General features: G+C 46.5%; 5 protein-coding genes and 1 long non-coding RNA gene across 16 annotated transcripts; 1 reads left to right on the top strand and 5 right to left on the bottom strand.

The window, feature by feature from the left end:
• Window positions 1-3,828: 3,828 nt before the first annotated feature.
• ccdc102a (coiled-coil domain containing 102A) lies at window positions 3,829-59,415 on the bottom strand. 3 transcript variants are annotated; one of them, XM_085160589.1, is made up of 10 exons: window positions 58,583-59,415; window positions 30,117-30,536; window positions 29,078-29,470; window positions 22,469-22,692; window positions 21,969-22,077; window positions 20,376-20,492; window positions 19,977-20,186; window positions 13,331-13,501; window positions 11,553-11,656; window positions 3,829-9,927 (listed from the first exon to the last, which is right to left on the bottom strand). In XM_085160589.1, exons 1-10 carry the CDS (start codon window positions 58,766-58,768, stop codon window positions 9,795-9,797), a joined length of 2,067 nt encoding a protein of 688 aa, XP_085016715.1. In that variant the 5' UTR covers window positions 58,769-59,415; the 3' UTR covers window positions 3,829-9,794. The 3 variants fall into 3 exon arrangements, with proteins under 3 accessions (XP_085016715.1, XP_085016725.1, XP_085016735.1); XM_085160599.1 differs by lacking the exon at window positions 58,583-59,415 and adding an exon at window positions 30,799-36,122; XM_085160609.1 differs by lacking the exon at window positions 58,583-59,415 and adding an exon at window positions 30,891-36,122.
• A 1,864-nt stretch (window positions 59,416-61,279) lies between these two features.
• Window positions 61,280-80,078, top strand: txlng (taxilin gamma). 8 transcript variants are annotated; one of them, XM_085160665.1, is made up of 12 exons: window positions 61,325-61,432; window positions 61,945-62,046; window positions 63,360-63,474; window positions 63,662-63,803; window positions 64,118-64,209; window positions 64,858-65,028; window positions 65,107-65,301; window positions 65,730-65,849; window positions 65,933-66,007; window positions 66,083-66,175; window positions 66,250-66,345; window positions 67,315-80,078. In XM_085160665.1, exons 3-12 carry the CDS (start codon window positions 63,376-63,378, stop codon window positions 67,642-67,644), a joined length of 1,413 nt encoding a protein of 470 aa, XP_085016791.1. In that variant the 5' UTR covers window positions 61,325-61,432; window positions 61,945-62,046; window positions 63,360-63,375; the 3' UTR covers window positions 67,645-80,078. The 8 variants fall into 8 exon arrangements, with proteins under 8 accessions (XP_085016781.1, XP_085016777.1, XP_085016824.1 ...); XM_085160674.1 differs by having other exon boundaries at window positions 61,336-61,362; XM_085160655.1 differs by lacking the exon at window positions 61,945-62,046 and having other exon boundaries at window positions 61,280-61,362; window positions 63,360-63,469; window positions 63,657-63,803.
• Window positions 64,117-78,216, bottom strand: LOC146526296 (histone-binding protein RBBP7). 2 transcript variants are annotated; one of them, XM_085160720.1, is made up of 13 exons: window positions 78,075-78,216; window positions 75,760-75,904; window positions 75,530-75,675; window positions 75,081-75,254; window positions 74,880-74,995; window positions 74,137-74,297; window positions 73,928-74,054; window positions 73,755-73,832; window positions 73,591-73,667; window positions 73,410-73,467; window positions 73,072-73,182; window positions 66,601-70,686; window positions 64,117-66,365 (listed from the first exon to the last, which is right to left on the bottom strand). In XM_085160720.1, exons 1-12 carry the CDS (start codon window positions 78,088-78,090, stop codon window positions 70,615-70,617), a joined length of 1,281 nt encoding a protein of 426 aa, XP_085016846.1. In that variant the 5' UTR covers window positions 78,091-78,216; the 3' UTR covers window positions 64,117-66,365; window positions 66,601-70,614. The 2 variants fall into 2 exon arrangements, with proteins under 2 accessions (XP_085016846.1, XP_085016836.1); XM_085160710.1 differs by having other exon boundaries at window positions 75,760-76,003; window positions 78,075-78,213.
• A 3,547-nt stretch (window positions 80,079-83,625) lies between the features above and the next one.
• hdgfl3 (HDGF like 3) lies at window positions 83,626-93,977 on the bottom strand. The gene is made up of 6 exons (XM_085160860.1): window positions 93,703-93,977; window positions 90,879-90,955; window positions 89,498-89,636; window positions 89,224-89,385; window positions 87,259-87,393; window positions 83,626-84,982 (listed from the first exon to the last, which is right to left on the bottom strand). Exons 1-6 carry the CDS (start codon window positions 93,784-93,786, stop codon window positions 84,956-84,958), a joined length of 624 nt encoding a protein of 207 aa, XP_085016986.1. The 5' UTR covers window positions 93,787-93,977; the 3' UTR covers window positions 83,626-84,955.
• Window positions 93,978-95,431: 1,454 nt separating this feature from the next.
• On the bottom strand, window positions 95,432-98,725 carry tssk6 (testis-specific serine kinase 6). The gene is made up of 2 exons (XM_085160813.1): window positions 98,426-98,725; window positions 95,432-96,164 (listed from the first exon to the last, which is right to left on the bottom strand). The coding sequence occupies exons 1-2, from the start codon at window positions 98,675-98,677 to the stop codon at window positions 95,490-95,492; spliced, it is 927 nt and encodes a 308-aa protein (XP_085016939.1). The 5' UTR covers window positions 98,678-98,725; the 3' UTR covers window positions 95,432-95,489.
• A 9,745-nt stretch (window positions 98,726-108,470) lies between these two features.
• LOC146526292 (uncharacterized) lies at window positions 108,471-110,271 on the bottom strand. Its single transcript, XR_014876150.1, has 2 exons — window positions 109,765-110,271; window positions 108,471-109,689 (listed from the first exon to the last, which is right to left on the bottom strand). It is a non-coding gene; the product is annotated as an uncharacterized LOC146526292 (long non-coding RNA).
• Window positions 110,272-124,325: the final 14,054 nt, after the last annotated feature.

The raw sequence follows: 124,325 nt of genomic DNA, 5'->3' as shown, positions 1-124,325 counted from the left end.
TATTTTCTGTCGGTGCTGCAGTGTGTGTGTGTGGCTCCATGCACGCCGCTGTGTACAAATCTTTAGTTTCTAAAACGCTCTCAAGTGACGGCCTCTGGCAGCCATATTGAAGGCACTCAGCCTCTGGCGATGGCCGTTAGCAACAGCAGATCAAGCCTGTGCATATTAAACCCGACAGCTCTGCACAGTTTGGGTTTAAGTGACTTCTGTCAGTGCCAATGTCATTTGCACCTGTGTCAGGACATTCTTACCTTTTTGTTTAATGTGGCTGCAGTTTCGATTTTATGCATGACGTTCCATAAAATTCCTAAACAGTTACATCATCGTGGGTGGAACACCTGGCCAGAAGAGGTGCAGAGATGTCCAACCTGGGCAGCACCTCGACCGCTCTCCCCTCCTCTCAGTGAGACTACGAGCTCCCTCTGCCGTCTCAGGACAGGATCTGCACATGTCGATGGTGCACGCCGTGCAGGGGCCAGTCCTTCCATGATTGGCGGTCCTCTTGCTCTTCTTCTTTCTCGGGTTTCTCCTGCCTGACGTATTCACTAAGCATGTGATCATGTCAACATGTGTGCTTGTTGTCTCATCCTGGATCATGGTTTTGACACTCACCAGTCCTCGGCCAGCTTTCTTTTGCTTACCGTACAGTCTCGGGGTGCTGGACTTGGGCGAAACCTTCCTCACATGGTAAGGACGTTTCTTGCCTTGATGTCACCGGCTTCTATCTCCTCCTTTGGCCAGCTGATTATCCCAGCAGAGTACCTGATTATCAGCAGGGCATAGGTCTTGATAGCCCAGATCTTGTTCTTCCCATTCAACCGATGGTGGTTGCATTTTTCCTAGCAGCCTCTTCGTGGTCCCCACTTGCCTGAAGGTTTCCCAGGTACTTGTAGCTGCCCTCATTGTCTGCAGTGTTGCCTTCTGCTAATTTCTGACTACCTTCCCTCGCTTTGTTACCATCGGACTACACGTCTCCAGACCAAATGACTGTTGTTGCTGTAGATCTTCAAGTCTCGTGGAGAAGGTGGCTGCTTTGCTCCGTTCTGTAGTCGGTATCCGTAGCCAGTCTCGTCAGTGATCTCAGTCGGGGGGGTTTAGGCCTGTGCAGAACATCAGTGGGGACAGAACGTCTCCTGCACTTGATGGTGACGGCGCTATTGACATAAAGTTGGCCTGTAGTGTCGTTCGCCACATCCCCATCAAATTCCTTTCAGTTCCCTGCTCATGTATTGAGCCATGTGCCTGTTATTCATAGCTTCTGTGATGCCTGACAGGAGCGTGCATGTGGTGCTGAGGCAGGTTATTGGACGGTATTTGGATGATGTAAGGAAGCTCTGTGACTCTCCCTTGCAGATGCCTTCGTGCAACCCACCTCCTCCCCATCACCGCCTCTCTTTTGTCACTCAGGCTGCATTCAAGCCTCCATCTTTATCTCCACCATATTTGTTCTCATGCCACTGAGAGTACACCTTGGATGGTTCAGTGGAGAACAGCTGGTTTATTCTCTTGCCTTCTGTCTCTTAGGTATACCTCTTCAAGCAGCTGGCCAGGGCTGAGAGTCTTTGGCAGTTTGTAAGGCCTCAGGTGTGGGCTTCTCAGGTATCCCTTTCTTCATCACACCTTTCTGCAGCTCCAACAGTTGGTTGAATTCCTTCCTCCTGCCTTCCTCCTGGCCTCTAGTCTCCATCTCCATGGAGGATACTGGTCCTGGTGGCTGTTCATCTTGTAGCCGAGCATCTCAATAACCACTGCTGCCACGGTGCAGATCGGCTGGCTGGTTTTGGTGATGGTCACAGTTGGGATTGTCTGTAATGCTGCGTTCACATTTTCTAGTAGACCATCAGAGGGTTCACACGTTGGTGTCTGCTTCACGCTGAAGCGCTGGGCGAGCTGCTTCCACAGACTGACTGAACCGGGTCAGGAAAACCTCTAATCTTCATTTTATTTTTTGGACCCACAGAGTGTGGAACAGTTGTTATGTGGCAGTAAGTGTCACTTTCACACATGCAAAAAAACAGAAACAAAACAAAAAAGTCTTTTTAAGTACTTTTTGTAATCAAACTGTAGACGTTTTCAATTTCACCACCAGGAGGCGCTGTTCTAGATACTGCTGTGTTTAGATGTTTGCTTGTTTGTTTTTAGCTTTTTTCTTTTTAGCTCCATTACGAGGTTTCGGATTTTTCCAGCCAGACTTTATGAAGACGAACGACTGCCCTGGCTAACTCACTGCACCACCATGTGGTACAAACTGGTATTACAGCCCAGCACAAGCTCAGCATTTCCTCAGTGTGTTAATGCTTCGTTCCATTCTGGAAGGTTTTAAACAGCTTTTCAACCAAATAAGCACATTTTAATATCTGTGAGCATGCAAACAGAAGGCCTGCACTGATTAAAGACCAGCCAGCCTTGTTCACGTGCAGTCACACTTAAATAGGTTCATTACAGAGACGACAGCAGTCTAGAACCAGAGTGATGAGAAAACAGCCAACGACATCAGACGGGCTCCATACAGTTATTCCTCACAACACAAAGAATAACCTGCACACACACACACACGCACACACACACACCGATTACTGCATGCAAACATGGAGATCCTGCAAGCTGTAGAATAATAAGAGACCTCAGTGTAATGTTGTGCCATCCTGCTGTCAGCCATTACTGCCCTAATGAGAAAGACAGGGAGAGAATTAACATAATGAACCACACACACACACACACACACACACACACACACACACACAGAGTGCATTACAGTGTGTGTTATGCTTAGCTGACAGTTTTCAGCATTATCGCCTCTCTACTGTACTTATGGGATCAGGCTAAACACACACGCACAGACTCACACACACGTTGCTTGATTGTGTGGGCGCTCTGTGAGTTTGGTATCATCCTGGGGCTCCACAGTGAAGATGTGAACAAGTTTATATGTCTATAATGTTCATATACAGCTGTGTGTTTTATGCACAGTAAGTGAGCACACACACACACACACACACACACACACACACGCACGCACACACACACACAGTGTGCAGTGAGATTTGCATGTTTTCCTGCAGGACGGTAAAACACTCATTATCTGTCTCCGCTGTGAGACGCAAACGCTCAGTAATGGATGTGATGTCAGAGGAGCGGCGGCGGCGTGCTGTGTGGGGATGAGCTTCAGTCTCATTACTGCGCAGCACCGAGATGCTCCCTCTGCGTCTCCACCGCAGAAGCTTTCTGCTGGTGTTCAGAAAGTTCTAACGACCCGCTCACCTGTCTGCAGTGCTTTTCCTTTTTACTTACTTCCTGTTTGCTTCTTACTCTGCACTCACTGAGCACATCACACCGCCTGGCCTGAACCCGCAGATTAGGTCCGCGATTCCTCACCTGTGACCGTCAACTGTGGGTAGAGAGCCGAAGGCCGTGTCCCAATTCAGGGTCTGCAGTCTCAACGATCCACAAGGGCCGCGTACTCAAAGACCGCTAAGGCCGGAAGTGCGAGGCTTCTGAAATGGGACGGTCTAGCCTCCGTCGCACTGCTCAGGTTGCCTAGCAACCATGATACTAACAGCTGGAAACGTTTCATACAGCTTTGTTTGACAGAAATGAAGGAGAAAATCTTTTGTTCATTTGTTTGTTTCTACATGAGCTTTGATCATTCTCTGATTAAGCTCAGCTATTGAACGGTGTATATTTTAAAGTAAAGGCTTTAAAACCAAGTTAGTACAAACGTCACTAATGTCACATAACTTTGCCGACATGTGGCCAACAGGAATGTTTTAATGTTCTTCGTTATTAAACATTTGCACATAAATAAGTGACATAATATTCAGTACTTACTTAAAGTTTACTCTTCGGCGCCCCTCATCCGCCGTTTTTTTTTCAGCAAAATTATCCACACCCACCGCCGCGCTGTGCATTCTGGGATATGTTGGGCCACGAAGTCTACACCGCCACGTCCTTAAAATTCAGGGAAATGAAGGACGCGTTTGAGGGCCGCATTTCGAGCAGCCTTCGAATTGGGACAGCCTTCGTCGCATCGCTGTGACGTAATCGGCCTTAAAATGCGGCCTTTAAGGCTGCAGACCCTGAATTGGGATACAGCCCGAGGCGTTCCCAAACCAGCAGAGATCCCTCGAGAGCGTCCTGGAGTCTCCCAGTGAAGCACCAACCTGAAGACAGTCTAGGCCAGGGGTCTGCAACCTTTAGGACCCAAAGAGCCGTTTGGAGCCGGTTCCCACGCAAAAGAAAACACTGGGAGCCGCAAATACTTTCTGACATCTAAAATGAAGATAACACTGCATATATTGTTTTTTACCTTTATGCTTTGTGTGAACGACTAAGGTGTGTTGCTTATGAAATCCATGAAGTGCTACAGAGAAAATTACATTTTATTTATGTAATTAACACATTTTGAACTCTTAAAGAAATATAAGTAAAGGAAAGCTGAACTAAAATGATCCAGCAAACAAAAACTGTTGTGAGCCGCCAGTCTTATGTCGCCTTTGGGCTTTTGGAGCCTTGACCTGACTTTTAAAAAAATAATTGGAAAAAAGCTCTATGCTGCAGAAAAAACAAAAATAGATATTTGCAAAATTCTGCCTAAATATATCTTACCTGGTTAATGTGTGTGGCGGGGCGTGGTCTGTAGCGCCGCTGCAGGGGAGGCGGCCGCACCTGAGCGGCACCCGCAATCACGCCTCGCCGCCTTAAAGTCTGCGCTCTCTCTGCTGTTGTGTTGGTGTGTGTCGGGCTGTGAGCTGCAAAGCTACAGCCGGTGTTCTGACAAACCATCCTACTTTGGCAAAACGTCCTACCACGTTTAAGTTTATGCACATTTCTGCTGTCACGGAGTAATTCCAGCACCAATTTAAGTAGGTATGACGGTTTGCCACTGAACTTTGCCCATCAGAGTATGTGTGTAGCTCGTATGCATACAGCCAGTGTTGGGGAGTAACGGAATACATGTACCGCCGTTACGTATTTAAAATACAAAATATGAGTAACTGTGTTCCGTTACAGTTACCGTTTAAAAAGGTGGTATTTAGAATACAGTTACTTTGTTGAAATAAATGGATTACACGGCGGTACTTCCCTGTTTCATATTGTGGCGGGTCAGGACTGTTTGGGTTTTGTTTGACAGCTATGTTCTGTTATGTTGCCATGGTGACGCTCTCTCTCTGGGTGTTTCCTGGGTGAGAGAGGCCTTTTTGTTGTTGTTGTGCTAAGCTAACAGGCAGAATGCTACAGGTATAGCTCTAAAGAATGTAGCATCATGGGCAGTGTAGTCCGTGCTGCAGGGAGAATGGACTGCCATACACGTTATGTGTCTGTGAGCGAGGGAGGGAGAAAAAGGAAAAGTACGAGCTGTCATCGAGCAGAAACGGGAGCTGGAAGCATGTAAATATAATAATAACCACTGCAGCCAAGAAGAGAGCCTGACGAGCCCAGTTGTAAGTAAGCTATTAAGACTCGACTGTACACCGTGTTCGTGTTTTCCTCTGAAACAATAAGTTCTGTTGGAGCAGCCTTTCAACGCCTCTCTCTGTCTCTGCTAGCAAAGTTGACCCAGACAACAAAGTAAAGCTAGTTTTCAGCTACGAGCCGACACAGAACCCACCGTATTAGCCAGAGGTCCCTTTACTACGGTTCGGAGCTGCGGACCTTCAGTAACAGTAATAAATCACAGCAATAGTACATTCATGTAGTTGTAAACAGCATGATAATATATTAAGTAATCCAAAGTATTCAGAATACGTTACAGAATACATTTTGGGGCATGTAATCTGTAATCTGTAATGGAATACATTTTAAAAGTAACCTTCCCAACACTGCATACAGCCAGGATGGTTTGCCACTTCATTTTACCCGTCAGAGTATTTTTCTAGCTAATAAAGGTAGGACAATTTGCCACTGAATTTCGTGTTGTGCGCATGCGCAGAAACAACGGGTAGGATGGATTCCCAGAACACCGGCTGTATGCGTCAGCAACCGTGTTTTAAAAGTGGTCAATAAAGAGATGCTGAAAAGCGTGTTCATGCAAGCATCGTCGGGTCTGCCGTGATATGTTTAAAATGGGACTTCTGCTCCTGAACCTCTGAACAGCAGGACTGGAAGCTGTCGTCTGTGAGGCGTGAGCGTGTTTGTTTATAGTTCACGGTGGAGCTGCTGACATAATGAGGATCTGAAGATCCATAACTGGCCTACCTGGGGTTGAAAGTCTCGGTAAATGCACGGCGTTTCTGCAGGTACACCGGCTTCCGCGAGTGTGACGCTTATTTTGAGCGATGAAAAAATAATAGAATATAATTTTATTTTTATATTTCAATATCACAATAATCTTCCATTTTAGAACTACAAGTTAGAAAAAGAACTAATATAAATAAAATACACTTCAGCTAAATACTTGTTTATTACTAATTTATTTTCCCAAACCACGCGGAGCCGCAGGTTATCATCCCTGGTCTAGCCGAACACCCTCAGCGGGCTCCTGATGCAGAAACGCTCACCGTGTATCAAACATGGATGCAGACATCATGATGTCACAGGCCTCATGACAGCATTTAAGCTGCCGCCATGTTGGATTTCTGGAGTGAGACGTGGTCAAAATCACTTCATGAAGATGTTATGATGATATTCATAGAAACTGCAAAAAGTTTATTATGGAAAAAAATGGAGGCGGTAACTAAACTGTACAAAAGGAACAATCGTTTGCAACGTTGTTAGCAATGGTTGCAGTCAACACATGGTTACCATGACAACTTTAACACAGACGACTTGTTTGGTATGAGGCCACGGATGTGGAGACGAGCTGAGGTGTGTGACCCCGACCTTCAGGTCACGGAGGAACCAGGAGGACGAGGACAGGAAGTCGGACACAGGAACGGAGCAGAAATGTGGGCTCTTTTCAAAATAAAATACCCCCAATCACGCCTAAATGCTGCTGCTGAAAGCTCCGTCACAGACGGGTGTGCTGCTGACGAGGCTGCTTTACGGAGTCCTGCAATAAAGGCGGTGATTACTGTGACCCACTCATGAATAAATCACAGCGCACACAGAGGAAAAACACACAGGGACTCGTGTTCGTATGTACAGCTGACATTTATAGAGCTAATAGAAAACACGTGGTACAGATCATTTATAAAAACTAAACCAGAACAACATAAATAGCAGGAATACAGAATCCTGGTCAGTACAAATGTCTTGGTCCCCTTCCAGCATCAGAGTTGAGTGAAGGCGAGGCTGGTGGAAGATGAACGAATGAATGGATGAATGCTTTATTGCTGTCACAGCGTGTGACTGTTTCATGAGTGGATCTTTCTGAAGTGTTTGGTTCTCAGAGCTTCCCATCCTCCCTCACAACATCTGGACAATCGACATGAAAATTAAATACTGAGTCATTACAGGAAGCTTCAGCTCCCAGACTGTGACGATCATTTGGGTCTAAATCGTCTTTGTCTCAGGGACGTTTCACCTCAAAATCCAGAGCACCCCTTCCTGTTGTTAGTGCAGTGTCAGAAACACTTTTTTGCAGCTACCTACGGTGGCCCTGAAAGGCCAAACGGACTGCAACTTAAGAAAACACCAGCAAGAAGAATAACGCTGCAAAAGCACACAAAACGCAGCAGAAATAGGAAAAAAACAGGGGAAGTGTTTCTGGGGAGACAATAACCTGATGGACCAGTTGCAGGAACCAAAACATGCTCGGTGTGTTTTAATCTCATGACTCATACGCACGGTGGTTAGCACTGTTGCCTGAGTTCAATTCCACCATCAGGTCGGGGTCTTCCTGTGTTTGCATGTTCTCCCCGTGTTTGCGTGGGTTCCCTCTGGTTCTCCGGCTTCCTCCCACCGTCCAAAGACATGCAGCTTGTGAGGATAGGTGTGAATGCAGGAGTGAATGTGAGTGCGAATGGTTGTCTGTCCCTGTGTGTTGGCCCTGCGACAGACTGGTGACCTGTCCAGGGTGTACCCCGCCTCTCACCCTATGACAGCTGGGATAAGCTCCAGCACCCCCGCCACCCTGAAAAGGAGAAGTGGATGGATTCATATAATACTGATGACAGATTCTTAGGCTAACAGTTAGGCTAACACACTTAGCTCTCATCTTTTCTTTCCTCACAAAACCGATAGATCTTTGAAGTGTCTCCCAGCGCGATTCTTAGCATATTTTGGTTCCTGCAACTGGTCCGTCAGGTTATTGTCTCCCCAGAAACACTTCCCTTGTGCTTTTGAAAACGTGTTTTTTTCCTATTTCTGTTGTGTTTTGTGTGCTTTTGCAGCGTCTCTCAGGGCCACTGTAGGTATCTCACCCACTTACTTAAAAACAAAGAAAAACACACCCTGCAGTTTCATTTAGGGACTACTTTCTTCCCACTGTCTACATCCGCTAAAGCAAAGAAGCGCGCAGCGAGCTGACGTCACACTGTTCGCACTCCAGGGCGTCAAATTGTGCCGTCAGCGATGCAGCTGCAGCAGGATGTGACGCTCTGAGGTAAGAAGGCTCAGGTGGATGCACACTGACATGGTTGGTGGAGGCAGTTTGGTGGTTAGGATGGAGGCTCCTCCACGAAACCGCTCAGAGGATTTGGTTTGTGGATGTTTTCTAGCATGAGAACTCACAGGAAGCCTACACAGGTGGATCAACAGGAGACACGTGTGCATGTGATTTGGGGAACACCTGAAGTCCAGGTGAGAGGCTGATCCCAGGTGTACCCTGGGCTAATGCTAGCGTTAGTGATTATCTCCCTGGAAGCGAGCAGAAAGCAGCTCAGGTTAAATAAAAGCAGACACACAGCCGGAGCGACAGGTGCTCCTGCTCCGAACACTCTGACTCCGCCCTGCCACGCCTCTCTCGCTGACTCCTCCCTCATAGATGTGAAGCTTTCTTTTCCTCACACACTTTAAGCTCCACTCAGCTTCAGTCCTGCTGAGAACACATTATAGTAAACATCACACAGCTCAGCAGGTGTTCTGAATATCTGCTGTTGGCGGGACTTCCTGCAGCCTGGCCCCGCCCACTCACTTACAGAGACTTAAATTGCTCCGAGTGGCCTCAGAAGGGGAGCAGAGGAAAGCGGACGTCTTAGCCTGTGATTCCTGCAGGTGCACAGCGTCATGTCGTGACATCGTCGCGTGGAGCAGCATCACACTCCTCAGCCGCCTGTTTCCTGCGTGTGAATGCTGCGTTCGAGTGATCTCAGCGAGGCCCGTGAACTTTAAACACTTTGGTATTTGGCAGAAAAACTCAAATTCAGAAACACTGCATAAAATAATTTTTTTGAACTCTTCGAACCTCAGACGGCGTGAAAGGCTTTCCTCCCTCTGGGTGGCGTTCTAATACTGCAGATGTGAAAACAGCAGCACATCTGGAGCAGCTGTGATGCTCGTGACGATGGTGTGAGGTAAGAATGAGCGAGTACGTGGAACGGATAAAAACATGTCGGCTTGTCCTGCAGCTCAGTCGGAGTTTTCTTTTAATGAGGATCCAGACTTCCTGTTCACGCCTGTCACACTCCGGCTGGGCTTCATCCTGCTGCGTGTGTGTGTTTGTGTGTTTGCAAGGATAACGTCTGTTGTTGAAACGTCTTTGTTCTGCTAAATGATGATTGGTCGAAGACACCGTCACCTGTCGCTGCAGGCGCATGCACAGGTGCGCTGAAATGTAGCTCACTGGTTGGGACTGATTTGCTTTGTGTTGCCAAACATCAGCTTTCAGCCGAGAGCGACAATCTTCACCATCATCACGCGACTGCTGATGTTGGTGTGTGTGTGTGTGTGTGTGCGTGCAGGTGTGTGTGTGTGTGTCATGGGATCTGGAGCTGCAGTTCCTCGTCCTCCTCGTCCACATCGCTGCTGGGACCGTCGGGGTTCTCAGGACCAAAGCGAGCCGATCGCATCTTCCCGAAGAGACCGGGACTCTGCTGCTGCCGCCGCAGTCTGACAGGAAGACAGAGAGAGGGTTAAAATAACGTCACGTCAGTCACATGGGCTCAGCGACTTCGGGAAAAGTGTGTTTCCAGACACTGCCTGAAATCAGTCGGCGGGCGATTCACCAAAAAAACAGACTTAACATGCTAAAGTGCTAAAAACCTGCAGTTCCACTGCAGCCCAGCAGGGGCAGCAGCGAGTCAGTCCCCATAGACTCCCATGTTAAAGCTTTCCAGCAGAAATAACCATGTTTACAGCCTGATACACAAACTGATTGGCCTCTACAGATAACATCTTCCTTCGTAACACCTGCAGAGACAAGGTTTGAGCTGCATTAAGTCGACACAGTTCCTGAGCTCACAGACTTCTATCCAATCAGACTTCAGAGGCACCGCCCCCTGCTGGACGGCAGACAGGCCGCAGGCTTCAGCTGCTTTGCAGACCCGATGTACGACGACACGGCACGCCGTGAGCAGCACAGACAGTCGAGCAGCCGCCGACAAACTGAATGAAAGCACGAAGAGAAGCGGCGCCCTCGACAAAACCCCAAAACACAAAGATTGTGTCAGTCTCCTCAAGCTGTTGCCATGCCGACATGCCTGTCATTCCGCGACATCAGCAGAGGCATGAGAGAGAGCGAGCTCCCTGTTACTACGGCAACCTGTGACCGGTAGCTCAGCGATTGGCTGCTGGGTGCTGGAGCAACAGCGTGGAGAAAATGGGAGAGAGAGCATAGAGGCGAGGAAGAGAGGAGCGGAGGACTGTGCAAAGCTGATAGAGCTGAGTGACAGACACACACACACACACACAGACACACACACACACACATACACAGACACACACACACAGACACACACAGCAAAGCTAATCTCTGAACAATAAATGAAGGCAGTGCCAAGACTCACATTGAGCCTGGCAGCTACAAGTAGGCTGTCAGCTTAACACACACACACACACACACACACACACACACACACACACACACACACACACACTCCTGAAGGTGTGTTTTGAGTAAGAGCCTGTAGAGCTTTTCAGGAGTGTGAGAAGTGTTACTAAACATGCCGACACTCTAGCTGAGTGTAAGTGTTTGTATCAGAAACGGGACAGACTGAGCTGCACGTGGAGCTGTGGGAGCTGTGGGAGCTGTGGGAGCTGTGGGCGAGCAGGGAAGGAACAGAAGAAGTACAAAATCAACAGACTGTATCTCAAAGATGGATGTTGTCCATGGAGATGCTTCCTGCTGATTTCTCCATCCCGGCATTCCAACATTAGCAGCTTTCAGCGCTGGCTTAATTTTTCAGGCCCAGATGTTGTTGCTTGGATAAAACTACAAGTCCTAAAAACTACAACTCCCCTGCTGCCACAGGGCAATGTTAACAAGCTGTTTACAAGCCCAGCATCACGTTTACAAGAACCAAATTTGCTACAATGTTTTTCATCAAAACTTGTAAATCAAATGTTTTAAGAAATGTTTCTAACATTTCAGCGATATGAGTCATAAATGTCGCGCCGCCGTCGGCCATCACGTTTGTCAAGTCTGCTTCAGCAAATAGTGACTGAGTTCGTATCACAACAGGAAATGACACAAAGGTGTAGGACACCGGGTGCAAAGAGATTTACGCGTATCTTACCTCGACTGTAAGTGTTCCAGCTGCACCTGCAGGTTCTCCGTCTGCTCCACCTGCTCATCCAGAGACCTCTGCAGCTTCCGGGTCTGATTTTGAGACTCATCCAGCTGGAAACGCAAAAAATGCAGACGCATAAATCCCATAAATCAGCCAGACGGCACAACTCAAACACGAGACACTGCTGCGGCGCCGAAACACAGCGGTCGATGTGCAAAACATGTCATAAGGCACAAAACCCGACGCTGTGGCAGCTAGCATGCTAGCATCCAGAGCCAAGAAATATTCTCCACACAGACAGCTTCAAATGAATATTTAACACTTTAAATACACCTTTAGACCTTTTTATCACCTCAAACTGTCCTGAAAATATTAAGAGAAAAAAACCCCCACCTAGTCCCAGAAGTATTTATCGGTCAGCTGTTCGATTGATTCAGTCGGTCAGAATCGAGGTTCATAACATTTTGAACTGGCTGCTGGTTGGTTTGTCTGACGCTGGAATAACTAAGAAAATCTGTTTGTAGGTGTCAGATCTGATGGTAGCTGATTGGTTTGGCCAGTTGTCTGGTTGTTTGTATTGTTAGTCTGCTGCTTGTTTGTCATTGGCTGGCGGGTCGGTTGGTTTGGTGGAAGGAGGGGCAGTTTTTAACCCTTTAAGACCTACCTTAGAACCAAGTCCACCAGAGCTTATATTATATTTTTACATGCTGTGGAGCCATTTTTGGGAGCATTTCAAGTTGCTATACATCAATACAACCATTACAGCCCAGATTTTAATAATATGTCTGCATTAAGTGCATAGTAATTACATGAATTGCAAAAAAGTGCAATAAACTACAAAAAAATTGAAAATCGTTTTTGTTTTTTAACATATATTTCTAGTTAGAGAAATTTAAGAGGCTTATCCCTCAAAACTGTAAATACAAAAAAGTTGCACAAAATAGTTTCCCACCACAGGAAATTTATTTTAAGTGTCTTCATAGTTTTATTTTTGAAATACACCAATTTTTATACACTGCAGGAAAAACAAAAATAAATATTATAATGCAGATTTCCAAAAAAGCAGCATATGCATCAAAATAAACTATTTCCAGCAGTGCAATATGAGTCCTAAGCATCCCAGAAACCACACAGAAAGTCAGAAAGTCAAACATAACTTTTAAAAACACCAGTATAGGCTCATGAGGCCCTGATGGTAAAAACTACATTTCCGCAAAATGACGTCACTTCCGGTTTCGGGCAGGTCATGGCGGACATGCGATAGTTCGCGCTGACGTCTATTCCAACATAGGAAGTGTTACAAACAGCTGATCGGATCGGCAAAGCGTGTTTCTGGAATATTATGTTTTTGTTGCTGCAAGTGCTTTTTATGCAGTTTTTGCAAAGTTATATGTGGAAGGAAACTGTGACCGAGGACAAGCTGATGGCATAAGATGTAAGTACAACTCCTCCGGTTTCATATGCAAAAAAAATTATTGCGCTAGCTCACGTGGTTGCAGAGCTACCGGGATTTAAGAATAGTTACGCAAAACAGAGCGTGCTGCTCTGACCGGCTTTAAAGGGTTAAATGACTGCATGATTTTGGTTAGTTGGTCACATGACTGGCTGGTTTGTTTGTGTGTTGGTTGTTTTTTCAGGAATGACTGGTTCAGATCTGATCTGGTCAGTCGGTTGGTTGTTTGGAATGAGTCATGGAGATGTGGGCGGGGTCAGAAGCTGGATAAGCAGATGAGATCAACCATAATCTGGGACCCAGCCGTATGCCTGCATAGCCGTGTTCCTACCTCATCCTCAGCCTGTCCCAGTTCTTTCTTAAGCTCCTCGACCCTCAGTCGTAACTTTTTAACTTCGGCCTCGTGGCTCTCGACCCTCCGGTTGGCGTGGGCGAGCTCTGCCGTCTTCTCCTGGAACTGCTTCTTTAGCTTAGCGTGAATGTGGCGAAGGTCGGCCAGCTCCTGAGGACAGAGAAAGAGTTCAGACGCTGGCGTTTCCACCTCAGATTCTCACAGCTGATTAACCACGATCAGGAACGACTTTGCTCATTTATCACCCAGGAAATGGCTGACATGCGTTTTTGTTCATGGAAAAACGAAATTAGATTGATTTTTTTTTCTTGTTTTGTGGTTGTTGGCATATTTCATGACGGTCAGATGATCTCTGGCTAAATGCTAACGTTAAAAAATAATCTGAGTTCTGAGTGTTTGAATAACAGACGCACCTTTACATGAACACGTCAGGAGCCTTGTGCTCTTGCAGGAGGATTATATGAAACTGACAGATGCAGGACTATAAAGCGCGCACTTCCTTATCGTGTGCTGCACGCCGCAGAGCAGCTGCAGGCAGAAGCGACCGCAGCCTCTCTGAGGAGCATCGGGACGTGAAATCGTGTCTTTATGAGGGTGTAATTACAGGTAGTTGTGGTCACAGTCGGGTTTAGCACAACAAAAGCTCCATTTGACTGGTTCGCACTTGGAGCTAATGGCAGGATTAATAATGCACCACTGTGTGCCCCCCCCCCGCAGCCTAATGGCTCCCCAGACAGCAGGAAGCTTTCCTGAACTTACGATGGACAGAAATGAGACGCATACAGTGATAATAAAAGCAGGGGAGTGGGAACATCCTTATTTATCTACATCTGTCCTTCTGATCCATCTCTCAGCGTTATTAGGTATTAAATTTTTATCTTATTACTAACTTCGATCTCCTCTGTGTCCTCAGTGAGACGCACGGACAGCAGTTTGACTGGAGGAGGAATTCAGGTCCAATCTGTTGTTCAAATAACTCTGCACACACCTCCTCCCCTCCCCCTGCAGTCAGTATTTAAATGATGAATGGTGCACAAATACAAGTGCGAGCTCAGAGCCAGATCAAACAAAGAGAACGGATGATTAAAAGAGGGGGCGGGGTCTGGAGATGAGGGAATGAGGAAGATGAAGAGTGGTGGGTGGAGAGGTGGTGTTTCACAGGTGAAGCATTAGAACAAAGACAAGTGCAGCCTGTCAGCGAGACAGTGGGACGAGGCAGAAGTCCAGGAGGTCAGAAACATGTCTGACTGCTCTGCTTTGGCGAGCTCCTCACTGCTAACGTCTTTAAAAAGGGGGCAACACAGGACTTGCTTAGATGACACGCTGCATATTTTCTTGGATTATTTGTGTTTAAACCCAGAAATGATCTTTTCCATCCTCTCAAAGTCAGAAGGTTGGACGTCTGCAGTAAAGAGACGCTTCACATCTGCTTGTTTGGTCCTCCAACATAAAATACGTCAGATCTGTGAACACGTCCCAGTCAGGGACAGTCATCAACACAGGAGCTCAGCCACGCTCGAGTCGTGACGATGCTTCATCTATTAGCCTAAAAAACAGTAGCGCTGTTTATGGATTATCATAAACTTTTACCTCTAACAGAGATTATGTTCTGTGACAAACACCTGTGGGATAATCCTGTATCACAGGAACCACGGCAATGCCAACTGACCCTCCCAGAGCAGCTTTGCATGATTCACAGTCCAAAATAATCCTTCTGTACCTGATCCTCTGTGCAGCCCCTCAGTTCATCCTCCATCTGAAACCAGCTGTTTTAGCTCCTCCCCTTTTAAGACAACTTTCTTTTGATTGGTTGCCCCTCATAAACATGTTTGAGCAGTTGGTGGGTGGGGCTTCTACCCCCTCTCGGCGCCATCATCTGGATCCAAGGGTAGAAAAAACTGTGATAAACTGCGTATTTAGATTAATCTGAGTTTTTGGCTTGCAGAGATTACTGCACGTACAGCGATTATTAGAAAGGTTGGACACGTTATCATCCAACACTGTAACACTTAATGTCATGTAACCCCAGCTGTGCAGTTTCATCCGTTATCTGTGGCGTATCCTTATCAGGGTCACGCGGGCCTAAAACCAGCTACCACCAGACATGAGGGGTGTGGCAGGGGTGTGGTCTCTGGCTCTGCTGCAATGGAGGAGTGGTACGATAAGCACATGGGGCGGTGCCGCGAGGTCAGAGGGGACAGGTGAGAGGGACTGCCACTAATGAACTCTGCCCCTTTTCAGTGTCTGGGGTGGGGGAGGAGTGGTTTGTGTGGGAAGCTGCTGGACAGCTGGCATCCTGCATGAATACAAAGTGCTGAAACAGTGGAAAACTGTGGGTCAAAATAAAAGTGCTGTAACCAACAGTCGCACGCTGTGTGGGTCCTGATCATCTCACAACAGGCTACAGCCTGGACAGTCTGTCCACTAACTGCATGTCTTTGGACTGTGGGAGCCGGAGTACCCGAGAGAACCCACGCACACTCCACAGAGTCGACCCAGGACAATCGAGGCCGACCCGGGTTCTTGCTCACAGACGACCGTCTGATTGTTGGTTTGTGCTAATTTGCTGCTAAATAAATAAACCTGAACTGTTTTCTCAATGATGACTTTCTGACACTGCAGAACAAACAAGCTTTCACACACGGCGAGCCGTCCCTCGCCGCCTCCATCTTTCCTCATAAACACTGCTGTGTTATTACTAAAGAACCAGACCTGCGAACAGACTCTAGAACGACGCATCTCTAAAATCTTTCCCGTCCTTATTTCAGTGTGAACTCCGTTAATTTACTGCAGGTGATTTAATTTTAATATCTGCGGCCAGAGAAGTTTGAGGACTTCCTGCTTTTATCTTTAGCAGGTCAGAGACCTCAATATCCCCCCAGTCTTATCGTTTCCAGACGATGGCTGTCTGAGAGGGTGGAAGAGGAGGAGAGGACGGGGGAGGCAAGGGGGGAGGGGCGGGAAGTCCCTGACTCCATTAAACATGGATTACAGGACGGCGTATGAGCAGGAATGCTTGCCTTCCTACAAATGTGTGTGTGCGTGTGTGTTCGTGCATGTGCATGCGTGTGTGCGTGTGTGTGTGCGTGCATGTGTGAGTGTGTGTGCGTGTGTGTGTGTTTGTGCGTGCATGTGTGAGTGTGTGTGCGTGTGTGTGTTACGCTGCGCTGCCTGTTAAATGTTTCTCCTTGACTGCAAAGACCCTGAAGTCTGCTGCTACATCTGCTCACAGAAAACAAAGACACACACACACACACACACACACACACACACACACGCACACTCCCTTCCCCCTCTGTCATGCAGAATTTAGCATTAATTTAGACAGCAGTCCCACAGACGATGAAGAGGAGAATTGGTTTTCTAACGAGGGCTGCCCGGGAGTCGTACAGTGGGGGAGGGGCTTGTGCGCACTTCTCGGAGCGGTTTGGCGATATCGGCTCAATGAAACACAAAGAGGAAGAAAATGTAAAGACACACAAAGAAAAGATGGAGCAGAAGTAAAATGAAAGGTTGGGAACAAAAATAGAGCAGCTCACCAATCAGATGCCTCGCTCTTATTTTGAAGGTCTAATCACAATTAACCAGCAAACTCTGCCGTTTCCTGTCCCACGTTTTTTTATTAAATAGCTCGTTGAACAGGTCCTCGACAAAAGTCCACCAGGACAAACTTCTTTATCCTTCGGCCATCTTTTCCTCCTCTTCATCAGAGTCTTCCTCACAGACTACGAGTCAGCTTCAGCTCAAACAGTCTAATTATTATTCTCTGTCCTTCCTTTGATTCATTACGCTGAATCTTTACTCTGTGTGTGTTTGTGCGTGTGTGTGTGTGTTTTAAATGCAGCATTAAATCAGCCTGACATCTTCATAAATAACCCTGTGGGATGGGCAGTAATGGAGGCCACTTACACTGACAAACACACACACTTCTGCCACCCACCCTGCTGCTTAATGAGGCCATTTAAAAGGACCAGAGATCATCACACACACACACACACACACACACACACACACACCCTGGACCTTGGACCACTGCGGCAGCTCTGTTGTTTGCTGCTGTGCTGGGATCGTCGTCCTGTTTGGTGCGAGCTGTGGGGCAGACGGCCTCACACTGAGCTCTTTGGTTTTTGACCTGTATGTGAAGCATGAAGCCGTCTCTCTGTTTGCCTTGGAATCATTTATTCCTGATGTTTCACTGACTGGTTCCCCTCCTTGCAGACATTTTGAGAAAAACCTAAATAACCTCCTCACGTGGAGACTGTTGATCCACTCACTGATCTTCTTCCAGATGTTTCTTTGATGCAGCCCCGCTGAACTCTGGGATGCACACCGTACGGCCTGACCTGACCTCAAACGACTCGACCGATCGAACCGCCGACAGCACGGGAGGCTCGCCGTGTGACGCCGTGCTTGTCGGCAGTAATGAAAGAGAAAATGCAAGGCTGCATCATCCTGATGTAAAGCTCTGCTCTCTGTGTGGTTACTCTGACGTGTTTGCTGCCGGTTCATTTTGTGTTTGTCGTTCTTTGATACTCAGAGTTTTGTATTCTTTGTCTTTTTATCCTGGATCTTTACCTGTGATGGATGGTTTAGACTTATGTGTGATTCCTGGTTATTCAGTTCATTCCCAGAATCCGCTCGTGTCTCGTTGATGTTACTTCCTGTTTTATTTTGATAGTCTCTTACTCTGTGTGTCTGCAGCCCGTCTAGGAGCCTGTTCGTGTTTGTCTGCCGTCTTCATTCTTGGAGCTCTGAAGCTGTTGAACTCTGACCTCTGTGTTTGGATGTTCACGGCCTTTTTCCTCGAGAGTCCTGCGTTTGTACAGACCTCAGCACGTCTCAGGTGAGCTATGAACCCACCTGAGCCCTCGGGTCACCTGGGTCAGGCTTTCACTTCTTAATGCTGCGACCTGCTGGGTCACAACTGCAGCTGTGCTCTGTTCCTCTTCAGGAAGTCTCACCTAAATTATTATTTTATTTCATTTCTTCTGCTGATTTCTGTTTGGGCGTTTAATAATTAGCTTTTTATTATCAGTTAATTGTATTTATCCTTGTGTTGGTTTTTCAAACACCTGTGATTAGTTTTTGCTGGATTTCTTCTTTCAGGAATTTAAATGATGAGTTTTTATTATCTTTGGTGTTTTCTGCTTGTTTTTATCTGCAGTTGCTGTTCTTAAGTATTTTATAAATTCATTTGGTTACTACTGTCAGCTGATTGGACGGTGGGGATGTCCACACAGGAAGTGATTCAGTCTGGTGAATCACTCGTCCCGCTGGAGGTCGCTTCAATAACTCGCTTCGAATATTTGGGAACAGTTCAAAAGTTTAACCCCGCCCACTTTGGTTAACCGGCATCAAAGTCGTTACTTAAACCTCGTGACCACGGCACTTCCTTTAAACTAGGGGTGGGGGAAAAATGGATACTGTGTAGCATGGTGATATTTTGTTTGTAATAATGTATGGATACAGGGACAGCAGAAATCGATATTTTGTTACAAAAAGGTTTTTGTGCTCTGACTTCAGAGCATGTTGATCCTTTTTCTGAGCAAGAATCCTGACATTCCTTCACTGTCCAAATGTGTTTAATAAACATGACAGTTTACTTATTTTAATTTAAGACATGTTTTATTTTAATTAAGTTTAAAACTTTTTTATTTAATGTAAAATTCTATTTTGTTTTAATTTACTTTCAAATTCTTCAGTTGCTGAAGGGGCTGCATAGTTTTCATAAACTGCATAGTTCAGAATAGCTATAATTGTACCAGATGGTTGATTCAGTTAAGTTGGACTAGACTGTAATACAAACCGTTCAGTTTGTCAACAATCAAACTGAAATGAGAGAAAGACTGAGTGTGAGACTTTGATATTAGAGAAAATGAATGTTGATAAAGTTTACCTTTATGTACAGAATCTGAATATCGCAAAAGATTTGGGATGTATGGTGATTCCCACCTCTACTTTAAACGCCGTTTCTTACCTCGCCTCCTCATCACGCCTCACTGTGATCAGGTGACTTATCTGTCACACACACACACACACACTGTCCATGTGTGTGAGGAGGTTAACTCCTCGCTGCCACAGAAATTCTCTTTTGAACTCCTCGCTTTATTTAACGAGCTGTGGGAGAAGCAGGATGAGCGCCGGGCGCTCGGAGGGCGTCTGACCTTCACGACCCCTGACCTAAGGTTACAGGTGCTGTTTCACCTGAAACTTTCTCATCTTCCACTTAAATAAAAGCTGAAGTTTGTTAATCTTCTAGTTTTTATCTGCAACCCTTTGAAACGTTAAAGCTGATGAAGCTGCTCGTCTCAGCTCGAGACACCTCCCCTTTCACCGTCTCTGCCCATGTACGAGTTTCTCCATCTGTATTATTGGATGTCAGTTAACCTGCATGTAACCATGACGACATGGACGCCCCGTGACCCGGCGTTGTCTCCCCCTTCAGCAGGAGCTCAGACTGTCATGAGGTTTTGATTAGACGCCTCGGACCAAGCGCCGCCCGTCTCTACATCTGTGGAGGGATTTCCACCTGACAGCTGTGCAGCGTGAGGGATGAGACCGTGGAGGAACACGCGAGGAAAAGGAAAGAAGAGAGGGAAGGAAGCACGCAGAAAGCCCCGCCCACCTTGTTCCTCTCGAACAGCTCGGTCTGGATGGCCTTCAGGTCGCTGTCGAGCGCGGAGGCGGCCTGCCGGCGCTGCTTGGCCAATTGCTCCTCCAGGTCTTCAACCTGAGCTCGCAGTTTCTTGTTGTCCCTCTCCAGGCCCAGCTTCTCGGTCTCCAGGCGCTCTCGACGCCCCCACTCTGCGGCGTTCTCCACCTGCAGCCGCTCCATCTGTAGGAAACACACGACACGCCTCAGATTTCAGTTTTGAGTGCTTCTGCACCTACAAACTCAGACTGTTTGTAGCAGTCTGACATTTTTAATCTGATTCTGTATGAAATTGTTTATAAATGTTAGAGACGTCCGTTCACGGCTTTTCTCGGGGTCGTGATTCTCGCGCTGCTGTCAGGTTTCCCTCACCTCAGCTCGTAGTTCGGCCAGCTTCTTGTCCATGCTGGTTCGAGCTCCCAGCTCGTCCTCCAAGTCCTCAGAGATGCGTCCCAGCTCGTCCTGGTGCATCTCCTTCAGCAGGTTCAGCTGCAGGATGAAGACATTTATCTTTCAGTGACTCTCAGGTTTTCCCGGCATCGTTCAGGCTGATGTTAGAAATAAATCCACGTTTAAGCCGCCTGACATTTAATCTTATCTGGACATTTTTCGGGGGAGGCGGCTGTTTCTTTAACGCAGACACTGTGAGACGCCTCCTGTGATGTTGGAGGATCTGAAACAACACGCGTGGAGATAAGCGTGACCCCCCCTCACATCTCCTTATCTCTGCCTCTGTCTCATCTGCCTCCTCCAACCTGCAGCGCGATCCCGCTTTCATCTGCATCTTCTAACACGCTTATCTACAAACTCCGTCACCTTCATCATCATCTACACATCTCTCACATCTTCTGCCCCCCCACCCCCACTTTGCTGCTTTTATCTAACTCATGTTCATCAGACCTGCCGTCTGCGGAGCGGTGCTGCCCCCTAGTGGTTTGACAAAGACAGATCGTCACACTCGGCTTTATGATTTGGACGCTGCTGAGCACAGCAGGCCTCCTGCAGCTGGAGACCTGCCGGGACATCTGAAGCGATCAGACTTCTTAGTAAAGTCATTTTAAGAGTGTTTTGGAAAGTTTATGACTCGTGATGACCGACGATCACTGCAGCACAGAGGCCACAGGTTTGAACACCAGAAATAAAAACATTCAAAGACCCGAAAATGTTGACACGAAAGCAAAACTGTGATCAGTGAAATGTTTAAGAACTCCTGCTCTTCTTACATGTTTCTATTTATTTGTAACAGCTGTTGTTGTTGTTGTTATTATTGTTGTTGTTGTTATTGTTGCTGAATTGAAGGTCAGCTGTGCACATTAGCTGCGCCTGTTGCTGTTTGACAGTAACTGCTGTATAAAGAAGTAAAAACAGAAAACTGAACACGTCGCAGACACACGATGCTGTGCAGCTGCTGCACACCGAGTTTAATGAGCTGAAACAATCACGACCTGTGTTTATCGTCCTTTTGTCGTTTCGTGATCGCTGCAGTTAGAAATTAAACGCCGTCAGCAGCTCTCACATTCAGCTCGTTAACTAAATGTTATGAACGCTAATTATTTGTGGACCGTCTGCGAGCGTCATGTGGACCAAACTGTGTGTGAAAATCTGAAGTGTGAATTCATTTTCTATGAAATAATTCAAGCTGTAAGTCGAGCGCGTGTCTAACAGGAAGTCCCTGAGAATCACACACTCCAGCTTCCTTTGTTGCACTTTTGATGTATTTGTCACGTTTGCTCCTTCTGGTTTCTTTTGGTTCGGCTGCTCTGTCTTTGTCTTCTTGTTGCGCGACAGCAGGTCAGTGATCGATGAACCACGGAGCTCAGAGACACGAGCGCTCGTCTGTTAGCAGAGAAACAGTCAGAGCGCGTTTAAAGAAGACGGACCGTCCCGCGAAGCAGCGCCCGCTGTGCTCAGGTGACCCTGTGCTCAGGTGACCCTGTGCTCAGGTGACCCTGTGCTGCGCCTCACCTGTTTGAGAGCCTCCTGCTTGCTCTTGCTCAGCTCCTCGTACTTCAGTTTCCACTGACTGAGCTCCGCCTCGAGTCTCTCGATGCTCTTACTCAGAGCCAGCTTGTCTCTGCAGGGAAACACAGACAGCACGAATGAGTCACGCCACACTCGCCGCCACACTCCCATTCGTGCTAGAACAGAGTAATAAAATAACTTCCTGTTTCTGTAAGATCAGTCGTGTGTTTGTTTGCTTTCTTGTTTACAGCGGATCCAAAAAAAGACGTTTCCTGTTTTTAACGACAGGACAACGACGCATTTCTCTGTGATCTTCACGTTCTTACAGTTTCAGAGTCGAGCCGACAGGTTTCTGTCTTTGCAGATTTCTGATGGTGTGGAAACGATAATATAGACAAGAAGGATTTCTGTGGTGCTGATTTATGACTAGATTATGTTCCTCTGATGGTTCGACCTCGGGCCGTCCCTGCTGACAGAAGTCGTGTTTTTCACGCGTCTCTTACTCTCTCTCCTTCAGCAGGACTTTCTGGGACTCGTCCAGGCGAAGCTGCAGAGCGTTCAGTTTGCTCAAGTCCTCCTCCGCCGTCCCCGCGTCCTCCCACAGCTGTCGGCTGCGCTCCTGCCGGCGCGAGCCGGCCGGGTTGATGCCGCCGCGGCCATCCCAGGCCTCCTGAGCGTCGGCGCCCGGAGCTCGGGAGCGCAGCACGGAATCGAGCAGCTCCAGGTCCTGATGGAGAAGTAGACAAAGAGACCAGGAGGTCAGACGGTGACATGAAGGCTAAACCGCACACAGGTGGGAGAGACGGACGCACGCTGGCAGGTAAAGACAGAGGGACGATGTGACAGACATGCTGTGTTTCACTCAGAGAACAGATCAAAGTTTCTGCAACCTGCTGTAAACTTTGACTTTTAGCTCAAATGAGTTTTTCAGCCCTGAACATGTGGATGTTTCCTCATGAAGCTATGATGGAAAATAACATGAAAAAAGCACCAAACTGGAATTTCTGAGGTTGCTGCCAGCGAACTCTCACATCATTTTCACGTTGCGTGTTTTTAATGACCTTAACAGAAATAAAGCTAAGCGTAGCGCTCGTCCTGCTGCATGCAGTAAATCTGTCACCTCTGGCAGGCGGACAGCAAAGACCTCGTCCTTATTTCCTCCACAGAACAATCACTCGCCTCCCGCACGATCCAGAGCTGCTCGCTTCTAAGACATCCAGCACGCTGCCTTCAAGTGCTCCCTCAAAAGTAAGGACATCCTGGCATCAAAGCTGAGACCATCGCAGGTGTTCGGAGATCAACGAAAGCAGCTGAGATTTACTGAAGTAAATTAAATGTGGACAAAACGGACTCTAAATCAGCTGGAACGCCAACACATTTCCTTCCCCCTGTAAGCTGACTTACACCCCCGAGTGTTTCCACAGCATGTCTTTATCCTGTCTTCCTGCTCTCACCCCAACCAATCACAGCAGATGGCCCCGCCCCTCCCTGAGCCTGGTTCTGCTGGAGGTTTCTTCCTGTTCAAAGGGAGTTTTTCCTTCCCACTGTCGCCAAAGTGCTGCTCATAGGGGGTCATATGATACTTGGGGGTTTCTCTGTATTATTGTAGGGTCTCTGAGGTGCTGCTGTCATAATAAAGTTTGCAGAACCTTTAAAAATACCAAACTGTTTATTTTATCTCATCAAGTATCAATGATTTAAACTTTCTGTGCAGGAATGTAGCACGAGCACAAAGACAGCAGTGACCAACCTCACTGCAAGTTTCAGTCTGTGGAGACCCATCACAGGGTTCAATGAGACCCTGTTTAGAACCAGGACCACACATTTGACACCACTGCTTAGGACTGGGCGATATATCGAGTTTTTAAATATATCAATATATTTTTATACAAGATATGAGATGTGACAATATCGTTTATATCGATATAGTCTATGTTACATTATAATTATACTTGTGGAGCCGCACGTTTGCCTCTCTTTCGTCCACTTTTGTCTCTACGCTGCATTACTCTGCCTCCCCCATCGCTTCACCTGCAGGCAACAAGATGGACTCGGCAGCTATCAAAGAGGAGCTGCTCGGTTAAAAGAAAACATTTGGAGATTACTGTTTTAGTGCTGGTAGCGGTAATCTCGTTAAAATCACGTTAACGCCATAACTGCATTAACGGGGCAAATCTCCGTTAATGAGTTACCGCGGATCGCCCCGTGCGTGAGGCTGGACAGCATTAACACGTTAACGAGCTAACCGGGCTAACAAGCTAACCGGGCTAACGAGCTAACCGGGCTAACGAGCTAACCAGGCTAACGAGCTAACCAGGCTAACGAGCTAACCAGGCTAACGAGCTAACCAGGCTAACGCGTTGACGCCTAAAATCCTTTGATTTTCTGAAAATCGACAGTGTGCTGTATGTATGAATTCTGGTTGTGTTTACTGACCTTGAACCGCTTTTTTGTGCTGCTCAGCAATCTGTCAACAAATGTTTTAGTTCGACTTTGCTAAGCTAAGAAGCTGCACCGCTTGATGGATTGTTGGAGCATTACAGCTACTGAGGAGCCTCGCGGAGTGATACGTACTGTGCTTCAACATAATATTACTGTACTGCAGACCTTCCCAAAGTATGCCCCCCCCCTAGAGGGGGCGCAGAGCCACTGCAGGGGGGGCACGGCATGAAAAGGGAAAAAAACAAAACATGGAGGGACAGTAGCTGCGTGTTTATGTTTAAGCATGTAAAACCTGAAGATAGTCAGATTAACAGTATTTTATCTCTATCTGCTATTCTGCAATTCCTCTCATGTAAACAATAACGTGCACACAGCGTGACGTGGAAAAAGGCACACACCTTTGACGTTGAGTGACGAACTCTGTATTCCTCGTCCACACATAAACGCAAAAAATGAGTTTTAAAAAAATCTCAGTTTTCCGTGATTCGAAACGCTGTTTACGTGGACGAAACAGCTGCGTGTTCAAAAATACCCGTGTAGGTGCGGACGCAGCGTAAAAGACTTAGCAGTTTATTTTATTACTACCTGCAGATTACTTGTATTTGCTTAATTGTTTACTAATTGTTTGAGGTGTGAAATAAACCGCAATTTAGCAAAATATGGGTGTGTGTGGTTGGAGGATGTGTTAGTGCGTGCATGTACGCGCAAGGGGGGGGGCGCGAACATTTTTCTGTAAAACAAAGGGGGGCCCAGCGAAAAACGTTTGGGAACCACTGCCATACTGTGTGTATAAGGGCCAAAGATGCTTGTTTATGCTCAGCGTCTGTTAGTTTACATTTTGACTTCACAACTATGAGCTTTTCATTATGCACAAAAACAACATTGTTTTATTTTATTTATGGAGCATTATTATTTAATAAATGCTGATCATTTATTTCTGAGTACATCTGCGCTGTATGTTAATAAAAGTGCCCGTGTGAGATCTGGGACAGTGTGACTAAGAACTCTCTTTTTGTTCTTACTTTATGGCTTTAAAAAAATATTGAGATCTATATCGTATATGTATGTCACTGTTTCCACTGCTCCAGTTTGGATCATTGTACGATGACAGCAAACCCTCCAGTGTGGACGACGCAGTAACACCAACAGGACTGCGTCGTCCAGACTCACGCCTGAGGAAAAGTGACACAAGGTCACGGAGCACGCTCTGTCCCAACACGTGGAAAACAGAGCTGTCACGCTGCCATTACAGGCGACGGCCAACAGAGGGCCCCGCTGCGCCGCTGTGGGTGAGACAAAGCCTGACATGTGGAAGCACTCAAAGAGGAGAACAATGGAAGGAGACAGGAAACGAGGCTGAGCTGTGTGAGAGCAACAGCGAGCCACCGTTCCAAGACCACCTCTGCTGCCTGCTGACAGACACATAATCCCGTTTACATGCAGCACAAACATGTGTGCGGAGAAACAGGGACCCACCGCCGCTGCAAACAGCAGACAAACCGCAGAAATCCTGCGTTTGATTGCAGCCTTCGTTTTTTTCACCTCAGCTCAGATTCAAGTTTAATGAACTCAAACCTGCACGGATGGATGCAACAACGCTCGGGAAGGCTGCGGCGCTTTAACGACGCTCTGATGATCGCTCGGAGGCCAAAGCGGCCAGAAACATCCCGACGTGTTTCACGCTGCAGGCCAAATCTGTCCCGCTCATCGTTTCGGGTTCTGTAACGCCGCAGTTTGTTCAGGTCTGCCGCTTTCCGCGCAGCGCCAGATTTCACAGTAGAAAGCTGGACGGCACGGTGCAGGTGAAGCGCCGCGTCGACCTCCGCCTGCGCTGAAGCTCATGAGTAAAATTCACTTCCTGTCCCTGGGTTTGATGACTCTCACACATAAAAACTAAAGACCCGACACCAGAACTTTCTACTGAAGCAACCAATCAGATGTTGGCGCAGACTGAAGGTGAAGGTCGCCGCTGTCTCCAGTGGAAGTGGGCCCTTGCCCACGGCAGAGAGTTGCTGTCAAGAATAAAACGAGAAGCAGAATGATTTAAACGTGACCGCAGGGGAACGTCCCCCAGCTGCTGAGAGGATGTGTCGGGCCTATTTTAGTCACATGATTCATCACCTCTGACACCACAGGTGCAGTCACGGAGAAAACCGAGCAGCACTTTCAGAACTCAACCGAAAGCCAACGAGACTCGTGGCACTGGACGAAGCCGTCTCTAAATCATACAGTGTGACGGCGCTCTCTCTCAATCATAACGGACATCCGCCCATTTTTGACCCGAGAGAGGCTCCACACATCCAGCCTGTCAGGAGGAGGAGGAGACGTACACCCAGGAGTCTCTGACTGATCCCGGTCTACCCTGCAGCCTCTGCCCAGCAGGAAGTGTCCACACCAGCCTCCAAAGAACGATGAGACTGGTTCACGTCAGCATGAAGCAGCACTTCCAGGTACCATCTTTAAAGCCCGTGTTGCACTTTCAGCATCCCCGAGGACCCGAGGGTCCGCTGAGGTCAGAGTGATGGAGACTTAGCCGATCCCTCTGGTTTGGTGCCTGATGTGACGAGCTCAGAGTAAAGTGCCAAAAGGAGCCAGGTGAGGTTGTTCTGGCATCTGATCAGGATTTCTGGAGGTTGTGCAGGTATTCCCAGCTGAGAGGAGTCCTCAGGGGGAACTCACTGATGATATGTTTACTCTAACCTTCCCTGGAAGCAGCTCGGGATCCCCCGGGACAGACGGACGGTGTGTCGAGGCGTCACCCTCCAGTCTGTATTCCACGTAAACAGCTTCTGTTTCCTCTGCTCCTGGATTTCAGTGTAAGAACTCACAGCCGATGGATACAAAACTCCTGCGAGAGCGCTCCAGTCGATTCCAGGCCGAGGAATCAACTGAAACAGGAAACCATGCTGAGAAATTCCCAAAGGGAATGCTTTGGGAAAGACGGGAATACACCCTGACCATGGAACGATCCCCGGGAGCCTGGAGAGAGCGCTTTCAATGCCACAGAAGTAATTGTACAAAAACGTGAACTACAGAACAGTCGTGGTGTTTTCATGGTGCAATAAACAGCGTTCGCTGCAGCGCAGCAGCTGCTGATGCTGTTACACGTGTGGCCGACTCGCTTTTAGCCCGTTACAGTTTCTGTTGCGGTCGCGTTTTCATTCTTCTGTTTTTATTGGGCAGAATAAAGCCCGAGCGTCATGTCGGCCTCCAAAAACAAAGCAGCTCCACAGAGTCAACGAAAGGCTGAATCATGTTTGTCCTCATGGGAGCAACGGCAGAGACGGCGGACAGCGTCCTCTGGAGACACGGCGTGATTAGTGTTCACGTGCACAGGCAGAGGGTAGCTGTACCTCCTAAATAGGACATCCACACACACACACACACACACACACACACACACACACCTCTGGTGCTATAACAGGGCTGTATTTTATCATAGTGCAGACAGCAGCCCGAGTGGCCTACATTCACGGATCACGTGCAGCAGCCGAGGATGCGAGCGATGTGAAGGAGGCGGGCGTTAAACCACCTTCACTCATTCATCTCTCCAACAGCTGAACGTTGGTCTCAGGTTTAACTTTCCGTCACATTTTACTAAATCCAGCTGAATCCTGTTCAGACGCACTCAGCACTTCATTTCTTTTGTACTTTTATTTGTTTACTTATTGTTTACGTTGCTACCTGCTGGGTCCATGGATGAACCGTCATCAGATCCTTCATGTGCACCAAGCACCAACCTTAAAATGCTCTTCCCCCCCCAAATTTTAACAATATGTCTGCATTAAGTGCATAGTAATTACATAAATTGCAAAAAAGTGCAATAAACTACAAAAAAATTGAAAATCGTTTTTGTTTTTTTAACATATATTTCTAGTTAGAGAAATTTAAGAGGCTTATCCCTCAAAACTGTAAATACAAAAAAGTTGCACAAAATAGTTTCCCACCACAGGAAATTTATTTTGAGTGTCTTCATAGTTTTATTTTTGAAATACACCAATTTTTATACACTGCAGGAAAAACGAAAATAAATATTATAATGCAAATTTGCATAAAAGCAGCATATGCATCAAAATAAACTATTTCCAGCAGTGCAATATGAGTCCTAAGCATCCCAGAAACCACACAGAAAGTCATAAAGTCAAAGATAACTTTTAAAAACACCAGTATAGGCTCATGAGGCCCTGATGGTAAAAAACTACATTTCCACGAAAATGACATCACTTCCAGTTTCGGGCAGGTCATGGTGGACATGCGATAGTTCACGCTGATGGACGTAGGAAGTGTTACAAACAGCTGATCAGATCGGCAAAGCGTGTTTCTGGAATATTATGTTTTTGTTGCTGCAAGTGCTTTTTATGCAGTTTTTGCAAAACTATATGTGGAAGGAAACTGTGACCGAGGACAAGCTGATGGCATAAGATGTAAGTACAACTCCTCCGGTTTCATATGCAAAAAAAATTATTGTGCTAGCTCACGTGGTTGCAGAGCTACAGGGATTTAAAAATAGTTACACAAAACAGAGCGTGCTGCTCTGACCGGCTTTAAAGGGTTAAATGCACAAAGGCAAAACTAAAGTTTGCAGAGGTCAAAGGTCAGGACCTCGTGTGGAAGAAATTCAATCTGAAACCAAAACCAGGAAGAAGAACGCCAGCTGAGAGCACGCTCACCTTCTGACCCGCCTTCTGCCTGTCCAAGTCCACGTCCCTCACCGGTTCTGGTTCTGGAGACCCCGGCGGTCCCTCTGCCGCCCTGTCCAGCTTCACGTCGCCGTGGACCTGAGAGGAAGAGGAGGATGACACCGGGGAGGAAGGGGGGATGGACGGCGAGGATGACGAGGAAGCGCCGCGGGGGTGCGCGGGTGAGGAGGAGGGGGACGTGGCGGACGGAGGCGGGGCCGCGTGGTCGCCGCGGAGGCGCAGCGTCTCCTGCCGTAGCGTCTCGTTCTCCGAGGCGAGCTCCTGCCGCTCGCGCCGGATGCCGGTCAGCTCCTTGGTGAGGGTGTCCAGCCGCTGCCTGAGCTGACGGACCTCGTCGCGCGCTCGGTTACGCTCCGCACGAACCTGGAAACAAAGACGACGACTGAGCAGGCGGGTTGTCAAAGCTCTTTATAGGAAATCATCTAAAACACCTCAGCGTCTGTATTATTATTATTATTAATATTAATAATAATAATAATAATAATAATAATAATATTATAATAATAATATTATAATAATAATATTATTATAATATTATTATTATAATAATATTATTATTATAATATTATTATAATAATAATAATAATATTAATAATAATAATAATAATATTAATAATAATAATAATAATAATAATAATAATAATAATATTATAATAATATTATTATTATTATTATTATTATTATTATTATTATTATTATTATTATTATAATATTATTATTATAATAATAATATTATAATAATAATAATATTATTATTATAATAATAATAATAATATTATAATAATATTATTATTATAATAATAATATTATTATAATATTATTATTATTATTAATAATATTTCTCCGTACAGGCTCACAGTGGATCGATATCATAGAAATATCATTTCTGCTCACAAACAGCTGCTCGTCTGCAGCTCCATAACTGAGCCTTTCTTTCAGATACTGAAGCACAGCCCCACCCAGCCCGGCCTCCACCCTGCTCCGTGCCACTCAGCTACATTTCCCCCACCTTGCTCCACTTCTCCCTCCAGTTGGCGGTGCAGTCCGACCACCACCTCATGGTCTTCTCCATCTGGGCGGCCCTGGCCCGAGCCTCCTCCAGCTCCCTGAGCCTCAGCTCCTCCCTGCTCTCCCAGTCGGCTCCGGCTGCCTCGCCCATGGCCCCGAGGGAGCCGAACCCGAGGCCCCCCAGGCCGGGCGACAGCAGCAGCGGGGGGCTGGAGCTGGGCGTTCCTCCCGTGGGGCTGGGGGTGTGGGTGAGGCTGTCGGGGGAGCGGACGCCCCGGTCGGATCCCAGACCCAAGCTGCACAGCAGGCCGCCGCCGGCCTGCTTGCCGCCGTCGGACAGGTGGGGGCTGGGAGTGTGGTTCATGGTGGAGGCGACGGGGTGGACGAGGATGGCGAGAATCAGGAGAGCATCGTCCTCACCCTGGAGACAGAAACACAGAAAGAGAGCGCTATAACAAAAACATAATATAAACCTAAAAATACAAATTTAATAACATAAAAAGTATTAAAAACCATAAAAATCGTTTGTTTTGTTTTTGTTTTATGTCCCCCCCCCCCCACTGTGATGAACTTGTATTGTTGTACATGTTGTATAAATAAGAAAACCAATAAAACATAAATGAAACAAACACAAACAGGGACGACGGCGGCCCGGACCACCGCCGTGATGCTCGTCCACTCACAGCCTTTCAAAGTCTCTGCTGCTCTAGTTTTCCTGTGATCCCGGCGCAGTAAAGGTGGAGCGAGGTGTTACTTGGATACCTGGTGGACTCACATCGTTTCCTGCTGGCGTTCCAATAATCGCTCGTATTCGATGTCTGTCAGTATTTGTCTTGAAGGGTCGACATGAAACATTTGTGCTGTGACGGCTGAGCGTTATCTCGGCTGTCAGTGCCAGCTCGGGTTATGAAATCCTGGGAAAAAACACTGTGAAGCTGGTCTCAGACGCCGGGCCAAGAAAAGCTCCGGTCCTTCCTGCCTCCTCGCTCAGTCCCCGCCGCCGCCGCCCTCCCCGCTCCAGAGGAAGTTCCTGAGGAGCTGTGGGACTGTGGGAACAAGTCTCAGCGAGGCAGCAGAGCAGGAGAGGAAATGAAGCAGGTTTAGCTTCAGCAGCTGGGGGCTCAGCGGAGGGTAAAACCACCAACACACCCTCTGCTTTGCCTCTGTTGCCCCGTTTGCACAGGTGACATGTTGGACCTCCAAAGGTAAACTGACGGCTTTCAGGCCGTGCACGCCATCAGCCCAGGCAAGTTAATCACGTGCACTGAGTGTGGTTAGTGTAAAAATAACCAGCTGGGCTGGAAACCTCATCGTGTCTGAACAGACGGCAGCTGGCTCCGGCAGATTCAACACGTCCATGATATCCTTCCCTTATTTGGCTCCACCCACTCTGACATCATGACTCAGGCTACAGGGTCACATGGTCACCGGTTTGATTAGCGGCCCAGGACGCTGGCAGCCGGAGCTTTGTGGACGATCACAGCGTGTTGTAGCTCTGCGCTGTCAGCAGGGGGCAGCGTCACAAACATGTGTTTGTTGTTGTGCTTTGGTTGAACTCCTGAGAGGACAGGACGCTGGAAACTGCCGTCCCCTCCTCCTGCAGGTTAATGACGCCGCTCGTGCTCCTCTTCCTGTCTAAGTCAGCTTTTAAACCAATCAGCGTTCTACATGCACGTGGTGACATCACTGTCGACCTGCACGCATTTGTTGCTTTCCCGACACCGTGCACGAACTCCAGATGTCCCAGTGAGACCATGAGGGTGTTCACACGCAAGAGGCGGAGTTTGCAGCATCTGACCAATCAGAAACACGGACGGGCTGCAGGTAGCACAGCATAGATCACGCGTTCACGCGATGTTCAGAAAACTTGACCTCTGACCTCGTCCTTCAGTAACAGACAAAGAAAAAGGACGAACAGTTAAAGTGAGGAGAAAAAAGCAGAAGCAACTGAGGCCGAGGTCACTGAGAACATTTCAGGAGATGACCTCTGTCACCTCGTTCACGCCGGCAGCCTTTTCCAGCCGAGCGCTAAAAAAACAACGTTTTATGAAAAGTACACGGCTGTTTGTCACAATAACGCAAAAATAAAACGTCTGAGATGATGTTGTGAGTCACAAATCAGAACTAAGACTTGAAGAGTTCTTCATCGCCCTTCAGCCTGAGGCTGTGCAATTAATCACATGTCAACTGGGATTCTGCTTCGGCTGATTATTGGAACAAGATCAGTGAGGTATGAGATTATTTGGCTTCTCTTTCCTTTCATCTATAAAACTCTGAGTTCAGCTCACACTGTGTTTGTTATTCTTCAATTACCACTTAATTAAAACATGACGTTCAACTTCTCTCCAAATATAAATGAATCCTCTTCCATCCTGAGTGTTTGAAGGCTTCAGTGAAACCATGTCAGTCCTGACAGCAGACCTCGAACCCGAGTCTGACACGGTTTAACCCGGAGGACACGTCGAGGCGGAGCTCTGCTGCGACCTGACGTCTCCTCGTCCTCCCTCAGCGCCGAGTGTCTGTCATGTCACAGACGACCACAGCAGGCTGGCCTCAAACACGAAGCGCTGTCCTCAAACGCGACATCAGCTACACAACAAGCAAGAACACGACTCCCTCAGGTACACCGACAACAGCAGAAACACCGACTTGATCCGGTTCAGCAGACGCCTCATAGTGGACTACAGGTGTGCGCGGTTAATGACTGTGACTGACGGTGCAGTCTGATTGGAGCAGGGACTGAGGGACCAGCCCAATCAGCCACGGCGGGAGTCAGAGGGCGGGACAGGGGAAGTGGAGCCCGCGGTCTTGGACTCAAACGCAGCAACGTGAACATGAAGTTTGCACCGAGCGGACGAACACGACTGACTACGAACACAAACATGATCTCAGGACTGTGACATGTTTGCAGTAACCTCCACCTCCCAGCGTCGTGGACTGCAAACACGCGTGACTTTAGTTTGGATTCTGTGGAAGAAGAAAAAGGAGCTCATTGATCCATCGTCCACAGCAGCAGTGAAACAAGACTGAAAACTGAGCACATTTGACTCTTTCACTAACAATCCTCCAAAAATGAGCCATGAACGAGATGAGCAGCCGGCAAACACGAGTCCAACATCCACACTGCAAAATAAACAACGAGCAGGAAAGCTGCAGTTTCCCGTCTCTGCCCCGATAAGCTGCATCGCTGACACTCATCCAGCGCCTCCAGTCCCAAATCTCATCCCCCAGTTCACCTCCCAGTCAAACAGCAAACCTAGTGCACTCAGGAAAAACCAGAATCTGGGTCAAAGTGTGGGAGAGGAAGACTAACGAGAGGAGGAAGAGGAGGGTCGGGAAACAAACGGCAGAAAGAGAAGCAGACGAGAGCGAGGCCGCCGAGCATGGGCTGAACGCGAGACGTGAACGAGAGGAAAACCTCCTGCACACACACACACGCGCGCACACACACACACACACACACACACACACACACACACACACACAGTTTGGTATCCACAGTCTGTGCAGGAGCATCATACAGACTCAGTAACATCCAATTAAAGTCACAGAGTTTCACTAAAACTGGAGCTCCGCCTCCTCGGACGGTGTGTTAGAACAGTGACCTCACAGCAGCCATATTATTGGTCACATGACGTCATTAAAACGCTCCAACAGCACAAACACGCTGCAGAGGTCCAGCTCAGGTGAAGCTTTATTAAGTTGTCATAATGTTTCAGTGTCACTGAATGTTCATGCATTCATGCCAAAGATGATGTTCTACTGGTTCATCCAATCACATTCGTTCACTCCGGGTGTCGTCATCGGGCTGTGGGAAGCGTTAATGTTTCCATGGCTGCAGGTTAAAGTTGCAGAGCTCTGATGTGGAGAAACAAACAGCAGCGCTGACAGAAATGATTTAAACTCTTCATCCTCTCTGTGCCGTCAGTCTGTCAGAAACTCGTTAATCAGCAGACTCGTGAGTTCAGCTCGTTTCCTTTTTACTCTCATATTTTTACTTTGGATTTTTATCATCATCACCTGATAACAGGAACCATTTTTGATGTGACACTCAGGACCTGATGCACAAAGCCTGGCTTAACATCATAACCACCATCATGATATCTCTGCCTGGGGTTTCTGGTTTTGTTGAGTTAAACTCCGACTGAGACGTGTAAACGCTGCAGTCTGCTGCGCTGCCAGGAACAAACGGTGGCATTTTTGATTCATCACATTATCTGAAGTGAGAAATTCAGCAGCAGCAGAGGTCGTCAGTGCAAACGTCACGCTACGGTGCAGTCCTGCACGCTGCTTTAAAGGTCAGGAGGTCACGGGCTTGGTGTGAACTGAACAGAAACGATAATGAGGGAAAATTGTTGTGATTTTATTCCAGAGGAAAGAGAAATGTTACCTGGAATTTGGTCCACATACAAGGTGAAACACAGACCATGTGGGAGAAACTCTGTAACAGCAAACGAGCTGAACAAACCAACGACCGAATCACGTCCTCGGTGTGTCCTCACCGCAGGAAACAGGCCCCCCACTCCAGGAAATGGTTTTATTTAAAAGTGAGGAAGCTACCTGGATAGAGCGACAGCAGAACCAGAACATCAGAGGCGCTGTTCCTGGGCCCTGAATTCATTCCAGGATGTCACCGGCTCCAAACCACCAAAATAAAAGACCCTAAACAATAATCAGAGTAAAAATGCACAAATGTAGAAAGACAAAGCTGATGATCTCCTCGGGCACATTTAAAACAGCTCATCCCCCCAAACGAACGAGCACAAATCTCACACACGAGTCAGTCTCCTTATCACATACCACCATAAATCATCTCTGGCAGCAGTTTGCAAGGTTAAAGTTCAGCTGTCGGTCAGTAATCCCTGAAGGGTCCCTGAAAGGTTCAGGGCCGAGTGTGAGTGTGAGACAGCAGCTTGTGAAAGCATGGAGACAGCTGACGGACCAGCACTGTGCAAAGCTTAGGACAGCAGAGGTGACTGAGTGTGTTTGTGCTGCTGAACGGAGAATCGACGCATCCCGACGGTTAAACTGGCTCCAACCAAATTCCGCGTCAGTCATCAGCAATGAGACACCGCCGGGAGGAAGCAGCTGCAGGACAGCGAGGACAGAGACGGTGAGGAGGACTCGTGAATTTTTAAAGAAGACCCGACCGGAGCAGCAGCCGGGATCAGCACCTCACACTGCTCAGTCACTGGGGTCACCACACATTTTCAAGCGCCGTGTACAAAAAAATCGTTTCGAGGTCAGTAAACACAACCAGAGTTCATACATAAGGCACACGGGATTATAAGGGGCTCGATGTTTTTGGTAAATATCACCTGGGACTATTTGGTGCTGGAAACTTTTCCTTTGGACTTGGAGCTGGTTAAAACCTCTTTGGGTGGGGGTGCAAACATTCCTCCATGCAGGAAAAGCCCTGTGCGCACACACACACACACACACACACACACCTGATTTATACTCTGCTCCTGGATGAGGAAGGAGGAGGAGGAGGAGGAGTGCACCTTTGTGTGTACAGCTGACAGGAACGAGCACATCGATCTGTTTCCATCCACGCAGGAACGTGTCAGTGCTGCTCACCGGCAGCCTGCACGGACTTGCAGTTGCATCCTTTCACCAGCCTGCTACAGCTTCTCTCCACCCCTGTGTGCTGTCAAGTTGTTTATCTGCTCAACCAACACCAAGGCTGCGTTCACACTGCAGGCGAAAACGCATCAAATCCGACTTTTTTGACCCTCTGCGACTCATATCTGATCATGGTCTGACAGTGTGAACGGCACAAATCAGATATTTTCAAATCCGATCTGGGTCACTTTCATATGTGGTGCTGAATCCGATACACGTCGCATTAAATCCGTCTTTTACGTCACCGACACAAGACAGACGCCAATTATCAGCGCCGGAGAAGACATCGCGAACGCTTCCTGTCCATCCGGTGAGACTGTTGGGAAGACAACGTTGGAGAAACGTGAACATTTTCTTTGTACTGTATAATCTGCAGATTCTGACAGAAATCTGCAAATGTAAATAACAAAATAACAAAATAACTTGAAGCAAACATTGGGAAACATGAAGTCCGAAGTCTTTATATTAAGACCATCAGTCAAACATACTGTTGGTCTGGGTCTAAACAGAGCGCGTTGTGTGTGACGTCTTCTTTTGTGCATGCGGCTGCTTTGAGCGTTCACACTAGAGCGCGTTTGCTGTCACATTTTATTTGTCGTGTGAACGAGCAGACAAAAAAATCGGATTTGAGCATCAAGACCTGCAGAGTGAACGTAGTCCTTCTGTCCGCCATATTTCAGCCCCAGTGTTGAAAACATGATTTCAGCCCTCCGGGTTCAGAGCTCCTCATTAAATATTAAAACGTGAATAAAGACTGAATAATAACTCACCACAGTGACATCACAGAAGATGTCATCTCTGTTTTAGAAGCAGAGAAAAGCAGCTCAGAAACATGAAGCTCTAAAAGCTGCAGTTCCTCCAACGTCCAGCAGAGGCAGCAGTGAGTCAGTCCCCGTCCCCATGTCCAAACTTTACAGCGGAAATTGGTCTCTGTGGATCCCTCCTTCATAATAACATGCATTAGGGGCGTGGCCTCTCTGACTGACAGGTGGATGGTGACACAGGCGGCTGTAGCTGCTAGCTGTCTGCTAGCTTCACCTGAACTGGACCTCTGAGCTGTGTTTGTGCTGTTGGAGCCTTTTAATGACATCATGTGACCAATAACATGGCTGCTGTGAGGTCACTGTACGAACAGACCGACCACGAAGCCTGAGATCTAATTGAGTTTGTGAAATTTCAGGATTTAATTGGATACTGCCATATTGTCTGTGGATGGAAAATAAAAAACAGCCGAGGGTCAAAGAGTGAGTTTGTCTATTCATCCATCAATTCTCTCGTGTTTTTTAATAAACCTGTTTAATATGTTTACTCCACAAATACAGCAAACAGTAAACCCTCCTTGTTTAGGGTTAGAAAAACAAACTCTTATTTCTGTTGTCAATAGAGACACAATGAAGGGCGATACAGAGAGTAAACTGTGGACAGTCAGGCTGTAGAGCAGTAATTATTACTTACGTAACTGCAAACAGCTGACATGCTTATTAGCGCACATGCATTCCCATCTAACTTGTTGGCGGGCTCAAGTGTTGTGGCTCCTGAGCTGCAAATCCACGCTAACCTATCAGATTAAACCACGTTCAGTGAGGAAAGACGTCTTTCAGTGTCAGTGCTGTTCAGCAGCATCAACGCTGTAAATAAAGCGCTTCCTGTTCCTGTCACCGTCAGCTTCTCCAGCCGGCACGGTGACGGATGTCTCTGAGCGAGTAATCAAGCCTTCATTTATTTTGGATCAGCTGATCGTTAAACTGATGGATGAGGCCGCGGTGCACGACGCTCAGCGACGATGCTGCACGAGTACAGCCAGAGCCGGAGAGCTTTCACTGAAATGTACTGACGACTTCAAATGAACAGAAACTTTACTGATACTTTGTTGTATCGAGGGAAAACCGATGACGGACTATTTGATTATTAACGCGTCTCTCACGAGTCCCCAAAGATTACAGCGGTAAATGAGACCACACGTTCCCACGCCTGTTTAACACCGGAGTCGGTGTGTGAGGAGTTCCTGAGCTCTGCTGAGATCATTCCTAAAGCCAGGCGAGATCCCAAAATCCATCCCAACCTCCAGGAGCTTGTAGAAGCACGTCTGGATCCCAAACTCTGAAGATGAGGCCTCAACATGCCCAACAAACCCTCGTGTGTTGCAGCCTGACGTTAATCTCTAAACTGAAGACGCTGAAGCTCCACCAACACTTCGGACAACACCAGCAGATGAACCAGTTTCTCCACCTGCTGCAGCTCTGTGGGATCCTCTCTGAGGGTGGAGTTAATTAATCAGTGTGAATCCTGGGAAAGTGTAGAAGTGCAAACTGGGCGGGTTAAACTTCTCAGTTTACCAAATGACGGCAACTCGGTCAGGAAAGAGTGGCGGCAAATGAACTTTCAAAATAAGACTAAGATGGGATCCGTTCTCCTGGATGGATAAGAATCAAACCTGTTAAGCCGACACGCCGTCTGTTAGTACATATCTAACTGATCCACATCAACAGGAAGCAGAGGAAGTGGTCCAGTGTCACCCAGCATGCCTCCTGGATGGCGTGTTTTGGGTACGCTCTACTGGGAGGAGAGATTACGTCTCTCGAGCGGTTTGGGAACGCCACAGCGTGTTTGTTTTTAGAGTTATTCGATTTTAGGCCACACCTGTACCTGAGCAAGCGTGACTGCTGAAAAAACGATGAGCTTCAGCTGGTCTCAGCCAACACAGGTGAGCTGCAGGCTGCAGGTGAGAAGGTGCAGTCAGAGGATCAGAAAAGCGTCACTTGTGCACTTTAAATGACTCAAAACTGAACAGGACCAAACCTCCATGCCTCGTCATCTGGAAGCCAGTTCCACAAACCTCATTTAGCTCCAGTTTACCCGCAAGTGTGGAGGCTACAGTTTGCACATGAGAACCATCTGAGGCTTCGACAGCTGCAGGCGACTCTGCAAACACACTCACTGCCAGCACTCCAAACCATCCTCGCTTTACTTCCTGTCTTCCTCCACCGTCCTGACCGTCGGCTCCTTTCTTTGCCCAACCTCCACGTGAACCTCGCCCTCTGTCATCACAGGGCCCATAAAACACGCAGCCGGCCAGAGGGCGAGACCGCGGGGTAATAAAGCCTTTGACAGAGCATCTGTCCTCGCTGGCTGCACAGCTCCAGCGGCACTGACGTCTGCTCATCTCCGTGAACCGAGCTGAGGAGCTCGAACGAGCCCGAGACAACAGAGGAACGGAGCGAGGCGTCGCCGAGCTGATTTAAGTGAATGTGGACGTAAGAAAGATACAGCACGCCGCTACAAAGGATTTCCCCCCGCGCTCGCCAAACTTTCTGCAGTGAGTCAGCGCGTGCTCTCTCCTCTAATGAGAACCAGCCCTGTGGGCCTGAAACCTGAAACTGGAGAAGCAGCAGCAGCACGCTGGGATCGCACTCACACTGGTCCTCTCCCATCACAATTTCACTACAATGGCTGAAATCTCAGCTGTGACTGTGAAATACGAGCTCCACATCGAGCGTGGCGCCGCGCTGCACATGAGAGGTGTAGAGTGAGGATGCCCTCTTCCTCCTCCTGCTCCTCCCTCGTGTTTCTGAGAGCTGCTGAGCTGCATCAGTGCGGATGAGACGAGGAAATCCACGTAAGAACAGCCAATCAGCGCCTCCCACCTGACCCACAGTCAGCTCGTTCTTTATGTATAGAGCCACGAGTCTCCGACGTGGCTCCAGATTTGACTCTGATTATGTTTGAGCTTCAAACTGAGACCCACAGTCTGAGGACTAAACCTGGTTTTGCAGCAGCATCAGAGTCTCAGTTACCCTGCACCAGTTTAGTATCTGTGACAGGAGCAGATCCAGTACTGGTCCCTGTATGGAGGACCACGAGTGCCAAAATAAACAAATAACTAAATCATTAAATAATCAATTCAATGTTTTTTTTTTAATTAACTTCCAAGTTTCAATAAATTCATGGCACACTTAATTATTCACAGATCTATTTCCTACCACTTCCCTATCTCTATGACACGCAAATTCGTGAAGCGTTCCTCATTTTTTTAAACAAATTTCCCAGAGGAACCTACCCGAGGGATTAATAAAGTTTTTTTTTGTTTTTATCTCTAAGGAAGAGCCCCGCCCCCTCTCAAAAGAAACACGTTTTATTCGCGACCGTGGGTGAGGGCGGGAACACAGATGGGCCAGTAAATCCACAGCTTCACTTTTATGCCCAGTCTCACGCTCCACTCTCCCCTCCATCATGAACACGACCCCGAGACACTTGTAGCCTCTTTCCACTAGTACCTCTGCTGGGCTCAACCATTCGGTGGTAGCACCTGCTACCAGCTACTTTTACCTACGAGTCTGACAAAACGCCACACGCCAAGCAGCAGGTAAACCTTCGCCTGTTTGTGTTAGATACAGCTGACGTGACCTCGGGTGGTCACTCGACCTGAAGGAGGCCCCGCACCGTTTCCGGCTGAGAACCACATTCTCGTATTACGAGTTGGTGATTCATTTATTTAAAATTTATTTTTTCGAACTGTAATTAATTAACCCTTTAAGACCGACCATAGAACCACATTCACCAGAGCTTATATTATATGTTTACATGCTGTGGAGCCATTTTTGGGAGCATTTCAAGTTGCTATACATCAATACAACCATTACAACCTAAATTTTAATAATATGTCTGCATTAAGTGCATAGTAATTACATACATTGCAAAAAAGTGCAATAAACTACAAAAAAAATTACAATTATTTTTGTTTTTTTAACATATATTTCTAGTTAGAGAAATTTAAGAGGCTTATCCCTCAAAACTGTAAATACAAAAAAGTTGCACAAAATAGTTTCCCACCACAGGAAATTTATTTTGAGTGTCTTCATAGTTTTATTTTTGAAATACACCAATTTTTATATACTGCAGGAAAAACGAAAATAAATATTATAATGCAAATTTGCAGCATATGCATCAAAATAAACTATTTCCAGCAGTGCAATATGAGTCCTAAGCATCCCAGAAACCACACAGAAAGTCATAAAGTCAAAGATAACTTTTAAAAACACCAGTATAGGCTCATGAGGCCCTGATGGTAAAAAACTACATTTTCCGCTAAAATGACGTCACTTCCGGTTTCGGGCAGGTCATGGCGGACATGCGATAGTTCGCGCTGATGGACATAGGAAGTGTTACAAACAGCTGATCGGATCGGCAAAGCGTGTTTCTGGAATATTATGTTTTTGTTGCTGCAAGCGCTTTTTATGCAGTTTTTGCAAAGCTATATGTGGAAGGAAACTCTGACCGAGGACAAGCTGATGGCATAAGATGTAAGTACAACTCCTCCGGTTTCATATGCAAAAAAAATTATTGCGCTAGCTCACGTGGTTGCAGAGCTACCGGGATTTAAAAATAGTTACACAAAACGGAGTGTGCTGCTCTGACCGGCTTTAAAGGGTTAATGACACATTTAATGAATCATTTAGCAACACTTAGTTACTTCATTTGGTCCTCCTGGTCCTCCGTACCCCGGGATGTCTGATTGGTTTTCTGATCATTCACTGGAGGAAACAAAGTGCATTCTGGGTAAAAGTCCTGAATCAGCCTGAGGAAACATTTCTTGGTGTTGAATCACAGAAACATCTGTGCGTCTGAACGGAGCACAGAGATGAGCACACTGTTTCCTGTCTCGTCACAAAGAGAGCGACGCCGTCCTGATGTTCCTGCAGATAAACAGAACGAAGCCTCGAAGCTTTCCCATCGTATTTCAAATGGCTGACGGCGTGATTCTCTGGCTCTAACGCAACACTGCTGCAGCTTTGGCTCCGGACTCCTGCATCAAACCTCTTCCCGCTCAGAGTCGCAAGTTTCCTGAAACGGAGCCAAATGGGAGATTTCCAAACTTCAAAGCAGAGATTCAGATTTTTCTCTCCAACTGAAATAACAGATCACTTCACAGTCTTCACTCATCAGCTAACATACGCCATCAAAGCAAAAGAGACGATAAATCTGAGCTTTAACGCTGATAAACCTTTAATATTCAAGTCTGACTGGAGGCCGGGGCCACGCTCCACCCAAAGTGCCGCCACAGTCTGACGAACGCTGGGTTTTAAAAAAAAGAACCAGTCAGAGCCCAAAGAAACATCTGGAAGTTTGTGGCTTTGTCCAAAGATGAAAATCCCCAAAGTGCTGAATTTATTCTCATTTTATTACCACGTGTTTGCCGCCTCGTCCACCACAGCGCGACACAGAGAACAAACCACAGTCGTGCTTTCTGTGCTCCGCATTCAACATCGTAAAACTACAACGAACTGCAAACATGGCCGAGGTTCCTCGCTGCGTTCATGGGTACTGGACTGTCACACAGAGAGCGGAGATGCCCCTCTCAAACCATCATCCTGAATGCGGAGACCCCACACGGCAGTGTCCGAGTCTCCGCCCACAGACACACCCCCATCCACCACTATAATAAAATCTGCAGATGATGCAACGGTCGTCAAACTTACAAGCTTAAGGTGGCAAAGAGTTAGTCACAGGCTCGAGCAGAACAGGAAGTACAACCCAGCAGCTGTGTGGAGGAACGCCGTCCGTCTGTTGGGGCTGAACCTTCAACACCTCCAGCCTGGTCAAAAAAACAAGCCCAGCAAAGGCTGAAGCACGCTGGCTCCCCGTGAACTTCTACAGGATCACCACTTAGAGCATCATCACGAACGCCATCACGGGTGGGTCAGAAGCTGCAGAGCTGCAGAGCTGAAGCGTGAGGTGACCTACACCCCGCCACCCTCTACTCAAACTTCCCCCATCAAGCAAACGATGCAGACAACACGAACAGATGGAGGGACAGACAGAGGGACAGCTTTCACCCTGCACACAGACCCCATCAGGACTATCATGAAAATCTATTATCTCCTGATTTATTATCGTCTATTTATTAATGTTTTATTATCTGTTCTTTTGTGGTGGGCACATGAGAGATGCCAGTCTAAGTTTTATTCAATTCAATTCAATTCAATTTTATTTATATAGCGCCAAATCACAACAAAAGTCGCCTCAAGGCGCTTCATAGATACAGAGAAAAACCCAACAATCATATGACCCCCTATGAGCAGCACTTTGGCGACAGTGGGAAGGAAAAACTCCCTTTTAACAGGAAGAAACCACCATACAGAGAGGTCTGTTAATACATAGTGAGTGAGAAAGGTGACTGGAAAGGAAAAACTCAATGCATCATGGGAATCCCCCGGCAGCCTACATCTATTGCAGCATAACTAAGGGAGGATTCAGGGTCACCTGGTCCAGCCCTAACTATATGCTTTAGCAAAAAGGAAAGTTTGAAGCCTAATCTTGAAAGTAGAGATAGTGTCTGTCTCCTGAATCCAAACTGGAAGCTGGTTCCACAGAAGAGGGGCCTGAAAACTGAAGGCTCTGCCTCCCATTCTACTTTTAAATACTCTAGGAACAACAAGTAGGCCTGCAGAGCGAGAGCGAAGTGCTCTAATAGGGTGATATGGTACTACAAGGTCGTTAAGATAAGATGGGGCCTGATTATTTAAGACCTTGTATGTGAGGAGCAGGATTTTGAATTCTGGATTTAACAGGAAGCCAAAACAGGAGAAATCTGCTCTCTCTTTCTAGTCCCTGTCAGGACTCTTGCTGCAGCATTTTGGATTAACTGAAGGCTAATGGATTGTAATGGATCATCTGTTTAACGTCCACCAGGTGAGCAGTTCACCTGTTCACCTGTTCTACGAAACAAAATTCATGCAAACTGAAGGTTTCTGACCTGCTCAGGTTACTGATGAATCAGTGCAGCTGCAGTGTAACGATGGCTGATGAAGCCGGTGTGTGTGTGTGTGTGTGTGTGTGTGTGTGTGTGTGTGTGTCAGATATTTAGCTGCTTTGTTCTTCTGCTCACTCGCGAGCTTTCGTCTCTTTAACAGATGAGGTAATGGTTCGGCGGTAAAACATTTTTTACAGGCCGGCGCTGATGTGGCCGTTTCCTCTGCGAGCACGCTTGTTGAAGCCGCTGCTTTGTTGTGGGTGCAGCTCTGTGGATGCACACGGCAGCTGTGAAACTGCACGGCTCCACGCACATCAGCCAAACGCGTCTCCTTTTGTCTGAAAGTCATAAAGTTTGTAACAGCGAGGATCTCGTTACAGTCACGTCAGGCCTGATCTGATTCAACAATTTACCGTAAACGCAGAGACCTGAGTAACGAGCCTCCGCCGCCTGTCGTGGCTTTGCCGTGAGTCACTGTGGTTAAAGCGTGGGAACGCTGATAGATACCTGGGTCCAGCGTGGGCGTCATTTATCCTCTCAGATCGTTTCTATTTGGCTAAAAATGTCTTCATTTGTTGTTAACGGCATATTTGTTTAAATCAAAGAGCTTCCACGACTCAAACAGGCCGTTGTCTTCCTTGTTGCATCACTGCGCGTACATTTAAATGTATTGATCATCCAATAATGTCAGACGTGAAAGCGCCTCCTGTGGGAGCAGCTGAGCAGCCGAACGGAGCCAATAAAAACCTGCTTTAAAGGAAACTCAGTGAGCCGAGCGGCGCTGAAGAAGCAGCAGCACAATGGTGAGCGTGAGGATTCAACAGCTGGTGTGGTCAGCACTGCCAACATCACAGCTATCAATCACATGAGCTGCTGTTTACCCACCACAGCTTCCCTGTTGGCTCAATAAACGGCTGTTGAAGCCTTTTGTCCAAAACAGAAGAGCTGTGAGGCCAAAGTGCCTCTGAGTCCTTTAAACACGAGCTCGCTGCCGTTAACGTGGAGAAGAAACTGTTTCTAACTTTGTGAGAAGCTTCAGTTTAACTGAAGCTGGCTCGAGCTTTTTAACCAGCAGCTTGAAGCCCTGCGTTTCCTCTTCCTGTCACATGGATTCTAACTTACGAGCAATCCAGCGAGGCTTGGTTGAGTACTCTGATTACTTTTGCTTCACACATCACCAGCTGCTCCTGGCCTGGTCTGAAACAGGTTTGTGGTTTCCTGCAGTTTCCTGGAGGATGCTGACTCGTCATCAGATTCCTGCTCTCGCTCTCAGACATGTCCCGTGTTATCATGGATGACATGATACAGCGCAGCCCTGCTGGACACTTCCAAACTAAATGAATATCCGGGAAGTCGAAGAAATGTTTTCATGTTGAGATCTTAATGAACAATACTTAAAACTTGACATTTTTCTTTTCCCCTGAGCTTCCTTACAGACTCTCCAAAAGTTGATTCTGTTCATCTGGACGTAGCGTTTTCTGGGAGAAACGTTTCGTCATCATCAGGTGACGTCTTCAGTCTCAGCTGACTGCAGGTTTCAATCTTATAAACAGGACATTTGCGTAATGACTGAAACCAGCCCACTGAGGAACAATGGGCTGTGAGGTCAGTTCCTTAATCTTAATTATGCAAATTCTCATGACCATTGATCAACAACCACTGACCAAAGGTGTAAATAGACTCTGCAGTCTATTCACACCTACAGGCCAGTGGACACTCTTTCAAGGATGAGGATGTAACATCCTGGACAGGGAGGAACGCTGGTTTGAGGGCGGAGTCAAGGAGGCCATTTACGTGAAAAGGGAAAGACCATCTCTGAATGGAGGAGGGGCCTAAGGGTCCATCTGTCACCATCTTACATGCTGTGATTGCAGCCATTCACCAACTCTCTGTGAATGGGACTCATGGCCATTGATCAGTGGGCTTTGGTCAGTGGTTGTTGATCAATGGTCATGAGAATTTGCATAATTATGATTAAGGAACTGACCTCCCAGCCCATTGTTCCTTCAGTGTGCTGGTTTCAGTCATTATGCAAATGTCCTGTTTATAAGATTGAAACCTGCAGTCAGCTGAGACTGAAGACGTCACCTGATGATGACGAAACGTTTCTCCCAGAAAACGCTTCGTCCAGATGAACAGAATCAACTTTTGGAGATTTATTTTCCTGGATGATTGAGATGCATCAAGACGTTCCTTACAGACTAATGAACAGAAATAATCGAGGACACGTAATCAGAGTTGTTCTCCTATTACTTGAGGTCTGAATGACGATACAGATCAAACCAGCTCAAACTGAGAAAAGCTTAAATATTTTTTTCAAAACTACAGTCAAACATTTCTTACTGGGAAAAGGTGTTAACAGTGTTTAAGACTCAACACACAATACAAGTCTTTAGTAAGAGCTGCTAAACTTTAAGGCAAACCCAGAGGAACCTTTGGGGGTGGAAGGGGTTAAAAACAGAAACGATCTGGATAAAAACGTTGCTCCGCCTCTGCTCGTCTCTGCTAAACCATCAAACAGCAGAACTTCATGTCCCACAGGGCCCCAGGTGTTACTGCAAGGAGAGCTTTCCACTGTAGTAAATTATACAGCACATTCCTGAAGCATGACACACACACACACACACACACTGCGGTCCCGTGCAGCACACGCCCCGCATGCCAACACAAACACGCACACGCTCGGCTCGCTGACGCTACAAAGAGTTCAAATCAGCAAACAGGAGCGAGCGAAGTCAAGGACAGAGTCCAGAGTCCCTGAGCTCGGGGATCGATGTCCAGCTCGGAGCTGCAGCCGTATCACATTCCCATCATTTATTCAGCAGGACGGAGAGGAGCAGGAGGGGGCGGGCCGACGACGGCGTGATGGATGCAAGCACAACAACAGGGAGACACTTTCACTCTGCTCGCTTCACAGTTCAGGAGCTTCAGGATTCATCGATGCTGTCAGCCTCACCTGGATCGGAGGCTCGCGCGGACAATCGTACCGACACGCTTCAGCTCAGCTGAACAATTAATAACGTTCATAAAGTAAAAGGCTGGAAACAGTCCAGGACGTTACCCTGGAGACAGATTTAACAGATTTAATCGTTTATAAAACACTAAACATGAAGCTTAGAGGCTTTACTGACCTTTCAGAGTCGGGTGATCATCAGTAGGGTGATATGGTACTACAAGGTCATTAAGATAAGATGGGGCCTGATTATTTAAGACCTTGTATGTGAGGAGCAGGATTTTGAATTCTGGATTTAACAGGAAGCCAAAACAGGAGAAATCTGCTCTCTCTTTCTAGTCCCTGTCAGGACTCTTGCTGCAGCATTTTGGATTAGCTGAAGGCTTTTCAGGGAGTTTTTAGGACTTCCTGATAATAATGAATTACAGTCGTCCAGCCTGCAAGTAATAAATGCATGAACTAGCTTCAACGTTAGCCTTTTTTTGGCTGCTCTGTTGGTCCTCGTCCAACTTTTGGAGCGGGTCTCGAGTGCAGATTAGAGGAACTGCAGCTTCTGGTGCTTCAGCATTGCTTTGATATCAGCTTTTTGACCTGCTGCCAGGTCCTCTGTCTGACTGCAGTGACCCAAAGATGACTGAAAATGCCGCCGAGAGCACGAGGCAGAGGGAGCAGGCTTCAAAACACCATCTTAAATCAGGAAGAAGATGATGTGTGCTGATCTGGCAGCAGCTGCAGCCGACCAGGCTGAGCACGGATCAGTGTCTGTGTCACAGCTGAAATGCACCACAAACACTCGTAGATCGTCCTGTTTCACCTCACTATCATCTTCATCCTCCTCCTCCTCATTACGTAAGGTTACTGAAGCGTTCTGAGCATGCCGCGGCTCCGGAGAGCCAAAACAAGGTGCACCGCTGCAGGGCCGAGCAGCTTCAAAGCTTCTCCACACCAAAGAGCTGAGAGCCGTTTGCATATCGTGCACATTTATGCAAATAGAGCCTGAGTTTCCTAATCTGCGAGGAAGATGATGAAACCGCCAATACCGAGGCCAAGCAGATAAAAAGACAGGAGAAGGAAGAGGAGGAGTGGGTTACGCTCCACATCTGCCTAAATGGAAATCCTCCTTTTAACACCTCTGGGTCTGAATTCTGATTTTACAGGCGAACAACGCGACGGCGGGTGGGTGGGATAAGCTCGGCTGGAGTCGCAGCGTCGAGTCGCGGCGCTGCGGCCGCGCTCTAATACCGTCTGCACCACCTCAGATGACCAGGAATTTGTCTGCCTCTAATCTTTTCCCACACTGAGGCAGAGTTCACGGCCCGTGTGACACGAAGCTCGGCAGGCGAGAAGGGGTTAACGCGCCCTAGAGGGGATCAAAGCCTCTTTTAAATGGGAGCAAATCAGCCCAACGAGCTTACACACACACACGGATATCAGCAGGTCTGTCCGAGCGCCCGGGGACAGGAAACCATCCTCTCACACACAGAAGAGAACTTTCTTTAAAGCTCGGGTAGGTCCTTCGCTACGCTTCCTATTAGCTGTACGTGAGCATGTGGAGGCGTGGCTTCAGAGGGACGTTCAGGAAAAACCTGGAACTCAGACACAGGGAAACGCAGTGAAGTTTGTGTTTAAGGGTAAAAATCTGAAGAATGCTCGACATCAAAGCTGCCTGTTGATGCGTCAGAGCCCTCGCTGTGTGGATCTGACGCATCGACAGGTCTACGTAACACTTCCTGCTTCCTCCGACGGTTTAGAGCTCCAAACTCTCCAGCGTTGAACCAACATTGAGTTAACTCTCATTAACTCACAAACTGCTTAAGTGAACACAAACAGGGACGCGGTCTGGTAACAAACCTGCACACGGGGCCGTAAAGCCGACTGCAGGATGCGGCTTCGTGGGTAAAGCGAGTGTTAAACTTGCAGATACAAGCGGGGGTCACTGCAGGACACGAGTGGGCGTCCCTCAGACTGATCCAGGATCAGCCCGATTACAGAGGGAGAAATCGTATTTGATGCTGGACTGAAGACATTTCTTTGTAAATGATCGACTGTACGTCCCGGCTGGGGCGACATAAATGACCCCAAAGTGTTTGATAAAGGACACAAACCCACAGAAAGACGAGCAGGTTTTCGGGAGCACAGTCAGCTTCACCTTGAAACTGTAAGGAGGACAAATCAAGAGATGATGTCAGCGACGAGCATCTGTGGGATGGAGCTAAACTATAATAAAGTTATAACAGTGGTCATGCTGAACACAGCAGCTGGTCCCGTCTTACTGGGCAGCTGTGGAGACTACCAGTCCATCCATCCTGAGTGACCTCACCTGCCCAGTGACTGTAGATGAATGTGGGCTCATTCATTTATAGGTCAAAGGTCACGTGTTCTGCTGTGAGGTTGATATACAAAGGTAGCAGACGTGGTGTGAGTCTGAAGACTTTCATGCTGTGTGGAGGGAACTAAAGACAAAACCATGAGGAGCACAGAGGCCTGAGCTGTAAACACTGCTGTCACGCTGAGTGGGTAAAGGCCCACTGAGGAGCCATGAATTACACTCTGCCTCAGGGTTAATTAAGCGTTCGAGTGGGTGAAGCAGAAAGGTCGCAGGACCTGCACCTCGCAGGAAACACCGCCTCTCTGGTAACATCGCGGCCGTGTCCTCTGAATATTAACTCTGACAGGAAAATCCGACTAACGTTTGCTCCACGTTTTTATTTTAACATGTGAAATCATGACAGGAGCCTCTGTGGTTCCTGCTCTGACTTCTCTCTGATTGGTTCGTCTCCAACGTGGAAGAAAGCGATGCTCACGGTGGCTTCTTCTATTTCAGGAGCTCGTGAGTTCAGCTGCTTATCCAGTGTAGCTACGCTGTGCAGAGATGAGCTTTACTACAGATAAACTCCTTTTTGTCCGTTTCTCCTCATAAACAGCCGTCCACTCATCTCAGCCCAGATTGAGACCTTAACATGCTTTGATTTTTCTCAAAGGTCTTTATTTGTCTGAAATGTTCAGCTCGAGGAGACAGAAACATTCATAAGGAAGACCTCGTGTTTCCTGCCTTCAGCTGTGACCACACTGGCTGTGGAGGGACTTCTCCATATCAGCACAAGCCAGCTGAAGGGCTCCATGATCTGATAGAGATGCCTCCTAGTCACCTCCCAGGTGAGGTGTTTCGGACGTGTCCTACAATGAAGAGACATCGGAGCAGATCCAGGACACCCTGCAGAGATTAGGTCTCTGGGACTGTTCGGGAACGCCGCAGTGATGAGTTGGTGGCTGGATGGACTTGTAGTCTCCGCAGCTAAGAGTTGTACTCGACAGCAAACTCTGACATCAGTGAAAATGTTTAGCTGCAAACTGTTCTTCCAGATTCTGGTGATGGCAGCTACATTGTAGCCACAGCCACCCTGGGGCGCACTGACAGAGGCGAGGCTGCCGGACACTGGCGCCACCGGGCCCTCTGACCACCACCAGTAGGCAACGGGTGAAGCGTCTTTCCCAAGGACACAACGACCGAGACTGTCCGGTAAATTAGCTAAAGATGCCGTACACTGGTGGCAATTGATAACGTCTGAGGATAACGAGGCCACTCTGCAAACAAGGAATAACATTTTGGAAGATGAACCCCTCGACTTGGAGACTAAACAATGAATGTGCTCGGTGTCGACAGGAGAGGCCTGAAGAGATCCACTAATGCTCAGCTGAGAACATTTATAATTCATTTATTCAACCGCAGAGAAACCTGAGTAGATCTAAGCTGCCGGGCAAAGAAACACTTTGTGCAACAGTCAGTGAAAGAAATCACAGATTATTATCATTCAAAAGCTGCAGCAGAAAGTTAATAATTCATCAGGTCAGTCGCCATCGCATCGTTACAGTCTAGTCCTGCGCTCATTTTCTCAAACAGCAGGTCATAAAAATGTGCAAGTGCAGGTAAAATCCTGAGCAGACACAGATAATCTAAAGTCACACTGTTGATCCAGGATCCCAGAGCAGGTCCTTGAAATCCAGACGGGTACGTGGATAAAGGGCAGACAGGTGTAAAGAGGGTGGTTGTTGGCGCATTAAAGCCACACAGACTCAGATAAGCATGGAAACGTGTTCAAGTAGAAGCTGATAAGACTGTGTGTGATTTCTGAGGCAGATACTCTGCAAACATGAGCTGGAGCTGCAGCAGGAAGCCGAGAGCTGAGCAAATCTGTCTGCAAACGCACACACACACACACACACACACGCACACACACACACGCGGGAACAGACCGACAGGTAAATCAGCGGTGTCGCCTTCACGCTCTGATGCACTGATCGTACAACAGCATCCTGGCAGCGACGCCTCTGTGACATCATGCAGAGTACAGACACCTGTACTGTGAACCCAACAACAGGCTGTGATGGGGAGACGTTTGAAACAGCTGGATGCTGGATGGAGCTCAGAGGAAGCTGCATCATCACAACGCCAAACCAGGAGCTTCACAGAGCAAAGACGCTGCAGGAACACATCAGCTGTAAGATTAAAGGGAAAAGTCTGGAACAAACTTCTTCACACATTAAACACGTATGGACTGCAGAAAGGAAGCAGCGGTTTTATAGGCTTGGTTTTAACAGCAGGATCAGCCGTGCCGGCGCCAAATATTACGATCTGTTTGAGAGCTGGCTGCTGACGGCGAGCGGATCCAATAAACGGTCCAGAAATAAATTCATATAAACGCAGCACAGGCTGCAGAACGTTTCTGTACGAGTCGACGGACGTGAAACTAACGATAAAACTGCCCAATCGCAGCCGCTCGAGCGTTTAACGCCACAGATCCACCACGCCAACCTTCACCAGCGAGCACCGGGAAGCGTCGGGGGAACTCGCCGTGTTTGCGCCTCATGAGCTGGGATCTCTAAGGAGACGCTTTATTACCTCTGAGAACGTTCTGCTGGAGCTACACGACAGGCACAACGTGATCAAACTCAGGAATGTTTTGTTTGTTAACCTCTGAACTCTGACCTTTGACTCATTCGTGTTGGGTTCTTTGTTCCCAGCAGCTGTCACACTAACACATCATCGGTTGAATCTATGACTCTGTGCATGTGAGCCGGTGCTGATGAAGATCTTGTCAGAGAAGTGTCCTTCATCAAGCCTGAAGATCCTCACAGAGCTGCTCACACCAAACATTCACCTTTCAGAAACAGACTTTCTGTCTTATATGTAGCGATGCACCGATACCGATACTGGTATCAGGTATCGGGGCCGATACTGTAAAATGTGTGTGTACTCATACTCGTAAAAGTTAACCGATACCATGAACCGATACCAACTTATTTCATTAATCAGAGGGTGGCTTGTCATTTCTGTTGTAGTTTCTTAGATTGGCCACTAGGGGGCCAATTATTATTTTATTTATTATTTATTTTATAATTTTTTATATTTTATTATTTATTTAATAATAATTATTTTGTTTGTTTGTTTACAATATGGACACTCTGCAATAATTTAAAAGTTTATTTTATTCCAAACAGAAGTGTTTGTTTATTATTCTGAAAGCTCGAGACAGTGCCAATAGTTCAGTGATATTTTGTTAAATTACAATGTGGAGACTCTGCAATAATTTAACAGAAGTGCTTATTTTTCACTTTAAATTTTTTTGTGGTCATTTTTATTAAGATTTTATTTTTTATCGGCAGAGAATAAAATAAAACCTGTCTTCCAATTCATTGCATTTGTGTGTGTGTGTGTGTGTGTGTGTGGTAGAAGTATTGTTTTTTGTACTCTGTATCAGCAAGTACTCAGATCCAAGTATCGGTTTGAAAAAATTGGTATCGTTGCATCCCTACTTATATGTTTTCATGACTGTTGGTCCCACTGTCCTGCAATATATACAGACACGACACGTGGCTCAAGACTTTTGCACAGTACCATATCTACATGAACAGGATCAGTGTGACCCCGACTGTCAGCGACAGGAATCAAAGGGGTCCCCAGACTCCACCCACCTCTGCACATGCTCCTCCTCCAACTCAGCACATCTGGAAGACAGATCACCTAAAGGCCACCAGAGGCGGTCACTGACATCATGCTGAGGTTCCACCCAGACAGGAAGGCGTGTGTGTGTGTGTGTGTGTGTGTGTGTGTGTGTGTGCGTGTGTGTGTGTGTAACGAGCCAGGAAAGAGAAGAATTCAGAGGTCAACACTTCCTTTGGCAAAAACATCACATAAATGAAACTACGCTGACCTACATTCAGGCCCCGGAGCGCCCCACCCTGAGTGGACTGATCGTGGGATGTGAACAAAAACAAACATGCACAGATATAAAATCACAAAGTGCAGGTTGAGTCGTCTGGAGTCAGTTTCAGTGACAGAAGCAGCCCAAAGGCATTCCTCCTCCTCCTCCTCCCGCTGGAGCTGAAGCTCTGCTGCCAGCCATAATTACTGAGTCCTAAACAAACACAGCTAAACATAGACACACACACACACACACACACACACACACAGTGATGGAAACACTCCCTCCAAGAATAAAACACAGCTACAACAGCGGCTCTGCTCTGCTGCTGTGCAGACTCTGATAAGCCTTCGTGCACAGCGATTAATGCGTCGCTGCTGACGGCGTGTTGAGGTGAGTTGGTGGTTCTGACGCCGCCGCCCTGCAGGAAGGAAACTCTGGGTGTGGATTTAAAGGTTCTTCGCTGTCTCTTCTGCACTCAAACATCACCACGGTGCACGGAGCTCGAGAGCACGACAGATAAACGCAGCGTCTGCGTCACAGCGGCCATCTTTTATATACAGCTATTTCTTTAAAATGGACTGAATGACCTGCAGCAGGTCGACTCTCACACGCAGCTCTGTCAGATACAGATGTTCACGGCTGTCGTGCACGTGTGAAAACAGTGCACGTGTAATAATCTGCACTCAGAGTGATGACCTGTCCCGGGACTGACCCCCCAGCAGCTCTCAGTTTCTGACTCGCCGTCAGTCTGAGAAACTCGTTCATGTCTTGGGCTCAGAACCAGCCACGTCCCTGTCAGACCAATCACAGGCCAGTTTGATAAAGTTAAAGCTTCATGCAGAAACTGTCGCTGACATGAACAGCTGGTTTTGTTTGTTGCTACTTGTGTCGTTGCAGTACACAATCATATTGAACTTCTGCAGAAGAAGAAGCTGTGCCACAGCCCGGCCTCGTGAAGAAGCAGCTGTTTGGAGCCGCACACCTGGAAACTATTGGTGCTAAAAATCTGGGAATCACTTTATATCCAAAAACACATCGGTGAGTGGTCAGCAAGCATGCAGCAGGAAGTGACACATGCACGTGCGTGCTTCGCTGAATCATGAAAAGCTTCTGTTTTATTTGAAGCCTTGAAGTCTCAGTCAGGCCGACGCTCTCGTCCCAGCTCGCGCTCTGATCCTCCCCCACTGCAGGCCGACGTCCTCACAGATCGTTAGGATGCAGTTTTTTGCTGTTTATGCCCCAAAACCTTGGAGCAGGCAAACTTTACAGACGTCGCTCTTTAATCTGCCATTAAACTCTTATTTAATAATGAATCAGTAAATGACGTCCCGCTTTAGGACGCGCTCTAATGGAGCGCACACAGAGCTGATGCACGTCTGCTAATGCTACTATCGTTTCCAAATGTGCTTCCTCTCCTCTCTGTCCTTGATATCATTTGTATGTTCACTTTAAACCTTCACTGGTGACACGCTGTGCAAATCAAATGAACCAGGCTTGTTGTGAAACTACAGTAAGTTGTAGGAGAGGAACAGTCGCAAAGAGGGAGGAAATCTGAAGGAACAGAGCAGACTGATGATAAAATAATGACAGAGAGGGCCGAATGAAGTGAGAGAGTTTAGAAAAGGAAAAAGAAAGAAGGCCGCGGTCAGGAGGAGGCGCAGAGACGAGAGTAAACAGTGTGAGGCTGGAATGTGTTCAGAGGGAGAAGGCACGCCGGCGGCCGGCACACAAACCGACGAGAGCAAACAGCAGCGTTATTAGCACGGAGCTGCCAGCTGAGCCGTTATCTCGCAGAGGAAGACGAGCGAGCAGACGGAGGTGCGCTGGGGCAGATGGAGCTTGGCTCCTCTGGTTTCGCCTGACGGGCGGCGGGTGGAGCGACAAATGAGAGGATGTTGACATTCCACACAGGAAGACGGACAAACAAAAGGTCTGCAGGATGGAGCGAGGCCACACTGGAGAGAAACAACCAGGCCAGATTCCACATGAAGCTCTGCACTGTTTACCCCCCAAACACACACACACATACACACACGCACACACACACACACACACACACACACACACACACACACACGTACACACACACAGGCTGGAAAAACATCAAAGGCAGAAACTGAAACTGTTCCTCAGCACTCAGTCCTGTAAATTCTGTTTTTAGGTTTCTGCACTTAAACGTGACAGTGTTTTATATTAACAGCAGATCAAATGATAAATAAATAAAGACCCAGAATCTGATTCTGATGCCTCAACTTTAGCATTTTGGCCACAATCATGTTGTTTTTAGGAGCCAAGCAACCATATTTACTGTAAACCAGCCGGTCTAGTCACACACACAGACAGCAGCTAATCAGTACTCGGTAACATCCATCTAAATCCTCAAATTTCACTAAGTCAGATCTCCACCTTCTTTAACGGTCTGTTAGTACAGTGACCTCACAGCAGCCATACTACTGGTCACATGATGTCATTAAAATGCTCCAAAAGGCTCCAACAGCACAAACACAGCCCAGAGGTCCAGCTCAGGTGAAGCTAGCAGTAAGGCTGGGCTATATCATACCGTTCACAGTAACACCGGTATGATGTTGGGCAACGATAAGAAAATGAAATATGACGATAGAATATGGGTAAAACGCGCATGCGCAGTGCCTTTGTTTACATACGCACATGGCGGCGACGGAGAATGAGAAGAGCGAAAGTGGATCGTTGAATGACACCAATGAACCAGAACTGGTTTGTAAAAATGCTGCAGCTTCACTGGTGTGGAACTGGTTTAGCTTTCGTCCGTCAGATACACAGCAAAGCACTATTTATGGTAGCGCATGCTAGCGGGCCGTCGTTATTACCGTGTTGTTTGGAAAATACGGCGCACTTAAAATCAATCCTTTGATTTTTCTGAAAGTCGACAGAGCCCCTTATAATCCCGTGTGCCTTATGTATGAACTCTGGTTGTGTTTACTGACCTCGAGACGATTTTATGTACACGGCGCTCGAAAATCTGTCAAATGTTTCAGTACGACTTTGCTAAGCTACGAAGCCGCACCGCTTGATGGATTGTCGGAGCATTACGGCTATCGTAGGCGGAGCCTCGCGGAGTGATACGTGCTGTGCTTCAACATAATATTACCGTATTGTGTGTGTATAACCTCTTTTTAAGTTTTGTGGATATTATACATGGTTATGCTGAGGATATGTCGGCCAGTTTCCACTGGAAATGCCTTTATGTTAAACTGTCAGCGAAGAATTTGCATTTGCACTGTTACATTTTTATATAACTTTAATGCACATAAAAAACAGCTGCTTGTTTAAGTGAAAATACATTGATGGGTTTTGGGTTTTTTTTTGCACTAATAAAGTTGTGGAGTTGTAAAGTATTTTGTCTCGCGTCAATTTTATCATCAGTTATATCGTTATCGCAAATTTTCAAATGTATATCGTGATAAATATTTTTGGCCATATTGCCCTGCCCTAGCTAGCAGACAGCTAGCAGCTACAGCTGTGTCACCATCCACCTGTCAGTTAGAGAGGCCACGCCCCTAATAATGCAAACTTTAAAGAGGTGATTTGCTGTATATGGTGTATCAGGCTGTAAACATGTTTACTTCTGCTGTTTTAACGTGGGAGTCTATGGGGACTGACTCACCGCTGCCTCTGCTGGGCATCAGAGGAACTGCAGGTATCTGGGCCTTCCAGCCCAGGGTGTTTATGCTTTATGCTTTTGGTCATCAAGCATGAAAAATATTATTTGGGGGATATCTGATCTCTGAAAAAAACTATTTTGTGTCAGTCGGACTTTTTCTTCTCCTGAGGAAACACGCAGATGTTTCTAACAACTGTAATCATGGCTCTATTACAGCTAAGCGTCCCCGTAAGGCACGACAGAGAGCCAGCCATCAAGAGCTAAAACACACACACACACACACACACACACACACACTGACAGAGCAATCTGAGGGTGATTTCTGTGTGTGGTTGTCATGGAAACAAAAAGGCAAAAGGGAAGAACAGGGGCCATGTGCTGCTGGTTCAGACACTGTGTCTGATCTCTAAGACAGTGTTTACGGGAGAGACAGACGGATGGATCAGAGTCTATATTCAGAGCCGGAGACGAGCCGAAGCGCCTGAAAGGGAGGATGGAAGGTTGGAGACGCAGGAGTGCTTCTGAGGCGACACCTGAGGTAGAAACGCAGAGGGTGGAAGCAGCCGAACAGATGGCGCCGTCTGCTGTGTGAAACCTCCAAACGCCTCCTGATGACACTCGGGGGGAGAATGGCAGGGACATCCCATGATGCTTCACACCCTCACATCTAATATTCTCTTTCAAATAACCTGAATCTCCATCTGTGATCCTCCTTCAGAGCAGAATGCAGTCAGATTAAGTGCTGCACACGTCATCAGACAGTACAAACTAATAACAATAATCCCCTCCTGAGGCATCTGAGCGTGTTGGCTTCCTGTCTGGGGGAGGCTCATTTTTTCTAAAAAAGTCACCCCAGCAGTCCAACTCGGTCACACATAGTAACACAGCCGACGGCAGCTTTTACACCTCCCACAGCTTTACAGCTTTGCACTGACTCATTACTTCCAAGAAGAACTGTGAACATCCAGAGAACCTGTTAACAGCTACAATCAGCTGTCATCACATCACAAGCACGAGCAGGGATCGTCACCGGCGAGGTTCCGCTTCAATGACACCCCTCAATACCTGAACGCCGTCACAGACAGACGAGGACAGCAACAGTACGCTGGTCTGAATAAAGGATTTCTAAAGAGAGACCCAAAGATAAATAAAAGCTGCTCGAATGTTCAGTACAGCTCGTCTCAAAAAGGGAGACCACCAATCATCCTGAGGATGGAGAGCTGAAGCCACAGGTGGACCATGTGACACACAGATACACCTACTGAAACTTTGAGTTTTAATTCTTCACATAGACCCTGTAAACAAAAGTCCATCCTTCTGGGAGTCTGGCTTTTACCAGAGATCTGTAAACGCACCACTGCAAAGGCTACATTTAAAACACAATTAAACTGTAGTAACATTGAACGTAACTGTAACGGTTTTATGCTAACAGACACTGAAGTCTGATTAATCGCAGGTATAATTTTACAGGTTTCTGGCTCTCAGGTAAACACACGTGTTATGATTCAATAATACAGCTAGTATGATAAGCAATCGTTACATTTTAAGTTGCACAGTCTAACCCTTCCATCACTGCTGTAGCTCCTCCCACTTTAACACAACCTTCACTAAACAGCAGGTGGGTGGAGCTTCTATCCACTCTCTGTGACATCACGCAGATCCAGGAGTAGAAAAAAGTGTGACAGACAGAGTGTTTGGAGCAGCCTGAGCTTTGGGCTCAGGGATTTTTACGTTACTGTTTAACATGAAAATGAAGCAGCAGCAGACACATGACCGGAAATAACTCTGTGACATGAATGTGCAGGCATGTGTCTGACCTGAAGCTGATTCAAACTACACCTGAACAGTCTTTTCATAAACATATTGAAGCTCACAGGTGGTGCACTGATCCTCGGGTTTACACTCGTGTCCCAGCTCCTGGGGTTTTCCGGTAAGACCACCCCTGCAGCTCGGAGTAAAGCCCTCACTCGTGGATACCCTTTTAAATTTCTGCAGAGCTCGGTCAGGGTCACAGTGAACCTCCAGAAAACCCAGCTGTGCCCTGCGGGGTTCAGGGGTCACCACCCTGCAGCCCGTGCCGTGCAGGACTCACACCCAGAGGAGACAGGCTGGAGACGTGAGGGTCTCGCAGAGAACAAAGTGTGTGCACAGCGCTCGTATCTGCACATCAACACCCTGAAAGTGGCTCCACGGTGGAAGCAGACGGGAGGAGCAGCTTCCCTGATATCTGACACCAGCAGCGGCTGGCACTCAAACTCAGCCCGAGGAAGAGCAGCGGAGCGGGAGGACGTACCGTGAAGGTGAGCCGGTGAGCGTCGCCGTTATTCCCGCGGAACCAGTCTCGAAATCCCGCTGAAGCAGCTCCGCGGTGCCGCTTTGACTCCAGCCGAAGCCCCGAGCAGCTTTCCGTCTCTTCTCCCGTTTTTCTTCTCCGCTCTGGATGGAAAGCAGCGAGGGCAGAGAAGGGGCGGGGCTTCATCGGCCGGCCAATCGCCCGTCGGGATGACAACAATGCACAGCGCTGAGCCAATCGGGTCAGGCGCCCAGCTTCGAGCCGTTAGCTCATTGGCTGTCTGAGCTGAACGCTCCCCTGGTTGAAAGCAGAGGAGCTCAGTTCACTGAGATCTGCACAACAAAGCAGAGGAAGATCAGAAAGCTCGGCAAACACTCAGAAAAGATTATAATTAGTGGAATTATGAGATGTAATCAGGAGGAACACAAACACAGCAGGATGCTGTATCTGAGGGTCGCTACTGATTTTTGTTGATCTCAGTTAATATGTAACTGAGACCAACAGTGTGATTTTATGTAGATTTTATTTAGAGTCAAATGCATTTGTCTTTGCAATAAAACGACTGAAACAATACAAATGCACACTAATATTACTCTCGCTTTTTAAAAATCTCATCCATTTTCCAGCATCTACTCAGTCCACTGCGGTCCTATGGACAGCACCGCCTCCGGCTGAAGCACATCTTCCCTCCAGCCTGTCCCGGGTCTGCCTCATGGTCTCATTCTAACTGGACACCAGGAGTCATCACCTGCTGATTCACCTCTACTGCTTCCACTCCATGCAGAGCATCTGAGTGTGTCACATCACCGTATCAGGATATCGTCTCTCTGTGACATGACATAGAGCAAAGAGTAGAAAAAACAAACCTTTAGAAGCTGACAGTTATGGTGTGTTTTGGTGCATGTCCACATTATGATCATGAATTATGTGATCAGCTCTGACTGATCTGATGGTCAGTGCCTCCTCTGCTCTGTGAATTCAGGCATCAGATATAACCATGGAGACAAAGGTGGAGGTGTCACCACAACAGACCTCCTCCTTCAGCTGGGTTTGAAGTCCAGGAGCTAAACACAGAGTGTCACTATTGCTGGAATCTAACCTGAAATCAGTGCCTGACTAACTGTCTGTAAACTGACTGAGGACGCTGAGGGTGAGGATTCAGAGGGCAGGATTTAGTGGTGTCTGCACGTCCTTTCACATTTTCACTCATTGAGTCTGTTTCACTGACAGAGCCACAGATAAAGGGCACAAAACAGGAACGTATCTCCTGAATAAAACAGGAACTTATCCCCTGGACTAAAAGGATGTTTTACTTAATCAGCCTAAATAAGTGTCATGAGACTGTGTGAACTATGAGGAGTAAACAGAGACCGCGGTTTGCGCCCTCTGGTGGCGAGCACATCAACTGTTTCAGAGTCCTCTACGTAAACAGCTGGTTTAACCTTTGGGTGGGGGGACTAATAGCGCGCCCCCCCAGCATTCCTCCAACTCAATGAAACAGTGATAAGGTCAATCAGAAACAAACTACACACGTGAAACTTCCTCTGCGCATGCTCAGTCAGGGTTCTCATGCCACTAACTCCTTTTCTCTGAACCAAACTCTCGGTGTCCTGAGCTCATTCACCGACGCCGTCACTCTCTGGACTCACTCACTTTAACACAGCAGCTCCTAAATGTTCCCACTCACTCCACACCGGCATGGTCACAGTCTCAGAGGCAGAGGAGGAAGACCAAAAACTACAAACACAGAAGGGAAAATGCACTTTATCCCACATTTGGGACATTCTTATATATCATCATCGTTATTAGTATTATTGTTAGCATTAGTATTGTTGATGTTGTTATAAATGTAAATGCCAATATTTTTTATAATTAAAGATTTATTCAGGATGTTCAGGAAAAAAAACAAGTTAGCATCAGTGAAAAACTCCAACATAAAGATTGTCTTTTAATAAACAAGAAGAGAGGTCCGTTATGTTATTTGGATGTACGGATCTTTGTAAAGAAGTTAAGTTTCATCTTCCTCCCTGAAAAACGAAAATCTCTCGGAGCTTTTTTGCTTTTCGTTTCGACTTTCGAGATTCATCAAGCTGCTCAGATTAACACCGGAAATAGGAGAGGTGGACGCCACAGTCAAATGAGAGAGTTTCCTTTTATGCACATAATTCAAAAACTGTAAAACTACATGAGAACAATACCCCGAGAAAAAACATATAGACTGGCAGATGATGATTACTTGGAAATATTGTTATTTATAATTTAAAAATGACAAAATTTGTGATGTTTCTTTCTTAGGGTTTAGTTAGTTTCCTCTGGTGGGACTTGTTGGTTTTGTTTATTATTTTGGCCTGGGTTCACCCTGGAGCTATGCTTCCCTGAAATCACATTTTTTACTCATAACTGGTTTCGGATGTTTGGCTTGGGAACCAGGGCGGGTACTTGCCTCTCTCTCCTCCAACCTTATGTGTGTCTCTACACGCCTAGACTAGGGGCGTAACAGAAAACTTGAGATGTGCGCTATCACCAGTCTCACACGCACACAGACCCTGAAGTAACTCTAAATCAAGTTTTCCCACTCCACGGTCAGTTACACAGTTTCTGTTATGCCACAGTGACACATCTCAGATCTGATGAAAAAGTATGCCGAGTTTCCCCACAGAGGCAATGGCTTATTTTTTAAGCTTGAGGAGATTTTATTTTGAAAAACACATAACCGGATGTTGCGCTCGTCGGTTGATGGCAGCTTGACTCCTGCTTTCATCTCCGGTGAGGACACACAGGTAACCGCTCCAGGTGTTTAAGCGACGGCTACCCCACTGTTAACGCTCCGGGCGGATTCAAACTGATTAGGTGGGGTATGGTTATTAGCTTGAATGCGAAGCTTTGACGAGAACCGGGAAAACAATGGTATTTGGCGAAGTAAAGTTTGTACAGTGCTGTTAGCAGGCAGGGTTAGCTACAGTCTGGCTGCTAGCTCAGGTTAGCCGTGCTAACAGAAGTAAACTAATGTTGGCTTTAATTTCCAGAGGCGCGTTACATTTCCGCGCGGTGTTAGTTTGTCACTTGCGCTCTTTAATCCAAAAGGTGACACCTGACACGTGAGGGATACACTTATTCACAGGAAGACAGAATCAGATGCTAGTTTAGCAGAGCAGCTAGCCTGAGCAGGATGCCGTCCGCGCCGATGGACGTCACACAAGACTCGCCTTAAATTCGGTCCGGGTTACGGTTACCGTGCTGATCCGGACCGACATGCAGCTGATAATAAATCTTTTTAGGTGGTTCTTAATGCCCATGGGTGCCTCCTTTAATCCGGCTGTAGTGTTATACTTGAATTAACCCGTTAATGTCTTGTTTTCTAGACTTTGGTGAAGTTGGTTAGCTTACAGTGTTTACTGTAAACACGTTAGCCGAGCGGAGAGAAACGGGAGCTATCCCCACACACCGGACATCAATCCCGGCAGGTAGGCTGGTGAGGTGATGCTCTGTGGTTCTTTAGCGGGACTCTCAAAGTTTCTTATCGTCGGCTTTAGCAGAACAGCTAACGCTGTAGCTGCCAGTGCTTCAGCTCTAGCCGAGCGGCTGCAGCATGTTTGCGCAGGAAAGTCCGCTCTGATGGTAGGAGAGAGGCTGAAGGTGTCACACACAGGCTCACAGGTTCACCTGCACATTCACGCGGTCAGCTCGCACTCTGTGACTCGGGCAGTCGGAAGCTAACTGCTCATTTCTGCTGTAAAGCAGTTAGCTGGTTATGCTAGCCTGCTAGCCCGGGGTAAACTTCCGTGAGTTTGTGCCGCTGCGCAGCTGAAACACGTTATAAAGTCCATTTTAGAGATTTTTAAGCTTCTTAAAGTATTCCACCGAACGCTTTCAGGGCGTCTAAACTATCAACTGCTACTATTAGTGGAAAGATGCTAACGAACTGGTCTGTTTGTAGGCCTGAGTGTAAGTTTTATTCAGCGCGTGTTTACTGAACTCAGACTGTTAGCATCGTGCGTACAGGGTCAGCCGCTGCTGCTGGACACGCGTGTTTCACTGTGACGAAGCACGAGCTCCTCATCCTCTTCATCCCGTTCAAGCCATCAGGCTGCAGCCGAGCTGAAAGTCTGAGCTTATTTCACGCAGTTCGGGTTTATTCCACGAGAAAGACTTACTGTAAACGTTGTATTGTTGACATTGACAGCAGCTGTGGCTGATCTCTGTTATAACAACACTTTAAATGAGGAGAAGGATTTAGGACAGAGCACCAACAGAGGTCCATAAACACCTGGAACACCAGTTGATGCTCAAACAGAGTGTGTGAGTGTGTGGTAAGTGATGTGCATTTACCCGCGTGGAACAACAGCAGTGGGTTTAATCACAGTCAGAGAGGATCAACCCTGTCTGAGAATAAATCACAACCTGCTGTTGTCCACCTGAGGCAGGTGAACTGAGGGGTTTGAGGTCACTGTCAGTCGTCGTCAGCAGGAAGGCGACGCTCACCGCCCAGAGTGATGTCGACGTGGATTTAGTGTTTATTCTTCGTCAGTGTTAAATCTTTCTCGCCTGTTTGATATTGTGACTAAGATGAAACTATATTTGCTAATCTGAAGCAGACCTGAACGGAAATACATGTCAGACTTGGCCAGAATTACATGAGAACAACTCCACTGTGTCCACCCACCACTCTGACCTCTTCAGTAAACCCGACTGCAGATTCGAGGGTCAGATCATTGGTTTTATGTCTCTGTGCTTTGACCTCTATCATGTGGTAATCTCGTGTTTCTCTGACCTTCAGCTCGTGACCGACGCTGATGGAGACTTCGGGAGTTTGCGAGCTCGATGTGGGGACGAGACGAATCGTAGGTGGCAACGATTCCCCGCCCGACCTGGACAGCCCGTCTCAGGTGAGCGTGGACGGCCGTCGTTTGTGCTGCTGCTTGTTCGCGTCTGTTCAGTGACCTGTGGGAGGTTTCTGTGTTTCCCTCCGAGTTGGACTGTCAGATACAGAGGGGCGGAGTCTGCACAGAGCGAGATCTCTGTGAGAGAACTTGTTTAAAGGATAACTGTCTAATAGATGGATGTGACTTTTGTTAGGAGGTGTCTGAGTTTGGTTTGGGGCTCTCCTGCACCGATGAGGAGAGGGGGGAGACTCCAGGCCGAGAGGACAGTCCCAGCGACCTGGTGGAGGCGGAGCTCGATGCCGGCGGAGATGCGAAGAACAGAGAGGACAAAGCTTTTGGTATGAGCAGAACTTTAGAAGCACTGAACAGCCGGGATGCGTTTCTCACCTCAGGAATCACATTTCAATATTTACATACAAAAATGAAAACACGTCGCGTGTGAAGCTTCACGTGTCTGACAGACTCACACAGATACTGTTACACATATTTAGACCTGAATAAGAATCATTCAGCTGCTCTTTGTTTAGACCAGAGAAATGGAAGTTTTACCAAACAGGACATTTTTGTGTTGAAGCTTTTCTATTCTTGTGTCACCTGATGTCAGTTTCTTCCTCGTTGGTTTGTTCAGTTTTGATCTTCTGTGTGGTTTCAGGGAAGGAGGTGGTTCTTCTGATGCAGGCGCTGAACGCTCTCGCCACTCCTGAGGAGAAGCTGGCCGCTCTGTGCAAGAAATACGCCGACCTGGTGAGCCGCAAATCCGACACAGAGCAGATACTCCCGACACCTGGGAGCAGGTGACAGGAAGCACTGGTGTGGTGTTGGTCTGGGTTTGTCAGTGTGATCTGGAACACGTGCTCAGTCGCTCCGTTTCAGAGACATCACGAGCAGCAGATTGATTCAGATTTAGCGACACGGTGAACACGCTCTCGGCTCCTCCGTGAGTCGTGGTCGCCGCCGATCATTTCCCGCTCTGACAGCAGTGATCGTGGTCGTTTGCTTGGATTTGAGCAGAGCTCTGTGGGTGGATCCGTGGACGCCCACAGAGTAATAATCAGCAGAAGCTTCAGTTTGTATTTTTGGAGCCACAGAAGTAAATGAATCCAACAAGCTGGGCACTTGTTGTTTCACGCTCCAGATTTCATGTCACCATCTCACACAAAGGTGACCTTTGACCTCAGGAAGCTCTCACAGATTTGGACGTAAAGAAGAAGAAAGTACGAGGAGGTTTGACTGTGACTCAGAACGACTGGTGAGACGTTTGTGAGTGATACTTGAGCTTAGAGACATCCCCTTTCAGATCAGCCTCCACACACACCACGCCGCCGTCAGCTTCCTGTTTGTGTCCATAAACATAAAAATGACCCAGTTTGTTGTGTTGTTGCTGTCTTTCAGCTGGAGGAGAGCCGCTGCATGCAGAAGCAGCTGAAGGCCCTGCAGAAGAAGCAGTCTCAAATCGTGAAGGAGAAGGTGCACCTGCAGGGGGAGCACAGCAAGGCCATCCTGGCCCGCAGCAAGCTGGAGAGTCTCTGCCGGGAGCTGCAGAGACACAACAAGACCCTGAAGGTAGTTCAGCCGCCACAAACACCCAATGAGGACCGTTTTACATCTGTGCAGGTGTCACTCCTCCCCTTAACCCCGCAGGAGGAGAACGCCCAGCGGTCCAGGGAGTACGACGAGCAGCGGAAGGAGGCCATGCTGCACTTCCAGATGACCCTGAGCGACATCGAGGTGCAGATGGAGCAGCACAGCGCCCACAACACCAAGCTGAGGCAGGAGAACATGGAGCTGGCCGAGAAGCTCAAGAAGCTCATCGAGCAGTACGAGCTCCGAGAGGAGGTGAGTTTAGCCTGCCGTCCAATCAGAGCAGTCTGTTTCTGCTCATGAACCTGCTGCAGGTTCTGGTTGGAGTAACCCTCCAGGACCCTCATCGCCAGCTCCAGACTCTGGCTGCAACACACGTGGTCAAATAAATTGATTGTGGAAGATGTTTTAAACTTAAAAACAAGGCAGTCGCTTCATCTCCCAAAGATGGAAAATACGTTGCCTCCACGAAGGTCCTTTAAGACGTCTTAGATACACATTCAAAGGTCTTACAGACAATTACAGTTTAAATCGACTCTTCTAGTCACGTCGCAGTGACTGAAGAGTTCATGGCCTCGGCACATTCAGATCCCTCGCTGTGACAGCGTCCTGCACGAGGAGAAACAAATCTTTACAGTCACTCAGGTCCTGCTGGAAACGTGATTTCTGTTGTTTCTCTGCAGCACATCGACAAAGTGTTCAAGCACAAGGAGCTGCAGCAGCAGCTGATGGACGCCAAGCTGCAGAGAATCACCGAGATGATGAAGGAAGTGGAGGAGAAGCAGCAGCGTGAGAGAGACTTTGTGAGGATCTCAGTTTGTTCTGGTTTTTATCGCAGCTGTAAATGAGCTCAAGTGTCTGAGAGACTGTGTCTGTGCCGCTGCAGCTGCTGAAGGACGCCACCGAGTCCAGACGCAAGTGTGAGCTGATGAAGGAGCAGGAAACCCAGCTGAAGCAGCAGGTACACACACACACACACACACACACACACAGGTCGGCTGGATCGTCTCCATTACTCACTGCTCTCGTCTCTCAGCTCTCTCTGTACATGGACAAGTTCGAGGAGTTCCAGAGCACTCTGGCTAAAAGCAACGAGGTCTTCACCACCTTCAGACAAGAGATGGAGAAGGTGAGTCACCTGCGTGTCAGCGTGCGGTTACCTGCTCACCTGTCTGTGTTTCTAAACTCTCTGTGTGCCTGCAGATGACCAAGAAGATCAAGAAGCTGGAGAAGGAAACGACCCAGTGGAGGACCAAATGGGAGAGTAATAACCAGGCGCTGCTGCAGATGGCAGAGGAGGTGATTCTTCTTCATGGGCTCTGTTTTGTTTTTCTCAAAACGTTTAAAGCACATTTGTCAAACTCCAGGCCTCGAGGGCCGGTGTCCTGCAGGTTTTAGATGTGTCCTTGATCCATCACAGCTGATTTAAACGGCTAAATGAGCTCCTCAACATGTCTTGAAGTTCTCCAGAGGCTGGTAATGAGCTAATCATTTTATTCAGGTGTGTTGACCCAAGGTGAGATCTAAAACCTGCAGGACACCGGCCCTCGAGACCTGGAGTCCGACACCCCTGGTTTAAAGTGACCGATGTCGATGTAAAATGAAGATAGAGGCACGTTTTTGGCCTCAGATGTTTCAGACACACTTTAGAAATGCCGGAGCAGACGTAGGAGAGCCAGACTGATTAGTGTCTCGCAAATCGAGTGTTCAGCACCGTCACAGCCTTTAAAACATAAAGGTCCAACACTTGAGTGCACTCGTCTGAACTCGGGGGCTGAAAGAAGCAGCCATGCTGAAGTGCCAAAAACTGCAGTTCCTCTGATGTCCAGCAGAGGCAGCAGTGAGTTAGTCCCCATAGACTCCCATGTTACAACTTTCCAGCAGAAATAAACATGTTTACAGCCTGATACAAACTGTTTGGTCTCTGTGGATCATTTCCTCCTTTATTACACCTGTACGGTGGAGGATGTTCCTAAAACACGCCTGGATTAAAGTTTGTTTTATTAGGGGCGTGGCCAGTTGTTGATCCCACAGACACTCTGCTAACTGTTTGGCTACTCGTAGTGAATTTTATTGGCTCTCTTGTTTAGGGGAGTTTTCTGTAATTGGACATCCTGATTCTGACCAGGCTCTGATCTCTGAAAACCAGCATGATGGTGGTCAGAACACCAGTGTCGAGACCCGACGCGGTGATGTCACAGGAGCTTCATCCATCTGATTCTTCCTCCTACATGAAACTGGAGCTGACTGAATGTTGTTGTTTTGCAGAAAACGCTGCGTGACGGTCACTTCAAGGCTCTGCAGGGGAAGCTGGAGCTGCTGGAGAGGCTGTGCCGAGCTCTGCAGAAGGAGAGGAACGACCTGAATAACCGACTCAGCCTCCTCCAGGAGCAGGGAGACAAAGGGAGCGCCACATCTCCTCAGGCCGAGCCGCAAGAGCCTTCGGCCGAAGATGGAGAGGATTCGGAGGATTCGGCGCAGGGTGACGGGCCGGAGACGGCGGACGTTCAGGAAGCTCCCAGACCACCTGAAACTGACCCGACGGCGTCTCCCGGTGACAGCGAGCCCGCAGAGACGGCAAGCACGCCGCAGGACTGAACTCACCTCGCAGCCTGCGTGGAGGTGAGGGGGCGTGGTGGGAGGGGCTTCACGCAGCTCCAGCCTAGTTCCACAACTAGCCAGAAAACCATCTTCAGTGGAGATAGAGCTCTTTTTTTTAACATAGACCTCCTCAGATTTCTACACAGAAGCTGAAGCCGTGTCTCTTTGTGTGATAAATGATTGTATCAGATTCTCTAAATCGTGGCCCACGGTAACGAGCGCACTTCTTCATACTCCCCGTTTCTACTCGATCTTTATTTTCATAGGGAACCTCCAGGCGGGCCTTCGATTTCTCTCCTCACACGCCTGAGTATGACTTTGATTTGAGTCGGACGCGCTGTCGAGCGTCTGAGAAAACGGGACTGGGGTCAGAGGTCATCTGACCGACCACAGGGGCGGGAAATGGCAGAACCTCGCAGTGCAGTTGGTTCTAAGTGTTTCCAGCAGATTGAGTCTTGATTGATTTTATTAATGATGAATAAGTCTGTGGATGTCTCCTCCACCTGCTGCACGTTCAGGTGAGAGGAAACTTTCACGGTGCAGCTCTGATCACGTTTAAACGAATGTTTAGAAAAATAATCAAAATGATTCAATTTGAACTTTATTGAAATGTAGGAGCTTCGGTCTGATCACACAAATGTTTTTTGGTTTTCATTAACAAAACTGGCGCTAACAGGAAGTGACTGTAGTTTAACGTCACGTCGTTAATGTCACGCGGCTGCCATCGGGACGCAGCGGGATCGTGTTTGAACCTGCTGATAGGTGCTGAGTCGGCATGGCGACAGCCTCTGTCAAGTTTTTAAAAAAACAAACACAAACCATGAGTTATGGGCGTTGTTTGCTGCCCCCCTGTGGTCAACCAGTGTCATTTCCTCTCCTTTGAAGCCGTTCAACACGTTTCTGGGGATCATGCATGTGTTTTGTGTTGAGGAGCGTGCACGTGTGAGGAAGAGTCGAAGGCCTTCGTCCTCTGAAAAGTGATTTCATGTAAATTATGTTTGGAAATGATGATGGGCTCTGTGATCTTTATACTGGAAGAAAAGCTGAATGTGATTTTTCTTTTTTTAATGAATCTGAATAAAAAATGTTGGTTTCTGTCAGTGATGCATATTATTAGGAACACCTGGGTCTGTGTCCTGAGCAGGGGTCAAATCCCGCTCCGGGTCAAATCCCGCTCCGGGTCATTCTGTGGGGACGAAGTCATCAAAAGCAGGAAATTGTCTCAAACATTCATGTCTCTTCACTTCTTTTCATCATTTATCAGTTTTCTTTGACCAGGTCGTTAAAGTGGATCTATTTTGTTTCTATTCTTGGACTCTACCAGACCAGCTTTGCATGATTCAAAATAATCCTTCTGTATATCATACCTGGCCTCACTGCTGCTGAAATAGGCTGGTTTAGCTCCTCCCACTTTAAGACGGCATTCTGATTGGCTGCTTCTTGAAAAACAGGGCACCACCTCTCTGTGACATCATCCAGATTCAAGAGTAGAAAAAACTGAAACTGTGTTTAGAACAGCTGAGCTTTAAGATGAAGGACACAACGCAGGAACAGGAAATACACGACAGGAAGTGAGCAGAAGCAGGATAGGTCCACTTTAACTCGGGGTCACCCTCGATGGTCCCGCCGACGTGTCGACAGTGTTTCCGAGTGTCTCCGGCGTCGGATGAGGCTCTCGGCTATTTGATGTGCTGTCGTTTAAAAAACGCTCCAGCTGTTTTCAGCGCCGTTCTCCTGCCGCACATCTGTAATTCAAACCACACAGCAGCGGCGCCCGAATGACTGAGGCAGTTTGATCCGTTTTCATCTTTTTCCTGTCAGGTGATGGTGTCTGTCTCCGCCCACCACAAAACCTCAGCACGACCTTTTATCGAGAACGTTAAACTTTATTGAAACAGCTGCGAGAACAGCAACGCTGAAAGTTTGAAGGAGCGTTTGGACTCGTCAGATTATTGAACTTGTTCCCCGCACACACACACGCATAATGAAGGGACCAGATGAAGTCACATGATCAGTGTTTGGACCTGTCAGGTAACGGATTGTGTTCGACATGGTTTCACCTGTGACCTCTTTAAAAGACTGTACGTGGAGGATGGAGGTGGTGACGCTGGGGACAAAGGTTGCGGCTCGTTTCTTCTTTCTGACTCTCAGGTAATGTCAGAATCTACCTCTGCAGGTGAGACTGTGAACAACAAGGCGTCACAGCTTTGACTAACGAGCCCACGACCCCTCGTTACCGTGTTCCTGTCTCGCTTTTCAATAAACGTTTTGTAGAATTTGCAGCGCTGCTGGTTTCTGCTCTTTGATTCCTCTGTTTGTTCCTCATGTTGATCATAACGGCACAAATGATACAGGAGCTGATGGTTAGAGGCCGGATTCAGGGAAATACAACTAGGAAAGTTTAAAAGCTGAAGACTCTTCCATGAGGAATCTTAAAGAAGTGCTGAGACGCATTTTTGGAAAAGTTACAAAAGCTTTATTGCGATCAGAGGTGCAGGAACCAAAAACTAAAGTTTCACATCATGTAACAGAACAAACGTCTGTTTCCCTCGGGCGTAGGAATTTAGCCAAATGCAGGGGTGAGGAAGTACCGAACGCAGCGGGAATGTTTGTTTGGAGGATGCGTCGTCAACTCGGGAACATCTAACAGGAGCTGCAGGTGGAGGAACGGAGCGAGCTATGCTGTAGCGCTGCGTGTCCTTCCGTCAGCCCTTTTAAAATGAATTCACAGCGACAGCGTGCACACAGAGCCAATCCATTGAGCTCCGCCCACCCGAGAGGGACTTCAGTTCTTTTCCAGGTGCGTCGGTGCTTTTGGGTACCGGGCAGTGGTGAAGCAAAGCGAGACGGCGCCGGAGTGCGAGACGCCTCCAACGCTCCGCGCTGCTCTTTTCGCACTGAGATGAATCAGAGGGAGGGAGAGGACGGGTCGGGGTCAGAGGTTGGGGGGGTGGAGCCTGTTTGGGGTTATGATCCCTGAGCCTCCAGCTCTGACGCAGGTGTGTTGTCGGGCTCCTCGTCATTGTAGATGTTCTCCGCCTGCAAGAAAGGAAGGAACCGTTAGAAGCAGCGCTGCAGTTCCTACCTCAACACGGGCGGCGTGACAGATCAGGAATCTGAGGAACGTCAGACAAACAGTCCTCTTTCCCCCCCGATGTTAAAAACATTGTACTCTCTTCTACCTTCATCATTCACATTTACATGCATATTAACATTTTGAGGCTCTCGCTGCAATCCAGCGGTTTCTCCAGCTGTCCACAGCTGTTCTTTTCCATGTGGGGGTTGTTTCTCCAGACTGGATATTTCAGCTCTTTCCACAGGTAAAGGTGGGATTTGTGCTGCTCATGCACCATCCAAAGCATCCTGACGGGTAATATCTGCACCAAGCAGGACAGACGAGCTCGCCGAGGAGCGGTGCGCTCTGCCGAACGCATCATTCGCTCAGAGCTCCCTCACCTGCAGTCTATAGACTCTGCGCCTTAGCATTTGCTACTATTCACTCCTTGTTCAACAAAGTAGCCAACTTTATTTTTTACAATTATTATAGATGTTTTAAGGCTGTAAAAACCCCTCACTGTACACTTTGTACACTTTTCTCAGGCAGGCATGAACATTTTCACACTTTTCTCTCTTGTTTAAACTCTAAGTTCAAACCTTTGTAGAAAAATAAGTCCAGTATTATAGAAACCACAGATCAAACCCTGTTTTCAGGTCCAGAACACGGAGTAGAGCCGCTGCCAGAGGATTCAACATTTATGAATCAGAAGTCCAACTTTTTGTGCGACGGTTAGCATCTTTAGAGTCACACAGTACTGTACAGGCGAGATGGCACGGAGGAGATCAACAATGGTCTGCAGCCGATCAGGACGCAGAAACAATGCGCTGTATACAAAAAAAATGCATGCAAAAGTGCACTAAAGAAATGAGCGAAACAGCACAGCTGCGTTATAGCGAGGCACCGCTGTAATTTTGAAGGTACGTCACAACATACCCTTCGTAAATACTAACGTATAGAAACCCTGATCAGCAACCATTCATTTATTTTTTACTGTGGCTTTTTTCACGGTTTGTTGACATGCTGTGATGGTGTGTACTGATATCGACATAACAGGGAAACATCTGGCTTTCACTGTTGTTGTAGATTGAATGCTCCACATTTGCCTGTTTGAATCATAAGAACTGTCACTATGCAGAGATGTGCTTCTGATTTTGTAACGCAGTTCTGCTTGTGTTGAGTGACGTAAACAATCGATCTAAACTCGTCAAACGTCAAAATTGATCATTTGATTTTTTTATGACACAGTAATGGTGAGCGTTCCCATCTTCTGCTCTTTGTAACTTAACGCGATCTTTGTGTTTTTGTGGTTTGGGAGTCCATCTTCGCAGTAGCAAAATAAAGTTACTGGAAATGTACAACTTTACATCCGCTCTTAAAACAGGAAGTTAGTATTTCCTTGTGCACAGGGTCTATTTACACCAAGTGACGCAGCACCAAAGCCAGGAAGATGCTGAAAGACTCCTCCCACCACACCAATGGACTCTCACTGTTGAGGTCAGAGAAGCGCTTCTGCTCCAATAAGGCCAACACAGAGAGAAAGAGGAGGAGCTTCCTCCAGGCTACTCGGGCAATGAACCAGGTGTAGGACTGGAGACTCTGCATATCTCATATCACTGTTCACTGTCTGCTGATTTGCACCTTTTTTATTTTGGATTTTTAACTTTAATTTTATACTTGATTTGTAATCTTAGTTTTATTCATGTATCTGGTCTGTCGTACTGTGTATGCGACAAATAAAATCTGGATTTGGATCAGGGCTCGTACGGCCGCCTCAGAGCGGTCCACTGCTGTGTTGTTAGCCATTCCTGGGTCTTTGTCCTGTTGGAGGATCCACAAGCTGCGACTGAGGCAAAGCTTTGTGATGCTGCACAGCTCAGCCCAGAATACACAGTAGCTACAGCGCCGTGACCACGGAGCTGGTGAGCCGATCGAGGCCTTGAACGCTACAACCGAGACGGCTCCAGTAAGACAACATTCCCAGTGTCTCTGTTAGTTTCCAGCATGGATCCTGCATCACGCTCAGCCTCGGAAACCATCACCGCACCTCGAGCACGTTTAAATAAATAAATCTTTGTTTGGAGGATCAGACGGCCGATGTTCTTGAAATCAAAACGACCGTTGGCGTGCTCGTGACACCGTTTCTGAAACATCTCCAAATGAGCTTCCAGATGTTTTGGTCTTTGGTGCGAGTGAAACGATATTCTGTTTTCCTGAAGTCGGCTTTCACAAGTTGAAATGACATTTCCATGTCAGAACTCGGAGCTGCTGCTGTCGCACCACCCACCACTTCATCTGTTACTGTCACATACTGTGTGTCTGTGTGCGTCTGTGTGCGTCTGTGTGTGTCTGTGTGCGTGCGCGCTCACCATCTGCCACACTTGCATGATGTTGTCCTCAGACACCGAGCAGATGATCCAGGGCTCGTTGGGGTTCCAGGAGAAGTCTGAGATCTTTGCCGTGTGGCCGCCGTGGATGAACTGATGGAGATCAGCAATGGCAGGTTAGAGAGGCGGGGCTTTGTTCTGACAGGAAAATGATGCACCTGCTGATCACACCTGAAACACTCGAACACTCTGCTTACGTCACGGTATCTGAGTAAGCGCACTTGTGTCATCGAAAGGTCAAAATGAACTAAAACATGTTTTTTAGGTCAGCCATGATCATGTGATCAGAATAAAGACGTGACGCTGACATCATCACCTACCAGGAGCTCTGGCGGGCCGTCTTCAGCGTCCTCTGCAGACTGCTCCTCCCCGATTTTGCTAAAGCGACACAAATCGATATCAGTATTTTTAATAAAAATACATTAGTGTCATTGTCTCAAGCTCCGCCCTGATCTGAAGCCCCGCCCTGATCTGAAGCTCCGCCTGACAGCGAGGCGTTACCTGAGATCCCAGACATTGAGACGCCGGTCGGTGCCGCTGGACGCCAGGATCGTCTCGTTGTGAGGAGACCACTGTACCTAATAAAAAGGACAAAGGCCTCGCCATCATTTTTCCGATCACGTGCGAGTCACAGACGACGCCACACAAACACTTTCAGGTCTCACCTGGAAAATTTCATCTTTGTGTGACTCAAAGGAGTGAAGCTTCAGTTTGAGGTTTCTCAGATCCCACAATGCAACAGTCTGACAGGAAGAAAAGCACACACACCTTAACATATACGAGTAATAGAAAAAACTTTATTCGTACGATGACAGCAGCAGGTGGGTGTGTCCTCTACCTTATCGGCAGAGCCGGTGGCCAGGATGAACTCGCTGTAGGGATTGAAGCTCAGACAGTTGACCTCGGCGGTGTGAGCGTCCACCGAGTGGCTCGCTTTGGACGTGTTGTTAGAGCGCGTGTCCCATCTGAGGATGGATGGAGGCGGGTCAGAGCCAGCAGGTTTGATCGCACAGTTAGAAACAACCACCGCCTTTAACGATCACTTACATCATCAGCTTCTGGTCGTCGGCGACGGAGCCAAAAAGTGACTCGTGGAGGAGATGCCAGGAGACGTCCTCCACGACCGCCGTGTGGCCCGTGAAGATGGTCTTTGCGTCCAAGATCTTCCCTTCTTTTGGACCGCCCCCGATGTCCCACAGGCAGATGGTCTGAGAGGAAGAGGAGGCGGGGCGTGAGGAAGTTTTATGAGCAAACAAACATGAAATATTTAATTGTTCCGTAACTGCGTTCGTCTTCAGAAGATAAAAGCAAAGACGATCTTATTCCTCTGAATGACCACATGTAGAGTTTAGTGTCAACTGTGACCATCAGGGGGAAAATCCACTCGTTAACGGGACTGAGCAGCAATAACGAGACGACTTCTGTACGTCACCGCGTGACCGGGACGAAATGTTTGGCTCACCGGAAAAAGCACCTGCTACTTTCTACTTTTCCTTGGAAAATTGATAAAAGAGAAATATTTTTGATCTTATCAACTTTTTAAAATTAAAAGGGCCTTTATTCTGAAAGTCCCAAAAGTCTTGACAGCATCCAATAAGAAACTGGAAGCTTTTATTTTGAAAAGCTGGCCTTTTAAAAAAAAAATTAAGGTATTTTAGTTTGAAATCTGACACTGAGCATCCTGGTTATGTCCTGCTGTCGGCCTGTGTGACTTCTAAACCCGTAAACTTGACCCTCACAGGGACCCTTCTTCAGTTCGTGTACTGAAGCTAAACGATGATGTCACGTACGTGGTCGTCGGAGGCGCTGAGCAGGTTGCCGCTGAGGTTTGGATTCCAGGAAAGGCCATATCCTTCTTTCTGGTGACCTTTCAGTCTTAGGTCGGGATTACACTCCCCGCTGGGATCTGAAACGCACACATACATGCCTCGTCATGATGCGTGAGGGCGTTTGATTTTAGCATGTAGCGAGCAGCCGGGCGGCGACCTCACCTGGCTTGGACGGGTGTTTAGTGTAGTCGAAGACCAGCACGTCGGAGGTGGGAGTCTTGGTGGCGATGATGCAGGGGTTCTGGGGCATGTAGCGCGCTCGGTTCACTTCGCCTTCGTGGTTGATCTTTATCTCGATCTCGATCTTCCCGCTGACGGAACCGAAGCCGCCGAACTCTGAAAGATCAACAACGCTCAGATGGAGAGGAACAGGCGACGGCGGCATGACCGCCGTGTCCTGACCTACTGTACCCGAAAGCTGCTCGGCGGCACGCTAAAACACTAATGCTACCTGTGGGAGTGGCGCACCTTCAGCACAGCTGAACACAGCATCAACGTACCTGCTGGGAGACACAACAACACAGTGTGAGTGCACAGATCTGCTAAACCCCTCCCCCTCCCTTTCAGACAGGAAGTAACTGTAACCAGCACATAAACACGCCCTTGCTTACCTCCTTTCTCGCTGTCGTAGTGCGACGCGTCAAACTGGGCGTCGTCGTTTGGAACCTGGACGCTCGCGATAACGAGGTGGTTCTGCTCGTCTGACGTGTGCGTCCCTAAAACCAGCCTGTGGACCGCGTAGTCCTTTCCCTCCGGCCTGTGGAGAGCGCAGAGTTGGACCGTCACCATAACCAGCCAACAAATCAGCAGCTTCGCACACACCTGAGCAGCCTTCTTTTACCTGTTGACATCCGGGAGCCACTGCACCGTCAGGCTGGGCCACTCCAGCGCGTGCGTCATCACCAGGTCGTACAGGAAGGGCGTGTTTTTCTTCCAGATCTTGTACTCTTCGTTGATGACCCGCTCCTCCACCGCATCGTCGTACACTTCAGAGAGACCACAAGGTGAGACACAGGTACGTCTCATCCTGACTGTCTGCGAGCTGCAGACGTCGGCTCCGTCTTTGACCATATTTTTACAACTGCCTTAAAAAGACATTAATAAGAGAAACTCTTTAAAAAGAAATAACGGTATGTATAGAAAAGATGAGGATGTTTTGGTCCAATCAGATCGTCCAACACACAATGTTTACACAAATCAGCTGTTCAGAATTTCTGTTAAATCTCACATTAGTATTATCATCACTCCCACTGCGCTTAAGATTTTTCTTCTATGTATTTTACTGTGTGCAGTAATCATCTGTACATTGTATAGTATTGTTCTTATTAATGTTTCAAACACTTCTTTAATTCACCTTTTCTTCCCTTCTGCTGATGTGAAAAGTGAATTTCCCCAGTGTGGGATGAAATAAAGTCTGTGTCTATGTCATGATGCCATCCTGCTGATGCTTTGGAGTTTTCCCCTTTTCTGTGGAATTTCCCGCAGAAAAGGGGAATTCAACTCAATTTTATTTATATAGCACCAAATCACAACAACAGTCGCCTCAAGGCGCTTTATATTGTACAGTAGATCGTACAATAATAGATAGAGAAAAAGACAACAATCATATGACTCCCTATGAGGAAGCACTTCGGCGACAAGAAAATGGTGCATCGCTCCCGAGTGTTACTGCCCAGTGATGGATCAGCCTGCTGTGAGGAGGAGAGATCTGTGAAGGTTTCTACCATCACCTGATCACCTGTGACCACGAGCTGCAGGCAGCAACTGAAACAACACCAACGAGGACGCAAACAACAGAAATGAGCTTCCTCTGAACGGCGTTCCAGCTTTAGAGATGTGGTGAGGTGTTTCGTGATGTGGGAGAAGAGCCGGCAGGACTGGGACACGCTCTGAGGAACTGATGCTTTCACTGTCCACTGTCGGCTCAAAGTAATGAGGCTTTACACCAGCTGACCGAAACTCTGCTGCCCGACTCGTCATTGGGACCAGGAGGAGAGGTATGAAGCTCCGACCTGCACGGCTAACACCTTTGGAGACTTTGATACCTGAAATCTTTGAGCTTAAACATCTTCAGGCTTCAGTCAGCCTGTGGATTTTTACTGTATTTTACATTTTGATTTAATAAGCAGTTTCCATTTTTTACCTCAGTTATTTTATTATTATTTAAATGGTAAATGGACTGATTCTTATATAGCGCTTTTCTACTCTCCCAGAGTACTCAAAGCGCTCTATACAACACGGCACATTCACCCAGTCACACCTATTCTCACAGGCACTACCTCTATACTGAGTGCTTTCTAACTACACTCACACACATTCATACTCCGATAGATGCATCGGAGAGCAACTTGGGGTTAGTATCTTGCCCAAGCATACTTGGCATGCAGAACCTCCAACCTTCCGATCAGTAGGTGACCTGCTCTACCTCCTGAGCTACAGCCACCCATTATTTACTCATTACAGTAGTCAAATTACTGTATATTTTACTCTATTTTTATTATGCATCTGCCTCGTTTATTAACACATTAGTTTTTACTGAATTCTAAATGTAGTCTTAATCTGCTCATAAACTATTTAAACATTGAAAGTGTTGCTTTTGTGTTCTTTTAAGTTATTATAAATCGCTTATTACTGCATAATTATTTTACTGTTCGGCTTTGACCGGATTGAAAGGTGCTGACAATAAAATCTGATTGATTGATTATCTGATTAATAATCACGTGATGCCGCCTTCACAGCACTTTCATGTATGAAACGTTACCGGGGAACCAGAGTGGACCTGGACTGGAGCAGTTTGGGGTTCAGTCAAAGTGCCTTGCTCAAGGAGTCCTGACCAGCCTCACGTGCAGCAAACAGACTCCAGCTGTGTGCGTGCTGACTAACAGAGCTGCTGTTCGTGGTGAGGCAACAGCTCATTAACGTCAAACCGGGTCACTTTGGAGATCTGACGTCATACCGAACTCAAAGACTGGGCGTTCAAACGCGCTCGTGTTTAAAAACGGAGGCTTTAAACCCGGTAAAGCTCGCGCTGACAGCTCTGATATTAGCATGTGATGCTAACATGAGACCCTAACAGAGTCTGCGCGCAGAAAGCGGCGCGCTCGGAAAACAGGCCAAAGCAGTTTTTCTGCGCCGAGCAGCGGCCGTTAAACGTACCCTCTTTATCGGCCATTGTCCAAACTCTGCCCGCGACTCGGAGCCGGACGGCAGAGGATCCAGAAAGGCGGGAGTTCTGTTAAAACTGCTGCTCGGGGGAGCCGCTGCTAAACCCAGGGTCCTTCCCTCTCAGCGCCGGATTACGGAGGAGCGCTGCGCATGCGTGAGCGCGCGCATACTACAGGGGATCAGGGCTGTGCACAGACTGCGCAGACAGGGCATGCGCATCGAAAACAAAGAAAACAGAAACAGCGGAGTACCAGGACCACATTGATGGGCACAGGACCAAAGGCAACAGTACAGTGGGCGTGGTCACGTGGGGGCGGGGTCAAATATCAAATTTACACTTTTAGATTTACAAGAAACTGTTTGGCAAATTCATTAGAAAAAAACAGTATTTTTTAAGAGGAAGGAACAGAAAATGTACAAGGAAAAATGTACTTTTGTATTTTCTTAATGTGGCCCCAATTCTGTGCCCTACAAAACAGACAGTGAGCAGTTTGCCTCTGACTGGAGGTCTTAATGTCTCACAGTATAAGTACTCAGCATCTCGCCTAAAATCAACCAAATTTTGCTCTAAAAGGTGAACCGTTATTAGATATTCAGATAATAAAGGTGTCGTTTAAGTAAACCTGAATACAGGCTGAGATCACACCTGTGGCTGCTTTTCATGTTCTTTAATCCAACAGATGAAGGACGAAAAAGCAGCAGTAAGACGCTGTGATGTTCATCGGGAAAAGGTTTTATGATCCAGAGGAAGAAGCAGCTGAGCTCTCTGCAGCTCTGATGAATGTGACAATATAAATGTGAACCTTGAAGCCGAGTTAAACTTCACAGAGAAGCAGCTCTGAGGTGTGACTGATGCACATTTAACACACCTGTGAACAAACTACAGCAAACTTACAGATCCTGCTATTAAAAGATTATTCCATACACACAAAAATGAATAAAAAAAGCCGGTTTAAACAGAGCTTAAATATTTTTATTTTCTTTTAATTTGTGTAATTTTAGGATTTATTGTAATTTTGATTGGATGTCTCATACAGATTGGCTGAAACCAAAAAACTAAACTGAAGCAAGTAAACGTACACTGGAACCAAACTGAAAAAAGAAAAGACTGAAATCGGAGGCAGAAGTGTGAGACCTCAGTAACACAGACAGCCAAGGGGGTCAGAAAGGTGCTTTTATTTTGGTGAGTGTGAACAGGAAACAGACGGGCTCTGCATTCCAATGAGTTTATTTTGTAAAAGTTTTGTCCATAAACAGCAAAAACGGTTTACAGTAAATTACAAACCTTTAAAATGCAAAACATGTTCCAAATACGAGCATTAACAAAGATCGGAAAGAAACACCGACAGAGGAAGAGACGAGTTCGCGCAGAGAGGACGTCTCGACCCGCCGTGGGAAATAAACAGTCTGTATCTGATGACAACAGGAGTGGGAGCAAAGCAAAGGCAACGGGAGTTAAAAGACCGAGCGGTCAGGCGTCGTCTTTGATTCGGTCGAAGGAGGATTTGGCAACTTCAAAATAAAAGATGACACCGCCCGCCTCCTCTGAGGGTGGACGCGGTCCAGGTCACCTTCGGGAATACAGACAAGCCAACGAAACAGAGGTGTACGTTTCCTTCAGGTTCACTCGCTAACAGCAACATGACGCTGACCTCTGAGCATCCACCAGGTCACCTGCAGAGTTACCTCAGTCTCTGTGAGTTAACCCATGAGGTCATCATCATCATCATCATCTAATGTGTTTTGAAAAAAAGCGAAAACAAGAAAAAGTTTTTGATGTCAGAATGATTCATTTTAGTCTCCTGATTGAGAGACAAAAACACTCCCATATTTTTTAAAGCAGGGTCAAAGTCCCGACGCCAACCGGCACCGCTTGGCCTCAAACTCACAGCGGGGAGGATGGCCGTAGACCCACGGGTCAAAAACTGAGTTGTTAGGGGTAACACGGGCTTAACTTAATGAGTTTGTCAGCCTGATCTTCCTCCACCTTTTTTTTTTAAAACAGGAAGTAGTCTGGAGAGGTGGAAGTCCTAAATCAGAAATGAGTCCATCAGAGGGACAGCTCAGAGTCAGAGAGGCTGAGATGGTCTGAGCGTGTGCAGAGAAGGGAGGGTGGAGGATGAAGTTGGAGCTGCCAGGCAGGAGAAGAGGAAGACCTCAGAGGATGTAGTGAAGGAGGACATGCAGAGGAGGAAGCTGGGACAGGAGGAGGTGGAGAGGACTGGAAGAAGAAGAAAGTCTACTGGTGTGGAGAGGATAATCCCAGTTACTTTCTTTGTGTGGTAGTTTTCAGAGGTGGGTTTGCAGGGATGGGGTTTTTAAAGAATCTTCACCTACTCAGAACACATTTCACAGCTTGTGAAGAAACAAAACAATCTGAAAGGGAAAACGTTCGAACGGCTCGTCAGAATGAAGAAACCGGCTCGGGTCTCCCAGACGTCGTCTGTTGTCAGGTTTCCCAGTTTCCACACCGTGTTAGGTGGATGTGACGCGAGGGTCACCTCTGCCGGTCTGATGGATGCTCAGAGGTTAAACAGAAGAACCAGCCGACACTTGGCTGGATGGCGAGTACAACAGCAGAGCATGCCACTATAAAAAGCTTTGAATTATACAGTGATCTATTTCACAGGTACACAGAGGAACGGATGTGTCACTTCTCCATAAAAAGATGTTTTCTAGAGCGGTCTGAGTAGAATAGCGCTCCTACACTCTACAACCAAAGTCAAATATACAGATAAGAGTTAATACGGAGTTACAATGTGTAACCCGGTTGTGCACAACACTCCATACATTTATCTATGTATTTCCATTCATCTTTTTCTGGTTACATAAAAGAGTAACATATAGTGTGGATGGATAATGTTTGACACTGAATATTTCATAAACCACTCCCATAATTATCCAGGTAAAAAACAGAAACCTATTTCAAGCTACAACTAGAGTGATCAGTACACTGCAAAACCCCACATACATCATAGACGCTAGGAGAGTGTATATATATATATATATATAAAAATATATAAATATATTTATATATATTTATATATATTTATATAAATATATACATTTATATATAAATGTATATATTTATATAAATATATATGTATATATATATATTTATATATATATATTTATATAAATATATATATACATCTATATATCTATATATATATATATATATCTATATATATATCTATATATATATATATCTATATATATAGATATATATCTATATATATATAAATATATAAATATATATAGATATATATATATTTATATATATCTATATATATATATTTATATAGATATATAGATGTATATATATATATATATATAAATATATATGTATATATATATATATATATATAAATATATATATTTATATATATATTTATATATATATATTTATATAAATATATATATACATCTATATATCTATATATATAGATATATATCTATATATAAATATATATAGATATATATATATTTATATATATCTATATATATATATATATATTTATATATATATCTATATATATATTTATATATATATTTATATATATATATTTATATAAATATATATATATAAATATATATATAAATATATAGATATAGATATATATGGGTCTTATCAAATGCATTTGTACACAGTGACAGGTGATCATGAGTGATGTGTACAGGCAGGTCTGTGCAGTCAGTATAAGTACTGTCTGATGGTTATCTACACTGTGTGAGTATGACGTACACCTGGAGGAACACACCTGACCTGTCGCACAAGGTGTGACTCAAAGGTTCTGAGAGCGGGTCCACCTGTCTGCTTAGTCATCAATGTTTCCAGGTCCAAACTCTGAGGAAGACGGTGAAGAAGGTCCAACTCAGTCGAGGGATCAGCGTGGCTGTTCTCGCAGACACGCCGCGGTGTCCAGGCTGGGGTGTCGGCGAGGGGAGGGGTTTAAAGGAGATGCAGAACTGACTGTGAGCCAGTGGAGGCTCATATGGGTGGGGCTGAGAAGTTTTGAACGTACTGCAGAACTCATCTAGGGCTGTGATTGGCCGACCGAACGGGGCATCGTTACAGTAGTCGGGGTGGGAGGCGATGAAAGGCATGAATAGAGGTTTCAGCTGCAGAGGCTGAAAGTCTGAGACTGGCTCGAGTCTGGAGATGTTCTTTAAGTGGCAGGATGCAGTTTCAGAGATGGAGGTAAGATTGTTTGGATACCTCATGAGCTAGAATGTCCAGGTCTCTGTAAAAGGTCGAGTCCCTGCTGGGCGGAAGCAAACGCCATCACGTGGCTGGAAGAAGACGCTGACAATGGACCAAACGCCCACAGCACGAGGCCAGTCGTTAATCTGCTCCTCTGCGGTTTGGACTACTCGCTGCGAACAAGCGCCGAGCGTTCAGGTATTTGGTGTCCGGGACAGCGTGTCAAAGGTCAAAGGTCTGCAGCACATTAAACAGAGCCTCGTGCATCGCAGGAGACACGTGGACCAGAAACAGGTCGAGGTTGATTTAAACTGAGCAGGTAAGCTGGATATCAGCGAATTTATATCAGGTGACGTTTCTGGACGAGTTCTCAGAACCTTGTGATCACATCCAAGTCGCAGAGCAAGCACAGATGCACCAATACTGTATTTCTACTGTATTTCTACTGTATTTCTACTGTGTGCGACAAACTACAGGAAGTAGTACATGTAAAAAGTCGTTTTTCAGCAGTTAGGAGGCAGGTCAGGACCGTAAGTTTGTGGACACAAGCTCTGCAGTTTCACACACACCACAGCGGACGCCAGCTTAAATTAAACTTGCATTCTCTCCAACGATCACCAGGGGGCGACATCTCTCCAATCTGATCGACGTCTATGAGAAAATGGGAGGTCAGTAACACTTATGGTGTCAGTCGGCGTCTCGGGTCTTATCGTTTAATTTGGAGATTGTGTTCTCATGAGTCCCTCACTCATACAGTCTACAGCCAATCAGACAAAAGCTGTTGTTAAAAAGGGAGGAGCTTATTCCAGCCTGCTCAGTCTGTGATGTGCAGAAGCAAAATGATCCAATAACTTACAGGCCTGAGCGTACAAACATAAACAGCACTGCGTCAGCGTGTGAGGAGATAAATCTGGGCGTTTCACATCGTGTTCACTCTGGAGCCTGAATGACACCCACAGAAACACACACTCATGTTGTTGTGTTTCCTCTGAGCTCTCACTGATTTCAGTCACAGACGTTTCAGTGACGCCTGCAGCTTTTTGCTGATATAAGAAAAACATGAACTAACGCTGAATGTGCCGAAACATTTACCGTTACCGGCACAGCGCGACAGAAATGCTTATACTGGGTTTGCTTTAGTCAGCCTAGCTTTCATTAACCATTGTTTACATTCATCCTTTAAAATGGATTCAATTACACTAAAAACACGCTGCGGTTACAGCTGGTTAGCTACAGCAGAGCTATAAATAAATCCAGACGGCTTCAGCTCTGTCGTCAGACTGCACCGGGGTTTCCTTTTGAATAAAGCGAGCTCGGACGGTCGGGTCAGTACGAACAGCTGATTGTTCGGAAGGTGCAGTCGGATCGAAGCGAGCTGGGCGAAATCTTTGAGTTTTTCTGTGCTTTTGTGAATTTTCAGCAGGTTCATTCTGCTGGGCTGTTAGCTACCTCCACAATAACACCAACACAGAACATTTTAACTGTGGTCAACATCTGGATCACACCTCTGGAACAACATCTGCTTCAGCCAATCAGCATTTAGGATTTAGAGAGCCCTGCTGCTGATGTCATCAAAACGAGGGGAAAAAAGACGTGCGGAGATCAACGTGAGTCGGACGGCAACACCGAAAAAATGCTAACACAACCAATAAGCATTCACAGCAGCTGGCCAGCTCACCTGAGCAACTACAGGTAGCTTACTGTGCACACGGTCACTGCCTGATCTGTACACGTGTGCAAACACGCTCACACTTCCTGCCACAGTTTAAAAGTAATATTTTTCTTGCTGGTGTTACCTGATACCTACATCTTCTGTTAATATGACATATTTGTTCTTGTTTGTGTAAAGCAGCTGTTTATCTGCCAGTTTCCCCTCAAACAGACACATTTATAGAGGAAATCTTTAACTTTATAGGTTTGATTGATAAATATCTTTAAACATGCTGAAAAAAATGTGCTTAGTTTGACTTTTTAATTTTTGCATAGTCGAAAGAATAATTTGTTACTTTGTAACTAATCCAAGTTTTTATTATTAACACACTGAATCACAAAAAATATTTATTTATATTCGGTGGTTTTTAAATGTTGTCGATGTTGGCAGGAGAGCGCTCTGTGATGACATCACAAACACTGATTGGCTAACGCAGCTGTTGCTCAGACCTGCGTGTCCGTCTGAGATTCACGGTTTGGACTAAAGCTAAAACTTTACGCTCCTAAATCAGATGTGAAGCTTAAACACAGTAGATTAAAGCACATCGCTGTCGCCTCAGGCCGAGTAGAAACAAATCAAATCAAAAATAAAGCTCCATTAAAAACACACGTTATGGTATCGAAGCTCCTAAAGGTTTACATGTACTTAATGCCACTTAAAATATCCTTCAAATCATCGCGTGAAACTAATTACAACCTTCAGCCGTTGATTTTCGAGGCTTCTCCTGGGATTAAGTGAGAGTGCTGAGAAATAACCCGTGTGACGTAATGCCCAGTCTCAAGCCTGGTACCAACGTGGAGGCTGATACCAGCATCAGTAAGGGTGCATCTTTCATACAAACACACACTGAAGAACAGGAAGTGGAGGTGTCGATGGCAGCCAGCAGGTGGTGCTGATGAGAAATCATGTCGTGGGGTCACCGTCCCAACGTCGCAGCTACACACGACGATTTCCCCTCTAGTGTTCCTCTAAGAGCAGCTGGTTCTGAGGGAGGAAAAGACAGCGTGTTCAGAAAAGCTGAAGCAGACTCGTCTCAGGCACATTCAGCACATTTCATGTGTAATCCATCGGCTTTTTGACCATTTGTGAGGACTCTGTGCAGGCCAGTCAACCACACCAGTCCAAGTCTTTATGGACCTGCTTTTTGCACTGGTGCTGGAACAGGAAGTGGCCATCCCCAAACCGTCCACACATAGTTGGGAGCATGAAATTGTCCAAAGTGTCTCTGATTGCTAAAGCATGAAATCTTCCTTTCATTGGAAGTAGAGGGCCGAGCCCAGCTCCTGAACTCCGACCCTACACCAAACGTTACACTTGGCACAGTGCAGTCAGACCAATAGCCAGCTACACACGGAGTGTACAAAGAAAGCTGAACAGCTATGTTGGCTACCACGTTGGATTGTTGGTTGCAAAACACAACACAGTCATAAATGTCTCATAAAAGCATTTAAGCCTTGGTCTAATTAAAAGCTTTGTGAAATAAAGCTTTAGCTGCTTCTTAACCCTTTAAAGCCGGTCAGAGCGGCACGCTCTGTTTTGCGTAACTATTTTTAAATCCCGGTAGCTCTGCAACCACGTGAGCTAGCACAATAATTTGTTTTGCATATGAAACCGGAGGAGTTGTACTTACATCTTATGCCATCAGCTTGTCCTCGGTCACAGTTTCCTTCCACATATAACTTTGCAAAAACTGCATAAAAAGCACTTGCAGCAACAAAAACATAATATTCCAGAAACACGCTTTGCCGATCCGATCAGCTGTTCATAACACTTCCTACATTAGAATAGACGTCAGCGCGAACTTTTGCATGTCCGCCATGACCTGCCCGAAACTGGAAGTGACGTCATTTTCGCGGAAAATGTAGTTTTTTTTACCATCAAGGCCTCATGAGCCTATACTGGTGTTTTTAAAAGTTATGTTTGACTTTATGACTTTCTGTGTGGTTTCTGGGATGCTTAGGACTCATATTGCACTGCTGGAAATAGTTTATTTTGATGCAGATGCTGCTTTTTTGCAAATTTGCACAATAATATTTATTTTCGTTTTTCCTGCAGTGTATAAAAATTGGTGTATTTCAAAAATAAAACTATGAAGACACTCAAAATAAATTTCCTGTGGTGGGAAACTATTTTGTGCAACTTTTTTGTATTTACAGTTTTGAGGGATAAGCCTCTTAAATTTCTCTAACTAGAAATATATGTTAAAAAACAAAAACGATTTTCAATTTTTTTGTAGTTTATTGCACTTTTTTGCAATTTATGTAATTACTATGCACTTAATGCAGACATATTATTACAATTTAGGTTGTAATGGTTGTATTGATGTATATCAACTTGAAATGCTCCCAAAAATGGCTCCACAGCATGTAAACATATAATATAAGCTCTGGCGGACTTGGTTCTATGGTAGGTCTTAAAGGGTTAAAAGTCTCCACAGAGCACTCCACAGTCCGAAACAAGCATCTGAAACAAGTGTGAGGGACCACTGAAAGGTTTTGATTCGATGACCTCAGGCTAAAAGTTCATTAAGATTTATGGGCAAAGGAGTGAATGTTCAGAAGGCCAATCCAACAAAAACATGTCAGCGCGAGCTGGTCGCAGTGAGACTCACAGCAAACACTTTGTCTGCTCTCCAGCCGCACCGTGGGATCAGCCACTGGTTTGGCGATGCAAGCGGCGAGGGCACAGCGGTAAGAATCCAGAACATCCAGCGAGAAAAACTGACGCTGCAGTGGCTGCGAGGGCGCATTTCCAACCACAACCTGAAGAGTAACTGGCAACAAAAACCAGAGACGGCTCCAGTGGATCTCCGACCTGGAGGCTCGTCCAATCTGCTCCTGAATGAGCTCTACACCCTTTTTCCTCAATATCTTCTTAGGATTCCCTGAGGTACGGTCCACGAGTAGTAAAAAATATTCATGTGCCACAAACGGTGGCAGAGAAGTTCTCCTATAACTGACCCAGTCATCAAAAAGCTGTTTGGTGTGGAGCAGGGAGGACCGGTCATTAAACACAGCAGCAGAGGTCAATGCATCGTCCGCATTTATATTTGAAGCTTTCTTGAATTTGTAGCAAGGATGTATAGAACAAATCTTTTTTGTTCTTTTCTATTCGTGTACAGTTTCCCAGTAACTTAAATCAGGGGTAAAAACAACTTGGTTTGGGTTGAAACGCACACTTCCAACTGAAACCCTGTTTATCAGTTTGGATGAACTCGAACCCCTTTCTCGCCTCTGAGTGCTAACATCTTTTATTCCCACCTTACTGTCGGTGGTGTTCTGCATGAGGTCGTTGTCAGGGTCCCCTCCCTCCGAGCCGCTCTTCTGGTCATCATCCTTCCCGTCTTTCCCCAGGTCGTCCTCTCCAGACGAGATCCTCGACAGCTTTGAGGATTTCTGAGGCGGGAAAACGAGCATCAGCAGACAAACTACACATAGTTACAGACATTTAGCTCATAGTTCAACCGGACAACCAAACATCAGTGCAAATATCTTTAAAAGCCTCGGATCAGGAAGGTTAAAAAAACCCAACTCACTGCAAACCCCTTTGAAACCCTACGCCAGAAACTGACATGTAATATGTAAAGACAAATTCCACAAAGGCCAATTTCTGCAGGAAGAATGAATGTGAGGAAATGCTCAAAGAAGTGGAAAGACTTGAGGGACATCTTTGTTGGTTGTGTTGTGGAGCATCCAACACTTAGGCTGTATGCTCCACAAAGACTTCCTGCAGCAGCAGGTCTGCTCAAATAACTCATTTTAACAGAAGTGATGAATCAGGTTATGACGAGAAATGAATGAAATCTTATGTGTGACATAACAGATACAACAGGCAGCAAAGCAAAAACAAAACTCAGTGACAGCCCCTCCCTGGTTCTGATAGAGGTCACTTCCTGTTTGTCTTCTTTCCCACTGTCACCAAGTGCTGCTCACAGGGAATCATCTCTAATTCTGCAACTATGTAACTGCGTTATATAAAATAGATAAAGTTACATATGAGCTGAGTCAAAGTCCAGACCTGAAAACATGATTTTAGCTTTAATATGAGCTCGTTTCTGTTTCTTTGTCCCCATCTGATGAACACACACACACACACACACTCGTTTTCATATCTGAGTGAGGACATCTCATTGACATAATGCCTTCTCGAGCTCCTTACCCGAACCATCAAAGATGAACGCCTAACCCAAACCTTTACCCTAAACTTAACTGTAACCCTGACACTTGTGGGGACCTGGACTAGCATTCCAATGTGTTGTCCTCACAAAGATGTGTAAACATGTACACCACACACACACGCTGCTCCCGGGAGCGCAGCATATTCCTTCGGATGCACCACATGTGCCGTGTGTAATGGAGACCAGTTGCTAGGCAACTGTGGTTGCTAAGTGAGGAGCAGGATGCGAGTGACTTTTTCAACCTGCCTCCATTTACAGCAGCTTAAACATGACTACAGTAACACAGAGAGAGAGGGAGGGAGAGCTTTCCTCCAGAATAAAGGTCAAACAAAAGACGGAGGACGTGAAAAATACGGGAAGGTCGTCGGGAGAAGATGCTGCCGCGAGGGCGGCAAACATCTGGGTGAATGAAGGGCAAAAGATGAAGGTTTAGACTCATTTTGAGCAATTAAAAAAATATTTAGCCGTGAGATTCAAACGATGTCTGCGACGCGGCTTTCAGGTGATCCTCTGCAGCATCCATCAGATATCAGCTGATTTTATTTCAGACGTTTGTTACCATCAACAAATCAAACATTCACGTCGCCCTGCTTCATGAAATGTTCCTCAAACAGCACAAAACCGATCATCTGTTAGGTCCCGAGTGAGTAATGTGAGTCAACACACTCACCACATCACCGCGTGTGTGTTCACGGCGATGAAGGGAGACCGAGCTCCCTGAAAATCCATTTAAATATCTGACCAAAGCTTTATTGTTGGGTTTGTGGAGAGCAGGCGAACGCGAGAATAATGCCTCAGACTTTACATCTGGACGATTCATCTCAGATTTTTAGCTGAAACCTGCAGTTCCACTAATGTCCAGCAGAGGCTCCACAGTGAGTCACTCTCATTTAAAAACGTGTTTCCAGCCTGCTGTCGGAGCCCGTGGGAACATTTGACCCCAGCAGGTCAGATTACTGCGGCACAGCTGATGACCTCTCCTGCTCAAACCCAACCTGAAATAAGCAGCACGGACTCGTGTCGCACTCCTCTGTCTGCGGGACGGTACCTTGGAGCTGGCCGTCTTTTTCCGTTTGGACCCGGTCTTGTCTCCTTTCAGTTTCTCCTTGTCGTCTTCCTCCTCGACGGAGTCGCCCTCTTCGCCCTCGCTGCTGCCATCAGCGGCGTTCCCGCCCTCCTCCATCTCCGCCGAGCTCTGCTGCTGGATGGCCTGCGAGCAGACAACGCTGCGTTTGATTAGAAAAGCTGAAAGGAGGATGTTTATTGTGAAAGGCTTTTCTTTGAAGCTTCCTTCTCTCTGATGCGACGATGCGCCCACTGACCTGATAGCCGGTGAACTTCACTCCGGGGTTGTTCTCAATCTCCCACAGGCCCTCGTTGAATCCTTTCCTCTTGTTGGATTTGCCAAATTTGTCTTTGTACTCCTTGTAGGGAAGAAGATCCTTTGGACCCAAGAATGCACTGAAAAAGACGCAGAAGAAGAAGCGGACAGGTTTACTTCAGTTATCATAATTAAAAACATCCAGAGCGGCTTTACTGAATCATCTGAAGTTGATTGATGAACATGCGGCGTTTTCACGAGGCTCTGAGGAGACGATCTGGACGGCTCCATCGCCGGTTGGTGATATTTTTGATAATTTAGTGAAAACGAAGCTCCATAAATATTTGACTTGTAAAGTGTGACGGCTGAATATGACCACACGGTGGAGCCTGCTCCCTCTTTTGATCCTCGTCTCCTTCCCGACTCCAGCCGGACCGTTATTTACAAAACAAACGTCAAGATTCATTCTTTACTTCTCAGACTTCTGAGGAGGCGCCCCCTGCTGGACACCAGAGACAATGCTATGTCCATCTTTTATATACAGTGTGTGTGATCATGTGTGATGAGCAGGGCTGATCTTACTGGATGAGAGCATGGATAGCACCAGACTGAAAGTAACTAAGTACATGTACTTGAGTACTTTTTGTTTCTGTGTTTAAATGTTGATCTTTTAACTCTTTCAGTTCCTTCACTGTGTGGCTATTAAGCATAAATCTCCTGATATTCAAAGATGACTCATCAGGGATGGAACGGCTCTTCCAGAGATTCTAAATCCCAGGAATCTGGTTGAAACCAGGAATCTTTCAGGTGAACACAACGGATCCACAAATCAGAATATTTTTATTGCCATTGTAACAAGTACAACAAAATATTGAAAATAAACAAAAACATCTGTATATGTGTTTACAGATGAAGCTACGCAGCAGTATAAAGCCAGTCTGTGTTACCTGTAAGGTCTGTGCATCATGTTGATATGTTTTCATGCTCTATATAATTATATTCTGGTATTATTTTTATTATATGCTGCAGTAAATAAACACAGACTTTAAAAACTTTCTCAGTTGGAGTTTTATTAAAGTTCTGGTGGTTTTGTTTTGAGGAAAGGTCAAAATTCAGCATGTAAATAATTCAAATCATCTACAACTGGAACGTTAAAGCGAGACAAACGCCAATGAATCGATAAATCTGCTAATATCATGGATATGAGTGTACACACATTTTAACTCCTGTGCAGCCGGTTTCCACGGACCGCCCTCCGTAGGAGGCCAAACACGAGTTGGATTTATTTCGGATCAAATATCGTGATTCCCGGCCCGTGGACCCGAGCGCTGCAGCTGCCGCTCGCCTCGTAAACACAAGTTGAAAAATAAAAAGGTGCGTACGTTTCGTGGGTCCCGAAGAAGAAGATGGGGTATTTGTTGGCAGGTGGCTTGACGGCTCCTTCAGGAAGCTCATCAATCTGAAGCAGAGAGAGAAAGTGAATATTTATCAGAGCGATAACCAACCGAGGTCACAGAAGCCTGGAGCGAGGTCAGCGTGTTGGAGGAGGTAGGATGAAAACAACAAACTTTATTTATAAAGTAACAGTTACAGAAGCATCGTTTCTATCTTTGAGGATTTTTAACACATTCATGAGTTTCAATGAAGAAATTTCTCTACAGGAAACAGAACAGACACGAAACGCAGAGATAAAAACAAAACGAGCGTTTGGTTATAAAACAGCGTGTTGGACGAATGAAGCAAGGCGCTGACACTACTCATGTTTCATTAGAGGAGTTTCACACTATAAATTTTCAGCAGCTAAAATGAAATAATTAAATACATGTAGATCCAACCCCCGGTCCCCACAGCGCCTCCTGTGGGCAGTGATGATGCTTCTTTAGGCCCACAGAGTGCCACACCCTCCCCGAGCAGGGTACTCATGATGTTGATGCTTCACAGGCATACAACAGGCCTCATTCACTTTATCTATACATAGTGCTTTCTAACGACATCCATACACATTCATACTCCGATGGACGCATCGGAGAGCAAGTTCGGGTTAGTATCTTGCCCAAGGATACTTGACATGCAGGAGCCAGGGATCGAACCACCAACCTTGACCAGCTCTACCTCCTGAGCTACAGCCACCCGAAGGTGAACTCTTCACCTGGGACTAAGGCACACAAACTCCTCCACCACGATGGGGAGGTGATTCAGAGCGTGGAGCCTCACAGGTGAGGTGTTCTGGGCATGTCGGGGGGTGAGACCCTGGGGCAGACCCAGGCCACGCTGGGGAGATTATTTCTCCATCACTCACTATGTGTTCACAGACCTCTCTGCACTGTTTCATGCTTGTTATTAATCTCTGTCTCTCCTCCACAGCATGTCTTTATCCTGTCTTCCTTCTCTCACCCCAACCAATCACAGCAGATGGCCCCGCCCCTCCCTGAGCCTGGTTCTGTTGGAGGTTTCTTCCTGTTAAAAGGGAGTTTTTCCTTCCCACTGTCGCCAAAGTGCTGCTCATAGGGGGTCATATGATTGTTGGGTTTTTCTCTGTACGTATTATTGTAGGGTCTGCTGTACAATATAAAGCACCTTGAGGCAACTGTTGTTGTGATTTGGTGCTGTGTAAATAAAATCTGCCTCAGTGAGGTGGAGGAGGTGGGCGGGGAGCTTGAAGCGCTGCTGCTTAGACTGCAACGACTCGGACAAACAGCAGGAGATGGATAAACAAGTAGGGAGGATAAAAAATACAATAAATTATATGTGAGTGCTGTCAGATTAGAAACAGATGAGCTTCCTGAAAACATGCTGTGAGTAAAGTACCTGCAGTCTGAGGACACTGATGGAGAAGTCCTCCACCCAGGACCAAGAACCCATCTAACTAGAACCATTCAAAGGTATGAGGCCGACACTTTCACAGGCCCCCGGGCCGTATGTTTGACACCCGTGCTTTAGAGAAACAGCCCAATAGACGTTACAGTGACATGTTTTTCTCTGTGCCATTATCCATCAGCTGATCACTACTCAACCACCTGATGCAGCCACATGTTATATGTGCTCTGATTCTTGTATAGCGAGTTCTTCTGCACTCAGAGCACTTAAAGCACATTTTCCATGCTCTAGCATCCAAACTCTGATGGATGCACCAGAGGGAAGCATGTCAACCTGAGCAGACTGGGACTGAACCAGCAACCTTCTGATTAGTATTGCCCTGCTGCACCACCTGAGCCACAGCCACCCTTCAGTACAGTCAGAGCTTTCCAATGGGTCGGTGTTCCTCTGGCAATCCCAGTCAAACCTCTCTAAGAGTAGATGAATCCATACACGCTCTCATATATGAATCATTTGTGTTTAAACTTTGCTTGTGCACGGAGGAACCTCCTGCCCACTGACACACGAGTCTGACATGAATCAGAGCTTCTGTTGTGAAATGACAGGAGTTTGGGTGGAGCGTGTCCCGTTCATCCACTTTTACAGTCAAATATTCCTAAACTTTAGAGGACATAACAAATATCGCTGTGCTTCGCTGCACCTTCTGCAGGGTGGAAGCTGAAGCACTGTAGGAGCCCATCACGTCGGTAACATCCTGAACCTGCTGTCAGGATTTTATCTCACATTTTATAAAAGAACCTTTGATCAAACCTCAAACAGCAAAACCATCCTGACAGGGTCCAAACTTTCTCTCTTAGACTTGGATCAGCATCCTGCACACGGTCCCTGAGCATCGCCAGGTGAGCACAGGTGTGCACAGTCACTCCTGACTGCAGGAAAATAAATGTGCATTCATGCATTATGTGAATGCAGTCATGTGAGGACTTGCAGGGGCCGTGGGTCACTCGTGCTGCGTGAGTGGCAGGTATACATACAGGTATACACGAGCCAGCTGTTTGAAGCACGGGCTCGTTTTAGTGATGTGGGACAGCAGCGAGAGAAAAACGGCGCGTGAGCGGGGTTACCTGAGGTCATGTGCATGTTTAACATCACAAACACATAAAAACACGCACACGCACGCACGCATGCAGTGCGAAGCTGGGAGCCGCGGAGAGAAGCGCAGTTTGGCAGAAAATGGAGCCCTGCTAAGGGCCCCGAACTCGGTGTAAGATGCCCGCACACCGACGTTGCCCGGGGCCGCAAATGCGCAGAGAATGCGGCTCCGCTCCCGCAGCAGCGGCAGGACCGCGCGCACCGACCCCGCCTCCCGCGCTCCCATCCCAGACTCACCCTGGCCGGCCAGTGCGGGTATCCCTTCATCTTCGCGAAAACCAAATCTCCTGCCTTGTAGTCCCGCGGCCGAGGGCGAACCATGTCTGCGGTGGAGCTCCGAGCCTGTGCAGTCCTTCAGTGCCGCGGGGGCTCGACGACCATCGGAGTGTTTACCCGCCGCAGTCACACCGACAGAAATAATTAAAGAAAGGCGGAAAACGGGCCTGACTGACGGGGCTGCCGCTACCCTCGGAGGCGGCCGTAAACGCGGCGGGAATGGCCTACGTAAGAAGCGTAAGAAGCGCGGAGAGCCACAGCGGGGGAAAGACTCGACTTCCGGCCTTCAGAATAAAAACGGCACTGCTGCTCGAACGTCCCCAGCAAACACTTCCGGTTAAATATCCGTCAGCTGACCGGTGGCTGGAAATGTTTATATTTTTTTTAAATCAACTTTATTTGATTTTTTTTATTTGATTATTTTATTTAAATAAAATATGTACTCCACGAAATAATTTCAGAAGCTTAACACAGAAGAAAAAATATGGATGTTCAGGGAGAGCGAACAAAAACAGACAAAAAGCAGAGCCTCGCATTAATTACGCCTCTGAATATTTAATTTAAGCAGACTAATAACGTCGTAATTGCTTTGTGATTAGAAGAATGTTTGATAGTGTCAGTATAGTTGTCAAATTCCATCAAGAAATTGAGGAAATGTAGTTTTGTGTTAAGAACCTTACGTTTGTGAATATGAAAAAAGATAAGTAAATTATTATTTTTTTAAATGTCTTGATTCATGCTCAATAATCCAGGTAAGTAAATTCCCAAAAGTTGAATCTGTTCATCTGGACGTTTTCAGTGGGAGAAACGTTCATCATCATCCAGGTGACTCCTTCAGTCTCAGCTTTCCTCCAAACACTGCAACTGGATTCTTCTTTCTATGTAAAGACGAAGATCTGGCTTTGCAGTGGCACACATACATAAACGAAAGTTCCTCATGAAAGTGCAATCTAACATTCTAGCTTTAATCTCTCTGCAGCTTTTTGCTTCAGGTTCAATCTTTTGGCTTTTGTGCAGTTTTGAGGAGTGTTGCAAACTCTGTCTGGATTTCTCTGTGGACCTATCACAGCTCCACACTGTAACTTCCTGTTTGACATGGTTTTGGTGCATTAGCTCAGGAGCTTCAGTGAAGACGAGATGTTAGCTTCTTGCTAGTTTAAGATAAATCTGATGCTCTGCTTCTCTGGATTCAAATGCAGGCTCCACTCTGCTTTATTGATGATGTCTCTCATTCCCTCAGAGTGATCAGACTCAGGTGGACGTTAGAGGAACTGCAGTTTTGGTATTTAATTTCAGCTCTGCTGGCGTAATGGTGATTACATCCATCTTCTATATACAGTCTGTGACTAATTTCAACTACCTTAACTGACAGGAAGTCCACCCTTCTGTTAGCAGGCATCAGTGCCTGTGTGTTAACCAGCCGAGATAGTCCTCATCAGCCAAAACACTAAAAATAATACCGGCTAAATCCATCTTTCATATAAATGTCTTTAATGTGTCCTGTTTAATGTAATACTTGCTGGCAGGTCTTCCTGATGTGTGGAAACTCAGAAGAATCAGAATCTTTATTGTGCTTTCGAACAATGAAAACTGTATGCAAATATGTTCAGTACACGTGAAAAGAAAACTTTTAAGAGACAGAAGTATATATGTACAATAAATTTAAACAAAAGAGAAGAAAAAGCTGCACCTGGTTAGAGAAGGTTTATTTATTCAGTGTTTCACAGACTCCAGATGTTCTTGTGAGGTTATCTGTCTGTGCGTGGAGCTGACGGTCCTTCCTCTGCATCCCAGCTGCTTCCTACAGGTGGCGTCGCTGCAGCAGATGTGGAGGCCCCGTCACACTCCTCCACCGGTTCCTTTGATACCCAGGCACTCTCTAATATGTCGCTGACCTTCAGCCGCTGCTCCACGATGGGGTGCAGAATTCTTCGGATCAGGTCTTTAGCCTCTGGGGAAACTGGAGGAACCTTCGGAAAGTTAAAGCGGCGTTTCCTCTGAAGCTGCGCCTGCTTTTTAACGTTGGAGCAGTTAAAGGGCACCGAGCCGTACAGCATCATGTAGAGCACAACGCCCATGCTCCACACATCTGACACTTTGGGGTCGTAAGGAATACTGTGCAGAATCTCTGGGGCTGCGTACAACGACGTCCCGCAGAAGGTTTTGCTCAGCACGACCTGACCGTCCACGTACGTCAGCGTCTTGCTTAAACCAAAGTCGCCCACTTTGAGGTTGTACTTTGCGTCCAGGAACAGGTTTTCACATTTCAGGTCTCTGTGGGCCACGTTCCTGCTGTGAAGATACTCCACTGCCCTGCACAGCTGGGAGAAGAGCTTGTGGCTGAAGCGCTCAGGTAAGGCCAGTTTGCTGTTGATGTAATTTAGGAGGTCTCCTTTGACACAGAGCTCCATCACCATGTAGACCTGCGACATGGAAGCATACAGAGAAATAAATCCAAAAATTCTCGTCTAACAACACGAGCGCTGACTATCAGGTGACCCAGCGCGCTCATTTATGACCCTAATCGTATTATTTCAGCTCGCTATCATCAAACAAGCCTGATGCGTCAGCGGTGCAAGCGTGCTCCGACGCTCCACAGACAGACGCCCTCATCAGGCCTCCATTATACTGACAATTCGTTATTAGATGGAGAGCGTGAAGGTCGGCATGGACGTCTGCGTGCCTGCTAGTCTTCTGAGACTTTACATTACAAAGCATCAACTCAAAGAAGGACAAGAAGGATGAGTCTCCAGCTGTCTGTCAGAGTATAGGTGAGACTAAAGCAGGCTGGGAGGGTATCAGGGCCATAATTTCCATTTATTGGGTGAGAAACTATATTTTACAACTTAAATAGAAAACAAAAATGGCTTCCTAATGAATCACTTGTCCCAACTAATCAGCAAAGATCACAGTTAGTGACATTTTGCTCCTGACCCACTTCCACACTCGTGGTCGTAACATCAACACTAACCGAGGTGAGCTGATGAAACCCGTCCATCAGTAGTTGGTCTAAATCAGACCTTCCCAAAGTGTGGGGCCCGCCCCCTAGAGGGGGCGCAAAGCCATTGCAGGGGGGGGGCGCGGCATGAAAAGGGAAAAAAACAAAAACATGGAGGGACAGTAGCTGCGTGTTTATATGTAAGCATGTAAAACCTGAAGATAAAGATAAAATACTGTTAATCTGACTATCTGCTATTCTGCAATTCCTCTCATGTAAACAATAACGTGCACACAGCGTGACGTGAAAAAGGCACACACCTTTGACGTTGCGTGACGAACTCTGTATTCCTCGTCCACACATAAACGCAAAAAATGAGTTTTAAAAAAATCTCCGTTTTCGGTGATTCGAAACGCCATTTACGTGGACGAAACAGCTGCGTGTTCAAAAATACCCGTGTAGGTGTGGACGCAGCGTAAAAGAGTTAGTAGTTTATTTTATTACTACCTGCAGATTACTTGTATTTGCTTAATTGTTTACTAAATGTTTGACGTGTGAAATAAACTGCAATTGAGCAAAATATGGGCGTGTGTGGTTGGAGGATGTGTTAGTGCGTGCATGTACGCGCAAGGGGGGGGGCGCGAACATTTTTCTGTAAAACAAAGGGGGGCCCAGCGAAAAACGTTTGGGAACCACTGGTCTAAATGTTGATCGGTGTTGTTTGTGTTGGATTTCTAGAAATTACTTGTTATTAGACGTGTAGCAGATGTATCGAGTGAGCTCGTGTAACCATATCATAAACATAGAACAGTGGTGGCTTTAATAATCAAAAGTATGCGCAATCCAATAAGAATTCAAACTAATGCCTGAGATGATAAACCAAGCAGGAATCCCTGCAGTTCCTCTAACGTCCAGCAGAGGCAGCAGTGAGTCAGTCCCCATAGACTTTACAGCAGAAGTAAACATGTTTACAGCCTGATACACAAACTGTTCTGATCTCTGTAGATAACTTCACCTTCATAACAACTACAGGCAGAAGGTTTATATAACTCCCGTTTTAAAATTGTCTGCCATTTTAGGGGCGTGGCCTCTTTGACAGACAGGTGGATGGCAACACAGCTGCTAGCTGTCCCTCTGGACAGCTTTTGTGCTATTGGAGGATTTTTAATGACATCATCGGACAATAATGTGGCTGCTGTGAAAATCCAGAATTTTATTTGAATGTTGCTGAGCACTGACTAGCAGCAAGCGAATCAAGAATCAGCAAATAATGGCAGTAAGAGAAGCTTTAGGTTAGCTACGGTTAATTATCTTAAAAGTTTTGGATTAAAGACACGACTTGGATTGATTATATTTAAACTCCTGTGTCTTTTGCAGTAAATACAAACTAATAAGCAGTCAGACGTGTCGGATCCATGCGAAGCATCTGTGAATGTGACCGTGAGCAGACACTGGCAGGCTCTGTGAGGTTATCGTACTAACAGACTGTCCAGCAAGTCTGCGCTCCAGTGAAATTTGAGGATTTTATTTGGATCTTACTGAGCTCTAATTAGCTGAACACTCAGCACTCCCCCCACTCGTCCACATCTGGTCATTTCTTGCTCCAAAACCCAAGAAGTTAAGTGTTTACTGACCAGAGGAGTCGCCCCCTGCTGGTCACTAGAATAAACCACGACCTTTACTTGTTTGTGCTGTCTTTGCAACAGCAGAGCTCAGCGTGACGCTAAAACAGCACGAATGTCTTACCGTTCCTTTGGGCGACTCAAAGATCTCGTGAGTCTTAACGATGTTGGGATGATCCAAAGTTTCCAGGACGCCTTTTTCATGAGGCAGGAACTTTTCAATGTAAACAGTGGTGCATTTACTTATGTCAGTAACTTTTATGGCGACCATTTTCTTCATCTGGGTTGAGTATGCTTTCACAACTTCACCGAACATGCCTTGTCCCAGTCGGCCCTTATACTGGTAACCACGACTCTCCATGAAGCGTTTGTCCATGGTGGTTGTGGCTGCAGAGTCAGCTGTTACTCTATGATGCCGGTTTAGTTTTCAGTGAACTGCCTTTATGACATCATTTTCTAGAACACCTGATTCTCAGAACTTTCCAGTCACATGACAGAGAAACCAAGAGAAGAAATAAAACTTAATTATAACAGGTTGTGTTTGAGTATCGGAGGGTCTGTTTGACCTCGGGGTGAATTAGATGTGATGCCCACTGATGGGAAGCTCAAACTAAACCAACCATCTGATGAGCAGCACCTGCCCCTTACTTAGACTCTTAATCCTATGGAAGCGGTCGGTGTGACGGCAGAGTGTGAAAACTTTATCATTCACGTCACTGTATTTATAGAGCTATGATATAACTAGGGATGGGTACCAGTATCCGGTGCCATCGTTCTGACATAAACGGTAGTAACCAGACCGAAAAGCAGCGCACATTTCAGTGCTTTATATCGGTTCTTTTTTTTCCTGAGCTGTGATACACTTTAGATTCTAGCCAATCATTTTACGTTTCCGAGGATAGTAGGCGGGCCCAGGTACGTACGTTCTTTTAGAGCAGAGCTACAGATTAAAAATGCCCAAGGCGAAGCGGTCAAAGTCTGGCTGTACTTCACAGCAAAAGATGCAAACTCAGCAGCTGCAACAAGTGCTTTAAGCTGATACTGTGATGCTGTCAAAGGAGGTAACACCTCAAATCTGATGAAACACCTGGCGACGCATAGCGTTTTTTTAAAAGCCGAGAAATGCGCCGTATTTGATAGCTTGCTGCGAGACCTCACACCGAGCACATCTACTGCGGGTGTGGTGCCTGTTATCGACCCGGAGTTAGCAACATCCCCCAAAAACCCGAAGAGGAGAGTCCTGGCCCCTAGCCCTGCCAGTGTAGCAGAAATGATGACGGATGATGATGCAGCAGCAGCCGTTCTTCTCTGCGTGAGTAGCTTAATGTTGTTCGTGTGTAATTTACGTTGAGTAGGCTAACCACGTTATTACATTAATGCATGTAAGGTGAACTAGCAAACACCATCATAGCTACATGCAGCTGTCTTCTTGTTTGATGGCAGATACTCCCTTCACCCTGGACAAAAAGGCTAAAATGACCAAAGAAAAAGTGGAAAACAGTTAAACATGAGAGGTTTTTGGACAAAGTTTGTGTTTTTTCCATTGTTTAAGCTGCTTCCAGCCAAGAGTGATACCATATATGCCCCATAGCTGCAGAAAAGGCTAACATTGTTATCTTTTTACAAAAAACAGCTGAACATGAGAGTTTTTGGACAAAGTTTGTGTTCTCCATTCTTTAAGCACCGGTTTGAGCACCGTTTAAGCACCAGCACCATTTCAAAAGTACCGGTTTGGCACCGGTATCGGATAAAACCTAAACGATACCCATCCCTAGATATAACAGCTGTTTCACTGTTAACAATGAAAAACTAAACTCTACATGTCATCCTGTTACAATATATGTTCAGATGATCAGAGTACTGGTAATTGTAAAGCTGCAGGTAGCTACACACCAGCTACTAGTTAGGAAACAGTTTTAATTATCATTTTGCTGTTAAGAGTTATTTATTGTTAACTGATGGTTAATAAGCATTTACCATTTGTTACTCGTGGTTATTATTAAGTGTGAGCCATTCAAAACATATCAGACACATGATCGCAGAAAATTGACCTGCTGTTTTGTTTGATGTGTGATTAACGATGTTTATTTATTGTTATCTGCCGTATTTATTATACCTCCTGCTGCCTTGATGGCCAGTTCTCCGCTTAAAAAGAGATTTTAATCTCAGAGAGACGTTTGTCTGGATAAAAAAAACGACATTAATAATAAAGAACAATAAAGTGTTCAGTTACAGCTCACCCAGCGTCTCACTTGGCTGTCTGTCTCTATACTTTATGTTTTGTCCTTATCTCTCACTGGCCCTCCCTGATCTTGGTTCCATTGGAGGTTTCTTCCTGTTAAAGGGAGTTTTTCCTCTCCGCTGTCACCATGTCAGGGGTTGTGTCGTGGATGAGAAGGAGGACCCAAACACTGGACTCACAGGTAGGTAGGTGAAGGTTGGTGTTTTATTATCGATGGAGTGAACAAACAGAACAGAGGAAGGAAATGGCTGGACGACTGACTGAAAGACTGAAGGACTGAATGGCTGGTTGACTGAATGAAGGCGGAAACGACAACATAACATCAACATTAATGACACGACCGTGAACGAGTAGAAACAGAAGACTTAAATACACAGACTGATGAGGATGATGATGAGAGACCGGTGAGTACACAGCTGAACATAATCTGGCTAATGACACGAGACGAGCTGACACAGGAACAAACAGGAAGTGAGAACATGGAAGTGGCAAAATAAACTGAACATGAACAAAACTGAAAACACTGGGTCAACGACCCAGGAACCCTGACAGTACCAGGCCGACACCCGACGGCCAAAAGAAAGAAAAACCAGAACAGGGCGGGTGGAGGGGGCCCAGGGCGGAGGGACGGAGTCCAAAACAAAAACAGTTCAGGTGGGCGGCCACGAGGAAGACGGCGGCCGAGATGCGATAGGTCCGGTGGGCGGCCGCGAGGAAGGCGGCGGCGGCGGCTGAGCTGGTCCGTTGGGCGGCCACGCCGGCAATGACGTCCAGAACGTGGCTGGGGCGACGGCGTGGCAGCTGCAGGACCAGGCGAAGCAGAAGCTGACGCTGAGGCTGAGGCTGGACCAGGCGACGGCACGGGAGCTGGGGGTGACGGAGCCACAGCTGTAGAGCCAGCGGGTGCGGGAGCCCCTGGCTGGAGAGCAGGAGGGCTCACAGCTGGCTCTGGGTGCTGTGGCTGCAGGTCCGGGAACTGAACAGGATGGTGGATGAGTGACTGAACTGACTGGACTACAGAAGACTGGACAGACTGGAGGACGGGCGACCGGGAGGCAGGAGGCGACTGGACTGACTGGACAGGGGGCGACTGGACTACAGGAGACTGGAGTGAAGGCTGAACAGCAGGTGAGGGAACTGACTGGACTGAGGAAGCTAAGGAATGAACAGAGGTTGGCGAGGCTGACGACGGAGCTGAGGTTGGTGTGGTTAATGGCTGAGCTACAGATTGAGCTAGCGAAGGGGATAGAGCTACAGCCTGGGCTAGTAAAGCTGGTGCCTGAGCAGGGGACAGGTCAGCTAATCTAACTAGGGACAGTGCGAGGGCGTGAAAGGCTGGGTCAGGAGGTGGAGGAAGTGGTGAAGTAGCAGGTGGACTGGTTAGCTCTTCCAAGCCTCTAGGGAGGTCAGCCTGGGCGCTGGGACAGGCACGGGAGGTGGCTGGACACCAGTCACCCCCACCCGAGAAACAGGAGCGGATGTGGAGGTAGACTGGGTCGCAGCTGCCCTCCTCCTGGGAGCTGGCATTGGTGTGGGTGTAGGCCGGGCCCTAGTCATCTGAGGAGGTGAAACGGCTGAAGAGGAAGGCCGAATCTGGGCCGCCGTGCTGGTGGGAAATGGCTGAGTGATGGGTGTGGAAATAGTGACTGGGTGTATGATACTGGCAGGTTTATCAGGGATTGGTCTGGTCTTTCTGCCACCACTATTTACAGTCTTTGGGGGAGCAGAGCAGAAAAACTCTTCCCAGTCCACAGAATCCTCCAGGAGGGAAACATCCCATGAATCAGAGATGGGTTTATTATTGGTTTAAGTGGAGAAGCAAATGAGGGTGGAAAACAGTCACTGGAACTCACCACCGGGTATTGCTGGAAATAGTCCATGTTATGGCGGCGTGTGCCCCGCTTTCTCCGGGAAGAGGAAGCGGGCGGGGTACACAGCCGAGCCTCTGGCGCGGGAGCCTCTGTTGAGCCGAGGTTGGAGGCATAGCCCCTGTGCCGTGGCGAGGTTGAAGGTCCGGTGAATGAGGCAGGTGGCGTGTGAGCGAGGAGGAACCCTGACACACCAAGTGCTGCTCATAGGGGGTTGTTTGATTGTTGGGGTGTCCTCTCTAACACTGAGGTAACTGTTATTGTGTAATTGTGCCGTTTAAATAAAACTGAATTGAATCACCATGCGTGGTGCGTGTGCGCATCGTTCTCTCATGTGTTGTGATGAGATGTGAGTATTTTTGAAGATGTTGTATCTGACTGGTGGATATTTGTGAAGGCTGATGGGCATGTGGCACATCTGCAGCTTTCGTTTGGCTTCAACTCGCAGCGCTAACTCAGTCTGGTAAACTCGCCCACGGGGCCAGATGTCAGGTATGCTGGAACTTCAAGGCCACATCTGGCTCATAGAAGTCTTGCCAGGACTGTAGCTGAGTACTCAAAATAACCCCAGTTTTTCTCACCTTCAACAGAGTAAATAAAGATGAAATCCAGTTTATAGTCAGGCTCAGGCTTCAACCTCATTCGCTCCTGTGTTGTTTGATTCGTCTTTCAAACTGAATTTGTAGATAAAATCTAGCAGCGTCTCCTGACTCAGACTTTTTTAAACACTTTAGCAGCAAAGACACAATTATTGTGACTGGAAACACAAACATATTTGACCTGCTGGCTTCTTTGCATAGGCTACCTGTGATTCATTGCATGGGGTTGCTGCTGATTACTGACTGTTACAGCTTTCACAGCTGCAGACTCGGGAGATCCTCGCTCTCTGGATCAGGACTTCTGCCTCACCAACTCCACTAAAAACTCGCCTCAGCTGCAGGGTGAGAACAAGCATCCTGTTTTTACTTTTTGCTTCTAATTCCTTCTTCCAAACTGATTTGGGATAACTTTGTTTTTGCTCCCTGACTGTAAACTCTGTGCAGTAACTGTCAGCCTGAAGCTCAGCCGGAGACATCAGAGAGAACATTTTTATTTCATTTGATCATATTGGTACTTTCATTTTCTGAGTTTTCCAGCAGATGGCGACAAGAAGCAAGCAGCTGCTTCAGAAGGAAGAGCTGAGGTTTCATTTGTGTAACATGTTTTGTGTGGAGACAGTTAAAAATAATAAATGTGTGCATGGTGTATTTGCATGTGAGCGATGACAGATGCTGAAGCCCGGCGGGGTCGATCACGTCTCTGTATCCGCTCTGACTGCAGCCTGACCTGCAGGTGGCAGCAAAGGCAAAGACAAGCGACGGACCCGGGTGTCCTGCTTTGCATCACATGGTTCGCATCTGTCTCCTGCAGATATTTGTGGAGTGCTGAGCCGATGTCATGTAGCGCTGTTTCCCCATCAGGAAGCCATTAGGCCGCAGTGGTTACCTGCCTTCTCCCCCTCTCTGCAGCTATTGTTCTCCAAGCACACTCACTCACTCCTTACTTGCTCTGCACACGCCCCCCTGCCAACACCTTGACAACAGGTGGTGGTACGAAAAGCCTTTCCAAGGTGCTGTCACGTTGTTGGGTTAGGCTTTTAAAACTAATAGCATTAGGCGGCCGGGGTCACAGCTTTTTACAGCGTCCTTGAAGTTGTGTTTAATTCAGAAATGTTGCGAAACTTTCTCTCTGCTGCTCGTCGGTGCACAAACACCCGGATAAATCTGGCTTCTATGGCTGCCAGTAGCGCACTGTCAACTCCCATGATCCTAAATAGCCACAGTCATAACAATGCCTGCGACCGGCCACAGCACTTCACAGCCATGCAGCCCCCCCGGCACGCTCAATTTATCATACATTTTGCACTTTCACACTGTTCACAGAAAGACCTTCATGTGGCATTAATGTTAGTTTGTGAAGAAGCCCTCTGACACCCCGCCTGATGCACCTTCCACGGCTCACAACCTGAAGGGAGAGGCGTGAGCCGAAGACCCCGCCGCACAAATGTGGGCAATTTGGTTTGCGGCTGACACCCGGCGCTCTAAATAAATGATCTAAATGCTCGCCAGAGATTGTTTTGCCACTGCCGCCCCTCAGCAACGACACGAGGGGCGGGAGAGGGGGCCAACGCAACCCTGTGGCCCCGCGAAGGCCGGCCAGGATGAATATGTGGAAATGAGGCAGACATCCAGTAAATAATAGTTGCCATTGTGCCCCTCGGCGAGCAGGGGGGCTGGGGATGGGCTGGAGGGGAGGCGAGGAGGCAAGGGGGTGCGAGGGTGGTGGTGGGGGCTCTGCATGATATGCCAGGCCCTGACATGGCACCCAGACCCAGAGCTGTCACCCCTGCGGAAACATCACCCTCGCCTCCACAATTTGTGCACTTAACACTTCAGTTGGCACATGACAGGTGCTTATTTCCCCGCACTGGCTTTCCCCCTCGCAGTGATGCCTCTGAGCCCAGGGCACGCTCAGCATCTGGTACGGGTGTCTGTCCGCCGAGCTGCTCGCTGCAAGTGTGCGACTGCACCAGCGATACTTTTCACATCCGCTCACATCGCATTCGCAGCCCACTGAGCTTCAGTGTGTGTGTGTGTGTGTGTGTGTGTGTGTGTGTGTGTGTGAGGGACAGAAGAGTTGTGTGTCTACAAAGAGGCTCAACATGGTGCATCAGATCTCTCGCACAAAGGGGACATGAGTTAGGATAAATACGTGTGTGTGTGTGTGTGAGAAAGACACACAACCCCCTCGGATAATGTGTTAGTTTTGCAGTTAGTCTAACAAGCTTTCTCTCTGATCAGCACATTTTAATATTTGAATATTTGGCATCAAAATCAGGATTCATGTGGAATGAAAGTCACAATATGTGGAATAATCATCAAACTCCACCACATGTCATCATTCGGCATAACATGGAATCAAACTGGAATAAAGAAATACATGGAGTGAAGGAAAACAGACTTGAGTACAAGCAGTAAGCTGATCCAGCTGGCGGGAGGGAAAAACAGGAAGTGTGTTTGCACCGTGAAGGGAAACTGGCTGACTGAACGCAGGTGAGACAGCACAGGTGAGGTATGAAACAGAGCAACAGAGACACTCCAAAATAAAACAGGAAGTGATAAAAACCTGCAAACAGACTGAAGTTTTACTAGTAATGTCCTAAAGGTTGTGATACAGTGTTATTAATAATTTCTCATTACTGATCCTCTGACTCGGCTCTCAACAGCTGAATGAACTTCAGTCATTGTTTGAAAAACCACATTAGCAGTATGAAAGACGGCTAATGTAAAACAGTCTGCTTGTATTTTTTATATCTATTATATCAGCGCATTAAAATAAATATAATAAATAGATTTATAATTAGAGATGGACCGATCCAATATTAGTATCGGTCCGATACTGACGTAAATTACTGGATCGGATATCGGAGAGAAATAAAAAATGTAATCGATCCATTAAATATCAGAAAAGCGCCTTAAAAAACTTGTGACATGGCGTAACTCGGGTCATAACCGTAGCACGTGCAGCAGTGTGGTCACGTGATAGAGCGGCTGTGTGTATTTGTAGCCTCGCTACCAAACCAGCATTTTATCTCCGAGGAAGTTTTCCCAGAGAGAAGTAAAGCAAGTGTGTAAGTTCATCTCTGAATGTCTGTAAAGCATTCCTGCGTTAAGCTTAACAACAGATATATGGAGCGACTGCCTCTCTCTCTCTCTCTCTCCTGTTGCTACTTCAATCATGAAACTGATCAATGATCAGCTGATCGTCTCTCTTCTTTGTTTTTGTCTCACTTCTCACCAGAAAGAGGAAACCAGCGGCTGAACAACAGCAGCACGTTTAAGCTTGATAAGCTGTTGTTAGAATTTATTTAATATTACTTTCTACACCAGGATCTTTTTCTACGTAGCTGACGTAACTGTGCAGGGGCGGATCTAGCAATGTTTAGCCAGGGGGGCCGATAGGGCATGAACAGGGAAAAGGGGGCACAAAGACATACTTTTCTTTCTTATTCTCATTTAAAATGTTGAGCTTTTAATAAATAATTATCTGACTCTTACACCCAAAGTTTTAATCTGATGTAAAATGTATAGAAGTCCATTACTGTATATAGTAACTGTTAAGTCTAATATACAGTAAGCTATAGTACTGTTTCCTTTGGGAACCATCTGTGCAGTCTGCAGTTCTGTTGAAGAAAGATGTTGAATCTATTTAATTATTCTTGAAAAATAATTTATTTCTGGGCATTTTTTCACACTGCATCAAATTAAAGTTGATTACGTCAATTAAGCATCATGAGGTGGAGGGGGGGGGGGGTTCCCAATTTTCTTTTTTTTTTTTTCTGTGAGTTTACAACCCTATTAGTTAGGTTGCTTAATATTTCTGCTAAGTACTCTTTAAAATACCAGAATAGGGAGGATGGAGCAGGTTTAAGTTTATTAGATTGATCAGTTTTGCTGAACTATGAAATATTTTGGGTGCAGTGTGTTTTTTACATACAGGTATAACAGAATAGCTTTAGTGTTTTTAGGTTTTTTTTAACTTGAGTATGAACTTATACAAAATGCAGTAAGATATTTAAAAAAACTGTTTAATTGATTAAAAAACACTATATCGGAATCATATCAGTATCGGCAGATATCCAAATTTATGATATCATATCGGACATAAAAAAGTGGTATCGTGCCATCTCTATTTATTACATGTGCCATTAAAATGACACAGGTCAAAGATGACATCAGGGATCGCAGAATTGCAGAATGGAGTGTAATGAAATAGCAACACTATGCTGTGAGAAACATCCTTTAACATAAAGATGCCTTTATTATATTTTAGTACGAGGTCGATGTTATTTATCCTTGAGGATGTTGGGCTGTATTTTGTCCATGTGTGGTTTAACCGCAGACGCCACCACGCGGCGATGAGCCGTGGTGTTACGAGTGAACTTGGCGCTGTGTAATCATCCTGCCTGGCTCTTAGAATGACCACAATATACAAAATTACTAACATTTAATTCAATATGACATGAAGTCAGTGATTGCGCCCACAGACTTCTATGTGAAAGGCCCTTTGCAGCTATCGCCCCCTGGTGGTTGGTCATTAAACGTGCATGTTTCGGGTGCTTTTGCGACGGCTTCACCTTTTAACCCCAACCATCAAAACCTTTCAACGCTAAAGAGACGACACTTTTTTTGCCATCAAACTCTCCCTGCTGCTGTTTTTTACCTGTAGAAGGATCTGGAATCTACAGCTGGAGGAGGTTGGGGTGGATGGATGGGTTTCCAACACCACAGACAAGCTGCTGTTTGTTTCCCGCGTACATGCTCTTATGCATGCTTTTCCGGCTCCGTGTGATGATAACGTGTGGGTGAGTGCTTCCATGTTTCCACACGTTCACCTTCCACAGGAGATTTTTCTGTGTTTCTGACTCTGTGACTGACTCAGCCGAGAAAGGAAGCAGCGGGGTCTGCGTTCACCTCCCCGTCAGCTACTGAATGTAACCCACGTGATGTGATGGATCCATACAAGAAGTTATTGATCAGAGCTCTGAGGTCACCGATTAGTCCTGAATCACACGCTCATTTGTATCTGCGACAAAATCTGCGTCATCGAAAGGCCACTTGTGCTGGAGTTAAACTAGTTTAAGTAAATGTTGTGTGGTGGTATCGCCAAAGTATGTGAGAATACACCTTCCTCGAAATGGCTGTAAGCTGTTTGGCCTTGAAAGAACCCACGCTCCCCCGTGTTATAAATAATTGAATGTCCTGTTGAGACCGGCTCTTACCTTGGCGCCCTAAATGACTTTCCCGGATACTGTAATCACACTTGTCATGCTTAAGTCCTTTCCTTCTTGAAGTCAAAGTCACGGTTTTCATCCTTCACTCCTAAATCCCACGGCTGTGGTTGACAATTCAAAAACAGGAGTGGGACTACTCCACTTTCTGTCCTTGTCAATCACGAGGAGTCTGACTCCTTTCCTGCAGGCCACAGTCAAGACTGCAGGGAACGATTGTCAGGTGGCATTACTGTCCCACGAACGCAGCTAAAAGCCGCCTTTTTTACATTACAAAAAAATGTGGATGCATTATTTAACACAGAGATCAGGCGCAATTTCTGCAAAGATCCTGAGTTCTAAAACGGACGCTTGCAGCCAAGACTCCTGGGTGATGGCGAGGCGGCTGTGTGACAGGACTGCTTCAGCTTCTCTCTCACGCACACACACACACACACACACACACACACACACACTTAAGGAACGCTTTGAATGTGCTGCTAACCTTAACTGTGACGGCGTCGTCGATCTAACTCTTTAGAATAGTGTCTTTATCTGGGAACTATTTTCTGTAGCGTAATAATAAACTTCCCGTGGATGTCAGGGACGCTGCCGTGCAACACTGACAGTTCATGAATTCAAAGGCTAATTCACTCACAGACATTAATTTTAATATGCACCAATTTTCAAAGCACTTCAGGTGAAAACAAAGGAAGCAGAGCCGAGCTCGTCTTCTGTATGAACGCGGTGCACCTGTGCATTCTGCACTGACAGCAGTGTGCTCACACATACTTACTTTAAAAAATAAGTCATAGAAAAATTGAGGATTTCACATCAGATTTGTTACATAAACAGAAACCAGCAGCGTTACATCGTTCGCGCAGCTTTTACTGATTTTTACTGAATGAATATTATGTGAATTCTGCGATATTTGATTAAACATGTCACAGGGTCGTCACTTCATGAGGACCGTGGCGATTTTGGAGCCAGAGGTGACCGTCTTTGGTTACCAGACGGCGTCCACAGACTCTGTGGGAGCGGACCGAGGTACCTGCTGCTTCGCCGTCGGCCGGCTGTCTCGTTCTCCTTTCTTTGCTGAAATCCTTCTGCATTCACAAATATGTTCTGAAGAAGAAAATCTCTGTTGCACAAGTGCAACGGGACGGCGCTGCAGAGTGAAGCAGTGAACACACACACAGAGTGAACAAGTGTGTCCTGGTATTAATAAACCATGGTGGACACACGTTTGGTGCTGCAGATCTCCAGCTCCTCCGTGCCGCAGAGAGGCCGGTCCTGACAGGTACGGAGGAGAGGCCAGCTGTAAGCAGTAGCCAGGTGGTCCCAGTCCCAGCCCCCACCCCCCACCATCGCCACATCAGCCCACCGCTGCCCTGATTGGCGTTAATTGGCAGGTGGTGGAGGAGGGGGGGTCAAAGGGGAACAGAGGATGGGGGGAGGAGCTGTACGAGCTGTGGAACAGAGAAAAACTCACCTGTCAAACCTGCGATAACGTTTCTGTTTCACAATCGGTGCAAAAGATTCACCTGAAATCAGCCTCACAGTTAGTCTGACGAAGAAGAAGCTTTCATCTCTGAGAAACTAGTGACTCAGGTTAGACCCAGAGCCTCGTCTGCATCGTGCTACACTCCAAACACACAACGAAGAAGAAACAACAGATGTTAGATATGATATAAAAACACACGACAAATATGAACAATGCACAGCCATTACCATTCCTGACAACCATCTAAATAAAAGTTATATTCTACTGAAAAGATGAATCATGCATTTCCATTTATTTTCGTCCGCTTATCCTAAGCTTGGCCACGTCCTCCTGAGAAGTTCCCACACTCTCAGCGTGTTCTTTGTTAGTTTCCGTCCGCTCTGTTACAGACTTTGCCTTAACCCAGGCCTCGAGGGCTGGAGTCCTGCAGGTTTTAGATGTGTCCTTCAGCCCACACAGCTGATTTAAATGGCTAAATTAACTCCTCAAGACTTCTTGAAGTTCTCCAGAGGCCTCGTAATGAACTAATCGTTAGATTAAGGTGTGTTGACCCAGGCTGAGATCTAAAACCTGCAGGACACGGCAGTTCCCCACCCTGCCACCGTGTGGAGCAGCAAAATATGAAATAGTCACGAACACGTGGACCAGGAAGTCCTATCGCCCCCTGGTGGTTGGTCATTAAACGTGCATGTTTCGGGTGCTTTTGTGACTGCTTCACCTTTTAACCCCAACCGTCAAAACCTGTCAACGCTAAAGAGACGACACATTTTTTTGCCATCAAACTCTCCCTGCTGCTGTTTTTTACCTGTAGAAGGATCTGGAATCTACAGCTGGAGGAGGTTGGGGTGGATGGATGGGTTTCCAACACCACAGACAAGCTGCTGTTTGTTTCCCGCGTACATGCTCTTATGCATGCTTTTCCGACTCCGTGCGATGATTATGAAATATGAAATATGAAATAGTCACGAACACGTGGACCAGGAAGTCGAGAACCGTCTGCGTTTTTAATATAAATAAAAACTCCAAGCTCCTCCCTGAGTTTCTTCCTGTGAAAAGGGAGTTTTTCCTTCCCACTGTCGCCAAGTGCTGCTGATAGGGGGTCGTCTCATTGTTGGCGTTCCTCTGTGTTATCGTGGGGTCTTTACCTCAGTGTAAAGCACCTTGAGGAGACTTTATAAATAAAAGTGAACCGAATCAGGAGATTAAATGTTTGGAAACGATGAATCTCGCAGTGAAATGAGGTGAAATGCAGGTACTCTGTAAAAGAGGCTGATTACGAGTCATATTTTTAACTCGGGAGCCGTACGAGGCTAAGCGAAGCTGAGATGAACAGACAGCGGGGTCACGCCGCCATCAGCCGCCTGCTGACCAGCAACCGCTGTGCTGAACAGGAATCAATACTGAGACCCAATAACCACGAGTTTATGAAGAAGATGCACTTGCCTCCTTCGCCGTGGCTTTTAAGGCAGCTCCTCGCAGGCCTGGACTCAAGATAAACATAACCCGCATGACTCCCGGTAATTGTTTGTTGAGCAGTTCAGACAAACCGGCTGAATGAACGGAGGCACTCAATAGTGTCTCCTTGTCACTCCAGTGACAGTTACTTTGCAGGGACTGAAAAACATGTTTTTCTGGCTCTTTCTTCAGAAAACCTTTTTATCCTTCTGTTTTTACCCATTTCTTCTTGGCCTGAACCTGCGTGACTCACTCTTTTCTTCCCTCTAGGCTAAATTGATGGCAGTGCAGGAGTTAATTGTTCAGGCATGTGTTTGGCTTCCTGATGGAGAGTGGATGTGGATCAGGGTGGGGTCATGGTTCACAATGACATGTTTTTTTTCCCGGGCGCTGGAAATGGAGAAGAGGCCATGGGAGAGTGCTGAACACGGGGGGGTGAATAGGAGTTCCACCGAGGCACTTAAACCTGTCTCTATACAGCCGGCAACAAAGGCGAGGAATCATCGTACACATCAGAGACGATGGCATATCCAATGAGAGACGCTGCTGCACAGAGACGGCGGACACACAAAGAGCCTCCATTTGTCAGCATGAAAAGAAGTGTGACATACAGTAAAATAGGCGCAGAACAGTTAGCTTTCAAGAGTGAACTCTGAGAAAACTTCAAAAACTTTCATTTATAATTTCATACAGATGTGATGACTGCCACTTCGCTTTGTTAGGCAGGTTTTAGTCTGAAAGGACCATTTATGGAGAAGTTAAAAGCAAAGGCGGCTGCGGAGAAAGTGCACAAAACCACAAACTGGATTATCAGCCACACACCGAGATTTCTTTATGTCTTCTATATGTTTCCGACAATCAAAGGAAAGCTTAACAAAGACACTGAAAATACGTTTTTGAAAGCCAGACTTGGTTTGATGGAAGAGACTCGTGGTCCACAGCCTGTGTCATTATTAACAGAAAGCCGTGGCAGATTCAAATCGATCGAATAAACTGATCCTGCTATCAGATGATTATTAGAAAAACCAACACGAGGAAGCACCCAACAGCCTGGAGGAGAAGGAGGATTTGTGATGATTAAAAATAGCAGGAAGTCTTGAATGATGCAAAGAAAAAAACAGTGCGTAAAGAAAAACGGCTGCATTCAGCTTCCTGGTTTTATTCTTAGACTCAAGCAGAGCAACTTTGCATGAGTCACAGTTCAAAATAATGCATCTTTAACTCTGCCTGGGCCTCTGAACCTCCTCAGCCCGTCCTCTGTCTGATAACCAGATGATTGCAGGTTAGCAAATTTCAAACTACGAACATCTCAAAAACTGTTGAAGGAAGTTTTCATGGCTGCTTCTTACCATCGAGGTCAGTCTGGCCTGCAAAATCCCCTACTGACACAGGTTTGCTCTGATTGGCTGCTGCTCACAGCAGGTGGGCAGTTCTCCTGGGATCACATGACGATATCCTCGCTCTGTGACATCATTCAGGTCCAAGAGTAGAAGCAACTGAGATAAACTGAGTGTTCAGAGTAATCTGTCGTGCACTGACCTCATTATTTGAACCCTTGGACACGTTTAATACAAACAGTCGTCCTTTGAGATCTTTGAGAAGAAGAAGAACCAGCCCACTGTGATGGCATGTAACCTCATAGCCGCCATATTACTGGCTACATGATGGCTCCAGCAGCACAAACACGGTCCAGAGGTCCAGTTCAGGTGGAGCTAGAGCAGCTACAGCCACCTGTGTCACCATCCACCAATCAGTCAAACAGGCCACGCCCCAAAAAATGCAAACTTTAATCTTGAATTTAATTTAAACAGCTTAACTGTATCAGTAAACATGTTTATTTCTGCTGTAAAGTTTTAACATGGGAGGACTGAGGGGACTGACTCGCTGCTGCCTCTGCTGGACGTTAAAGGAACTGCAGTTTTTGATGACGACGTTTTTCAGCCCTGGAGGCTAAAGCAGGCAGTAATAAGAGAAAAAAACATATTAAATTAAAAAGACAACATGTGACTCAGTGAAAGTAACCTATGACTGAAAAGAAACGGGCAAGCGGAGCTAAGAAATGCTAAGAAATATGAAAATGAAACCCAAAGGAAAGTGAATGAAATGACAGGAAGCAGGTTTATTGCTTTCATAGCTTAAATGTAAAAACGCAGCATATCTGATCAGATAACAGCCGAACATACTGACGCTGTTTTTGCCTCAAACTGTTCTTTTCCTCTCCTCGTCTGCCAAATTACGTCTCGCCCGTGTGAGGCCCAGAACTGACACTTGGGTGACCGCACAGGATAAAAGGAGCCCCCCTGCTGGTGGGACATCGCAGCTATGTGGTGGTTAGTGTTTTTTGGAGGGGAGGGGGTCCTGCCCTCCTCATCAGCCCCTACACATCAGCGGGCCCCACTCCAGCATCGCGTGGCATTACTTCAGCCAGCTTAAGACACCAAATTGCAGTGCAGCCGGACAGCGATCTGGGTTATTTGTCTCAGCGGCTGTTGTTTGGCTCCTTTAACTCCGCCGGTGTGGGGTGAGCAGAGTCAGGAAATCGCAGGGCTATTTAACAAAGCTTGTGTAATTGATTGTGGCAGATCCTGCCAGCAAACAGCAGGTCCACAGCCCCTCTCGCTGCACCCAGCAGAGGGCCCGCATTGATGTGGATAAGGGAATTATCTCTCCTCTGGTGACTTGGACTGGAGGACACTGGAAATTCAATTAAACCAATCTACTGTGTGTTCCCAGTCCTGAGGTGGCTGAAAGCTGCTGCCTCAAAAACACACAACGATGGGCTTTTATGACAGGAAGGAAAGAGGGAGAGTTTAGGACGGGTCTGGACACGCTGGATCATCTCCTGCAGCTTCCTTTTTGACAATAAGACTAGATGAATATTCAAGTATCTAAATAAAAAAGAAATGATTAGGTTTGTTTAGGTGATCAGATCAGATCACGCAGCTCAAACAGATCAGTTTCAGTGACCTGCAGCTGTTTAACGTTCAGGCCAAAGGAAACAGTTCACTTCTTACTTTTATTATATTTTTGAAGCTGTTGGTTTCATTAATCATCAAGCTGAGGACTTTTAGCTCACTGATTTGTGCGAACACAGGTCAGATGGCTGCTCAGTTTCAAGGTTGGCAAAATGTGCTCATAAAATAACTCCAAATATAATTAAATAATTGTTAAAGAATAAAGTTTCATCATTTTCATTCTAATATTTTTAAAAAATCTGGTTTTATTGTAATGAAACAAGCTGATGATGATTTTTCACAGCTAACAGATTTTTGATGGTTTTTACTGATTTATAGTCGACAGGCTGCTTCGTCTTTATTATAACTGATATGTTTTTGCAGCTCCTTCATAAACAGATTGGTGTCCTCTGGTTTAGACCCTCCCCTCACCTGTAACATTTGACTGAAGCCCCGCCCTAAATCCTCCCTCTGCTTCCTGTTTCTCTGTGACTAACAGGACCATCATCTCCAAAATGGACTTAATGTTTTATTCAATCATAGCTGAAAGCAGCGACTGAGACCAGGGGCGGCGCTAAGTTCAACCTCGGGGGGCTCGCTCCCAATCATAATGTCAGGCATGCAGCGCCTTGTAATTAATATTAATAAAATCTGCTGTTTGCAAATGTAATCAACCCATTTCACATTTGCAAATCTCAATTCAACTGGATAAACATCACAGTGTTACCTTCAAAAGGAGCCTAATGTGTTGGATGACCTCTTGTAGTGTCCAAGAATAATCAGAGATTTCAATCTAATCCGCTGTTTTAGGGCGGAGCCTGTAGTTATCGAACCCGAGGCAAAGACTCGGTCATTTCTTCCACAGTAAAACAGCTGAGCACATGCTCAGTTATGTGAAATCATCTTCAGTGAATGTGAAACAGAAGCTACAGCTTCATCAGACCACGCCTCCTCGCTCACCCGTTTCTGTTTGTCCTCTGTCTACTCTCGCTAAAATGAGCATCTTCATAAAGTTGTCAGACTTTTAATGACAAACCAGTAACATTGTGACATCATCAGCACTGGACATGAAGCCTGTTTTTATTCTGTCTGTACTGTCATCAATAGAAAAGTCAGGAAAACATAACATTTGAAGATGATTCCAAAACATATTATTGTTAATACTATAAAAAAGTTATTTTTAGAGGTGATCTGATGAAATTTGGAGGTGCTTGAGCACTGAGTCTAAACTCACTAATGACTGAGACCATAAACTCATCAGGACAATGAGCGGGAGGCTCATTTTTCCTAGACCCCTTACCAGAGATGGGTAAAAAAAAGAAAGAAAAAAAAGTAATCGGATTACAGTAATATGTTACTTGTAACGCGTTACTGTAATCTGATTACTTTTTTCAAGTAACGAGTAAAGTAAGGGATTACTATTGCAAAAACGGTAATTAGATTACCGTTACTTTCCCGTAGGAACGCTGCGTTACTGCGTTACTAAAACTGTGATTTTTTGCGAGAATGTCTCATGACAGTGACGTAAGCGAGTGCGACGTTCGTGACAACAGCTGTGTGCAGATCAACAATGGATCATATATCGAGTGCAGAGAGAGTATGAGCGTGCAGCGTTTAAAGCGTGGAAGTACTGACCTTACTTTGAGTTTGATTCCATAAAAAGTGACAAAAACATTAGTGTCCGTTGTGCGCGGGAAGAAAACTTACCCTAAACTTCCAAACAAGCACCGAGTAGCTACGACGTAATGGGAAACTCACAGAGAAACTCGCGGATTCTTCCACTGACCGCGGCACACCTGCACCAGGGTAACCCTCCGCCTACCCCACTCCTGCTTTACAGGTGAAAATAGAGCAACAGGACCGCTAGTCTTTGACTTTATTTATTTTCTGCTGTGTTTTACTTGCATCTATTTGAAAGACTGAGTGTAAACACACAAAATATTTTATTTTATGAGCTGGAATGTGCAGAAAATAGGTTTAAATATTAAACTAATTTCTTCCAGTCAGAGAATGTTGCAGATAATTAAATGTTTGCTTGATGCATAAAGTTAAAAGATTAAAACTAATAAAACAAGTTTTAAAAAGAGACTTTTCCATTTGATTACATTTTGTATGATGGATTATGTAGAAAAAGTAGAATTGGGCTGAAAGATCTATCACTTTATCACCTATTCAGGTTGTAAATCGTGTTTTTAAAAAGTAACTAAGTAACTAAGTAATTCATTACTTTTGAAAATAAGTAATCAGTAAAGTAACGGGATTACTTTTTTGGGGAAGTAATTGTTTTACTAATTAGTTACTGATTACTTTTTTCAAGTAACTTGACCAACACTGCTCACTAATGACTGAGACCATAAACTCATCAGGACAATGAGCGGGAGGCTCATTTTTCCAAGACCCCAGAGGAGTCGGCCCCCGGTGGTCCTTACACCGAATGCAGTTTTAAATGTGCTTCTGCATTGTATGTCTTCACTGCTTTTAGCCCCCCGTCCATCTTTGATGTTTTGATGATTTGTTGAGCACTTTGGCTGTTTGTCAAACAGTCTCCAACCTTCTTAATCTGCAGAACTGCAGCTCGAGATCCAGGGTTAGGATTAAGGGTGTGGAGCTCTCTGTGTTTTGTTATGATCATAATTTTTTCTGTTGATGGTCTGATTACTATTTTCACTTTGTAATCCTACTTCTATTCTGTAAAAGACTGTGCCCACTCACAAAGAGCCGAGTCTCTAAACAGATTCATTAAGATATTCTTCCAGCGTTCTCTCAGAGATCTTTATATCACTGGGAAGTGTGTGTCTGTGTGTTAGGACTCAGAAGAGCTTTAAAACCCTGAGCGAAGATCTTCCTCTTGGGGTTTTAAACTACTTAAATTGCCTTTGTGAGCCGTGTGTCACAGCCACCGCTGGTGCCACATGTTGATAAGCAGCTGGATTCCTGGGTAAAAACACAATAACTCACTTTGTATTTTCACTTTCTTTAACCTGCATGTACCTCCACTGCACACTCAGACATGGGGGTACAGTGAAAGTAAACTTCTGCCCCTGCAGGTGCACAAATTAAAGCCTTATAAAGGTAATTATTGAACCTCAAAGTTTGACACTCCTGTCCTAAAACTCCCACGAGGCACTTTAATTTGTCAAAGCACAGGAAGGCCTCAAGGCTCGGAAACCTTTACTTCATTATACACGTCCTTAGATGTGTTCATTTTAGACACACTGCATGTGGTGATCACGTGGTGATCAGGTGGAGCATGAAACAAGGAAGAAGATGTTATTTTGCTTAAATCTGCAAAAACATGCATGGACCTTGGTTGGGAATTATCTCCCAGATTGTTCTTGTTTTCTTTCTTTGCTCTGCTTGCACACACACACACACACACACACACAGGAAGTATCACATGTCTGGGTGATAAATGTCACCCCTGAGGTGTCTGGCAGACGTATATCTGATAATATTTAATTGACGTATAGAGTGCATGTCTCCACAACTGCAGGCCCATAACCCAATAATGTTTGACTGGCACTCCCCTCTGCTGCTGTGTGTTGTGTTACACCCTGTCTACTACTAGCTGCATATTAATTCTTATGTTTCATCAGTCAGATCGAATTGTTTTACAGAACCATTACCAGTAAACACATCATTAGTAGGTAATAGTCAAAGAAGAGCAGGCTTTAAAACTGAGGTTTGATTCTGTTTGAAGATGAAATAAAATCTCTGGATCAGTAAAAGTTCCAAGGGTTGAACCAACAAACCGGACTCATACTACATTTGTATCACTCGGCACCAGGACAGTCGTTTGTATTTTCTACTGTTATTTTTGAGCAACTAATTCAAATCTAACCCTGTTTTAACGTCACAGTGACACGTCTGATGTATCTGTAGGGACGGCAGCATCTCAGAAGAAGTCACTTTCCTTCACTAAGCCGCGGCTGAAGCATCAAAACCTGAATGTTAGGAGTCCCTGAACTGGACCTCTGGACCGTGTTTGTGCTGTTGGAGCTTTTCGAAACAATTACATTTTATTCGCACAGCACCAAATCACTGTATAGTTTTCAATCATGACTGACCAATAATATGGCTGCTGTGATGGTACTGCACTAACCAGGAAGTCTGAGCTCCAGTTTTGGTGAGTGAAATTCTAGGATTTGATTTGCATGTTACTGAGTGCTGATTAGCAGGCACACTGAGGGGAAGAGTAGGAACCGAGCTGTTCAGCTAGATGAACAGATGATCAGACACAGACAGAGGGAAGGACACCAGTGGGAAGGACACAGGTGGGAAGGACGCAGGCGGGAAGGACGCAGGCGGGAAGGACACAGGCGGGAAGGACACAGGTGGGAAGGACGCAGGCGGGAAGGACACAGGCGGGAAGGACACCGGTGGGAAGGACACCGGTGGGAATCACACAGGTGGGAAGGACGCAGGTGGGAAGGACGCAGGCGGGAAGGACACAGGCGGGAAGGACACCGGTGGGAAGGACACAGGCTGGAAGGACACAGGCGGGAAGGACACAGGCGGAAAGGACACAGGCGGGAAGGACACAGGTGGGAAGGACACAGGCGGGAAGGACACAGGTGGGAAGGACACAGGCGGGAAGCTGGTTCAAACATGCAGCTGTGGAGCAGTGTGCAGCTCTGCTGCAGCGAGGATTTTATTTAAATGATTCTTTACGTTCAGTCGTTCTAAAACTGTGGAGTTTGTGCACTGAAATCCATCACCTGGTGTCTTAGCCTCTTAATTTAGCTGACCCTTAATAGCAGGTGGTCACACACTTAAGTGGCTCATTTTGTCCTCCCTCACCCCTAACCTTAACCTTATCCTAACTCGATCTTTAATGCTAACCCTGAAGAAAACAAGAGTCAAGAGAAAACAGAGAATTCAAAAGCTTCTGGTTTCATTGGCAGCACAGCTGGATCACTGTGTTCTTCATCTGTGGTTGGATTTCAGTCCACTCAGACTGACCCATGTGGTTTTTGTTTTTAAAAAAATATTTTTAAAGCTTTTTAAAAATATTGAGTTTCAGGAAATAATCAAAGTGCTTTTGGTTTTATTTGTTTGCATGATCACAGGATTGAAAGTGACTGCAGAGCTTTACGAGCACCTTATTAGCTGTTTCATTGTGAGCAGTGATGTTTTATTTTGTTGGTAATAAAATGATTAAAAACTTTAAAGATTTTACATTTTTCCCCCAAATTTATTTCTTTTGAAAAGTTAAAGAACCACAAATAGCCACATATGAACAACTAACACCCGATGATGGTTATGTTGATCAGTCCTAACAGGCTCAAATGTTCAAATGTGCTTTTTAGGTACCTGCATTTCTTTCTTTCTGTTTGTTGTTTGGGTTAAAAATAATTCTTCAGATTGTAAAAACTGCCATTTGTACACATTTTTTGTCATGCACAGATTTTGTCAATAATGATGCAGAACATGAGTCATGTTGGGGTAAAAGTAAAAAAATGTTTGGTTTAGGAGATCATGAAGCAGTAAGGTCCAAACATGAAAACGGGGAAAAAGGAGAAACTCAGAGGTCTCAGTTCCCTTCACACACACAGACACACACGCACACACACACACACACACACACATACACACACACACACACACACGCACCACCATCCCCCTCACGTTTGCGGGTAATGGATTTTTATCAGGGCAACAGTATCAGGGCTGATTTTGACGAGTCCCTCGGCTGCTCTGCGATTCCTTTTGAAATCCCTTTCTTTAGTAGTCTTGTTCAAGTAGCCCGAGGCCATGGCCCTCAGAGATCACAATGTTATTAATACAAACATGTCAAACCGCATGCTGAAATTCAAAACAGAGGTGCCAAAATGTCAAGGTGTCAAACTCCTGAAATATAAATTATGCTTTAATATTCCTAAGCACTACACAAAATATGCTTCAGTGCATAAAAAGAGTGATGCAGACCAGTGTTTAATATTTCAGCGTAATGTCACCACGGCGGCGGCGGCAGAGGGGATTCGCCGACGGCCACGGTCCCGCCTGTGATCTGAAATTTTTAGAGAAGCCTGCAGGATTAATGACTGGACTTTGTGTAGCCCCCCAGCCCGCTGCAGCATGTGGAGAGAACTCAAGGACGACTGCTGAGAGAACAAAACTGCAGCTAATTATCAGCTAATATCCCCAATTTCTTTATTTTCTGCTGCTGTTTGGAGGCTTCACTCTGGGTGACACGAGCTCAATCCGCTTAAACACACGCGATTCACCTTTAAATCTGCCGCGTGGCATTTTAATGGTCCTCACTCCAAATCATTATGAATCTGTCACCAGGTGTCCACGGGCCAAACGGGGGGGGACCAACAGGCAGGTGGGTGGAAATACAGGATGTTATTTTTCCTGTATTTCCAAATATAGGACATGATAATGATAATTGTGGCTCATTTTATTTTTGTTTGTTTTCTGTTTCCTGATTTCTGAGATTCACTGTCTTCCTCACCTGACCGCCTTTGAGCCTTTTGTTGTCAGCATTCCTCGTGTTATTCCAGTTTTTTTTCCCTTTGTGCTTCCAGTGAAACAGCTTACCTCAGGGTCACTTCCTGCTGACAGGTATACACAGAGGGCTAATTGCAAAATGAGACAAAGGTGGGAACAGTTAGGACGAAGCAGACAGCGAGGAGGGCCGGGAAACAAAGGCAGGAAGTACACACACGCACGTGCGCACACACATGCACGCACACGCAAACACGTGCACGCACACACACACGCACGCATGCACACACATGCACGCACACATACACACGCACACACATGCACGCACACATGCACACGCACACACATGCACGCACGCACACACACGGACACACACGCACGCACACGCACGCACGCGCAAACACATGCACACGCACGCACGCACGCACGCACACACACACACACAGACATGCACGCACACATGCACGCACACACACGCACGCACACACGCACTCACACACATGCACACACACACACGCACACACGCACGCACACACACATGCACGCACACACACATGCACGCACACATGCACGCACACATGCACACACACACACATGCACGCACACACACACATGCACGCACACATGCACACACACACACACACACACAGACATGCACACGAAGACAGGAGAAAACTAACCTTCAAAGTAAAACAGGAAGTAAGATGAGATAAGTCATACTTACACAAAATTGGAAAACTGTCCTACACTGGCACAACTAAGCACAACACAGTGAAGTGGATTTTTAAAAAGTGCAAGAAGGTATGAATGTTTGAATGAATGTTTATTGCACATTATTGCCCGTCCAAAAAGTCCAGAGGGGCAGCCAATCAGGTCAGCTGTTAGCACTGATTAAGGCTAATGCTATCCTTGAGTCTGTAAGAAATGAAGGAACAGGGAAACTAAAGCATGAATGACTACACACGTTTTTCGTTCCCACTGTCACCAAGTGCTTGCTCGTAGTTGGTCATCTGATTGTTGAGGTTTCGTCTGCATTGTTAGTATTTACCGTACAATATAAAGCACACTGAGGTGGCTTTTGTTGTGAGTCAGTGCTCACCGATCTGTAAAATCCCTCCTCAGCCTTAAATCACTGAAGTCATTACTGATGACTGGGACTAAAGGATGGGCCTCATTCACGGGTCATCGCTGTTAATTTAAGATAACTTTTGTTTGTCTCAGTAAAGCTTCAGAGGTTTGACTGTTTTCTCATTCAATGCAAGGTTCAGTTTAAAGTCAGCAGGGCCGCTAACGAACTTCCCCTGACATCTGTCCATGAACACCTAACGACCTCAGATGACATCAGGATGACATCAGTATTTACAGCTCCGTCGCAGTTACCAGTCGGCATCTGCGGCACCAGTTGACAACCAGTTAAACGGCTCCATTGCACTCTTCACATCACGCCCGTCACCTTCAGCGACCGTGAACGTCTGATGCGAGGCCGTCTGACGCGAGGCCGTCTCGCATCTGTGGCAGGAGAGGCTGGGAACCATCCGGAAAGGCAGAGTTACCTGATGTGTTTTGTCACCTCTTCTGGTTGCCTGAGCAGGCGTTTGCGTTTGAGAGCTCGCTCCGGGGCTCGCGAGTGTCGGACCGCATCTGCTGTGGCTGCTCTTCCTCCCGCCAGCTTCTCTTCATGACATCTGAAACGAGCCAGAGCAGCGGCGGTTTACACATGAAATGCTCAGGCCACTCAGCCCTGTGAGAGCAAACTGTCAGTCAGCCAGAGCAGGACCTTGAAGCGCTGACCTGCCTGCTGAACTGAGCTGAGCTGCACACCTCTCCTGGACTGGGAGTGAGATATACCATCTATGAGTTTATCTTCTTTCTCTGCACTCTGGTTTCTCCTGGAGTTTTGCAGGAGTAAACAAGGAGGCAGCAATTGTTTGCGTCGTTATACAGAGTCTTAGAGATTTCTATCCACCTGATCTGAACACATCTCCTGCAGGGAGTCTTTGCAGAGCTTCGATGCATGCATTAAGTGTTAATCACCCTGTGCTTGTGTGCCAGTGTTTTATACACAGAGGAACACTTTTCTCCCTCTAGTTTTCCTCCTTCAAATTCCCAGCGACACTTTCAGTCTCCCTCCAGGAATTTGCTGACATTGGTGAATCTTTATATCGATGCTATGATTCTTATTCCTCGCAGCGAGAACATGCAGTGCACAGGAGACACTGACAGTACTGAGCTGAACACACCAACAGTGTGAGTTAGGGTGTCGGGTTCAGAGGGGGTGGAGGGTATAGCATTAACCATCCAATGTGTATTTGTTATTTTATTCACGTGTAAAGTAAATGGCTAACTTAAATCTGATTGTTTTATTATATTGAATACTCAGCTGTAAATTAGTATAATTGTCATTTCTCCCCTTCAGGAACTGTGGATTGAAATTAGCAGCTGAATCTGGTGTAATCTTTTCTCTTAGGAGGTCATGTTTTCTGCACATGGTCCTCGACAGAAGAAGGAAAGTTCTTTAACCCACTTCCATCATGAAACTTCCACAGCGATGCCGTTTGTCTCCTCCTTTAATCGTCTCAACTGAAAGTTGTCCAACATTTTGAGAAAGACTTCCCAGAGGTCCAAGCCTCGCAGACTAGCTAGCAGCTACCTCCGCCTGTCAGTCAAAGAGGCCACACCCCTAATGATGCAAACTTGAAGCCTTAATACAATTTAATCAGGTGAATTAACCAAAAAAAAAAAGTTTAACAGACCAAAGCAGTTTTTGGATCAGGCTGTAAACACGAGCTGTCTGCTGGAGCCCCCGGTGGATGCCAGAGGAACTGCAGCGCTTCTAAGCAACCACACTGAAAGGTCAAAGGTCGGAGTAAACAAGAAGAACCCAGTGTCAGTGTCGCAGTAATGTTTTGAGTCCTGTCAGACTTTTTCGAGCAGCTGCGTGGTGGACAGTCGGAGGCGGACTCTGTCACCGATGATGCTGATCCTCTGACCTGCTCTTACGTTCGTCCTCCTCCTCTTCTTCACACTCTCACACTCTGCAGTGGTGCGGATGACCTCTCCCTGCAGCTTCAGAAGAACCCGTCTCCTGTCCAGCTTCTTCTATCAGCCCTCCCATCGCACGCCGACACCGCCACGGCGGCACATCAAAGAGGGCCGCGTTTGATGCTAACCATCAATATGCATTTCATCCTGCACCACTTTCTTCCCAGCATTCCTCCTCTGCATCTCCTCTCTGCTGTAATTGCCTTCAGAGCCAATTAGCACAAATTATTTGCGACCGCGCTGGTGGTAAAAACCCGGCGCTTGTCGGCAGAGGTGTCGTGGGGGTCAGGTGTATTAGCTCAGTGGCTCTCATTTTCTGCAAAGCTTTCCGGTCTCCACTTGCACAAACAGGCGATCAGCATAACCCGTGTCAACCCTTCCTACATTAATCTCTGTGAGTGCATTATTAGAAGAGCACCGGCTCTCGATTTTTCAAGGCTCACGGGGCACGCTGCCCTAAACATGTGAGACTGGTAAGTATGTTTAGTTAATTTGTTGGGCTGCGTGTTAAGTCAATGTTTGGCTAATGCTGCCAGGGCCATTTCACTGCGGTGCCCGGCTGCATTCCCCCCTCGGAAAATACATGTTTTACTCCGTGAGCCAGATCAAAGCCGCGACGCTGGGATCAAAGGCCGGCATCACGCCGCTTTGGTCACATCTGCGTTGTTTACATGAATGCTAAAGGCACTTATATCAAATA

Source organism: Neolamprologus multifasciatus, chromosome 1, assembly GCF_963576455.1.
Source record: "Neolamprologus multifasciatus chromosome 1, fNeoMul1.2, whole genome shotgun sequence".
Taxonomy (NCBI): Eukaryota; Metazoa; Chordata; class Actinopteri; order Cichliformes; family Cichlidae; genus Neolamprologus; species Neolamprologus multifasciatus.
Note: the sequence above shows the minus strand (reverse complement) of the source record. Positions and strands in the feature narration are given on the sequence as shown.

Coding starts and splice junctions, on each gene's coding strand:
- txlng (XM_085160655.1), top strand. CDS start 63,376: ATGGAGACTTCGGGAGTTTGCGAGCTCGATGTGGGGACGAGACGAATC. Junction 63,470..63,656: donor CCTGGACAGCCCGTCTCAGG/TGAGCGTGGACG, acceptor GTGACTTTTGTT/AGGAGGTGTCTGAGTTTGGT. Junction 65,302..65,729: donor AGTACGAGCTCCGAGAGGAG/GTGAGTTTAGCC, acceptor GTTTCTCTGCAG/CACATCGACAAAGTGTTCAA.
- LOC146526296 (XM_085160710.1), bottom strand. Junction 75,676..75,759: donor TGGCTCCCGGATGTCAACAG/GTAAAAGAAGGC, acceptor CGCTCTCCACAG/GCCGGAGGGAAAGGACTACG. Junction 73,183..73,409: donor ACGGCCCGCCAGAGCTCCTG/GTAGGTGATGAT, acceptor GATCTCCATCAG/TTCATCCACGGCGGCCACAC.
- ccdc102a (XM_085160589.1), bottom strand. CDS start 58,768: ATGAAGCCCCGCCCCTTCTCTGCCCTCGCTGCTTTCCATCCAGAGCGG. Junction 22,078..22,468: donor GTCCTGCTGAAGGAGAGAGA/GTAAGAGACGCG, acceptor GTTTCCCTGCAG/AGACAAGCTGGCTCTGAGTA. Junction 9,928..11,552: donor CTGGAACACTTACAGTCGAG/GTAAGATACGCG, acceptor TCTTCCTGTCAG/ACTGCGGCGGCAGCAGCAGA.
- hdgfl3 (XM_085160860.1), bottom strand. CDS start 93,786: ATGGTTCGCCCTCGGCCGCGGGACTACAAGGCAGGAGATTTGGTTTTC. Junction 90,956..93,702: donor ACCCGCACTGGCCGGCCAGG/GTGAGTCTGGGA, acceptor TCTCTGCTTCAG/ATTGATGAGCTTCCTGAAGG. Junction 84,983..87,258: donor AGAACACCACCGACAGTAAG/GTGGGAATAAAA, acceptor TTCCTCCCTCAG/AACCAGCTGCTCTTAGAGGA.
- tssk6 (XM_085160813.1), bottom strand. CDS start 98,677: ATGGACAAACGCTTCATGGAGAGTCGTGGTTACCAGTATAAGGGCCGA. Junction 96,165..98,425: donor TTGAGTCGCCCAAAGGAACG/GTAAGACATTCG, acceptor TCCATGTCGCAG/GTCTACATGGTGATGGAGCT.